Here is a 144,179-nt window from a genome sequence, read left to right on the forward strand (position 1 = left end):
ATGTCATCAGTGATGTCATCAGTGATGTCACTAACCATGTCATGAATGATGTAATATGTGACATCATCAGCAGTGGATTGCGGGTGCGCGATATATAGTTAGCGCTTATAACTATATATGGAATTTCAATGGTTTTATGCGAGTAAAATAAGGTTTTCTAAATGCAAATCCCTAACTATATATGGCCTAAAACCAATGGTTTTTTCATTGAATTTTCAAGGTTTTGTAAATGCAAATTCCTAACTATATATGGAGTATAACCTATGGATTTTTCTGTGAATTTCAATGGTTTTTTAATAGCAAACATCAAAAGCTGTCAAATGTCAAGTACGTGATAGGTAAAAACGTTTTCGTGTTTATGCACGCTGATGTGCTTTGAACGCTGCCCCCCCCCCACTCCCCTCTTTTCTTTTAGTAGTACTCTCTCTTTGCAGATAGTGAACGGTAGTTAACGCAGACCTTTACCCCTGTTGTAATCCGTCGTACCTGCTTGTCTCTCCATTTGATTGATTATTATCCAAGCATTTACTGTTTTACAATTGGTTCTCTTTGGATCATTCTCTATTTACAAACAAGCACAAAGTCGCAATACTCTGTTTAGTCTTTGCAAATAGTGAAAAATCGTGTAAAAAAATAAAAGTAATCGAGCAAAATCAGTAGACCACTAATTCGATCTCTTTTTAACCTCGGTAAAATACAAACATTAGGAATAACCCTTCATGAGAAATACGAAAATAGTGAAATGAATTGAGCTCCACACCATGAGGGCTGCAAAACAGCTCGACTCCGCCACCCACACCGCCCAAAATAACGGCAAACCCTATGGTTGGTGGAGACATTTTGACTATATTCTGCACCTGCATTGTCGCGTAATGCGTCATATGACGCGACGCGTTAGCGCACCCGGATGTGCTCCGGTGCGCAAGGCGCAGCTTCCCGGAAACGATCCAGAGCGCGCCGCGCAGCGCGTAACGTAAGCATAACAGGTCATGTGACTTGTTAATAAAACTTTTCATTGGTTCATTTTACTTTTCTTTTCCTAATTATGTAAGACTAGGTCATGTGACCTAAAATTAACACTTTTCATTGGATTAAAACATTTTTTTTCCCCAAACGATGAAAGCCCCACCTTGTTTCTGGATGTTTCAGACTGAAGCTGGCGTCACCATGAGAGCACCACCATCTCGTAGCTCCGTCGTGGCCATTCCGCAAGCAATCATGGCAGCCGCTCCCCACCGGAAGCCTGCGGGAGTCGAGGGCCCCCAAGACTTTTGTACAATCTTCAAGGCTGAGGGGACGCTTTCGAGAATGGAACCCAAGCCCTGGCAGACAAGCGTCCGAGTTCCAAGGTGTCCCAGGGCCATTTTACTGGACCAGGCCCAAATCCGAAGAGCCGGCCGCCATTTTAAGAGTCCTGTGGAAGCCGCCTACCGCTGCACCGCAAGAGTGGGAGCAACTCAACTACATGGTGAGCGAGACGCTGTAGCCGTAAGAGCGGGCGGTAAACAGCTGAATGGCGGATGAGGCACAGTGTAGCAAAAGCGGGCGGAATGGCGACTGAAACGATAAAGGGGCGCCCCACTACAGCAGACAAGCCTCCGCCATGTGCTTCAAAACTGCATATGTATCTCGTGATATCAAGGTTGGGCAACCAGTACAGAACAAGCAGTTACGAGTCCCATTTACACCGGCGCCATTTTGGGCGCGGCCGGGCAGGTCCAGGATCTACTGAAACATAAAAAATGAGGCTGACGTCTCTGAAGCAGTTCACGAACAGCAGGACATAGCAAATAAACATGAACTCTCTAAAGCTGTTAACTCACTGCAGAACAAAACAAGTGAACCTGAAACCTCTGGAATAATTGTCGCTCAAAAGAACAACACACAAAACTCTGTAGAGCCTGAAGAAAAAAAAACAGAAGGGCACTGTAGTTTCAGACACACTTAACACTAATGACGAAACAAAGATATCGTCTGTTTATAAAGCAGTTATCATCTTGACAGAATTGACAAAGAAGTGTACAGACACCAATGCATCAGAATTCTCGGAGATAACATCTTAAGGAACAAAGAAAGACCTGTTCACTCTTGACACCCCAGGTGCTGTGTATATTGCACTATACTGCTGCATCGACAAAACGGGCAACCCTATTGATGTGGATTTTTCATTATTGATTATTGTAAAGAAATGGCGACTCCCCCCTTTAGCAGATTAGCTAAATGTTTCCGTAATTTAGGCATAAAAGTTATATTATTGTTGTTGTTGTTGTTATCGTTATAGTTCTGGTTAATTTCAAAAAATGGTTAAATATATTTACAGTTTTTGTTGCGTTCGTTATATTTAAATATTAATAAAGTTTTAAAATGTAACTGTCTTGGAGTACTATATTTTTTTAAAAAATCGGGTGAATGGGGCCTTGAATCGGGTTATTGTCATGTGTGGGCTTTGCAAGTGTACTGCTACAAGATCGGACATTTCAAACTCAAATGCACGTTCTTTTTCTTACCTTTCCGAAGCATGGAGCGCAATAGCAGGCAGAGAAAGGGTGATGCACGAGTTGAACACTGCCTGGCCTGCAAATTGCTGCCAGTGCCCCCCCCGCCCCGAGTACTTCACAAATCTTTAAAAGACCATGCGCTTGTTCAATGGGAAGTGGATAACATGGCTAAGAGCATTTGCTGACTAATGCATGAATATCGCTGACTTTTCAGCGATATTCATGCATTGCGGCCATTTTTTATCGTATTTGCGATAAACCTTGCTAATAGCAAGGTTTATGTGCGATAAAATTCGCCGAAGTGCGGCGATAATTATTGTCTCTAAACAAGTTAGAGACAAAAATTACCGCTACTTGTTGGAAATATGCCCCCGGGTTTTTCCTTGCAGGAATCGGGAAACGAAAGACTAGCACTGAAATCAGTAGTCTCACACCTGAATCGGGAGGGTTGGCATGTCTGGATACTCTACAGCTGGAGCCATACACTACATCCGCAGGGCTAGGTGATAGCCTAGGTCCGGCCTGGACAATCGGACACAGAGGAAGAGGAGTGTCAGATGGTGCGGTAGTGAATAGGGTGAAAGGGAGGTGTCGGGCGGGCACAGGGTGTGATTCTCAGAGAAGAGCAGCGCAGATGGGGGAAGTATATGGCCCATGCATGAGAGAGAGAGCGGGGGTGACCATTGCGTGGGGGAGATGCGTGCGAGGGTGGGGAGCCATGCTGAGAATCGACGGCGTGCAGAGAGTGGCCCTGGTCAAGGCATCTAAAATGGCTGCCGTGCACGACAAAATTGTGGCATTGGACAAAAACGCAAGATGGCGCAGACAATGTTTATCAATAAGGATTCATTTATAACAAAATATTTACTCGCAGTGACAAAATGGTGTTCAACACTTCCTGATTTCCATCGAATCGAACGTTAACAAACGTCACGCAGCAAAAAAAAAAAAAAAAAAAAAAAAGCTCACGCACAGAGCGGTTTTTAGCCATGTTATCCAATGGAAGGTGGATAACATGGCTAAGAGCATTTGCTGGATAATGCATGAATATCGCTGACTTTTCAGCGATATTCATGCATTGTGGCCGATGTGCGACGATAATTTTTGTCTCTCAACAATTAAAACGAAGCACAAAATGGCAAATTCCCGTTTCGCTACCAGTTTGCGGCCCAGTTCGCGGCCCGTGAAGCGCTTCTACCGTGAAAAATAATTTTTTTTTTATTTTCCCCACGGGACCCTTTAATAACCCCAACAACATTCCTAGGGGGTCAAGAGGGGTATACCTTGCCCCCTTTCAATAAATTCCCCCTTCGTTTTTCACCTCTTCTTCTCTCTCGATCCTACCGAGAAACAAGATGGCGGCCGCTCCGGACTGTCACGCAGCAAAAAAAAAAAAAAAGCTCACGCACAGCCGCTGGAAGAGATGTATCAACATATATCAGCCTCCTCAGCCACCCTCAGGAAACATAGGGGATTAGGATACGTCTCCCGCACCCACTTATAACTTATAACTAGTAATTTAATTAACGAAGCACAAAATGGCGAATTCCCGTTTCGCTACCAGTTCGCGGCCGCGCTTCTACCGTGAAAAATCATTTTTTTTTAATTTTCCCCACGGGACCCTTTAATAACCCCAACAACATTCCTAGGGGGTCAAGAGGGGGATACCTTGCCCCCTTTCATTAAATTCCCCTTTCGTTTTCCACCTCTTCTTCTCTCTCGATCCTACCGAGAGACAAGATGGCGTCCGCTCCGGACTGTTTAGAATGTTGACAGACACCGGAGAGCCAATCAGCTTTCTGCGCGCAAAGTTCCGATAAGCGAAAAGTAAGCGGACCGGATCGCTGCCCAGAGCGCTGTTACAGATATATATCTTGGTTTGAACGTTAATTTCTCAAAAACTACTGGAGCACATATATCGAGACCTAGCAAAGGCACATCGGGCTAACAGTCCCTACAATTTTGCCAAGTTTCGTGCAAATCCATTCAGCCGTTCGAGCTAAAAGTGAGTCCAACCGCCCTATGGAAATTAACATGGGAAAACGCGTTTTGGGACCCCCCTTTTTTCTCAGCCCCCCCTTGACGAAACTCCACCACATTTTCAGGGGCTGCTCAGAATCAAAATGTGCCATTTTCCTGAAAATTTCAGCCGATTCCGTCCACAAACGCCAAAGTTATTAGACATAGAATTTTCAGAAGTCCCATAGAGAAAAAATCCTAACTATATATACCTACTGGCTATCGCCAGTAGGTAATATATATATATATATATACATATAAATATATATATTTATATTTATACATATGTGTGTGTATGTGTGTGTGTATATAATGTTATATATATATATATATATATAACTATATATATACATGCTAACAAACATATACAAATAAATAAATATGTACGTTCATGTTAGGTGACTAAAACAGCTAAAAAAGTAACGTATCTATTAAGAGACTAAAAACATATCTCTTCCTTTTTGAAAATGTATAAAGAAAAATGTAATGTAATGGTGTTTAACAGATTTTTCAGGAAAGCTTGCAACTTTAGATGAAATCTTAACAATACCTACCTAGAGTGTGTTTCGTCGTATAAATATCTTGACTATACCATGCCCTGAAATTTAAATACAACTGTCCAAATCAAATCTCTCTCTATAAAAGGCCTTCCTGCCTGGAAGAGTTTATTTTCTGAATTAAAAACTTAGGAGGAGACCAACTAGAGAATGCTCTCATGTTACATAAAGTGAAGATTTAGTCTATGATTCTTCAAGGTATAGACTGGTTCTCTATTCCAAATTTGGTTTTATGGAAAATTTGGGGTGTTGCACCTTAAGAACCTCACTCAGGGGCTGATTCACAGAACTAATCTGAGATACAATCCAAAACTTACTACTTTTGGTATTCACAGAAGGCATTTAGTAGTAGTAAAGGTTAGGACTCCTAACTTTACTACTACTAAACTGAGATAAAATCGTAAACTTGCTACTTTTGGTATTCACACAGGGCATTTAGTAGTAGTAGTTAAGTTAGGACTCCTAACTTTACTACTACTAAACAGAGATAAAATCCTAAATGTACACCTTTTGGTATTCACAGAAGGCATTTAGTAGTAGTAAAGTTATGAGTCCTAACTTTACTACTACTAAATGCCTTCTGTGAATACCAAAAGTAGTACGTTTAGGATTTTATCTCAGATTAGTTCTGTGAATCAGCCCCTCAGAGTTAACAGGAGCCTTTCGGTTCAAGAATAACGTTTGAAAATGTGTAAGCTGTTATACATCGTATGGTGCCATTATGGAATGAGCTAAAAAAATAATGAATCACTGACAAAATATCGACGTTGAAAATATCGACCCACAGGAATATCGATGCAGAAAACTCGAAGGCAAGAATATTGACATCCTATCTACAACATGGTAAGTACAAAAATATCGGAAAAAATATATAGATTTTAAAAATATCGATGTTAAAAATGATTTTTTTCTGTAAAAATATAAATGTAAAATGAAGTAAATAACACTTATAAATAAAATAAACATAGTTAAAAATATAATATAATGATAAATTAATTGAACATATACAGAAAATATATAATATATACGCACTTAACAATAAGTTGTAATTATTTTATTAATTTATAAATTAATAAAAAATATTATAAATTACCAATACATTTACAAACATAAAACATAAACATAAATAAAAAGTAAAGAACTATGTTTAATAAATTAAAAAAATATATATATGCCTTTAATATTTTTAAAATTAATTATATACTACATTATCTACATTGATACCAAAAAATTAAATAACCAAATAAATAAAAATACTATTCAAAATCCATTAGTAAAAAAATACATTAATAAAAATGTAGGATTGCATAGAACTTAAAATTACCATTCCCACTCCAGAGAGCACAATAGTAGAGAAACCGTTGTATAAGCGTAGAGGTAAAAATTACTATTCCAACTCCAGAGAGTGCAACAGTAGGGAAGACATTGGATAGCATAGGGGTAAAAATTACATTCCAACTCCAGAGAGTGCAACAGTAGGGAAAACATTGGTAGCTTAGGGGTAAAAATTACTATTCCAACTCCAAAGAGTGCAACAGTAGGGAAAGCGTTGGATAGCGTAGGGGTAAAAATTACTATTCCCACTCCAGAGAGTGCAACAGTAGGGAAAACGTTGGATAGCGTAGGGGTAAAAATTACTATTCCAACTCCAGAGAGTGCAACAGTAGGGTAAGCGTTGGATAGCGTAGGGGTAAACATTAGTATTCCAATTCCAGAGAGTGCAGCAGTAGAAAAAACGTTGGATAGCGTAGGACTAAAAATTACTATTCCAACTCCAAACAGTGCAACAGTAGGGAAAACATTGGATAGCGTAGGGGAAAAAAATTACTATTCCAACTTCAGATAGTACAACAGTAGGGAAAGTCTTGGATAGTGGGTGGGTAAAAATTACTATTCCCACTCCGGTGAGTGCAACAGTAGGGAAAACATGGTATAGTGTAGGGGTAAGAATTACTATTCCCACTCCAGAGAGTGCAACAGTAGAGAAAGCATTGGATAGCATAGGGGTAAAAATTACATTCCAACTCCAGAGAGTGCAACAGTAGGGAAAACATTGGTAGCGTAGGGGTAAAAGTTACTATTCCAACTCCAAAGAGTGCAACAGTAGGGAAAGCGTTGGATAGCATAGGGGTAAAAATTACTATTCCCACTCCAGAGAGTGCAATAGTAGGGAAAATGTTGGATAGCGTAGGGGTAAAAATTACTATTCCAACTCCAAACAGTGCAACAGTAGGGAAAACGTTGGATAGCGTAGAGGTAAAAATTACTATCCCAACTCCAGCGAGTGCAACAGTAGAGAAAACGTTGGATAGCGTAGGGGTAAAAATTACTATTCCAACTCCAAACAGTGCAACAGTAGGGAAAACATTGGATAGCGTAGGGGTAAAAATTACTATTCCAACTCCAGAGAGTACAACAGTAGGGAAAGTGTTGGATAGCGGGTGGGTAAAAATTACTATTCCCACTCCGGTGAGTGCAACAGTAGGGAAAACATGGTATTTCGTAGGGGTAAAAATTACTATTCCCACTCCAGAGAGTGCAACAGTAGAGAAAACGTTGGATAGCGTAGGGGTAAAAATTACTATTCCAACTCCAGATAGTGCAACAGTAGGGAAAGCATTGGATAGCGTAGGGGTAAAAATTACTATTCCCACTCCAGAGAGTGCAACAGTAGGGAAAACGTTGGATAGCGTAGAGGTAAAAATTACTATTCCAACTCCAGAGAGTGCAACAGTAGGGAAAGCGCTGGATAGCGTAGGGGTAAAAATTACTATTCCCACTCCAGAGAGTGCAACAGTAGGGAAAATGTTGGATAGCGTAGGGGTAAAAATTACTATTCCAACTCCAGAGAGTGCAACAGTAGGGAAAGTGTTGGATAGCGTAGGGGTAAAAATAACTATTCCAACTCCAGAGAGTGCAACAGTAGGAAAAGCATTGGATAGCGTAGAAGTTAAATATAACATACTTATAAATAATTGTTGTAAATAAAATAATTTAATTTTTAATTTTTAATTAACTTTACATCATTTGCAAATACCCATTAATAATTACTAAAAACATAATTACAATTGAATAAATAATTAACAATAAATTAACAATAAATACCAATAAATATTATTTAATAAATATAAATTACCAAATAATAAATATTGAACACTAAAATATTTTTCAAAACAAAAAACATATTAATAATAAAAAATTGATTAACCCCTTCGCAGCTGGGCAAATTCCCATGCTGTGCTGGGGGGCGGGGGGGGGGGGCGCACACAGCGCCCCTGTGCTCATGATGAGCCACGGTGGTCGTGTGCTCATGACAAGCTTAGCTCGTCATGACCACACCCGTTTCTTTAGAACGTTCGCAGAGCAGGGGAATTAGCCCAGCGTGTGAGCGTTCTAAAGGTCATGACGAGCTCAGCTCGTCATGAGCACACGAGCACCGTGGCTCGCTCGTCATGAGATTCAAAGGGGTTAACAATAAAAAAATGGTAAATAATTTTTTTTAATAAACAATATTTCTAATGAAAAATTATTTACCAATTAATAAAATGAATTTCCAATTAATAAAAAGTAATTAACAAATAAAAAGATCAATTACCAATTTAAAAAAATGAATTACCAATTAAAAAATGTAATTACCAATTACAAACCTTAATTACTAATTAAAAAAATTAATTGCCAATTAAAAAATGTAATTACCAAGAACAAACCTTAATTAACAATTAAAAAATTAATTAGAAATTAAAATAATTAATTACCAATTAATATTTAATTATAAATAAAATAAATATCAATATCAATTACAAATAAATAATTACTTAATTACAATTAAATTACTTCCCACCCAATTCCCCTATAAACCTACAACCTGCTACAGAACTTAAACGGAAAAATTAAAATTAATTTACAATTACTAAAAATTAATAATTATTTTACTATAATTAAATTCCTTCCCACCCTATTCCCCTATAAACCCACAACCTGCTCCAGTACTATAACATTAAATTAAATTAAATATAACATTTTTAATATATAAAAAATAGTACACATTTAATTTAAAACAAATAAAAACCGTAACAAAAAACATATAACACATACATATAAAATACATAATAAAATACATAATAACAAACAAATATCGATATTAGTAACATCGAAATTAGTAACATCGATATAATTGATATCGATATTACTAACTTCGATATTACTTACATCGATATAAAAAAATCGATTTACTTACCTTAGGGCCGATATTCTGTCCAACGAAATTCTTGACCTCGATATTCTTCACCTTCAATATTTTTAACTCAATATTAATGTTGGTCGATAATTTTGAATCGATATTTTGACTGTGCACCAAAAATAATAACATCAAAGCCAATCTGTCTATGACACATGTTTATAGTAGAGCTCTAGTTGGCAAAAGATATGTGCTAGACTTTCAAAGTTTTTTCTATTGTGTTTAATTGACTAGGATTGCAACCTGGTTCTTCTTTCTCATTATATTCTGTACATTTTACACTCTTAGTAAAACAAAAATGTTGGAAAGTATGCAATACGACAATGATTTACCCTACTGTACATTTGTGGTCTCTTTTGTTAAGTTCTGGTTACGTGCTGAATTTAAGAAAATGCAACCATATTTGTGTATACTTTCTCACCATGAACTATATAGATTTGTAATAAACCTCAGAACAGACGGCCTGCACTTGAATAATAATTTATTTAAGGGGTTTCCTAATAGTAGGTATGACAAGTGCTATCCACACTGTGATCTAGGTCAACAAGATCTTAAACATGTATTATTTGTTTTCCCCGGCCGTTTAGCTTTAAGACATCACTTATTACACAGAATGATCACTTTGAACACGATAAGTCATGTAAGACAAACAATGAATTTTGTACATAGTCCTGCAACTGTAACAGATGACTCGAGAAAGTATATGTTTTTAAGAGTTTTATATATTTATAATTTCTTTTTGATGTAACTTTTCATTTGTTGGTTTGTTTGAATTATATTTGTTTTATATTCAATCTGTATAAAAGAATGTGCTCGCTTTATTGCAAACTTTTATCAATTGTAACAAATTTGATATGATTTGCTTGCCTGCAAAGTAAAGTCTCACGAAGCATCTCCCCGATGTTAAGATTGTGAAGCAAAGGTCACATGCTACTAGTGGTATTATATGTATTTATACATAAAGCACTTTGAACAGAGACACCTTACATGTCATCAGTGAGGCACATTACATGATGACAGTTAAAATGGTTATATAGATAATTGCTAAATTGATGAAGAATGTGGCAGTACAATTATAGTGCATTACATGTAGTACCTGCAGTTTAAATATTAAAACGATTATCTACTGCATGCAGAAGTCTGATGCTAAGAACGGAGAGGAGTCAGGGTGTTCACATGGTCGGTTTGCCAGACATTTTTTGAAGATTTAAGACATGGTACTTGGACCAGGGAAACGAGAAGAGAACATTTGATATGAAGTTCCCTGCACTTGCTGTAATTGTGAATTCTTAAATGTTAAGTCACTTGTAACAACTGGTCAGTAATCTTTTATGTGATGTGTGGTCTAGTGCCTGAAACCAAGAAAGCCCCACATGGTTTAGGTGGCTAGTTGATTGGAATAAAATGGAGGTGTATATATGTTATAATCGATAACAAATGCCACAGTATTTTGATAAATAGAAAGGGCTATCTTCATTAGCTGTGCACATAGCTGATTGGGTTATTATCTGGAATCCACATTTTGGGGTCGATTCCGATTCGGGAAAAACCGCTCCGAATAGCGGTTTGGAGCTTTTTTCCCGTACGAATCGTACCCTGCAATGTCCCCTGTACGCACGACGAAGTACGATTAGTACCAGGAGCTGAACTCCGTACGAATCGTACAGAGACCGTACGAATCAAATCCCCGTACGCATCTCCCTCGGAACCCACCGTACGCAACATCTGTACGGTTTGCGGCTGGTTTTTCCGATCCAGCAAGTACGATTCGTGTCGGTTTTTTTCCAGGATCGGAATCAACCCCTTTGTGTTTAAGGTATAAGCCGCTTTTATGGCTCCCTAAACAGATGTGAAACTGAGAAAATGTCACATTAGACGTGTGAGCATTAGCCTGTGGAACTTGCAAAGGTTGGTGAAGTTACTCTTATTTACAACGCTTCCCTCAGTGTACAAGTATTCGTACCCTGAGAGAGAAAGAGATAGGAAATTTTCATGTTATGTTTAGTTTAAATTAAAGTTTTGTTTCTTGTTATCTTGGATAGGAGTAGGCAGATTATACTGTAATGTAACTGGGACCTTGTAGGTTATGATGAGGTTACTGGGGTGTGCCTTGTACGAAAGGCATAAATGTTCAGAGTATGGTGCCAGGAATACTAGGCAAAGAGAGTGAGATTTTGAGACTACCCTTTCCTGACTTCTGTGTTTAAGCTGTTTTGAATGATAAAAGTCATCTTCTCTACTACAATTGTGGAGTGTTCATGATCAATGGTCTATGAGTTATCTGGATATAAACTGGATTAGCATGAACAACTACTGAAAGACTTGAGTTTGCAACAGTGAATTGCTTTCCACTGTGATTACCGGAGACCCTCACTGTGGACCCCTAGCATGGTGTAGTTATGTTTGCAGCTGTGTTGGTTAGTTCTTAGATTAATCCAGTTTAGCCATTGTTCCTTCTTTGGGTTTATACCAGTAGATGCCTGTAACCATGGACTAACTTTGTCCATCTCTGTTTCTTTTTGTTGTTTTTTCAGTATAGCTGGACTACTTTAGTCCCAGCCCTTCACGACTTCATAGCCCCATGTTGATCCTTATCACACCACTGATTCTATGTCATTTACTAGGTTAGCTGGATTAATGGAAATTAAGGTATTGCAATTTGTTAATCAATGGAGTTCAGGGGTACCACACCCTGCCTGTAGAAAACAACATAAGCATATTTTCTTTAATATTTACGTTATAGTTAGTCAGCTACTACTGGTTTCAGGACCCAGTTTAAACCACATATCCAGGGTTAGTCATAGTGAATATTACTCCTGCTGTTCAGTTAACATTTCTGACTGTCAAAAATACAGAGGAATACAATTCAGCTTACATGAGAAATGAACAGGGAATACGAAGAAAACGTAACACGTTTTGAATACTTTCGTAAAACTATTAAATCAGAGATCAAAATGCAATAAGGCATGCAGTTTTTCTTTTCTTTGGGATACTTTATGAAAGCTATAATTAACTACAAAACATGCCAAATTTTCAGACACACTTCCACAGGGGACAAGCCATGCGCACGCTGTGTGGCATTAAATATTTTACGGCATAGCTCATCGTGACGTGCTCTTCTACCTATATTCCTAACATTTTGGTTTTAAGCGCAGTTGTGCATCTTATGTTGAAATCATGTGCTCGTATTATTTTTCATGGATTCTAAAAAGTCAAAATTTTGATGGAGGAACAATATTTGATCCAGGTGTTCCTGGGAGAGGACTGCTCGTCGGTGCTCAAGAGAACTTTCAGTAGGGGCAAATGCACGTACCGGCACCACTGCCGTGGCTGGGATGGCAAAGTACTGCCTAGCTAGCTTGGCAACCACAGGGAATCGGTGCTCATTGTTTCTCCACCAGTCAAGGGGGCTGGCCCTACGTTTGCAGAGTGGCTCCACAATGTAGTTCTCTAGCTGCTGGTGGATCTCGGGCATACTTTCTGTTGGATCTTTCCCAAGGAGAATGTCATAGATACTCTGTGACTGCCCGTTCGCACCCCCGTCCTTGTGATTGGATAACTGGTGGCCACCATCACTACATTCCAACTTGCATTCTGAAGGCCCCCACGACATAGGGGTGGATTGCTCCTGAGGGCTACAAATTTGTGATAACATCTCTTTCACTTTAGTGTGCAATTCGCTCCTTGTGTCAGGGTTTAGGAACCTTACCTCCTTGAAACGGGGATCCAAAAAAGCAGCTATCACAGCAGGGCTTTCAAGCAACTTCTGTTCATTCATCATGTCCCATTTTTGCTGGATCTCCGACCGTATGTTGTTCACAACTGTCTTGATCGCCTCAGTGGAATCGTCTGATTGTTGGCCAATAGCAGTCACAATGCCGTGCACACAGGGCATTAAGGAGGAAGTTGAGGTGTTTTGTTCCTCACGCAAAAAAGATGTTGCAATCTTAACCGTTCTCATTATGGGAATGAGATCTTGCAAGAGCTTCCACTGGTGGTCTGCTAAGTTTTGCACAGCTGAGGCATTTTTGGTCTGCTCTTCCAGAACAGACATGATGGCCCATTTCAGTTCCAGCAGGCTCTCACACATGTCAATGGTGGTCAGCCAGCGAGACGGTATGTCCATCACCGGCTTCTGTTTGATTTTATTCATGGCCTCCAGTTTGCTGTCCAGAGAGCAGGATGCCTTTGCGTCCTGTTGGAAGTAGGCAACAATATGCCTGGCTGCATCTAGAGCCTCCTGCACCTGCTGCACATGGAGTCCGGCTTGAATGCAGTAATGTAACAGATGGGCAGAACAGCACAAACTCTTCCACCCGTGAAGCTTTTGTAACTGTTCGGAATTAGCCTCCATGTCTTGCAAGCTGTCATGCAACACACAGAACACTGATTTAGCAGCCAAGCCAAACTCCACCAGGACAGAGTAAAGCTTCTCTGCCAGATTATCCTTTAACTCTGCCTCGTGTACCTGCTGAGTTTGGAGAATGCAACGGGCAAATCTCCAATCAGAGTCAATGAAGTTTGCTGTAATTGTTAAGTAGGATTGGTGGGGCAGAGACACCCAAAGGTCAACCGACAGGACAATCGATTCAGCTTTGCGCAGATAGTGTTCGAGGTGTTGTTTGACTACATTGTATTTGTGCCACAACATACTGGACAGTTGCACAGGGGATGGGAGGGTAAAACTGGGTTCCAGGTATCCTATGAGAAGGCCAAAGCCTTTGTCCTCCACTACGGACAGAGGATGAAGGTCGCGGAAGATCATTTCCAGCACCAAGTCAGTGATCATGTCAGTTCTTGGTTCGGGGCAAGACGCGGGGTGATACAGGTGAATTTCTGGTGTATCCTGTCGTGGCCTTTTGGCCATGATTTCCTCAGGCTCTGATGCCTGTTCCTCCTTCAGCTGAGAAAGAAGAGTGTCGCGGATGCTGTGCTTCCTCACCAGATGCTCCCGCATGGTGGTGGTGCTATTGTGAAAGGACAACTGCTTCTTGCACACATTACACTCCACATAGGCATCACCCAGCTTGGTGTAGTAGTTCCAAACCTTTGACTTGCGGCGATCCACAGCAAGGGTGGTGATGGTCCCATCCAAATTGATCCCTTTCTCTCTTTTTCTGCGAGAGGAAGCTCCAAAGTTGGATGTCATGTTGTAAGTGTTAAACACCATTGATATCTCCTCTGCGTGAAATGGAAACAAAAGGAAAGGTCAAACCAACGAACTAGGTGGACATTTTACAGCCAAGATTGCAATTACATTACTCGATGATTTTCAGTGTTGAGTGGCCTGCCTGGTGCTTTTTATTTCTGTTTTTGTAACATAATCTTAACTTTTTTGGCATTACTGTGCCTGCTCAATTTACCCACTTAAAAGTGTTCTTTCAAACCTTCTTGGATGGTGTTTTTTGTTTACATGCAGCCAAGAAAAAACATTACTTGTTGAAGTGATAATTTGCTATGTAGTGTGCAGTGTAATTTATTCATTTAAATAAACAAAGTATATAAACAGGACTGGACTCCTGGAATTATGCGGTAGTGCCAACTACATTACGCGACAAGAAATGCATAAAATGCTGTGTAATGAGTTACATTTTGTGACAGTATCAGTTAATTGTTTTGTCATTTTCACCCTTATTAACACTGTCTTAGCAAAAGTTTCACCTAGGTAGTGCCAGTCAACTTCTGGGAAGGGCCTTGCACTGATTGGCAACAAATCCCGGTGCAATTTTTGTAACTTTTAATCTATTTGAGCTAGAAGCAAAATATTTTTAGTTGACATTTGCAAATTCTGCAGCATGATGGATTGTGTGCCAAGTGCAGCAAATCCATAATTATGAGAAAAATTTGGCCAATCCATACTTATGTGAAACACGCTGCGTCTGCAGAATCGCATAATTCCAATGGCCCCTTATATGCTTTCAGGATAGTAAAGTGCTCAATTATGAGATATTTATTAGTAAACATAAACACCGAAATACCTCAGTCTATGTGGAATCGTGTTTATAATTGAACTAACACTGATATTATATGCCATGCGCTTGACTAGTAAACCAGTAAAGGAGAATACACCAATAATAATCTGTGCAGGTAGGTTGCGTCTGTGCAATAGGAGCATGTGCTACTCTTCACAAGTATGAGGTCCAGCCTGTTGTAGGTGCTCTGAGTTGGTGAAGGGATAGAGTAGATTTTGTCTATCAGATGTTCCAGTCTACATAAATCCTGAATGTCCATTCATACATAGGTTATTTCAGTATCCCTAGGCGAAGACCTGCCTATTTTGGCTGTCCAGTACGCAATTCATGTCTCCGGTTCACAGTATGATAGAATTTATGTATGGGCTCACTGCCCTCATTGCAATTCCAAAGAAGTGCATGCCATCTACATTTGGGGCATTCTTGTTAACTATGCATGTTTACCTACCATCATGGGCACCACGAAGCAGAACAATTTGACCTTCTGGGTCAGTCACCACCTCCTTTATCATAAACGGAACCCCAGTTATCACCCACATTGAAACCCCTCTAGTATAAGACGAGGAAGCTGGTATGTACATCTGCCCCCTCCATTTCTGATGCAGTCTAACTATGTTACCTTGAGTGCCATGTTTCTCCTGCAGGAACGCTAATACCATTTTAAATTAACAAATTGCATAATCCCCTTGCACTAAGAAGTAGTTATTAAAAGTGATAGTTTTTAAACATGAACCGTTTGTGAACTAAGCGGCAAGATGTCATGTACATGACCCAGATTATTATAGAGGAACATTACAGTATTATATCAAACACAAAAGGTTTTTTACAACTGGTGTTCTGAGCTCACATATTTGAAAGTACTTTATTAAGCGATAATAAAGAAAAAGGAGTTTTGCTGAAAAAAATATTTGCTTAAGATCACACAATTTAAGCCATAAGTTTTCTAGTTTCATTTTGTACACATCAGCCACTGAATGTGTATTTGTATTTTCATTCTCAAGTGAATGCTTTGTTTTTACCTCTTTATGCATTGTTCTGCAGTTTATATACAGCACACTTTTGATATGAGAACCAGTTACATTACATCAGGTCACCTTCATTTTTTAAAGGCATGGGGAGAGTAAGTTGAAAAACCAACAATAGGGTTACAGAACATTTTGCTCTTTTTACCTCGCCCCCACACTCACTGACTTGCCTCATGGCACTCAGGTTCCCAGCATACTTTTTGTGCAGTTCAAGTGCTAAAATCCTTGCAGTAACGGAAAACAACCAAGAGTATTATAGAAAGGGTGGCTTCCTCATTATCTACTCCAGCGAGGTAATGTTTTATTGCCAATAGGTTTACTCAAATAATAGCACAGCACGCTACAAGTGGATAGCAGTGCGCTGGTCTTAAGGACAATCTTTTAATACAAATACAGAGGCATACCCGGCTTCCTGACCCTCCCCACTCACGAGGACCGTGTTAAACAGTTATATTGTGGTATTGCTTAGAGAGACGTCTTTGGGCAGGCAGACAGCAAGAGGCTCTGCTGTCTTTACAGTAAGGCAGAGAATAAGCAGAGGCAACAGACAGCCTCTGTCTAAAACAACCCGGAACAAGACATTTTCTTTGAATTTTGCAGGGCCCAAACGTGAAATTGCGGGCATTGCGCACATCAGCTAATTCTGCAGTAAAATCACGATTCACTAAAAGCTGTGGGGTCTGATTAAAGGTAAAGGCCGCTATAAGGACATATAAGCTTGCACTTACATGCCCAAACCTTTGATATAATGCACCCTGCCTTCTGGGCTTTAAGAGGCCATCCTTAGGGGTGTCTGACATATAATAAAAGCAGTGCATTGACTTTGCCATGTATGGTGAGGGCAAAGTCGAATTGGAGCAGTTTACACTGTTCCTGTAGTCTACAATGGCAGGCTTGCTGTCAGTAGTTTACTTTGGTCACTCGGGGTGGCACATACAATACTGCAAGCATTTGGACCCCTTTAACACTAATGCCCTGGGTACAGTTGGAACCATATACTAGGGACTTGTGAGGAAGGTAAAGTCCATGTCAATTGGGGATGCCAAGTAACACACAACAGTTTTGGAGAGAGAGCACTGTCACTGGGACCTGGGCAGCAGGCTCCAGTGCACTTTCAGAGTCATAACCATCAGCAAAAGTGGGAGGGGTGACCATACAAAAAGGGCACTTTCCTATAGTTATTCTGTAGCACACAGCTAGGGCTCTTCTAAGGATCATGCCCACTTTTTAACTACTTTACATGCTTCTGTAAGTCAATATGCTATGGCTGGCAGCCACAGAGCCTGATCGGTCCAAAGCAGCTCCTCCTAGTGATGTGTTTTATCTAGGAACCCGATTCAATATTGTGACTTTATGCCCCTGTACGGCTATAATCAATAATATCCCTATAATGGCATAAGAATCAGATCCATATTTCAGTAAATCGCCCTTGCAGTCCAAGGCACGGCAAAAGCTACTTCCATCGATTCCTAGAGAACACACCGAGTTCTTTCGACATACCAAACCTCCAGCAACCTGGGAAATCCCCACTTGCTTTGTTTTGATTTGTAATAGAACTCCTGCGAGCACTGTAAGAACTGCCAGTTCTTAGTGACATCTTTATTGACGTCTTATGTCCAAACCTTACGTCAAACTCGGCACCTTTCAGGTATAAATATACCAACGTTGCCTTAAGCAAACACACGGTGGTGGTTTTGGAGCAGACCAGCTAATCTACTTTCCGAGAGCCCAGCAGACGCGAGAAGCCCACGGACGCTGCCCCTCCTCTTTGACGCGCTGAGAAAGACGCTGTCTTTTCTCCTGCCGAGAAAATCCAGCTCCGGCGTTTCCAGCCTACCCTTGTGGGTGACTGGGATATCGAGTCCTGAGAGAGAGATACCAGACCTCCTACATTCTATTCCCAAGGTACAGTGCTGACTAATCCATTAGAGAGAATTCTTAAACAGATCCTTGGCAACAAACCTACTTAACTTAAACTGCTACTTACTTACTCCTTCCCACGTATTAGGCTTAGGTCAGGTACACCGGAGTAGGCGTAATTTAGAAGCACCAGTTGAGGACATTAGCCTATGTATAAATGTATGTATATATTTTATACATTTTAAGTGTCCTATGGCTAAGAAACCATATCAATGCTTTTTACAGTATTATTTTATAATACTCCTTTTACTGTACGTACTTTAATTTATATTAAGTATTGCAATTGTGGCAATTCATTTCTCTTGCATGAAAAGGAAGACTGCTCAATACATAATACCTTTTATTGAAAACACCCGTCTCTCTCTTCTCTGCACTCTGGTGAAACTAAGAACGCACATCTGACTGAGTGAAATAGCTGTCTATTGTTTTCACGACTCTAGAGATTTACTCTTATTCTGAGGGAGCAAAGTTGTCATGTTTATGCGGTTGTCGGAAGCTGAATCCCTTCTTGTCTGAGCCAGGGAAGCTGATCCCTTCCTATTCAGTCAAGAAAGTTTCCAGTGACCTCTGAGCTAGCTGGCGCAAACCTAAATTAAGTCTAACATAGTCAGTAGAGACCTAGAAGACCTCAGTCCTACGTCTACACTGCTGTTTATGTTATTCCAATGCGCAGAGCCTATAGGGAAAATAGGAACTACACTACATGGCGCCCAACGTTTGGTAAGGCGATAAAACTAACGCAAGACGTTAGAGTAACTCAGTCGTGCTTTTTCACACAGACCCTTTTCCCGTAAATACTCCAATAGACGTCTGGAGTGGGTAAAAGGTTAAAATCCGCCGGAACTTAGTAGGAAGAGATTCCTATGTAGAGTTTTTGGTTTAGTCAACGTTGAAGGATACAGTGTTCCAAAATATTGTGCATCTAATCTTTTGTTTCCTTGAAACCTGATCTGCAACAAAAAACCTTTCTGACAGTAAAATGCCAGACAGTGATGACGATAGGGAGGCAGCTAGAATAGCAGCCCAACTAATGGATGATGACACGAGTCTCCTACAGAATAACCGGAATGCTATCCTCATTCTGGTCAACATAAGAAAAACTATAACTTTAAAACTTATAGAAAACGGACTGACATCACGAGGTGGTACAGTCATTTTCGTGATAGAGGCACACGAATATCGGCAGACAGAGGTATTCTATTCATGGATAAACTTTCCAGCGGCAAACGCTACAACACACAAATTCCACTATTACAAAATAGAGGAACCTCCGGAAGAATACACTCCTTTCGAGGATGTGGAAATCCCACTAAATTACCAAGAGCACCTGCTCTGGTTTAAAGGCGCCCTAAAACATAATGATCACATCACCAGGCTTGGTCCACTAGGTAGACCAGGAGCAACGTGGCCGGTTCTAGCCAGCTACACACCACATCCAGACATCGAAAAAATGTCAGACAAAGAACTTTTAGCACAGCTAAAATTACTAATTAAAATTCACAGACAGTTAGTCCAATATGTAATGCGGACTGCAACAGTCCAACCAGCTATTAACATTCCACAGCTGAACCCTCATCAGGGAAACACAAACAAAATTACACCACAGAACATACAATCATGTCTTGGTAAAACACCCGCAAAACGGGAACAAATTCCATTCTGGCTAGCACAAAAGATAGCTCAAATAGAGGCAGTATTCCTGAATACTACCCCTGGTGAGAAACACAGAATTCTGACTATCTGCCTTCCAATGGGGGTCGCACCACATGTGGAGGACTGTGACTCTTGGGGCACAGTCTTTGCTTCCATTTACACAAAAACACATGGGGGTCGATTCCAATTCGGGAAAAAAACCGTCTGTACGATTTGTATCTGGAGCCCTCTCCGTACGAATCGTACCCGTCCGTCCGAGTCGCGAAGTACAATCCGTATTCCGTGAATCCGTCCGAATCGTCGCGATCCGTACGTATTGCAAGGCTGAAACCGCGAACCGTACAACTCGTACACATACCGTACGACTCGTACACATGCCGTACGACCCGACGAGTATGATCCGGACCGGGGTATGAGGACGCAATTCGTACGGTCCACGTCAGGTAAGGGCGAGTCGTACGGAAAAGCACACAAACACATACATACCGTACGGTCGGTACACCCCATGATCGCCGGGGTACGCACTGTACCCCTGCGATCATAGGGTGTACGAGCCGTACCCCCATTGTACGATTGGTGTACGATCAGTGTACGAGCCGTACCCCCATTGTACAATCGGTGTACGAGCCGTACCCCATGTACGATCGGTGTACGAGCCGTACCCCATGTACGATCGGTGTACGAGCCGTACCCCCATCGTACATGGGGTACGGCTCGTACACCGATTGTAAATGGGGTACGGCTCGTACACCGATCGTACATGGGGTACGGCTCGTACACCGATCGTACAGGGGGTACGGCTCGCACACCAATCGTACATGGGGTATGGCTCGTACACCCCATGATCGCAGGGGTACGGTGCGTACCCCTGCGATCATGGGGGGTTCGCACAGTACCCGGGGGGCCGTTCCGTACCTGTTTCGCCACAAACTCTGCTTTTACGGCTGTTTTCAGCTCCCGTAGAAAAAGGGTCGTACGGTGCGTACCCGACACGTATCGGACTTGCTGGGTCGTAAAAACCTGCCGCAAACCGTACAGATGTCGCGTACAGCGGGTTCCGAGGGAGAATCGTACGGAGATTAGAGTCGTACGGTGTCTTGTACGACTCGTACGGAGTACGGCTCCTGGTACGAATCGTACTTCGTCGTACGTACGGGGGACGTTGCAGGGTACGATTCGTACGGGAAAAACACTCTGAGTGGCTATTCGGAGCGTTTTTTCCCGAATCGGAATCGACCCCATGGTGTTCCGTCTCTGGCGGTGATACCAGATGTACTAAGACAGATTCAAAATGAATACGGTCCAGAACCTGCTTTAACTCTTGGTATGAAATTACTGGAAGACTTCAAGCAGGTCTCGGCTATATTATTAGCCAACATAAAAGGAGAAGCAGCATCTGTGGCGATCCGCCAAAAATTGAAAGACATAGATATAACAGATCAACCAATTGAACTTGCCAGAATCATAGAAAAATCCTATGAAGAACTAGGTAGAGATAGTTTGGGTGGTAAACCGGTAAAACCCCAACTACTTGAAAATCCTGAAAAATTATTTATTAAAAATAATCTAAACACTCCAAAAAAGAGCTGGGATGGAAATAAACAATCCACTCCCAAAGAAAAAAGATTCCAGTCCAGAGGAAGGTCTCCTCGGCGGAGAGAAAGAACTCCGAACCAAGAACACCAGTCTCCCCAGAGGGAGCCCTCTGAGAAAAGATACAACCTTAGAAATAGGGATAATTTGAAAAAGCCTGATAGATATCAAGATATTGATACACGTCCCTCTCGATCTTTTCAGACTTCCTCGCAGAAATCGGAAAGAAGAGGACGGTCAGAACAAAGGGAAGAGCACGCCAAGTCCAAAGACAAGGAACCTGCTAAAAAACTATAATTTCCAAGAAAGAAGGTAGCCAGTATTAAAGTAATAAAACATGCCGAGAATACTGAGGACACAGCTGAAAAACGGAGAGTGGGCACAGACAATGCTAGACAGCGCAGCAGAAGTGAGCATAGCTCGCAAGATCCTGATGAATCATCTGGAGACAGTGGACACGAATGAATACATTCAAGTGGAAACTGCAGATACCAGAGTTAGCGAACCTCATAAAATATATGAAATAACATTCCGTATAGAGGGAGATAAGATTAGGAAAATAAGGGGTCTATTTTGGGATAACCTCTCAAAAGGCTATGACATCCTATTAGCTGAGAAAGACTGGCCACCAGAGTTTGTCAGGGAGTGCCCTCATGGCGAAGAAATGATTATGCCTGCCTTCTCAAATCATATTCCAATTCACAGAAAATATATATATGCAAGAAAATGGGCAGTAGCTCAAGCACCTGCATTATATAAGAATCATGTAGGATGGGATGAGGACTCTCCTCCTCACAAAATCCAGTTAAAATGTCAACCTACTGCACAAAGACAGTACCCAATTAAGCAAGAAGCTAAAAAACAGGTCAGGGAGATTTTAGATCAACTTGAATACCAAGGGGTGATTGAAACATGCACCTCTCAAATGAACAATCCCTTGTTTCCTGTCTCCAAACCAGACGATTCATATCGTCTAGTCTTGGACTACAGACACCTTAACTCATGTTGCAAAACATTTGCGGTACAAAAATCGCACAGTGTGGCACTAATGAATAACATAGTTCGCAAAAAATACAAAACAACATTAGACATTTCTAATGGATTCTTTTGCCAAAATATTGCACCGGAAAGCAGGTACTTGACCGCTTTCTCAATAATGGGGTCAAAGAAAAATTTCTGTAGACTCCCACAGGGATTCAAGAATAGCCCAGGATTATTCTCAGCCAGAGTAACAGAGTTACTACAAATGTATGATGATGAGGCATTATCTTAAGTCGATGACATCTATCTCACAGACGACGACTTGGATACTCACTTGAAAAGAGTGAACACCATAATACTTGGGTTCGCAGCAGAGGGTTACAAATTCAACTTTAAAAAGTCACGAATTGTCCATCGAACGGTCCTGTTTTTAGGATACGAATTATCAAGTGAAGGCAAAAGCCTAGCAGACAACTTCTTAGAGAAGTGCGCTGTACTCCAAGCACCAAAAACGCTGAAGAACTTACAATCGTTTCTAGGCTTCCTGAATTTCAGAAGAACTTACATTCTAAATTATGCAGAGAGGGTTAAACCTCTCTACGAATTAATAAAACCTGATTTTAAACCAATCAACTGGACTCAGAAACACACAGAAATTTTTAGATCATCACAAACAGACATGTTAGCTAAAACAAAATTAGAAACTCGTGATAATACACGCAACCTTGTAATCCGAGTGATCCCAGGAAGATGCGGATTCACGTACCTGACCTCTAATGAGGGAGAAACGGTACCCATAGCTTACAAATCACACTTGTACACAAAAGCTGAAATAAAATTCAGTTCAACGGAAAAAATTCTAACTGCGGTTCAGACTGCTGTAGCAAAAGAAAGCGCCCTAGCACAAGGTAAACGAATAATAATCGTTACACCGATACCAGCCCTAGAAGCGGTAACAAAAGCAAGCATTCCAAATGCTAAAGCTCTGCATCCGAGATGGATCCAATGGGTTAATTCTCTTGCTGCAACAGACGTGGTATATGAATTTGATCCTAATCTTAAAACACAAGAATTTCTACAATATGAATATGAATGTCTTCTGCCAACCGAAATCCTGCCTCTAGAACACTACGGATGTATAATATATACAGACGGATCAGCACAACCCGCAGTTGGGGGTAAACAAGCTTACAGTGCTGCATGCGCGATTGTTAAAGGTCGTTGGCACAAAGGTAAATTTAGACCACTGGTCACAAAAACGCAATCTCTCGGAGATTGTACAGCTCAGCGAGCTGAACAACTAGCATTTAAGATGGCGCTTGAAAATACCGATCGCGAATTCCCCACACTTATAGTGTGCGATTCATTTTAATGCGTTCAGTCTTATAATGAATATTTGCAAAATTGGGTTGAAAACGGGTTCAAGGATGCGAAAGGGGGCACAATCAAGCATAAAACGCTTTGGGAACAAGTAGTTCTTTTACAAAAAGAACTACAAAAGACTCACGTAATACACACATTGAGTCATCAACGTGATGGCGTTCACGTTGCGGGGAATTCATTGGCTGATGAAGCCACGAAGGCAGCTGTGCAAACGGCTTCCGTAGCTGCTATCACCAGGTCAAGAACAAAAATAGACAGCGACATACTACAAGCTGTCAGTGCGTCAGTAAAAGATGACAGAAAAACACTCCCTAGAGGCTTTCCAGTAAAGTACTCTTACATAACAAATGCAAATTATGTTCCATTTGCTCGAATCCCTGGAGTGGGGGATAGAGTAATTCCAAACATGGAACACAGGTTAAGACTAATTACAGCTGCACACAAAGGGCTTGCTTCTGCACATGCTGGTGTTTCCGCCACAACATCATTATTAAAACAGAGATATTGGTGGAGGATACAAACTAGGAAATACGTTCTGGAATGCGAAACACGCCAAAGAAGGAAAGTATCAACTGTGAAACGACCAGCGCAGACACCCCTTCTAATCTCAAATAAACCATTAGAATGTGTTTACCTAGATCACTGTGGTCCCTTACAAAGGGATGGTAACTATAAATATATCATGGTCGCAGTGGATTCCTGTACGGGATTCATTTGGATGTGGCCCCAGCGCTCGGCTGACGCCAGAACTGTTATAAAAGATTTGCGAGTCTTTATCGGCACATACGCAATTGCCATGCTTCATTCTGACCAGGGTCCTGCTTTTAGCTCTCGAGCTTATAAGGAGGCCATGACCAGCATGGGCATTGGGTTGTGGTACTCTTGTCCCTTCCATCCTGAGGGAAATGGGATAATGGAAAGAAAAAAACGAGACATAAAGCAATCTATAACGGCAAAGGGACTAGGTTCGGGTGATGGGTGGGTCCAGCATTTAACAAGTGTCCAACGTAGTCTTAATAATCTGCCAAGAAATTCTCTAAAAGGTTTCAGCCCGTACGAACTATTGTTCGGAACTAGAATGCTTATTCAGGATTTAGATAGTCTAATTTCGGTGGTAGAAGATAAGAAAAAATGCTTTGACATCAAAGATCATTTGGCTGTTTTACAGGACTTAAATGAAACAAGAAAAGCCCTGAGCAACATAAAGTTAAAACAACAGCCAACAACCACTGAAGACACACCACATGTCCCAGCAAGACCTGTCTGGATTCCAAAGATTGGGGGATCTGGTCAGAGAGAAAATAGCGGTGAAGACGGAATTTGGGCCTTCTTACAGAAAAGCAGTACCTGTCTTAGCAGTCAACGGAACAAGATTAGTTGTACTACCTCCCCTTGCTGGTAAAAAGGAGAACCGAGTTGTATCCATCGACCTGGTAAAACCACAATCATGTGGCCAATAATAAGTAGTAGGCCAAGTGGACTCCCAAGAAATAGCAGAATACCAAAATTTGCTACTATCCAAGAGGTTCAAACTGAGAGACTAATCACATTTGATAAACCTGCAGTGAATAAAAAAGGACTATGCAACAATGCCATGGAACTTGTGCCTCTTGAAACCCAAATTGAAACAGTTCGTCAAGAAACACCAATCTACAATGATGTAGCATCAGAATGTGCTGATAAAAGGCAAATTGAAAAAACAATCCCAACAATTGACAGAACTGCATCTGGCTACTTCATCAATTTCGATAACTTTTCTGAAGATCAAAGTGACCCTGAAGTAACGCCAGCTACAAAGACTTTTAAAGACAAAGCAACAGAACTCTTTCATCAACTCATAGAGACATATCTGAATGCACCGTTAATTGAATTTTGGATTGTATTAGGCGTACTCATACTCCTACTCTGCCTAATTTTAGTTCTAATTTTAGGAAAATTTATTACAGTACAATGGACACAGCAAGTCAGAACATCAACTTAGTTCTGAAGCCACACAAGTCATCTCACATCGAGAAAAGAGAACTATCATCAGTGAATGTCACAGCCATTCCAATACCCGGCGGGGTAGTTTGGGACAAAACAGATTACGAAATATATGGACCGGTCGAACTCTTGAAATATCCTCATCAGTTTAAGGTTTCATTAAGTGACTTTGTAAAACCAAGTACATTCTCTGATGATTGGGACTTTGAAAACATAAATAATATGATGTCAGATTTAGTATTGTCAGCAAAATTTACAGAACATGATTATTTACGAGGTTCATCGAATTATGAACAGATGTATTTCTATAACCACTATGCAGACCACTATTTGCACAAATCTGCTCAACCTAGAAATGTTTTTAAATATAATCAATGGGAGCATTGTGCAACTCCACCTAAAAGCAGTTCAAAAACATTCTATGAAAAGTTCTCATACTTCTCAGGGTTTAACACAAGTGATGCAGAAACATTTTATTACAAACTGTTAGATAAAACAGGGACAAAAAACATGCTGACAAATACTAAATTGATCTATTCGAAAACATTTTATGAAAAAATTATTACATTTGGTTTTGATTTTTGGAAAAACAACATTGAAACAAAAACCGTCTGGGGTACAAAAGAATGGCAGGTACAAGGCCTAGAAGCATTATTTCGAGCCTGCATGATCCCAGAACAAATAATGTTCTTGAATGACACCATTCAACAAACTACCTGTCTTGGCCTAGCCAAGATGAAAGACTTAAACAAACCGTCTATTCCAAAGCCAATACCTGATAATACAACCACAGATATTGAGATAGACGTATCCCAAATTTTACAACAAAATAGAACACATCCTGATTGGAAAAAGTGGTTAATCTGGCCAACAGACACAAATAAATGTCAAGATAGATTCCTGAACAAAATACAGGGGTTAAAAATTACCAGACCAGACCCTAGATACTCCCAGAGACAACATCCAGGGATAGTAACAACATACAGTGTAGGGAAACTATGCCTTGAATGGCTACAAACATCAACACTGGCAGAAATTAAGCAACACCTGACTTTACTTAAAGACGGTGCTGACTTGCGCGATTTCATAATGGGACCACGCAAACAGTGTCAAAAACGTTTCATAGCGGCCAGTATATACGCTGCTTACAACGAGGCTTGGAAAGTGACTCAAATTGAGACAGCAGAGAAAATACGAGAGATTGATCGTATCAATTTGGAAAAATCGCTTTCTGTTGTGGACAATGGGTTAATGACTCTGTTCTCCAGAATATATTCACTGGACAGTATTGTATCATCTGCTATAGATATAATAGATCAGGACTTACTAATGTTACAACATGGCCAGTCCCAATTACGTTCTATTGTACAGCTAGGCTGGACGTTGCAAAACCTGCGTTCAGGCTATGTGCCATGGCGTTTAATCAACACAACGTCATTATTTTCTATCTTTAACCTTACTGATAAACAAATCAGTTTGGCACAGAAAGGAGCAGACTATACAATCCTGAGCATTGAAAAACTTGAGAGATTACCATTGACAATGTCAGAAAGACCTGTCATTGAATGGATAATACACGGAATAATCACAATTCCAATAACAACTTTCCAATTTAAAAATTGCCAAGAGTATATACCAGCAGGCCAGTATGAAAGGTTGGGTAAAGGGTACATTAAGTCATCATGGAAATTACCTTATACACACACATGTTATAGTGACAAAAACAAGAGTGTATTTCTTAGTGGTAATAATTGTAGACGTTCACTAAGCGATATACTCCTGTGCCAAGGTATTAATTTGCATGGGGCCTGTGAGGGGACTTCAAATAACCTTTCATGCCACCAGCACGGCACACCTGCAACACAGATAGAGCCATTCTTTAGACAACTTTCTAACGGGAGTTACGTTCTAATAACGGACCACAGCTGTTGTGGCATGGTGCCAGGGAAAGCATATCTCGTAAGCGTTAGTTCCATGGTCACTTGCTGTAGACTCAGAGGCGACGATTTGGCCTCCGTTGAATACCTCTTCTATACGAATTGATACTTTAAGCTGAATGAAGTCTGTGTTTTTGCAGACAACAGTGCCCATCACGTCATCGAAAGAGACGTATGATCTCCAAGTTGCAAGGACAACAGCAGAGATACTTGCGCTTTTATCAACAAATTGCCACGTGCATTTTGTAGAAATACTAAGCCAAATCCTAAATATGTCAGATGCCAGTGGTATCGCACATGTATTTAAGACAATTTTTTCGGGACTGTTAACACCCTTCAAAGCAGTCCTGGGCATCTTTCCCAATTTTGTCCATTCGAGTCTTTGGCGGCCTACCACTACTTTTGGGACTCGTGGCAGGAATCTTATTTTTGACCCTTCTGCTCCGATATGGCAAGCCAAAACGCAGACATGACTCCATCAACAATGGAAAAAACGATCATAGCAATACGCTACCGGGACCGCATAACTGAAGTCCTTGGATTAGCCCGACTAAGAGATCTGAATATGACCTGGTTTCTTTCATTCAGACCTATATGGCAGAACTGCATCTTACCTGTGCTTCGATGTATGCTATGCGGAGAAGAATGCGTGTTAGACACCTGTCTTACACTACAATCAGCAGTACCAATGGATATCGATACTTTGCTAAGTCCTGTAACGGCTCATGCATCGTGTTGTCCCCAGCGGTTACCAATCCTGATGACGGCATTCGTTGAGACTTCTCCACTACGATTAGGTGGTGGCAGTGAAGCAAGAAATGAGAGCAACATCACCCAGGTACGACCTCCTGTGAGCATTGCTGATCCTGAAATCGATGATAGCAATCATTCTCACGACTGCCCAGTTACAGCATTATCATCCTTGGTCGAACTTTCACCTGAAGCTGTAGACTGTTTTTTTGCGCATCTATCTGAAGTAATGTTCTCCCCTGAACAGAAAGAATAACTTTAAATAATCCGGCACACAGAGTTCCCCTGAACTCTGAATTCGGCCTTCGGCTTTGATAAACAAAAGCTACTGAAATACTTTAGAACTATTTTTTTCCCCTGGAAACAAAATTTTTTTTTTTCAGAATTCCAAAATATTTACCTTTTTTGGCACTTGTACTCTGCTTGAAGTAAAATTATTCATAAAGAACAGAGCTTCTATTTTTAGTAGGTCTAGAGACAGAATATTACCTCGAACTCTAGCACAAGAGCAAGCAATTGCATTTATATGTGATGAAATAGTCTCGACCTTCTCTTCTGTATTAAGAGACATTTCATGTGTAATTTTCGCAAATCGTTCAGCTAAATATATATGCATTTCTTCTCTGAATGATTACACTGCTTAAAAAAACGTACAGTACCAATAATATTTCATGTATTTCGCGTACTCCATTTCTAATGCAAAAATGTATTTTGGGGTGGGATGGAATACACATGCACGTTAACATGTTTACTATTGCTTAGTTTTAAGTACATTATGGACATAAAATCGTGGAGTGGGTGATGTGTTTTATCTCGGAACCCGATTCAATATTGTGACTTTATGCCCCTGTATGGCTATAATCAATAATATCCCTATAATGGCATAAGAATCAGATCCATATTTCAGTAAATCGCCCTTGCAGTCCAAGGCACGGCAAAAGCTACTTCCTTGGATTCCTAGAGAGCACACCGAGTTCTTTCGACATACCAAACCTCCAGCAACCTGGGAAATTCCCACTTGCTTTGTTTTGATTTGTAATACAACTCCTGCGAGCACTGTAAGAACTGCCAGTTCTTAGGGACATCTTTATTGACGTCTTATGTCCAAACCTTACGTCAAACTCGGCACCTTTCAGGTATAAATATACCAACGTTGCCTTAAGCAAACACACGGTGGTGGTTTTGGAGCAGAGCAGCTAATCTACTTTCCGGGAGCCCAGCAGACGCGATAAGCCTACGGATGCTGCCCCTCCTCTTTGACGCGCTGAGAAACGCGCTTTGACACGCTGTCTTTTCTCCTGCCGAGAAAATCCAGCTCCAGCGTTTCCAGCCTACCCTTGCGGGTGACTGGGATATCGAGTCCTGAGAGAGAGATACCAGACCTCCTACATTCTATTCCCAAGGTACAGTGCTGACTAAACCCTTAGAGAGAATTCTTGAACAGATCCTTGGCAACAAACCTACTTAACTTAAACTGCTACTTACTTACTCCTTCCCACGTATTAGGCTTAGGTCAGGTACACCGGGGTAGGCGTAGTTTAGAAGCACCAGTTGAGGACGTTAGCCTATGTATATATGTATGTATATATTTTATACATTTTTAAGTTTCTTATGGCTAAGAAACCATATCAATGCTTTTACAGTATTATTTTATAATACTCCTTTTACTGTACGTACTTTACTTTATATTAAGTATTGCAATTGTGGCAATTCATTTCTCTTGCATGAAAAGGAATACTGCTCAATAAATAATACCTTTTATTGAAAACGCCCATCTCTCTCTTCTCTGCACTCTGGTGAAACTAAGAACGCACATCTGACTGAGTGAAATAGCTGTCTATTGTTTTCACGACTCTAGAGATTTACTCTTATTCTGAGGGAGCGAAGTTGTCAGGTTTATGCGGTTGTCGGAAGCTGAATCCCTTCTTGTCTGAGCAAGGGAAGCTGATCCCTTCCTATTCAGTCAAGAAAGTGTCCAGTGACCTCTGAGCTAGCTGGCGCAAACCTAAATTAAGTCTAACATAGTCAGTAGAGACCTAGAAGACCTCAGTCCTACGTCTACACTGCTGTTTATGTTATTCCAATGCGCAGAGCCTATAGGGAAAATAGGAACTACACTACACTAGATTCGAAGAAAGCTGGATCCTTCTTGGTGTTCCCTTGCATGTTTTGTCCCCTTGCCTCTGTATCTCATATTTAGCCTATAGGATATCATTGCAGTGGCAGCATTCATGGTCCAGTGCGACTCCAATAAGCCGAGAATACTGGGTGGGCAATTGGTGGCCACAGCTCACAAAGTGGCCATGCTGGTCCATGGCCATTTTTCAGATACCTGGATAGCTCCTGGTATGTCTTGGTGCTCCAATAGCATTTACACCCTGTTGCATTGTTTACAGGACCCTGTGCCACAAATGCCTCAGGCCTGCTTCTTCACTATCTCCCAGGCCAAGTGTGATTCATTCTTTTCCTCCTCAGGACCAGGGAAGATTGTCCCATTCAACGGTTTGGGGGCTCAGCACCCAGATCTCCAGACAGCATCAAAGGAAATGAGGAATGGGATAATGGAGCTAAATATGTCCCCTGTTCGGCCCGCCTTCTGACCTCCCGCCCACTGTGGCCCGTCCACCATCCTGCGCTTCTTCTAGCCTGAATATTTGAATATTCATCTGGGGGCCTGCCCCACCATCTCTGGCTTGTCAAGGTCTTAGTTTTTCCTTCGAGCAGCAGCCACAGCACTTTTCCCTATCTTCCAGGGGGCTCCTAATAACAGACCTGCAATGTGCAGGGACAACTTTCCTCCTTGACTATATCAATCCCAGAGACTCTGGGAGCCTTCTCAATCTTCACAGCCAGTCTCCAGGCAATGCTTCCTCATCACTATTATGGCAGGTTTCAACTGCGGCCAGTGCTAAATTTGTGAAATAATAAGTGTGAGGGCCCTGACCAGGAGGCCACTGCAGCTTGCTCCATCCATTGCCCCTATCATCAATGCCAAAACAACTACTAACCATCTCTCTCGCCTGCAAGTGCAACAGTTCAGATTATTCTAGGTCCCCAAAGCTAAAAGAATGGATGGGGAGGCAGGTATTGGTCATTTTTAATGTACATTGTATTCATAAACTAGAGATGTTGCTCTGCTCATCTCTTAATTAGATTAGCACCGCCGCCATGTGGCAGACTGTCGTAAGTACGGTGTGGGCAATTGAGTACCGGTGCCGAGCACTGGAAACCATGGCTCAAATTAAGCACTGACTGCAGCCAGGGTCAACATTCCTTCTACAGAAAACCCCAGCAACCGGGAGGTGAGAAAGGTTCTTCTGCACTCTGGTGCTACCTCTAGGCCAGGACTCTGGTGCCAAGAGACCCCCATCTCAATATCCATTACGTTCCTCGGATATGGGCATGGATTTATCTGCTTTTTTTTGTGATATCTCACTCCTGGTTTTTTAGGATAAATTGGCGGTTGCAAGAGCTCTGCTTCGGAGCAACCTGTTGACCCTTTGGCTGGCCAGGCCACCACCACTGGAGTGTGTTTTAGTATGGAATTAAGAAATATAAAAAAACTTGAGATTCACTAGTGCTTAGCATAAACTAAAAATAATAAAAAAATCACTCACACCAATATTTCACCATTGAAGAGCAAGCCTTGCCTGCCAAACCTAAACTGGTAATACTTACTATTTGTGGACTAAGTCTGACCCAGGCCAACGGTTTAGCTCTGGTCTGGCTCTGCGGACTAGTTGGATGAGCAATGAGACTTCCCCGTCTCCCTACCTCAAGCAGTTTTAGTAAAGGAGAAAAACAATCTACATCTGGCAAAACGTTACTGGATTAACACAAATAGAATCTGAAGTGTGCATTTTTATTATTCAGTGAAATTTCACGTTTTCAAAAATGACATTTAAAAAGATCTATGAATTGGGTCTCCTTGTCCTTTTACAACATGTGAAAAGGTCTAGCAAACTGCAGTCAGCTGGACTTCTCAATGCTGGTATACAGTCATAATATCGAATAAAAAATATTGATTGGCCAAAATATCGAGTTAAAAAGTATAGAATGGACACAATATCGAATGGACAGAGTATAGACTACAAAAATATTGAATAGAATAGCAAAATATCGAATAGAATAGCATTATTATCGAATCCAAAATATAGAATGGACAAAGTATCGAATGGACAGAATATAGACAACAAAAATATCGAATTTGAGGTAAGTTAATATGAATTTTTTAAAGTGTTTTTTATGTTACTTTATGTGTGAAAAGTGTATATTTATTTTATAATTCATTTTAATTTATTAATGTAATTGTATTTAATGTTTGGGTAATATAATTCTGTAGCGGGTTGTGGGTTTATAGGGGAATAGGGTTGGAAGTAATTTAAATATAATTAATTAAATATGTAAATTTATTTTTTGGTATTTATGTTGAACTAATTGGTAATTAATTATTAATTGGTAATTAATTAAAATATAATTGGTAATTAATTTTAAATAATTGATAATTATGTTAATTAAATTAATGTATTTTCTGCAGTTGGGTTGTGGGTATATAGGGGAATAGGGTGGGAAGTAATTTAAATATAATTAATTAAATATGTTAATTTATTTATTGGTATTTATTTTGAATTAATTGTTATTTAATTATTAATTGGTAATTAATTAAAATATAATTGGTCAATAGTTTTAATTAATTGATTAATCGATAATTGTTATTTTTGTTAATTTCTTTTCAGTAGTGGGTTGTGCGTTTATAGAGGAATAGTGTGGGAAGTAATTGAATTATAAATAATGACATTTTTAAATTTTTTATTGCTTATTTTTGATGTAATATTTAATTTTGTATTAATTGTTAATTAATTTAGTGTTAATTGGTAAATAATTTGTATTAGTAGGTATTTTTTTTTAAATAATTAAATTTCATTTTTATTTTTAATTGATTAATTAATATATTATATAAAATTATTAAATATTTTAAATTATTTGTAATTGGTATTAATATTTAATTTAATTTAATTCATATATGAAGTATTTACTTTCCCTACTGTTGCACTCTCTGCAGTGGGAATAGTAATTTTTACCCCTACGCTATCCAACGCTTTCCCTACTGTTGCACTCTCTGGAGTGGGAATAGTAATTTTTACTCTCCCGCTATCCAATGCTTTCCCTACTGTTGCACTCATTGTAGTGGGAATAGTAATGTTTACCCTCCCGCTATCCAACGCTTTCCCTACTGTTGCACTCACTGGAGTGGGAATAGTAATTTTAACCCCTACGCTATCCAATGCTTTCCCTACTGTTGCACTCTCTGGAGTGGGAATTGTAATTTTTACCCCTACGCAATCCAACGCTTTCCCTACTGTTGCACTCTCTGGAGTTGGAATAGTAATTTTGACCTCTACGCTATCCAATGCTTTCCCTACTGTTGCACTCTCTGGAGTTGGAATAATAATTTTTACCTCTACGCTATCCAATGCTTTCCCTACTGTTGCACTCTCTGGAGTTGGAATAGTAATTTTTACCCTCCCGCTATCCAATGCCTTCCCTACTGTTGCACTCACTGGAGTGGGAATAGTAAATTTTATGGCCTACGCTATCCAACGCTTTCCCTACTGCTGCACTCTCTGGAGTGGGAATAGAAATGTTTACCCCTACGCTATCCAATGCTTTCCCTACTGTTGCAATCACTGGAGAGGGAATAGTAAATTTTATGCCTACGCTATCCAACGCTTTCCCTACTGTTGCACTCTCTGGAGTGGGAATAGTCATTTTTACCCCTACGCTATCCAATGTTTTCTCTACTGTTGCACTCACTGGAGTGGTAATAGTAAATGTAACCCTCTCGCTATCCTACGTTGAAAATATCTTATATGTTTTGTTAATAATATGTATATATATTATTACCGGATCCCTGCCAGCGCCCCACCCCTTATGAAAAAGCTGCAGGTGCAGCGAAACGCGTCAGGGACTTGTAAATGGAAGGGCTGCTGTAGTGATTGTGCACATTAAAGAAATGTTTTCTCAACCTCGACCCCTCACAGTCCGGCTTCCGAGCCAATCACAGCACCGAGACCGCCCTCATCGCCGCCACCGATGACATCCGAGCCCTGATGGACAATGGAGAAACAGCGGCCCTCATCCTCCTAGACCTCTCCGCGGCATTCGACACGGTCTGCCACCGCACCCTAGTACGGCGCCTCAGCAACATCGGAATCCAGGACAAGGCGCTGAAATGGATCATCTCCTTCCTCGACGGAAGAACACAGAGAGTCCGCCTACCACCGTACAAGTCAGAGGCCCCCGAAGTCATCTGTGGCGTCCCTCAAGGATCATCTCTGAGCCCCACCCTCTTCAACGTCTACATGAGCCCCCTCGCGGCCATCGTACGCAAACACAACCTCAGCATAATCTCCTACGCCGACGACACCCAGCTGATCCTCTCCCTGACCAACGACCCCACCGCCGCCAGAGCCAACCTGCACGAAGGGATGAAAGAGGTAGCCGAGTGGATGATGACCAGCCGCCTGAAACTGAACTCGGACAAGACGGAGGTCCTCATCCTGGGCCCCTCACCCTCCGCCTGGGACGACTCCTGGTGGCCTCCCGCCCTGGGCACCGCACCCAAACCGACAGACCATGCACGCAACCTGGGCTTCATCCTGGACTCCTCCCTCTCCATGACCAGGCAAGTCAACAACGTCTCCTCGGCGTGCTTCAACATCCTACGCATGCTACGGAAGATCTTCTGGTGGATCCCCACCGAGACCAGGAAGATCGTCACCCAGGCCCTCGTCACCAGCCGACTGGACTACGGCAACGCCCTCTACGCCGGTACCACCGCCAAGCTCCAGAAGAGACTCCAGCGGATCCAGAACGCCTCAGCCAGACTCATCCTCGACATCCCACGAACCAGTCACATCTCCGGACATCTGAGAGACCTTCACTGGCTCCCCGTCAACAAAAGAATCACCTTCCGCCTCCTCACCCACGCACACAAAGCCCTACACGACCAAGGCCCGAGCTACCTCAACAGCCGAGTCAACTTCTACGCTCCCAAACGCCACCTCCGATCAGCCAACCACGCCCTCGCCGCCGTCCCCCGCATCCGAAGAGCGACTACAGGAGGAAGGTCCTTCTCCTACCTGGCTGCCAAGACCTGGAACTCCCTGCCGACCGACCTGCGCCTGACCCAAGACCACCTCTCCTTCAGGAAGAAGCTGAAGACCTGGCTGTTCGAGCAGTAGGCGGCACCCCCCCCCCCCCCCCCCAGCGCCTTGAGACCCTACGGGTATGTAGCGCGCTTTACAAGTGTCATTGATTGATTGATCCTCCTGGAGTCGCATTTCCCTTGCTCTGGGGCACTTGGAATCGATATATATATGAACATTAGCTTCACTTTTCAAGAAAGACTTAATCAAAATTACATGCATCAAACGGACTACCTATCCCAGAAAGCATGGAATGACGATGTACTGAACACACGCCTACCATGGGTGTGGTTAAAGCAATGCCCGGTAAATATGAATGCATGAACAAACATTTCTTGAAAGCAGCCCCTGATGACGGGAAAAGGCTCCCAGAAACGCGTCGGGCAAATGATATGTGATGTGAAACGGGGAAGTGCGCAGAGAGAGAAGCCCGCAGGGCGGAGGAATGTCGAGTGCCTCCCCAAAAGCTCAGGCACATTGGATAACAATATATATATATATATATATATATATATATATATATATATATATATATATATATGTATATATTTTTTTTTTCAGCACCAGTCCTTCACCGCCGTCGCGGAGTGGGAATAGTAATTTTTACCCCTACGCTATCCAATGCTTTCCCTACTGTTGCACTCACTGGAGTGGGAATAGTAATTTTTTATCTCCCGCTATCCAAAGCTTTCCCTACTGTTGCACTCACTGGAGTGGGAATAGTAATTTTTACCCCTACGCTATCCATTGCTTTCCCTACTGTTGCACTCTCTGGAGTGGGAATAGTAATTTTTACCCCTACGCTATCCAATGTTTTCTCTACAGTTGCACTCACTGGAGTGGTAATAGTAAATGTAACCCTCTCGCTATCCTACGTTGAAAATATTGTATATGTTTTGTTAATAATATGTATATATATATTAATTAAGAATGCTGCCTGCCACTACACGGCTCCCCCGTGACTCGGTATACAAGCCATCAAACCCCGCGCTGAAACTTACCTAGTTGTTGCATTCTGGGAACTGCAGTCTCGAAGTCTGCTGCAGCTGTTCCAAATCAGGCGGGGTCAGCTGATCTCCTACAACTAGGAGCACCGGAGTATCTTCATGGAGGGAAACGGCACCATTCTGTTGTGAGCAAGCGTCCGATGAAGGCAGAGAAGCCGAAATGCATTACGCTGAGCAACCTGTAAAGAATAAAGAATTCCCTTCTGTACCCCCACGGTGTCCTTGAAGTCTCTTCTACCCTTGGGCTTCCTCCAGGCATATTTTCCGCGTAAAGCCAGAAACGCGGCACAAGGACCCGCCCTGCAAAGAGCCCTGGGAGCTACTGGCATTCAGCTTTGCTGCTTCTCCTGTTCGAGGTATCGAATCACCCAGGGCCGCCACGGGAACAGGTCAGAGATGGGGCTGCTGCAAGGCTGCAGTCTGTGAACTACACAGAGGATAGGGTTAACCAAGCGCTCTCCACAGCTCTGCCTCTGTTCTCCCTGCAAGCGTGGTTGGGGCGTTGGGGACCCAAGGGACTTCTGACTTTTTAATTAAGAATGCTGCCTGCCACTACACGGCCCCCCCGTGACTCGGTATACAAGCCATCAAACCCCGCGCTGAAACTTACCTAGTTGTTGCATTCTGGGAACTGCAGTCTCGAAGTCTGCTGCAGCTGTTCCAAATCAGGCGGGGTCAGCTGATCTCCAACAACTAGGAGCACCGGAGTATCTTCATGGAGGGAAACAGCACCATTCTGTTGTGAGCAAGCGTCCGATGAAGGCAGAGAAGCCGAAATGCATTACGCTGAGCAACCTGTAAAGAATAAAGAATTCCCTTCTGTACCCCCACGGTGTCCTTGAAGTCTCTTCTACCCTTGGGCTTCCTCCAGGCATATTTTCCGCGTAAAGCCAGAAACGTGGCACAAGGACCTGCCCTGCAAAGAGCCCTGGGAGCTACTGGCATTCAGCTTTGCTGCTTCTCCTGTTCGAGGTATCGAATCACCCAGGGCCGCCACGGGAACAGGTCAGAGATGGGGCTGCTGCAAGGCTGCAGTCTGTGAACTACACAGAGGATAGGGTTAACCAAGCGCTCTCCACAGCTCTGCCTCTGTTCTCCCTGCAAGCGTGGTTGGGGCGTTGGGGACCCAAGGGACTTCTGACTTTTTAATTAAGAATGCTGCCTGCCACTACACGGCCCCCCCGTGACTCGGTATACAAGCCATCAAACCCCGCGCTGAAACTTACCTAGTTGTTGCATTCTGGGAACTGCAGTCTCGAAGTCTGCTGCAGCTGTTCCAAATCAGGCGGGGTCAGCTGATCTCCTACAACTAGGAGCACCGGAGTATCTTCATGGAGGGAAACGGCACCATTCTGTTGTGAGCAAGCGTCCGATGAAGGCAGAGAAGCCGAAATGCATTACGCTGAGCAACCTGTAAAGAATAAAGAATTCCCTTCTGTACCCCCACGGTGTCCTTGAAGTCTCTTCTACCCTTGGGCTTCCTCCAGGCATATATATATATATATATATATATATATATATATATATATATATATATATATATATATATATATATATATATATATATATATATATATATATATATATATATATATATATATATTACCTACTGGCGATAGCCAGTAGGTATATATAGTTAGGATTTTTTTCCTATGGGACTTTTGAAAATTCTATGTCTAATAACTTTGGCGTTTGTGGACGGAATCGGCTGAAATTTTCAGGAAAATGGCACATTTTGTTTCTGAGCAGCTCCTGAAAATTTGGGGGGGGTTCGTCAAGGGGGGGCCGAGAAAAAAGGGGGGTCCCAAAACGCGTTTTTCCCATGTTAATTTCCATAGGGCGGTTGGACTCACTTTTAGCCCGAACGGCTGAATGGATTTTCACGAAACTTGGCAAAATTGTAGGGACTGTTAGCCCGATGTGCCTTTGCTAGGTCTCAATATATGTGCTTCAGTGGATTTTGAGAAATTAACGTTTAAATCAAGATATATATCTGTAACAGCGCTCCGGGCAGCGATCCGGTTAGCGAACTTTTCGCGTATCGGAACTTTGCAAAGCGAAGCTGATTGGCTCTCCGGTGTCTGTCAACATTCTAAACAGTCCGGTGCGGCCGCCATCTTGTCTCTCGGTAGGATCGAGAGACAAGAGGAGGCCAAAACAAAGGGGGAAATGAAGGAAAGGGGGCAAGGTAGACCCCTCCTGACCCCCTGGGATTGATGAGGGGGATATTATAGAGCCACGCCGGGCCCAAAAAAAAAAAAAAAAAAATCCGATTTTTTCGCCGTAGAGACGCGTCTTGGTTCGCGAACCGGGCAGCTAACCGGGCAGCTAACCGGGAAGCTAACCGTCAGTGTAAATCAAAAAAAAAAAAAAAATCCGATTTTTTCGCCGTAGAGACGCGTCTTGGTTCGCGAACCGGGCAGCTAACCGGGCAGCTAACCGGGAAGCTAACCGGCAGTGTAACCCAAAAAAAAAAATCCGATTTTTTCGCCGTAGAGACGCGTCTTGGTACGCGAACCGGGCAGCTAACCGGGCAGCTAACCGGGAAGCTAACCGGCAGTGTAACGGGAGTCTGAGGAGTAGCTGATTGGCTGTCAATATTGTAAACAGTCCGGAGCGGCCGCCATCTTGTCTCTCGGTAGGATCGAGAGACAAGAGGAGGCCAAAACAAAGGGGGAAATGAAGGAAAGAGGGCAAGGTAGACCCCTCCTGACCCCCTAGGATTTATGAGGGGGATATTATAAAACCACGTGGGGCCAAAAAAAAACAAACAAAAAAATCCGATTTTTTCGCCGTAGAGACGCGTCTTGGTACGCGAACTGGGCAGCTAACCGGGCAGCTACCGGGAAGCTAATCGGCAGTGTAACGGGAGTCTGAGGAGAAGCTGATTGGCTGTTATCATTGTAAACAGTCTGGAGCGGCCGCCATCTTGTCTCTCTGTGGGATCGAGAGACAAGAGGTGGAAAAAAAAAAGGTGTAAATGAATGAAAGGGGTAAGGCAGACCCCTCCTGAACCCCTAGGATTGATGAGGGGGCTATTAAAGTTCCCTGGGGGGTGAAAAAAAAAAATTGCGATTTTCGCGGTAAAGGTGCTTCCTGGTACGTTAACCGGGCAGCTAACCGGCAGCGTAACGGGAGTCCGACATATTGTGTTTTTTGAACGTTTGTGATATGTGCACGTGTGGATTTTGTCTAATTAAGGTTAAAAAATATATATATATCTTTAAGCGTGTTCTGGCGCGCTTACGTTTTGGGTTTGGTTTGCGCTGCAGAGACGATACGTCACGGTTATGCGATGCATCATGAGGCGTCTCACGGGCTACGTGATACGTCACTTAATAAAGAATATATTTTACAGCTATAGATATTAGCTTTTAAAAAACCAATGAAATTCACAGAAAAAACCATAGGTTATAGACCATATATAGTTAGGAATTTGCATTTTCAAAACCTTGAAAATTCACTGAAAAAACCATAGGTTATAGACCATATATAGTTAGGGATTAGCATTTAAAAAACCTTATTTTATTTGCACAAAACCATTGAAATTCCATATATAGTTAGTTGCACTAACTATATATCGCGGACCCGCAATCCACTGCTAATGATGTCACATATTACATCATTCATGACATGGTCAGTGACATCACTGATGACATCACTGATGACATCTCAAATGACATCACTGATGACATCACTGATGACAACACCCAGTGACTGTATGTTTCTGTAAAGTTAAAATATGTCTTACATATTGAAGAATGAGTGGATGTATAAGTGTCTGGATTTAGTAGGTGCATGACTGTCTGTATGAGAGAATGATTAAATGTGTCTCACTGAGTGCATGGGTTAGTGATTAAAGTGTCTTAATTTGGCAATCAATATTTATGTTCTTCTGTAAACTGCTGCATGTTTAAATCAGTAGCTATATCAGTAACTATATGGGTTATTGAATGGTTGCCCAAGTATTTGTATGGGAGACTGAGTGTGTGTGTGGGTGGCTGGGAGGTGTATAACTCTGTGCATAGATGTGTGAGCGGTTGATTCCCTAGGTGTATGGGTTCAAAAGTGCATGTAGAAACAGCTGTATGGACAGTTGACTGTGTGCATGAGTATATTGGTGAGTGAATGGATATCTCAGTTCTACATGTCAAAGTAAGTACATATGTAAAGCACACTCCATGTGAGAGTTGACATATATAAATAACTGAACATAAGAGTCAGTGAATGTGAGAGTGGCTGTATGAATCATTGTGAACTTGTATCAAGGATTGTATAAGAGAGTAAATATGTGTTAGTATATGTTTGAATAAGTAAGGTGTGTATAACTGTATAGTTAAGGAAATGGAGATGTGATTGATTCTTTGCATGACTGAATAGGTGTGTGAGTAACTCCATGGATGTGTGACAGTCTGTGAGTGCCTGTTTACACTGAGTGTATCAAAGGTTATATTAGAGTCTGAAGATGTATTATCACATAAATGATATCATCAGTGATGTAATCAGTAATGTCAAATGAGATGTCAGTGATGTCATCAGTGATGTCATTTGAGATGTCATCAGTGATGTCATCAGTGATGTCATTTGAGATGTCATCAGTGATGTCATCAGTGATGTCACTGACCATGTCATGAATGATGTAATATGTGACATCATTAGCAGTGGATTGCGGGTCCGCGATATATAGTTAGTGCAACTAACTATATATGGAATTTCAATGGTTTTGTGCAAATAAAATAAGGTTTTTTAAATGCTAATCCCTAACTATATATGGTCTATAACCTATGGTTTTTTCAGTGAATATATATATATATATATATTACCTACTGGCGTTCGCCAGTAGGTATATATAGTTAGGATAAATTCCCTATGGGACTTTTGAAAATTCTATGTCTAATAACTTTGGCGTTTGTGGATGGAATCGGCTGAAATTTTCAGGAAAATGGCACATTTTGTTTCTGAGCAGCTCCTGAAAATTTGGTGGGGTTTCGTCAAGGGGGGGCTGAGAAAAAAGGGGGGTCCCAAAACGCGTTTTTTGCATTGAGTTTTCCATAGGGCGGTTGGACTCACTTTTAGCTCGAACGGCTGAATGGATTTGCACGAAACTTGGCAAAATTGTAGGGACTGTTAGCCCGATGTGCCTTTGCTAGGTCTCAATATATGTGCTCCAGTAGTTTTTGAGAAATTAACGTTTAAATCAAGATATATATCTGTAACAGCGCTCTGGGCAGCGATCCGGTCCGCTTACTTTTCGCTTATCGGAACTTTGCGCGCAGAAAGCTGATTGGCTCTCCGGTGTCTGTCAACATTCTAAACAGTCCGGAGCGGCCGCCATCTTGTCTCTCGGTAGGATCGAGAGAGAAGAAGAGGTGAAAAACGAAGGGTGAATTTAATGAAAGGGGGCAAGGTATCCCCCTTTTGACCCCCTAGGAATGCTGTTGGGGTTATTAAAGGGACCCGTGGGGAAAAGAAAAAAAAAATGATTTTTCACGGTAGAAGCGCTTCACGGGCCGCGAACTGGGCCGCAAACTGGTAGCGAAACGGGAATTCGCCATTTTGTGCTTCGTAAATTAAATTACTAGTTATAAGTGGGTACGGGAGACGTATCCTAATCCCCTATGTTTCCTGAGGGTGGGTGAGGAGGCTGATATATGTTGATACATCTCTTCCAGCGGCTGTGCGTGAGCTTTTTTTTTTTTTTTGCTGCGTGACAGTCCGGAGCGGCCGCCATCTTGTCTCTCGGTAGGATCGAGAGAGAAGAAAAGGTGAAAAACTAAGGGGGAATTTAATGAAAGGGGGCAAGGTATCCCTCTCTTGACCCCCTAGGAATGTTGTTGGGGTTATTAAAGGGTCCCGTGGGGAAAATAAAAAAAAAATGATTTTTCACGGTAGAAGCGCTTCACGGGCCGCGAACTGGGCCGCAAACTGGTAGCGAAACGGGAATTCGCCATTTTGTGCTTCGTTAATTAAAGTACTAGGTATAAGGGGGTGCGGGAGACATATCCTAATCCCCTATGTTTCCTGAGGGTGGCTGAGGAGGCTGATATATGTTGATATATCTCTTCCAGCGGCTGCTCCATCTTGCCTTTTTTCGAATGCCACAATTTTGTCGTGCACGGCAGCCATTTTAGATGCCAGGCTGGTCCCAGGCTATCACCTACCCCTGCGGATGTAGTTTATGGCCCCAGCTGTAGAGAATTCAGACATGGCAATCCTCCTGATTCAGGCGTGTGAGTACTGATTTCAGTGCTAGTCTCCCGCCTCCCGATTTCTGCAAGCAAAAACCCGGGGGCATATTACTAACAACTAGCGATAATTTTTGTCTATAACTTGTTTAGAGACAAAAATTATCGCCGCACATCGGCGATTTTTATCGCAGATAAACCTTGCTATTATCGCAGAAAAGTCAGCGATATTCATGTATTATCGACCTAATGCTCTTAGCCATGTTATCCACCTCCCATTGGATAACATGGCTAAGAACTGCTCAGGGCAGGTGTTAGATTTTGGAGATATTCGCGCTTAGCGCGAATATCTCCAAAAGTTGGTAATAGAAGGTAGCGATGTTAGGGACTGTTTCCAGTCGCTAACATCTTGGCACGCCACTTTGCATGTCATTAGTGATAAGTATTCACAAACATCTCCCCTTTCCCCCTGGCAGACCCATAGTGGCGGGAATAGATGGGCCTACTGAAAAGTTGTCTGAATACGTGGACTTATTTATAGGACCTATAGTCCGTACTATGGCTAGCTACATCCAAGACTCTAAACATATATTAAGTATACTAGAGGACTTACAATGGCAACCTAACCTTTTACTAGCGACGCTAGATGTGGTGTCCCTATACACCAGTATAGAGATAGACAAAGGGCTAACAGCAATTACTCGTCTGCTAAGCAACAGACCGGCTACACATTGGTTGCACAACGAAATGTTGATTGGAATGATGAATTTGATTCTAAATAACAACTTCTTTTTATTTGATAACAAATGGTATAAACAAAATAAGGGGGTGGCAATGGGATCTAAATTCTCACCTTCTTTTGCAAATTTATACATGGGCTGCCTTGAAACTGATTACATCTGGGGTAATGAAGGTTCTGATTGGATTGACCACATCGTCTACTGGGGGCGGTATATAGACGACTGTCTACTCATATGGTCGGGCTCGGCCATAGAATTGCACCAATTCAGGGAGTATTTAAATAGAAACAACTATGGCATGCAGTTCACCATGGAACAAAGTACAGAGAAAATCAATTTTTTGGACATTGAACTATACATTGAAAATAACACTCTTAACACCAGACTCTTCAGAAAAGATACATCATGCAATTCTATATTACATGCAGCTAGCAGTCACCCCCCACATCAAATCAGATCCATACCTTATGGAGAATACCTACGGGCCAGGCGTAATTGTAGCAAAGACCAAGATTTCAAAGCCTGTGTACATGACATGGAAAAGAGGTTCAAAAATCGAGGGTATGACAACACGACCCTATCAAAGGCGTCCACCAGAGTGAGTCAGATAACTAGAGCAGAAACACTGAAATGTACAGCAAGAGGCAAACCAGACTCAACATCAGTACGTTTGATCACTGAATACAATGGTTTGCAGCGGATATTAAGAAACACACTTAACAAACACTGGGCAATTCTTAGAAGAGACAACATCTTGGCACAAGAAATACCCACTCAGCCGTTGATTACATTTAGAAAAGGAAGGACTTTACGTAACAGGCTTAGCCCTTCCATGCCTAAAACATCCAAGATCAATACATGGATGACACCATACAACTTAGGTTTTTTCAAATACAAACCTCTACTCGTGTCAGTAATTCTTTGCGAAGACAGCCGCAATTGCGTGTGTAGATACATAAGGAAAATTTCTTCTCCAAATGTTGCTTTGTATTTGTTGAGTCACTCTGTTAAGTGACTTGAGTTACAAAAATGTATATATTTCTGTTTTATTTCCAGCCCTGAAGAGTCAGAGTAATCTTGACTCTGACGAAACACGTGTCGGCTGGCGAAAAGAAATTTTTTTTGGGCAATAAAACAACAGAATATTGCTCAAACAAAAGAAGCGGAAACATTTATTGTCTAGAATGAAATTTATTGATGTCTGTTTATAATACAATTTGTACCTTAATAGATTTGTGTGTGCATAGGAAATTGCGTTGTATGTAGTCCAGGTGTTGCAAGAACACCGTACTAAGGGTTCAGAGGGTTTCCCTTTTCCTGTGGCACCACTGCTTTACATTACCTTTAAACTTGACAAGTAGTCAGTAACCTAGTAGAGCGCAAGCAGTTCCTGTCGATACAAAACCTACTGCCGTTGAGACTATTAAATTAGAGACAGGTTGCAGCTACACTGACTAAACTGTATATATCACTAGAAGAGCGAGCTGTGAGAGTTTAGTAACAAACCATACCTTCAAAATGAATAGAGATAAAGAAGCAGATGAGTTATTTGGCAACATGACGACTGAGTCTGGTTCCAACCAAACCACAACAAGTGGCAATAGAAATAGAGTAGAAGGCTTGAGAGACAAATTCCTCAAATTAGAAAGATTAAAGAAAACAGAGAACGCGAGATGGTGGGATGCCACCACACTAAAACAATATTTGAGACTCAAGAGAGTTCCCAGAGGATTAAGAGCACAGATTCTACCTACATATGACGAACTAGACGATGACTTATTAACAAGATGGGAGGATTCACTAAATGTAAACTCGTTCACCTTGATGGACATTCTAATTGAATCCTCTGAACGTAAGGTCATTAAATTACAGTCGGAAATAGATATCGTTGAGTCAGAAATTAAAACTTTAAATCTGAAGGAAGCCACAGAGAAAAACTATGTCATTCTCCAGGACATACTTACCGCCCATCAAAAAGATATCAAAGATAGAAAACTCAGACAAATGAAGAGAGATGAGATAGACTATAAAATAGGTAGAGTGTACACATATGCTAGAAAATATGACGATGTACGAGCAGGCAACGCCAAAACCACCGAAACGGCAAGGAGTGAGTCTACATCTCTCTCTTCGAGTATTTCCTCTCTTAATGCAGTGAGCGTAAGCGGGAGTGAAAATGAAGGTGCATCTAGCAGCAATGTAGCGAGATCTAGTTTTTTTCAAGAGGTAAGAACAGCAAGAAGAGGCAACCGTCGGATAGGTACAACCCCTTTAGGAGGCACAAATCCAGGAGAGGCAACCGGGGCGGCAAACGACAACTACAGACAAAAATTGAGATCAGGCAAAGGAGTGACAAAGTAAATGAAAGAACAAATGAGGTACAAGTAGTGAATTTGTCTTCCAAGTCTTTGACCCAAGATATGGTCAGTCTTTTGAGTAGAGGTTTAAGTTTTAATCCTAGTGAAGATGGGGACTTATGTAGACTGAAAATTGACTTATATAAATTCATACGTACCTTAAAATTAAAGAAGCATTTCTTGTGCAATCCAATGACTAATAAAAAAGCATGTAACAAGACTCTGGGTGCTGCGTGTGATGTACCATCCATTCAAGATGTACAAGCCACAAAGTTACTTCTATCTATCACTGAAAGGGAAGAAACTCCCCACACTATGTCACAACTCTTGGGTGAATTGGAAATTGACACAGATTTAACACTATCTAGTGGTCTTAAGAACAAATCCAAATGGACACCCACATTACCCGGGGGAAATGCTATAGATGACTTTTATAAAAGAGTATTAGAAGATCTAGATGGTTTCACACAGAATAAATTCACCAAAAAGGGCTATATAAATCACAACCTGACGGCAGGAGAGAGAAGAGCCCTGACAGAACTTGCCAATGACCATTCCATTATCATCAGAGAGGCGGACAAAGGGGGGAATGTTGTAATAATGAATGTGGATGATTATAATACAGAGATTTTGTCCCAACTGGATGACACGTCATGTTATGAAAAGATTGGATACAATCCAATGGGACCCCTGTGTATTGAAATCAACAAGAATCTGTCCAAATGGCATGCGCAAGGGATTCTAGATGATGATGAACTTTCCTATTTAAAAACGACTAGACCTACATCTCCCATCCTCTACACACTCCCTAAAATTCACAAACATCTCCCCTTTCCCCCTGGCAGACCCATAGTGGCGGGAATAGATGGGCCTACTGAAAAGTTGTCTGAATACGTGGACTTATTTATAGGACCTATAGTCCGTACTATGGCTAGCTACATCCAAGACTCTAAACATATATTAAGTATACTAGAGGACTTACAATGGCAACCTAACCTTTTACTAGCGACGCTAGATGTGGTGTCCCTATACACCAGTATAGAGATAGACAAAGGGCTAACAGCAATTACTCGTCTGCTAAGCAACAGACCGGCTACACATTGGTTGCACAACGAAATGTTGATTGGAATGATGAATTTGATTCTAAATAACAACTTCTTTTTATTTGATAACAAATGGTATAAACAAAATAAGGGGGTGGCAATGGGATCTAAATTCTCACCTTCTTTTGCAAATTTATACATGGGCTGCCTTGAAACTGATTACATCTGGGGTAATGAAGGTTCTGATTGGATTGACCACATCGTCTACTGGGGGCGGTATATAGACGACTGTCTACTCATATGGTCGGGCTCGGCCATAGAATTGCACCAATTCAGGGAGTATTTAAATAGAAACAACTATGGCATGCAGTTCACCATGGAACAAAGTACAGAGAAAATCAATTTTTTGGACATTGAACTATACATTGAAAATAACACTCTTAACACCAGACTCTTCAGAAAAGATACATCATGCAATTCTATATTACATGCAGCTAGCAGTCACCCCCCACATCAAATCAGATCCATACCTTATGGAGAATACCTACGGGCCAGGCGTAATTGTAGCAAAGACCAAGATTTCAAAGCCTGTGTACATGACATGGAAAAGAGGTTCAAAAATCGAGGGTATGACAACACGACCCTATCAAAGGCGTCCACCAGAGTGAGTCAGATAACTAGAGCAGAAACACTGAAATGTACAGCAAGAGGCAAACCAGACTCAACATCAGTACGTTTGATCACTGAATACAATGGTTTGCAGCGGATATTAAGAAACACACTTAACAAACACTGGGCAATTCTTAGAAGAGACAACATCTTGGCACAAGAAATACCCACTCAGCCGTTGATTACATTTAGAAAAGGAAGGACTTTACGTAACAGGCTTAGCCCTTCCATGCCTAAAACATCCAAGATCAATACATGGATGACACCATACAACTTAGGTTTTTTCAAATACAAACCTCTACTCGTGTCAGTAATTCTTTGCGAAGACAGCCGCAATTGCGTGTGTAGATACATAAGGAAAATTTCTTCTCCAAATGTTGCTTTGTATTTGTTGAGTCACTCTGTTAAGTGACTTGAGTTACAAAAATGTATATATTTCTGTTTTATTTCCAGCCCTGAAGAGTCAGAGTAATCTTGACTCTGACGAAACACGTGTCGGCTGGCGAAAAGAAATTTTTTTTGGGCAATAAAACAACAGAATATTGCTCAAACAAAAGAAGCGGAAACATTTATTGTCTAGAATGAAATTTATTGATGTCTGTTTATAATACAATTTGTACCTTAATAGATTTGTGTGTGCATAGGAAATTGCGTTGTATGTAGTCCAGGTGTTGCAAGAACACCGTACTAAGGGTTCAGAGGGTTTCCCTTTTCCTGTGGCACCACTGCTTTACATTACCTTTAAACTTGACAAGTAGTCAGTAACCTAGTAGAGCGCAAGCAGTTCCTGTCGATACAAAACCTACTGCCGTTGAGACTATTAAATTAGAGACAGGTTGCAGCTACACTGACTAAACTGTATATATCACTAGAAGAGCGAGCTGTGAGAGTTTAGTAACAAACCATACCTTCAAAATGAATAGAGATAAAGAAGCAGATGAGTTATTTGGCAACATGACGACTGAGTCTGGTTCCAACCAAACCACAACAAGTGGCAATAGAAATAGAGTAGAAGGCTTGAGAGACAAATTCCTCAAATTAGAAAGATTAAAGAAAACAGAGAACGCGAGATGGTGGGATGCCACCACACTAAAACAATATTTGAGACTCAAGAGAGTTCCCAGAGGATTAAGAGCACAGATTCTACCTACATATGACGAACTAGACGATGACTTATTAACAAGATGGGAGGATTCACTAAATGTAAACTCGTTCACCTTGATGGACATTCTAATTGAATCCTCTGAACGTAAGGTCATTAAATTACAGTCGGAAATAGATATCGTTGAGTCAGAAATTAAAACTTTAAATCTGAAGGAAGCCACAGAGAAAAACTATGTCATTCTCCAGGACATACTTACCGCCCATCAAAAAGATATCAAAGATAGAAAACTCAGACAAATGAAGAGAGATGAGATAGACTATAAAATAGGTAGAGTGTACACATATGCTAGAAAATATGACGATGTACGAGCAGGCAACGCCAAAACCACCGAAACGGCAAGGAGTGAGTCTACATCTCTCTCTTCGAGTATTTCCTCTCTTAATGCAGTGAGCGTAAGCGGGAGTGAAAATGAAGGTGCATCTAGCAGCAATGTAGCGAGATCTAGTTTTTTTCAAGAGGTAAGAACAGCAAGAAGAGGCAACCGTCGGATAGGTACAACCCCTTTAGGAGGCACAAATCCAGGAGAGGCAACCGGGGCGGCAAACGACAACTACAGACAAAAATTGAGATCAGGCAAAGGAGTGACAAAGTAAATGAAAGAACAAATGAGGTACAAGTAGTGAATTTGTCTTCCAAGTCTTTGACCCAAGATATGGTCAGTCTTTTGAGTAGAGGTTTAAGTTTTAATCCTAGTGAAGATGGGGACTTATGTAGACTGAAAATTGACTTATATAAATTCATACGTACCTTAAAATTAAAGAAGCATTTCTTGTGCAATCCAATGACTAATAAAAAAGCATGTAACAAGACTCTGGGTGCTGCGTGTGATGTACCATCCATTCAAGATGTACAAGCCACAAAGTTACTTCTATCTATCACTGAAAGGGAAGAAACTCCCCACACTATGTCACAACTCTTGGGTGAATTGGAAATTGACACAGATTTAACACTATCTAGTGGTCTTAAGAACAAATCCAAATGGACACCCACATTACCCGGGGGAAATGCTATAGATGACTTTTATAAAAGAGTATTAGAAGATCTAGATGGTTTCACACAGAATAAATTCACCAAAAAGGGCTATATAAATCACAACCTGACGGCAGGAGAGAGAAGAGCCCTGACAGAACTTGCCAATGACCATTCCATTATCATCAGAGAGGCGGACAAAGGGGGGAATGTTGTAATAATGAATGTGGATGATTATAATACAGAGATTTTGTCCCAACTGGATGACACGTCATGTTATGAAAAGATTGGATACAATCCAATGGGACCCCTGTGTATTGAAATCAACAAGAATCTGTCCAAATGGCATGCGCAAGGGATTCTAGATGATGATGAACTTTCCTATTTAAAAACGACTAGACCTACATCTCCCATCCTCTACACACTCCCTAAAATTCACAAACATCTCCCCTTTCCCCCTGGCAGACCCATAGTGGCGGGAATAGATGGGCCTACTGAAAAGTTGTCTGAATACGTGGACTTATTTATAGGACCTATAGTCCGTACTATGGCTAGCTACATCCAAGACTCTAAACATATATTAAGTATACTAGAGGACTTACAATGGCAACCTAACCTTTTACTAGCGACGCTAGATGTGGTGTCCCTATACACCAGTATAGAGATAGACAAAGGGCTAACAGCAATTACTCGTCTGCTAAGCAACAGACCGGCTACACATTGGTTGCACAACGAAATGTTGATTGGAATGATGAATTTGATTCTAAATAACAACTTCTTTTTATTTGATAACAAATGGTATAAACAAAATAAGGGGGTGGCAATGGGATCTAAATTCTCACCTTCTTTTGCAAATTTATACATGGGCTGCCTTGAAACTGATTACATCTGGGGTAATGAAGGTTCTGATTGGATTGACCACATCGTCTACTGGGGGCGGTATATAGACGACTGTCTACTCATATGGTCGGGCTCGGCCATAGAATTGCACCAATTCAGGGAGTATTTAAATAGAAACAACTATGGCATGCAGTTCACCATGGAACAAAGTACAGAGAAAATCAATTTTTTGGACATTGAACTATACATTGAAAATAACACTCTTAACACCAGACTCTTCAGAAAAGATACATCATGCAATTCTATATTACATGCAGCTAGCAGTCACCCCCCACATCAAATCAGATCCATACCTTATGGAGAATACCTACGGGCCAGGCGTAATTGTAGCAAAGACCAAGATTTCAAAGCCTGTGTACATGACATGGAAAAGAGGTTCAAAAATCGAGGGTATGACAACACGACCCTATCAAAGGCGTCCACCAGAGTGAGTCAGATAACTAGAGCAGAAACACTGAAATGTACAGCAAGAGGCAAACCAGACTCAACATCAGTACGTTTGATCACTGAATACAATGGTTTGCAGCGGATATTAAGAAACACACTTAACAAACACTGGGCAATTCTTAGAAGAGACAACATCTTGGCACAAGAAATACCCACTCAGCCGTTGATTACATTTAGAAAAGGAAGGACTTTACGTAACAGGCTTAGCCCTTCCATGCCTAAAACATCCAAGATCAATACATGGATGACACCATACAACTTAGGTTTTTTCAAATACAAACCTCTACTCGTGTCAGTAATTCTTTGCGAAGACAGCCGCAATTGCGTGTGTAGATACATAAGGAAAATTTCTTCTCCAAATGTTGCTTTGTATTTGTTGAGTCACTCTGTTAAGTGACTTGAGGTACAAAAATGTATATATTTCTGTTTTATTTCCAGCCCTGAAGAGTCAGAGTAATCTTGACTCTGACGAAACACGTGTCGGCTGGCGAAAAGAAATTTTTTTTGGGCAATAAAACAACAGAATATTGCTCAAACAAAAGAAGCGGAAACATTTATTGTCTAGAATGAAATTTATTGATGTCTGTTTATAATACAATTTGTACCTTAATAGATTTGTGTGTGCATAGGAAATTGCGTTGTATGTAGTCCAGGTGTTGCAAGAACACCGTACTAAGGGTTCAGAGGGTTTCCCTTTTCCTGTGGCACCACTGCTTTACATTACCTTTAAACTTGACAAGTAGTCAGTAACCTAGTAGAGCGCAAGCAGTTCCTGTCGATACAAAACCTACTGCCGTTGAGACTATTAAATTAGAGACAGGTTGCAGCTACACTGACTAAACTGTATATATCACTAGAAGAGCGAGCTGTGAGAGTTTAGTAACAAACCATACCTTCAAAATGAATAGAGATAAAGAAGCAGATGAGTTATTTGGCAACATGACGACTGAGTCTGGTTCCAACCAAACCACAACAAGTGGCAATAGAAATAGAGTAGAAGGCTTGAGAGACAAATTCCTCAAATTAGAAAGATTAAAGAAAACAGAGAACGCGAGATGGTGGGATGCCACCACACTAAAACAATATTTGAGACTCAAGAGAGTTCCCAGAGGATTAAGAGCACAGATTCTACCTACATATGACGAACTAGACGATGACTTATTAACAAGATGGGAGGATTCACTAAATGTAAACTCGTTCACCTTGATGGACATTCTAATTGAATCCTCTGAACGTAAGGTCATTAAATTACAGTCGGAAATAGATATCGTTGAGTCAGAAATTAAAACTTTAAATCTGAAGGAAGCCACAGAGAAAAACTATGTCATTCTCCAGGACATACTTACCGCCCATCAAAAAGATATCAAAGATAGAAAACTCAGACAAATGAAGAGAGATGAGATAGACTATAAAATAGGTAGAGTGTACACATATGCTAGAAAATATGACGATGTACGAGCAGGCAACGCCAAAACCACCGAAACGGCAAGGAGTGAGTCTACATCTCTCTCTTCGAGTATTTCCTCTCTTAATGCAGTGAGCGTAAGCGGGAGTGAAAATGAAGGTGCATCTAGCAGCAATGTAGCGAGATCTAGTTTTTTTCAAGAGGTAAGAACAGCAAGAAGAGGCAACCGTCGGATAGGTACAACCCCTTTAGGAGGCACAAATCCAGGAGAGGCAACCGGGGCGGCAAACGACAACTACAGACAAAAATTGAGATCAGGCAAAGGAGTGACAAAGTAAATGAAAGAACAAATGAGGTACAAGTAGTGAATTTGTCTTCCAAGTCTTTGACCCAAGATATGGTCAGTCTTTTGAGTAGAGGTTTAAGTTTTAATCCTAGTGAAGATGGGGACTTATGTAGACTGAAAATTGACTTATATAAATTCATACGTACCTTAAAATTAAAGAAGCATTTCTTGTGCAATCCAATGACTAATAAAAAAGCATGTAACAAGACTCTGGGTGCTGCGTGTGATGTACCATCCATTCAAGATGTACAAGCCACAAAGTTACTTCTATCTATCACTGAAAGGGAAGAAACTCCCCACACTATGTCACAACTCTTGGGTGAATTGGAAATTGACACAGATTTAACACTATCTAGTGGTCTTAAGAACAAATCCAAATGGACACCCACATTACCCGGGGGAAATGCTATAGATGACTTTTATAAAAGAGTATTAGAAGATCTAGATGGTTTCACACAGAATAAATTCACCAAAAAGGGCTATATAAATCACAACCTGACGGCAGGAGAGAGAAGAGCCCTGACAGAACTTGCCAATGACCATTCCATTATCATCAGAGAGGCGGACAAAGGGGGGAATGTTGTAATAATGAATGTGGATGATTATAATACAGAGATTTTGTCCCAACTGGATGACACGTCATGTTATGAAAAGATTGGATACAATCCAATGGGACCCCTGTGTATTGAAATCAACAAGAATCTGTCCAAATGGCATGCGCAAGGGATTCTAGATGATGATGAACTTTCCTATTTAAAAACGACTAGACCTACATCTCCCATCCTCTACACACTCCCTAAAATTCACAAACATCTCCCCTTTCCCCCTGGCAGACCCATAGTGGCGGGAATAGATGGGCCTACTGAAAAGTTGTCTGAATACGTGGACTTATTTATAGGACCTATAGTCCGTACTATGGCTAGCTACATCCAAGACTCTAAACATATATTAAGTATACTAGAGGACTTACAATGGCAACCTAACCTTTTACTAGCGACGCTAGATGTGGTGTCCCTATACACCAGTATAGAGATAGACAAAGGGCTAACAGCAATTACTCGTCTGCTAAGCAACAGACCGGCTACACATTGGTTGCACAACGAAATGTTGATTGGAATGATGAATTTGATTCTAAATAACAACTTCTTTTTATTTGATAACAAATGGTATAAACAAAATAAGGGGGTGGCAATGGGATCTAAATTCTCACCTTCTTTTGCAAATTTATACATGGGCTGCCTTGAAACTGATTACATCTGGGGTAATGAAGGTTCTGATTGGATTGACCACATCGTCTACTGGGGGCGGTATATAGACGACTGTCTACTCATATGGTCGGGCTCGGCCATAGAATTGCACCAATTCAGGGAGTATTTAAATAGAAACAACTATGGCATGCAGTTCACCATGGAACAAAGTACAGAGAAAATCAATTTTTTGGACATTGAACTATACATTGAAAATAACACTCTTAACACCAGACTCTTCAGAAAAGATACATCATGCAATTCTATATTACATGCAGCTAGCAGTCACCCCCCACATCAAATCAGATCCATACCTTATGGAGAATACCTACGGGCCAGGCGTAATTGTAGCAAAGACCAAGATTTCAAAGCCTGTGTACATGACATGGAAAAGAGGTTCAAAAATCGAGGGTATGACAACACGACCCTATCAAAGGCGTCCACCAGAGTGAGTCAGATAACTAGAGCAGAAACACTGAAATGTACAGCAAGAGGCAAACCAGACTCAACATCAGTACGTTTGATCACTGAATACAATGGTTTGCAGCGGATATTAAGAAACACACTTAACAAACACTGGGCAATTCTTAGAAGAGACAACATCTTGGCACAAGAAATACCCACTCAGCCGTTGATTACATTTAGAAAAGGAAGGACTTTACGTAACAGGCTTAGCCCTTCCATGCCTAAAACATCCAAGATCAATACATGGATGACACCATACAACTTAGGTTTTTTCAAATACAAACCTCTACTCGTGTCAGTAATTCTTTGCGAAGACAGCCGCAATTGCGTGTGTAGATACATAAGGAAAATTTCTTCTCCAAATGTTGCTTTGTATTTGTTGAGTCACTCTGTTAAGTGACTTGAGTTACAAAAATGTATATATTTCTGTTTTATTTCCAGCCCTGAAGAGTCAGAGTAATCTTGACTCTGACGAAACACGTGTCGGCTGGCGAAAAGAAATTTTTTTTGGGCAATAAAACAACAGAATATTGCTCAAACAAAAGAAGCGGAAACATTTATTGTCTAGAATGAAATTTATTGATGTCTGTTTATAATACAATTTGTACCTTAATAGATTTGTGTGTGCATAGGAAATTGCGTTGTATGTAGTCCAGGTGTTGCAAGAACACCGTACTAAGGGTTCAGAGGGTTTCCCTTTTCCTGTGGCACCACTGCTTTACATTACCTTTAAACTTGACAAGTAGTCAGTAACCTAGTAGAGCGCAAGCAGTTCCTGTCGATACAAAACCTACTGCCGTTGAGACTATTAGTGATAAGTATCACTGACATGCAAAGCCGGGCCCAAGATGGTCGCTATCTCCTTTTAGGTGTCACTAACTGGTGTTAGCGACAGCTTGATAATAGGGAAATAATTTTATCTCCGCTTTCATGGTTTTTAAAGCCAAAAAAGCGGAGATAAACCCCCTTGATAATATGCCCCACGATTCCTTGGGGGTTTCAGCTGACAGGGCTTGGTATTGTGTTACATGGTAATTTTTCCATGAAACGTCAGAGGGTCGATGTAGGGGTTCTAGAAGAGGTGATAAACCATTTAAGCCTCATGAACAAGCGCATGGTCTTTTAAAGATTTGTGAAGTACTCGGGGCGGCGGTGTGTGTGTGCCCTCTTTCAGGAGCGGGCGGGGGGGCACTGCCAGCAACTTGCCAGGTCAGGTAGTGTTCAACACGTGCATCACTCTTTCTCTGCTTGCTATTGCGCTCCATGCTTCGGAAAGGTAAGAAAAAGAACGTGCATTTGAGTTTGAAATGTCCGATCCTGCAGCAGCACACTTCCAAAGCCCACACATGACAATAACCCGATTCAAGGCCCCATTCACCCGTTTTTCAAAAAATAGATAACACTCCAACAAATTAAGGTTATAAAACTTTATTAACTTTTAACGATAATGAACAGAACAAAAACTAAAAACATTTAAACATTTATTAACACAAAAAGCAACAATGGTTAGAAGCTGTCTTTTGTGCGAATAGTCCCAAGGCAGCACAACGTGCAGAGTTCTGGACGGCACCCAGGTGATGTCGCCTGGGTGCCGCACTGGTTTAGGGATCCTACAATGCTGCTCCGAAAATTGGCGTGGGGCGTCCCGGGTGGGGCGGGGGGAGGCCTCGTCAGTAGCGGTCTGTTGTGCGAATAGTCCCAAGGCAGCACAACGTGCAGAGTTCTGGACGGCACCCAGGTGATGTCGCCTGGGTGCCGCACTGGTTTAGGGATCCTACAATGCAGCACAGAAAAACAGCGTGGGGCGTCCCGGGTGGTGCGGGGGGAGGCCTCGTCAGTAGCGGTCTGTGTCCAGTGTCACATGGCTGACACAACATGTACGACAGGCACCCAGGTGATGTCCAGTAAACTGCCGCACTGGTTTTGGTATCCTACAATGCTGCTCCGAAAATTGGCGTGCGGCGGCCCGGGGGGGGGGGGGGGGGAGGCGGCGTGAACGGGTCTCCCCAGGTGGCGGCCATCTAGCTGAGTTGCGCTCGCTCTTGCGGCCACAGCGTCTCGCTCACCATGTTGTGGAGTTGCTCCCACTCTTGCAGTGCAGCGATAGGCGGCTGCCACATGGCTGTCAAAATGGCGGACGGCTCTTCGGTTTTGGGCCTGGTCCACTGAAATGGCCCTGGGACACCTTGGAAGTCGGACGCTTGCCTGCTAGGGCTTGGGCTCCATTCTCGAAAAGCGTCCCCTCAGCCGTGAAGATTGTATAAAAGTCTTGGGGGCCCCCGACTCCCGCAGGCTTCCGGTGGGGAGCGGCTGCCATGATTGCTCGCGGAATGACCACGACGGAGCCACGAGATGGTGGTGCTCTCATGCTGACGCCAGCTTCAGTCTGAATGATCCAGAAACAAGGTGGGGCTTTCATCGTTTGGGAAAAAAAAATGTTCTAAACCAATGAAAGTGTTATTTTTAGGTCATATGACCAAGCCTTCCATCTTTAGGAAACCAAAAGTAAAATGAACCAATGAAAAGTTTTATAAACAAGTCACATGACCTGTTATGCGACATAGGGCTACAAAAAGCGTAGAAAATCCGTTGGCACGTGAGGCGGCGTCAGTAGCGGACCGATGTGCGAATAGGCCGAAGGCAGCACAACGCGCCGAGATCCGGATGGCACCGAGGTGGTGTCCAGCAAATTGCCGCACTGGTGTGGCCATCCTACAATGCTGCGCCGAAAGACGGCGTGTCCAGCTGAATTGCGGTCACTGTTGCGGTACAGTGACTCGAACGCGCCGAGATCCGGATGGCGCCGAGGTGGTGTCCAGCAAATTGCCGTACTGGTGTGGCCATCCTACAATGCTGCGCCGAAAGACGGCGTGTTCAGCTGAGTTCCGGTTACTCTTCCGGCACAGTGACTCGAACGCGCTGAGATCCGGATGGCACCGAGGTGGTGTCCAGCAAGTGGCTGCACTGGTGTGGCCATCCTACAATGCTGCGCCGGAAGTCGGCGTGGGGTGCCCCGTTGGCTTATGAGGTGATGTCAGTAGTGGACTGATGTGTCAATAGGTCGGAACCAGCACAAGGCGCCAAGATCCGAATGGCAAGTCCTGGATGTTGAGTGCCTCAGTTGAGATTTCTGAGAAGTGCTTGTAGAACTGTCTGAAGCTTATTTGCACCTGCTGCAGCTTCACTAGGTCCGGCGGAACTTGTTGCCTTTTCCTTTGTGCTTCTTTTCCTACAATGCGTTTCTTCTGAAGACACGACCAGGTCCCTGAATGTGTGCAGGGGGACGCTATTGAATGAATGAACGCGCCGAGATCTGGATGGCACCGAGGTGGTGTCCAGCAAATTGCCGCACTGGTGTGGCCATCCTACAATGCTGCGCCGAAAGTCGGCGTGGGGTGCCCCGTTGGTTTATGAGGTGATGTCAGTAGCGGACCGATGTGTGAATAGGTCGGAACCAGCACAAGGCGCCCTGCACTGTTGAGCCTTTTTCAATGTCTGTTTTTTGTTCTTTCCCCTCCATCAAAAACAAAACAAAAATACAAGGCGCCAAGATCCGAATGGCAAGTCCTGGATGTTGAGTGCCTCAGTTGAGAGTTCTGAGCAGTGCTTGTAAGACTGTCTGAAGCTTATTTGCACCTGCTGCAGCTTCACTAGGTCCGGCGGAACATTTTTCCTTTTCCTTTCTGCTTCTTTTCCTACAATGCGTTTCATCTGAAGACACGACCAGGTCCCTGAATGTGTGCAGGGGGACGCTATTGATTGAATGAAAATGGCGGCTTGACACAAAGCTGACTCAAGCGTTACTGTTGGTGCTATACAGACAAAAATTGGTTTTCAGTTTGTACATTCTTCAGGTTTTTTTTTCCATCCAAGTCTGATTGAGAGTTTGTAGAAAAATGGCTTCAGATTTTCCACATACTACTCTTCAACATTCTTCCTAAATGTAACAATGTGAAACTCACTAGGAGAACGGCTGTTTCTGTTTCCTTTCAAAATGCTGCCACCAATATTTTCTGAATAGAAGACACCATCTTGTAACATAAAGGGCCGAAAGGGGTTCTGGTCTGGCCGATGGTTGGTGGAGACATTTTGACTATATCTTGGACCTGCCCGGCCTCGCCCAAAATGGCGCCGGTATAAATGGGACTCGTAACTCTTTGCCCGCAAATGTATATCTAGAAAATGTTATTGTAAGTGGCCCTGTCGTATTTTAATTACAAAATGTACGTCCACCGATTCCGCAACTGTTAGACACCTTTGTTCTTGTCACCTAATGGCCCGCTCGTTACGTTCTTCTACAGTGTAAATGTCTCCTCATCATATACGATTTGAGTTTGCTCCGTGGCCGGCCCACGTGGTTATAGGCCCGTATTTGTATACTGACATTTTCACAATAAAGGTTTTTAAAACAAAACACGGTAGTAGTATTTTCATTTGTAAAGTTTTTACTTTTAGTGACTGTTTTCGAATCAGTAAAAGGCAAGTGAAATAAAGCAGTCCAATTACATGACGGATAAAAGGTATAATATGTAGGAACGCAGTAAAGATAAATGGTCAAGGGCAGTTGTGTTTTTCATGTCTGCAACATAAAGTGATCGATAAGAATCTGATAATCAGGCGTATCGGCGACTAAGACAGCAGGCCGAATCTCTTTTACTCAACGGCTCCGTCATGGAAGGAAGAAACGCCCTTTTTCTCGAAAAAGGAATATATTTTACTTGCAAGACAGTTGTAAATTTTCCGGGAAAGTACATTAGCCTGGAATATTATAACATATGTTTGAAAAAAAAATATTGTTCGAAAATAATAAAAAGCGTAATTTTTAGGTCATAAGACCAAGCTTTTCATCATTAAATTAACAAAAGTAAAATGAACCAATGAAAAGTTTTATTAACAAGTCACATGACCTGTTATGCTTACGTTACGCGCTGCGCGCCGCGCCTCGGATCACTTCCGGGTGCGCTAACGCGGCGTGTCATAAAACGCATTACGCGACAACGTAGGTCAAGAATATAGTCTAAATGTCTCCACCAACCAGCGTTCAGAACACAACCCCTTTCAGCAGTCCAAAAAGTTCTGTTAAATGACAACAGAGGGGACAGGCAACAAGAACCATCAGTCAAAGAGGGGAGGGCAAGTTCTTCTCTTCCGGGTCATGTTGGGGCGCTACCGGAACTGATCGAATTGGTAGTCTACAGTGTTTCTGGATGTTTCAGACTAAAGCTGGCGTCAGCATGAGACCACTACCATCTCGTAGCTCCGTCGTGGCCATTCCACGAGCAATCATGGCAGCCGCTCCCCACCAGAAGCCTGCGGGAGTCGGAGGCCCCCAAGACTTTTGTAGAATCTTCACGGCTGAGGGGACGCTTTTCGAGAATGGGACCCAAGCCCTAGCAGACAAGCGTCCGAGTTCCAAGGTGTCCCAGGGCCATTTTAGTGGACCAGGCCCAAAACCGAAGAGCCGGCCGCCATTTTGAGAGTCCTGTGGCAGCCGCCTATCGCTGCACCGCAAGAGCGGGCGCATCTCAACTACATGGTGAGCGAGACGCTGTAGTCGCAAGAGCGGGCGGAAAACAGCTGAATGGCGGAAGAGGCACAGTGTAGCAAAAGCGGGCGGAATGGCAACTAAAACGATAAAGGGGCGCCCCACTACAGCTTGTCTTCAGGTCAAACGGATTGTGGGACAAGGTCCAGAATTGAAGAGTCATCAAAAGGCAAAAAGTACCGCCGGACCCCGGGAGCCGGCCGCCTATGTCGGGGGCGATCTCAGGCTACACCAGTGCTATAAGACTTGGGGAGGGTGTCGGAGCCAAGCGTCTTCTCCGAGTCCATGGCCATCACAGCGTCCCTCAGGGGCCTCCGTCAAGCTGTTTAGGAAGGTAACATATTACATTGTTTTCTAATGCAGTCAGGTCCACAAACGACACTCACTTACTTTGAGAATAGTGAAGCTGCAGTAGGTGGAAATAAGCTTCAGACAGTGTTACAAGCGCTGCTCAGAACTCTTAACTATGGCACCCAACATCTAGAACTTATGCTATTTGAGAATGGTAGTGACATCGAAGCATCTCAGGGACCAAAACCATTAACGTACTTTCACGTATGAAAATCTTACTTGGGGAGGGGGCAGGAGCGAAGCGCCCCCTCCCAGTCAGCGCCACCACACCGTATGTTGAAAATCTGAAGCCATCGTTCTACAAAGTCAACCAAACTTGGATTGAAAAATCTAGAAAAATGTACAAACTGAAAACCAGTTTTGGTCTGCATAGCATCAGTAGCAACGCTTGAGTCAGCTTTGTGTCAAGCCGCCATTTTGATTCAACAAAGCACAGGCATTGAAAAAGGCTGAAATTCAGAACTCTAAACTATGGCACCCAACATCCAGGAGCTTGGTATCCGGATCTTGGAGCCTTGTGCTGTTTTCGATCTATTCACACATCGGTCCACTACTGACATCATCTTATAAACCAACGTTATGTAAATAGTTTTTTAATAAAATGTTTTACCCGGTTTCTTTGCTGGTGTGTTGTCTATATTTTTAATATTTGCATAGGGTTTGTCATTATTTTGTGCGGGATGGGTGATGGAGCCGAGCTGTCTTGCAGCCCTCATGGTGTGGAGCTCAGTTCATCTCACTATTTTCGTATTTCTCAAGAAGGGTTGTTCCTAATATTTCTATTTTAGCGAGGTCAAAAAGAGATCCAATTAGTGGCCTACTGATTTTGCTCGATTACTTTTATTTTTTTTACACGATTTTTCACTATCTGCAAAGACTAAACAGAGTATTGCGACTTTGTGCTTGTTTGTAAATAGAGAATGATCCAAAGAGAACCAATTCTAAAACAGTAAATGCTTGGACAACAATCAATCAAATGGAGAGACAAGGAGGTACGACGGATTACAACGGAGGGGAGGGGGGGGGCAGCGTTCAAAGCACATCAGCGTGCATAAATACGAAAATGTTTTTATCTATCACGTACTTGACATTTTAAAGCTTTTCATATTTGCTATTAAAAAACCAATGAAATTCACAGAAAAAACCATAGGTTATAGTGGATATATAGTTAGGAATTTGCATTTACAAAACCTTGAAAATTCAATGAAAAAACCATAGGTTATAGGCCATATATAGTTAGGAATTAGCATTTACAAAACCTTATTTTACTCGCATAAAACCATTGAAATTCCATATATAGTTAGCTAACTATAAGCGCTAACTATATATCGCGCACCCGCAATCCACTGCTGATGATGTCACATATTACATCATTCATGACATGGTCAGTGACATCACTGATGACATCACTGATGACATCTCAAATGACATCACTGATGACAACTCAAATGATATCAATGATGACATCTCAAATGACATCACTGATGACAACTCAAATGACATCACTGATGACATCTCATTTGTCATCACTGATCACATCACTCATGTGATAATACAATGAACCTCTTCAGGCTCTAATATAACCTTACATACACTCAGTATAAACAGACACTCACAGACTGTCACTCATCCATGGAGTTACTCACACACCTAGTCAGTCATGCAAAGAATCAATCACACCTCCATTTCCTCAACTATACAGTTATACACATCTTACTTATTCAAACATATAATAACACATATTTACTCTCTTATATAATCCCTGATACAAGCTCACAGTGATCGATACAGCCACTCACACATTCACTGGCTCTTATGTTCAGTTATTTATATATCTCAACTCTCACATGTATTGTGTTTTACATACGTACTTACTTGCACATGTAGCAATGAGAAATCCATTCACTCACCAACACACCCATGCACAGTCAACCGCCCATATAGCTGTTTCCACATGCACTCTTGAACTCATACTCCTAGTGAATCAACTGCTTACACATCTATGCACAGAGTCACGCACCTCCCAGCCACCCACACACACACTCAGCCTCCCATTCAAATATTTGGGCAACCAATCAATAATCCATATGGCCACTCTTATAGCTACTGATCAACACATGCAGCAGCTTACACAACATCAAACATACTGATGCACGAATTAAGACAGTTTAGTCACTAACCCATGTACTCAGTGAGACACATTTAATCACTCACTCATACAGTCAGTCATGCACCTACTAAATTCTTCATCCAGACACTTATACATCCACTCATTCTTCAATATGTGAAACATATTTAAACTTTACAGACACATACAATCACTGGATGTTGTGATCAGTGATGTCATCAGTGATGTCACTGACCATGTCATGAATGATGTAATATGTGACATCATCAGCAGTGGATTGCGGGTGCGCGATATATAGTTAGCGCTTATAGTTAGCTAACTATATATGGAATTTCAATGGTTTTATGCGAGTAAAATAAGGTTTTGTAAATGCTAATTCCTAACTATATATGGCCTATAACCTATGGTTTTTTCATTGAATTTTCAAGGTTTTGTAAATGCAAATTCCTAACTATATATCCACTATAACCTATGGTTTTTTCTGTGAATATATATATATATATATATATATACATATATATATATATATGTATTAAACTTATTTTTAAAAAATGAAAGTTACAATTATTATTTATTAATTTTAAGTTTATTTAAGTATTTTAAGTATGTTTAAATTAATTATATTTATTAATATATTAATTTTAAATTACTTTTAAGACATTTAAACGATATTTTGACTGTCTATATTTTTTACAACGATATTTTGGAGCCAATATTTTTGTACTTACCCGTTTGAAGATAGGAATTGGATATTCTGGCATTCTATATTTTCTCCACGATATTTTGGCAGGTCGATATTTTGCTCCTCGATATTCTGTCAGTGATCCCTCAATGCCAGCCTGTATCCTCAGATCAAACCAACTTGTATCTCATGTGACTTTAGAATGTCTTGTTCAGCTAGTTTTCCACTTCCGAGATTTAGCACTTTTCTGAAATGGTTGTGTGCTAAGTCAGAGAAGGCCAGTAATATAGGCATGCAATGCAGTGCTTCTGTTTCCAAACATTATCGATTCTGATTCAGGAAAAACCGCTCCGAATAGCCGTTCGGAGCGTTTTTCCCATACGAATCGTACCCTGCAACGTCCCCCGTATGTATGACGAAGTACGATTCGTACTAGGAGTCGTACTCCGTACGAGTCGTACAAGACACGGTACGACTCTAATCTCCGTATGATTCTCCCTTGGAACCCGCTGTACGCGACATCTGTACGGTTCGCGGCTGGTTTTTACGACCCAGCAAGTACGATACGTGTCGGGTACGCACCGTACAACCCTTTTTCTACGGGAGCTGAAAACAGCCGTAAAAGCAGAGTTCATGCCGAAACAGGTACGGAACGGCCCCCCCGGGTACGGTGCGTACCCCTCATGATCGATGAGGCTCGTACACCGATCGTACAATGGGGGTACGGCTCGTACACCTATCGTACCATGGGGGTACGGCTCGTACACCAATCGTACAATGGGGGTACGGCTCGTACACCGATCGTACAATGGGGGTACGGCTCGTACACCCCATGATCGCAGGGGTACTGTGCGTACCCCTGCGATCATGGGGTGTACGGACCGTACGGTGTGTATATGTGTGTGTGCTTTTCCGTACGACTTGCCCTTACCTGACGTGGACCGTACGAATCGCGTCCTCATATCCCCGGTCCGGATCATACTCATCGGGTCGTACAGCATGTGTACGAGTCGTACGGTATGTGTACGAGTCGTACGGTTCACGGTTTCAGCCTTGCAATACGTACGGATCGCGTCGATTCGTACGGATTCACGGAATACGGATCGTACTTCGCGACTCGGACGCACGGGTACGATTCGTACGGAGAGGGCTCCGAATACAAATTGTACGGACGTTTTTTTCCCCAAGTCGGAATCGACCCCTAAGTATGTGCCATGGTGAACTACAGATGCATTTTTAAGCCAGGTGTACTTTACACTCATTTTGAATATAAAGTAATCGAATCATACTCGTTTTACCCAACTATTTTCTTGAAAGATGTATTATTTAGAACCTGGTAGGGCTATTATGTGATTGGTGCACATAAGGCATATTTCTTGAATATCTTCAACATGGTTACTGATCGAAGACTCAAAAGACAGCTGTAGACAAAGCCACTTAAGAATTTGCTGAACTCGGTGGAAAAGGTATAGAGGGGACATTTGCATATCTCCCACGCAGTGGCGTTTTCTGGTAAAGGGCGTCGGGGCTCCACCTCCTTTATTTTTATCCCCCCAGCGTCGGCATTGCTATAGTTTTTTTTTAACTCATTAAAGGAAGTCTATTATAAAAAAAATGTACACACGTTTATTGGGGCAGGGCAGTTGATGTACTGACACACTGCCAGCCATTCCGATTCATTCCTAAACTTTCTTCCTCTGGGCGAGCCCTGGCACCTGAGTCTAATGTATTTGACGGGTGGATAAGCTCACATCCCTGAGGCCTGTGAGGTCATTAGCTCAGCAAAGACATAGACTCGAGCTCCAGTCTCCACCCCCTGATGACGTGTGGGTAAAGTTTGGCCCAGGCGCTTCAGGTTGAAGCCCTGAAGCACTGGGGATCCATGTCAGTCAGGGAGAGGCGATGATGGTCACCCCCACTCTTTCCCGATTCATCACAGCGGGTGGTACCTGCCCTATGACGAGTTTTGAAGGGGTGGGGTAGAGGCTGCAGGCAGGCGGGAAGCGCAAAATTCGATTTTGCGCAGTTTGATATAATAACTTCTGAAAAGACACTTTGCAGCCTCGAGGAGGTGTTGGTTTCCTGTGCTGCTAACTGCAGGACTTTGTTGAGGCCGCCATTTGATCTCCAGCGCTTCAACTTCGGACTCGGAGACAGGTCTGAATGGATTATTTCGGGCATGTAGTCAGAGAGGAGACAGAAGTCCTGCTGACTGGACAACAACCCTCGAACCTGGCAGGCGTCACTCGCACTGGCATTCTAGAACAAGCCCTCAGGAAGGTAAGCTCCATGGGAAAGTTTGGCAGTGCATACATTTGATTTAATTTGAAATAGAAGTCTTTTTCTGTTTTAGTGCACATCGTGATTGTATTTCAGAACATTTTTGTTGAAATGTTTTTATGGGAATGGCATGCTACTGGGACACAACATCCTAATTTAGTATTGCAGGATTTGTTAAAGAGGTCAACTGTAAAGTTTAAAAAGGAAGATGTGCTTTTTACAACAGAGGGAATGAAAGACTGCTTAAATGGTCTCTATTTATTTTTTTAAACTGCATGCTTCATTGCCAAATTTAATGGTATTCGTTTACCCTCATCGGGACGATGTAAATTGAAGTACTTCTTGCTGGTAATCGTGCCATGCATTGAATGCTGTTGGTAAAACCTGAAACTCTCGCATCAATCTTGTTTTTTGTTTTTGCTAATAAATATTTCCTCTATTCTGAACAGCTATTTTCAATTTATCATATAATTATATTTTGTTTACACAGTAATTTGTGACCGCTGGACGGACCAGTCGCACCTGTGAGCACTTTGTCCTTAATTGGCATAACTATGTGTCGGTGACTGGTTAATACTAGGGTATTTGTGCTGGCGAAAGGCCTGTGCTCTGCAGCTTCCCTCACAGTCCAGCTGCTTCTCGATCCTGATGTTTGATAGACAAAGATGAATACGAGGACAGGTCACAAACCTTATGTCTTCTTGCATTTTTCTGTAATGATGACAGTACACTTTTTGGTGGTTGATTAATCAGTTTTACGGTACTTTCCATTTTTCACTGTCCTGTTTTGAGTCTGATACCTATTTAATAATTTTGTTTTTCAATCAGTATCTTTTCAAGTAGAGACAATTTGTCTGAACAGTTTCCTGGTTGATGTAAACTGTAAAGTGGCACCAGGTACTAAAGTCACATGCAAAGATTGTTTTATGTTTAATATGTTTCATTTATTACATGCAAATATCAGGGAAATACGATTTGAATAGTATCAATACTTCTTACTGGTTGGACTATGACCTTTATGACCTAGGAGCAGCATGTTTTAATTTCCCATAGTCCAGAATGAGTGTTGGCAGGAAAAACAGGAAATACAATTGCACAATTATGTTGCTTGTCTAACACAGATTGGAGCAAACACATTTTGACTTGAATATCACAGAATGTTTTTTGCACCAGAGTAAAACTGAGAAAATAGGCTGTCTACTTGGGACTAGGGATATAAACCACGAATTCTGCTTAAAAATCATTTAATAAATGCACTATAAATTTTAGTAAATAAGTCTTACTCTGCGTATCATGTTAAGGATTCGAGGGGACCCGGGAAAGACATATTTGGGTGCCCCTGCCTAGAACTAATTCTAATTTTATCACCCATTTCCTGATGATTCAAGTCAACATATTTTCAGACAGAACTGAATTATATTTTAGACTTAAACAGTGTCACACAAACATAATTCCAATGTCTTGCACAAGACCCCAAACAATCCTTAAGATGACATAGGGTAGAAAGACATAGCTAGTGGTAGTTGGAGAGGGAGAGAGCTAAAGATTGAGTAAAAGGGTCAAATAGAGAAATCCCTTTCCCAGGGAGGGCCTAGGGAAAATTAAAATGTCTCTCAAATGGACTTGCGTATTGTAAAGCCCCGCCGGTCACTCAATGACGCGTGAGCTGGGGTGTTGCCACGTGCCAGGATTGATGCTAACGCAGCCGGTTATGGTTGTTGCTAGCAGTGACCATACATTCCAATGCAGACACCTAGACAGTGAGTGGCATCACACATATATTATATGCATCAACCCTTCCTTGTACTAGTATCTACAGGAAATGAGGTAACATGAGGGAACGTTATGGAATTAAGATTACCTTTACGTAATTGTGAATTTCTAATAGATGGTTACAACATTAAGCGACAGATGGGTTAATTTGCTTGTCTGCACCTTTCGTATTGAACCATGTGGTCTGTTGTAGTTCGCAGAACAGACCGATTTATCAAATTGCACGTAGCAGACAAGGTACATGCACAGCTTTTCAATAAGAAAGGCTGGTGTGTTTTACAACACGTTTGTTACAATAGAAGAGAATCACAGACTCAGCCAATTTTGGTTACATTTTCTGTAGCATAGCAAAGGTGGGCCATTGAGTGAAACTCGCATGGGTATAATCTAATGGGCATGCTTGTCTCTGCTGACTGTAAGCAGCACCCACCACCTTCATATAACTCAAACACACCTGAGAGATAAGCACAATAACAACTCTCCGCTACAGAGAAATGCAAGAAAACAGGTCTGGTTACTAAACAAATAATCAGCATAACATTTCTTTAAGTGACACCACCATTCGTGTATTTAACTGTTTTGTATTGCACTGGCTTGTAACATGGAGCAAGTTTGATGTTCTTGCTTGTGTCCTTGGTTTAATTGTGTAAGCTCCTCCAAGTGCGTTAGTGGGTGCAGCGAGACACAAAATGAGAGAAGAAAATCAGTGGTGTAGCAAGGGTGTCTGGGGAGTCAGTGCAAGTAGTGAAAATGAATACGCTTTCTCAAGTAAAGTCACTGAAACAAACAGCATGACAGGCTTTGCTCTAGACATTATTTTTTATTAATCTAAAATCATTTGAGACACGGTCCATACTAATGAATTACGCATATTTCACTGGCTGAGATGGCGCACATATCCCTGGTTTAAAGGTGCAATGCTGTTCGTCTGCATGTACATTTAAGCACCATTTTTTTTCTGGGCACAATTTGTTTTATTTTTGAGTAGTTAACATTCCACCCTGAAAGTATGGTAAACGGACGAAATGGTCCTAGAATTGCTTTATTAACCTTCCTGCTTTCTCAAATTTGCTTGAAAATACACCATTTGCCTACTCTTTTTTCAAAATTTTCATGGGGGGAAAACCCCCCCAAACCCCCCGTAGGTGTTTCAGGCTCGATCACGACGCATCGCAGTAAGGCAATTGTTTTACACCTCACCACTTTCAAATGTCACCAGCCGCCACTGCTCCGACAGAGAACTACGGCACGAAAGACAAGCACTGTTGGCCCAGTTATCATCTGAGTTCGTCTCCTCTCCCCTTCATACTTAGAGTACATAGCTTATAGACTTACTTTAGTAATGGTGCTAGCTAAAATGTTTATGCTCATTACTATATCCCGGAGATTAAGGCTCGCTGATCAGAAATGTGAACATTTTCAATTTAATGCACAAATGTGTGTGGATGCACAATTCCGGCTACACTGGGGGGGGGGGGGGGGGGGAGGAATGTAATCAGGGTAAAAATGCTTGATGTTTACCGATACTATGTTGTTGTAAAAATAAAAATTGTTTAAAAAAGAATTCGCTGAACCTGTTATAAAATAGGTAATAATACAACATATATTTAATCAACGGGAGAGTTAGGGTCACAAAGTCACTCTCGGAATGCCCCTGGTTTTTAGCCTCCAAAGTTGAGTGGGGGAAACTCTGTTGAGCCAATGTCTGTTGGATGAGTATGGAATAAGATGTGAGGCTGCATATACATTACTGGTAGGCAATGGCTGATGTGGTCATAAACATGACTGTGTGGTAACAAACCACAATTAACCATTGGTGTCCTGTGGCACACTCAGAATTGACCCCCGAGGTCACTGGACTCTGGACCATAGAAGTGGATAGGTTAGGTTAGGGGTGGGCAGTACTGCTGTGAACTAGGACAAGCGCAACCAACAAGAGGGTAAGCGTGAAATGTATCATTTAATAGCCTTGGCCTTCCACAGAAAAGGCAGATGTTTGTGTTTGGAACCTACAAGCAAATTGTGTTTGTATTTGTTGGTCAGCTTGTGACAGGCAGGCAGAGTGGATTGGTGGAACCTAAATTAAACCACCCCCATTCTGTGGGGCACACTTGAGTAGCTTACCCTCCACAGTCTGTGGATATGGATGCCTAATGATGTTCAGCGCATTTCCTTCTGCCATATCCTCCACCGTCACCTGGTCAGTTGCATCCCGCGCACTCTTGGAAGGCTTTTGCAAGAACATGGATACCCGCTTAGAGTCGGCCATTTAGTTGCTTCTGTGGAAAAAAATGGATGGAACAACAAAATAAAAACAGTTGAAAGTTAGCAGGGGCGTAAAGAAGATTCCAAACAAGATGAATGAATGCGTGCATGACGAAATGAAGGGGCTGTTCAGCGAATACAAAATGGTCACCCAGGTCACTGAGAAAGAGTCAAATAAATTACACTTTCAGCAGAAAAAACTGCTTTAAACGGAACATCAAGGATATTTGTATGGGGTACTTCAGCTTTGGTTTGTTCGCACATTTGCAAAGGTTATGGAAGGATAGTGCTGAGTAGATGGAGAAAAGCTTTACTGGATTCCTGTTTGCCTGAGCACCGGGAGGGCCTCACCTCAGGCACCTTACATGCTCACACCACCCAACATTCTGAGTGACCTGCCTTGAAATGGGTAGAGTCAGCCTACCAACAATTTCCATGCTCCCTCAATGACTTATGACCTTGCAAAGGAACTCCCCCTATAGTAAGTTAGCATTTTTAATCAGCAGTTCCATGCTGCAGATTAACCATCGACAAAAAGCAGCCAGCAATTAGTAAATTAGATCGGGAGTTGCCCAACTCTACTGACCATAGCAAAGCGAATAGCAATATAAAAAAGAACCTCTGACTTTTAACAATAATTATCTCTGATCTGCTCTACCAAAAATTCCAAAAGGGCTGACATAAAGCACCAAAGTACCTACTACAGTGTAAAATGGTAAATAGGCCAAACAGGCCATAGCAACACAATAAAACAAAGCCCAAGAAAGAGGCAGTAAAAGCAGAAGCAAAAAGATTTTAACATTTCATGGCTACCTTGAAAGCACAGATTGGCGTCCAGTCAACGCAAGTCCAACAACACCCCAGGAGCACAAGCATTTTAATTGGATTAGCAGTGGTGAGCAATAGGATTCTGTTCTGCCAACAACATTTCAATCAATAGTTCTCATCTTCGCTGTGTCAGTCACATTCGATGAGTACACCAGTGTGGCCATTAGAAGCAAACCGATCCCTGCTCTGGGCAGCCCAATACAAGTACTGCTCTTTATTCCACGGACAGTCCTGTATTAAGTTTTGCTTACTTTTTATCTTTGCTGATCCTAAAAGGAAAAGGATCTCTCAGTCGCTTGCCATCAATAGAATTTCTATTTGTTTGCATCTGACACAAATGAGAAAATTAGCCAGATTGTTAAAATTAAAACCATTTCAGCTCTGCACTACATATTAAAAGTAGGGGTAATTTCTGCTTAGATGTGTCTGTTACAATAAAAAGGGAATCTCTGCGCTGGGGGCACAACTTAAAAAGCAGCGCTTTCACAGATCTCCAACAATAATCCACCTATAAAGAGCTTTGCTATTCAGGTGGCTCCCAAAGGCAAAAAATGTATTACCTTGAAGCAAATGTTCGATATAACCATCTAAACTGCTACGTCGAAATGCATTAGTCATGTACAAGAGGGATTTCCTTCACAAGTCTGGTCTGAGCACCATATTTAGAGAGACAATTATGACTTTAGGTTCTTTATTAAAGTTAAAAGCAACCATCTTTGGGCAAGCTGCTCATTGTGAAGGGAGAGGTGACCTCTTTGTCAGGGGTGCAGCGAGAAGCTCCATATATCAATTACTGGAGATCTTACACTGAGTGACTTCAGGGAACAATTCCCCAGAGCATACTTTCAATCAATTGGGCACTTGGATAAGTTATCTGAAATAATTACCCCAGAATACAGATGCAGCAAAAATGTGTAGGATTGTTCCTGTGTCTGCAGGGCAGTCACAAGGGTGCAAGTGGGGGTGCATTGTGCCCCAGGTGCCGCACTTTAAAAAAAAAATTGTTTTAAAGAATTTTATTTTGAGCAAACTAGACCCAAGACATCGGGTATCAGAGCGCTTTACATGGGCACCAGTTTCATACATGAGGACACATTCATTTTTTTAGGCACAGGGAGATTAACTGATTTGCTCAGAATCACAGGATGTTGAACGTCGTTTCCGAGACACGAACCTGGTTCCCCAGCTTCGAGGTCGACCACTCTAGCAGTAAGACTACATCCTCTCCCCAAGAGAATGGGGCTTTTAAGGGCTCCATTCTCATTTTGCAACATTATTTATACATTTTTTAAGTGCAAGCAAGCTTGCTATCTTTATTATTAGAATACTGGCATGTTGGGAGCGCTTTTGAACACTATGAAGTGTCTCAGAGCTTATAATGGCTGGTGTAAGCATTATAGGCCTTTAGTGCCAACATTCCAATGTTTGTCTTTCTGTTTCTCCCTTTTTAACTTAGAGGATTCTAGCCTCAGTGGGTGGAATGTTCTAATAGCCTTCAAGCCCTTCTGTGTCAGTCTATATTGGTTGTTAAAGGCCCTTTCCCTTGTTATAGTCCCTTACTGCTAGGGTCCAGGGCCGGCAATAACTGGCATAGTCCTCAGTAGCGGGTTATGAGACTAGAATAATGAGACAGCTTAATAGTATGTGTTAACCAACTGTCAATTGTATTTTGGTTCATGTACTTTGATCTATGTTCTCCACCAGTGACTTACTGTAAGTGGTTTATTTGAGACATGGTACTACAACTTTAATTAAAAATACATTTAAAATGTAAAATAAAAAATAATGAGACAGCTTGAGTGGCCAGATTACTAGAGGGCAGCAGATGCCATGTTTTCTCTCTCCCTAAAGTACATTTTTGTAATACTTAAAAACAAATGCAGCTCATCGCATCCTGCCAAAACTGAAGAAATATCCAGAGGGCCCTGTATTTAGTTTTGGTCCCAGGACTGGCTGTACCTTCTAATATCCTTGACTCACTATTTGTTAAAGTTCTGGATGGTTAAAGTTAATCTCTTCGAAAGAAAAATAATAAATCATGAAGAGTATGTATCTGCAAAGGCACCCAAATTTGACTGCTGCAGATAGTATCATTCAGTGTCTGGTGCATGGAGATGCAAATCCTCAGCCAGCCTGATAAATGCTCAGCAAGAAATTCTAAATATGGAAAATGGATCACTTCTTGAATCATAAGGTTCAATCGTTAAAGCATTTGTCCAATCCTTCTCGTTTTCCTACACACTTACATGTCATGCATCCTTATTAATCCCTGCCCGTCAGACAGCAGAGACTGCTGCCAAAAAAGGAAGACTTGAAAACCATAGGAAGATTTTGACAAATGAAACAAACCTCCATTTGCAATTTTCACATAGCCTAGGGATAATTATTAAACAAGAACAGAAACTACATATGGAAGCTGAGGGGTAAGAATTGAAAAGAAAAGATAGGGTTCTACTGTGTAACCAAATATGTAGCTCAACCAAGGCAGACCAACGAGTGACTAGTGCAAAAGTGTGACAGAACGCACTAAATTCCTTGAGTAGGAAAAAAGTACCCATCAGTTCCCATTCGGTACCGCCTGTGAGAAGTTGGCCTGATATATGATGCTCACTAGTTCTAGTGATCACCTTGTATCATGCCAAGCAACCCTTATGATGATCGGTTGTAAGTCAACCTTATAGACCAGTTATCCTAGTGGTAACGTGGACAAAGCCGTCTTAGGCTAAACTCTGAAAGGCATGCGAAGCCAGCTGTATTACCATACACAACCCCCTTGAATAACAGATGAAAGGACACCACACAGATATATATTGAAAATATATATATATTTATTAACTACAAATATCCCCTGAACTCTTTATGAGCACAGAAGCACAAGCGTTAAACAAAACACAGTTTAAAATACACAAACGTTGCACAATATGGATGAGCCCTAGGGGCCACCTAAACCATATACTAAGAAAGTGGTATAAGAGATACCAATCGAAAAGGAAACAGACCTAGGGCCTTGGGAATTGCTGGAGCTGATCGAGACTAGCAGTGACTAAGTCGGGAAAGGCCCGCGGGACTCGGGTGCAGTGTTTAAAGTGCACGCACTCACCAATGCAATGTCTATGGTGCGTAAAAGTTATAGAGTTAGTTAGTTAGGAACCTTCCGAGTGACCTAGAAAGCTGAAACTTGGACACAGGCCCTAGAGGTGAGTACCAGTGTGGGAACACTGGCGTTGCTGAGTTACCTCACCCACAGGAAGCGGGTGCATAGGGTCGAAGTAGTGTCGGGTTTCGTCACGCTGGTCGATGGTGCTTGGAGCGGAAGATGCTGCAGGCGGCTCGATGTGAAGAGTTCTGGTGGATCCAAGGGTGGATCTGAAGTTGTGAATACCTGAAAGCAGAGGGGACAATGTTCAAAGTCACTAGCCAGTGACTACCGTGGAACCAGATTGGAACCAGGCGATGTCGGGTGCAAACAGGCGTTGAGGTGTAGCTTCTCTCTGCAGCCACGTGGACACCAGGGGTCGAGGACGTCCAGGAGTCGATCACGAGCTGTCCCACGCAGGCTTCTCGCTGTTGGCGGTGTCAGCAACTTGATTGATGCAAACAGGCCTTGGCTAATGCAAGCCACGCAGGAATCGAAAAAGGCTTATCACTCGGACCAGCAAGGTCAGAGCGAGTGCTCCTTTTTACAGGAGCGAGGGCAAGCCTGGAGCAACCAGACCCGCAGTGTAGTTTGTCGGTTTCGTCGCCAAGATGGCCGCTGACCACGTGGCTAGTGGCCGGGATGGCGCGTCGAGTGGCATAATGTAAAAGGGCCCCACGCAGATCGTGGAGATGCTGGGGGCTGATCTTCGGTGCAAGGGCTGCTCGGTGGTGGGGGTTTTCAGTCCCCAAAGCACAACGTCGAGGGTGCCTCTGATGCTGCGCAGTCAGCTTTTCGAGTGTCTTCCAAGAGGTCCGGTCCCAAGTCTCTCGGTGCCTCCACGGGTCCCTTCTTTGCAGGGACTGTGGATCGGGCTGTGAGAAGTCTGGGATTTTGGGTCTTGTCAGGCTTTGGGCTCGGGCTCCGGTGGGAGGCGGCGTCAAAGCAGACGTCGAGTCGCTGGTTGGTACCTGTGTTCACAGGGTGGCCACTCCTAGGCCACAAGGGAGATACTCTTCAGTCTTCTGTGCAGCAGAATGTCGAAGTCCAGTCGGCTTCTTAGTTTCAAGTTGATTCAGGATGATCTGAGGTGCTCTGGCACTGCTCCCACTCTTATTCCCAATCTGAGGGGTGGATCACCTGCTGGGTCCCTCCTCTGGGTGGGACCAGGAAGGAGGGCGGTTACACCCCCTTTCCTTTGTCCAGCTCCTCGCCAGGCCTGGGTCTGGAAAGTCCCAGGACCGGTTTGGACTGGCTTATGCACGGGGACACCTTGTGGGCCCCGGGCATGTCTGATTCTATTCAGCCCTGTCCTACCCAATACACAAAATCCTGTCTGGGGTGGTGCTCGCACCTCCCAAGGCAGGAAACCCTTTGTCCAAGCCTTCCTCGCTGGAAGGACTCCCAGAAGCAGGAGGTCAGACTTGTGTCTGTGGTGGCAGCGTCCATTTTGTGACGCTGAGGCTCTGGTTAACTTTAACCGGGGTTAAGGCTACACACATGTCGTGTCCCTCTAGAAGGGTGGAATGCTATCCCCGTCAACAGAACTGTCGAGGGGATAGTATTCCAAATCGTATGACACCTTACTCGACATGTTTTGATAAAGCCAAACCAAAGTTAGCATATAACCGCGAGGATTATAATGCACTTAAGAGTATATGGTATGGCAATATCCCGGAACAGCTAAGGGAGTGGTTCCTGACAGCTGCAGACAGGCTCAGCTCATGCTAGAGCACCATCTCACATATTTCCAAGCACTCTGCCTCCAGGATTGATGAGGCCTTCCAAAGGAGTGGCTGATAGGAACATGTGTCCAGTGAAGGTTAGATATAGGGATACTATATCTAAGTAAGAGGTGATTACACCAACTTACCCCAGCTGAGTGATCAGCCAGTTGTGTCAAATATGGAGGCCAGGTCAGGGGTGGCACAATACATGCTGCAGTCCCTGGTAGGCCTTGGAAACACCTATGCCCTGGGTACCTAGGGTACAAAGTTACAGGGGCCAATAAGGTGAACCAGTTCCAATTGTGTATGCACCTAAGGTACATGGAGTCCATTTTAAGGAGAGAGCAATCAGCCTGGGGCCCTTAATAGCAGGATCCCAGGCCAACTATGTCAAAAACCAGCTAAACACCAGGCAAACAGTTTGGGGGTAACCATAGTCAGATGTCCACCTTCCTACATAACCAAAAAAACGAAAGGAGATAAGGCTATCCTTGACCAGGTAAGCCTATATTGCCTAAGTGGCCTTATAAGGAAGTACCAGCTCTGGCTTGGTAACCCCCTGCCTCATGGTCCACTAAGCAATCCCTCACCCTAAGGGTATCTGAGGGTCTCCACCATAGGGAATCTCTACCTGTGGTGTGTCTTTGCAAAGTCAAAGGCTGGTGTTGAGATGGAGTACTGAAGTGAGTTTCCTCTGTAGGGCTCAGCTTCCTCCAATCACTCTCCACCATGTGTGCCTTTCTTTCTTTGACTGAGTTGCACTGTGCTCTCAGGGTCAACCTCTGGCTACCTAAAGCTGGAGGCTGGGTCCCTCTTGTTGGCTTACTGGAGGGATAGTTCAGGTTTGGGCCCTTGGGGTCCCAGGTTTGGCTGTGCCCAACAGAATCCATCTGTGGGAGGTCCCTAACTACTTTTAAGGGGGCTCCCTCAGGAGTCTTTAAAGTTTTCACCTCACTAGGGCTACTAGTTTCGGTGCCCCTAATCTGTTGATGGGGGTGCTTTTTTTGACAGGGGGCCCTTTGGGGCTCACTGTCCTTCTTGTCCTCTGCAGCCTGGGCTGAGTAAGGCAAGGTAGAGAGGGGCAGGTTACCTGCTCCAGACTGGGTCCCACCTGAGAAGGGTCCACTGCCATCAGAGGCTCTGCCAGGCCAGGCCTAACGACCTCTCGGGTAGCTCCTTCATCAGGGGTAAGATCAGTTCCCTGAGGAGGCTGATCCTTTCCTAATGTCTGGTGAGGGGGAGATTTATCTTCCTCCTCCATGCTCTCAGTTTGGGTGGAGTGATCCATCATTTCAGGCTTTACTACCGATATATCAGTTTGAGTTTGGGCTGTGGCCATCACAGCCCCACCAACCTTTTCAGGAGGAGACTCAGTTTGGGTATGGGCTGTTATCATAACAGCTCTGCTAATCTTTTCAGGAGAGAAGTTAGCTAAAGACGGGGCTGAGATTTGCTCAGCCCTCCCAACCTTTTCAGGAAAGACATCTTGGATTGGGGCTGTGGCCATCACAGCCCCACTAACCTTTCCATGGAGATTTACCATTCTAGAATGGGTTTGCTGTTCAACCTCAGCCCAGGCTGAGATTTCCAAATCATTACCAAGTAGGCAATCTACAGACACGTTTGCTGACACTGCCACTCTCTTTGGGCCAGTGACACCTCCCCAGCTAAGATTGACTACTGCCATGGGATGTTTGGTTTCTATGCCATCAATGTTTGTCACCTGATATTTGGCATCAGGTAAAAGTTGCCTTGAGGGGACTAGACATTCAGCCACCATGGTGATGCTAGCCCCTGTATCTCTGAAGGCCTCACCTTTCAAGCCAATGATGAGGGGCTCCTGTCTATACTTGCTCAAAGTGTTTGGGCAAGCAGTGAAATTGACAAACCCCATGCCAGTCTCATAGACACGAGTATCTGAGGTAGGGGACCTGGTTAGGCCAGAATCCGCCTGAGCTCCAAAAGTAAACCCACCCAGATTCCTGGGTGTACTCCCACTTCCTGGGGGATTACTGCTGGCAGTAACAGGAGGTGTTGGAGCTGGCTTTGGAGGTATATTCTCTTTATTGCCATTCTTGGGACAACAGCTGTCTGTTTTGTAATGCCCAACCTGTTTACAGGTATGACAATAAGGCTTTTTCTGGGTTGAAGAAGTGTCTTGGGACCCACCCCCATTCTTGGAGTTTTGGGGCCCTGGGGAAGTCTTTTCCTTACTTTTATCCCCACCCTTCTCTTAAGGCTTGGTAGTCTCTTTCTTTTGGTCACCACCCTGGTTCTTAGGCCTGATCCTGGTTCTGACCCATTTGTCTGCCCTCCTACCCAATTCTTGTGGGGAGGTCAGATCAGAGTCAACCAGGTGCTGATGTAGAAGCTGATTTTGACAATTACTTAAGATTTGCTCTCTCATAATTAAATTATACAATCCTGTATAGTCAGTAACGTTACTTCCCAGCAACCAGCCCTCCAGAGCCTTAGTGGCACATTCAACAAATTCAGACCAGTCCTGAGTCTGTGTCTTCTGGGTGTCTCTGAACATTAACCTGTACTGTTCAGTGGTTAAGCCTAACCCATCAATCAGAGCTCTCTTCAGGACCATGTAGTTTCTAGAATCCCCATCACTAACTGTGAGGAGTCTGTCTCGGCCTCTACCTTCAAAGGAGAGCCACAAGATTGCTGCCCACTGCTCCTGAAGGATCTGCTGTACTCTGCAGGCTCTCTCAAGTGCAGTCATCCATTTGTGGATATCATCCCCATCGTTGTATGGGGGGCACAATCTTACTCAGGTTTCTGGTATCAAAAGACCTGTCTTTATCCTTAGGGATAGTGCTGCCACCAGTGGATCCTAATTCACTCTCTCTAGGCTGTCTTGCTCTAGCAAGTTTCTCTTGGGCCAGGGAAACCTCTAATTCTTGTCTCTGGATCCTAAGTTCAGCCTCTCTCATTTTGGCCTCATGTTCCCTTCTCTGAGGACTAGTCATCTCCCTTCTGGAGTGACCATGAGAACCTCTAGAAGCCTGGGTGGTATTGGAGTCACCTGAGTGATTCCTCCTCCTCCTACGCTCCTGGTTAAGTCCACTTGGGTGTCTGGGCAAGGTCATCCTTGCTTCAGTGCCAAATACACTTAAGTTAGTCTGGTTAAGCCTGCTGACTAGCACCTGACTATTTCTGCCATCATCATAATCACTGCACCCCCCCCCTCTGTCTCCTCTTCTTCTTCCTCCTCCACATCTACCTGAGGAGCTCCAGTGACTTGGTCATCCTCATCTACCTGGACTATAGGGACAGGGGCATCAGTATTGTCATCTTCAGAAGGAGAGCCTCCTTCAGCATTCCCTGTGGGGTCTGCTTTAGAGGTCTTTAGAGTCTCAGACTGGTCAAAGCTCTCTCTAAGGTGGTCTGTAGTAGGGGATGGCCCTGTCTTCAGACCCCTTAAGGAACAAAGCTGCCTTAGTTCCTTAAAGGAAAAGGTAGCAAATTTGGATGGTGCCCCTGGAGGGTCACTCTCAACAGGAGTAAGTCCACTGGACCCCTCTGCTCCAGACATTGCTCTAGTGTGGGTGGATATGTTGCAATCTACCTACACTGGTGTTTACCTACTAAACCTATCTAGTAGTTGTAGTCAGGGTGTGCTACTCCCTATCCTCTACAACAACTAAGTTCAGTAGAACTTAAGTATACTAGTCTTGTTTTATATGTACCTAACAGGTACCTGTATGATCTTTCAAATGATACTCTCAAAGATTGTAATGTTAAAACAACAGCAAGCTCAGATCCCAATCCGCTGCTCACCAATGTGAGAAGTTGGCCTGATATATGATGCTCACTAGTTCTAGTGATCACCTTGTATCATGCCAAGCAACCCTTATGATGATCGGTTGTAAGTCAACCTTATAGACCAGTTATCCTAGTGTTAACGTGGACAAAGCAGTCTTAGGCTAAACTCTGAAAGGCATGTGAAGCCAGCTGTATTACCATACACAACCCCCTTGAATAACAGATGAAAGGACACCACACAGATATATATTGAATATATATATATATTTACTAACTACAAATATCCCCTGAACTCTTTATGAGCACAGAAGCACAAGCGTTAAACAAAACACAGTTTAAAATACACAAAAGTTGCACAATATGGATGAGCCCTAGGGGCCACCTAAACCATATACTAAGAAAGTGGTATAAGAGATACCAATCGAAAAGGAAACAGGCCTAGGGCCTTGGGAATCGCTGGAGCTGATCGGGACTAGCAGTGACTAAGTCGGGAAAGGCCCGCGGGACTCGGGTGCAGTGTTTAAAGTGCACGCACTCACCAATGCAATGTCTATGGTGCGTAAAAGTTATAGAGTTAGTTAGTTAGGAACCTTCTGAGTGACCTAGAAAGCTGAAACTTGAGACACGGGCCCTAGAGGTGTGTACCAGTGTGGGAACACTGGCATTGCTGAGTTACCTCACCCACAGGAAGCGGATGCATAGGGTCGAAGTAGTGTCGGGTTTCGTCACGCTGGTCGATGGTGCTTGGAGCTGAAGATGCTGCAGGCGGCTCGATGTGAAGAGTTCTGGTGGATCCAAGGGTGGATCTGAAGTTGTGAAGACCTGAAAGCAGAGGGGACAATGTTCAAAGTCACTAGCCAGTGACTACCGTGGAACCAGATTGGAACCAGGCAATGTCGGGTGCAAACAGGCGTTGAGGTGTAGCTTCTCTCTGCAGCCACGTAAACACCAGGGGTCGAGGACATCTAGGAGTCGATCACGAGCTGTCCCACGCATGCTTCTCGCTGTTGGCGGTGTCGGCAACTTGATTGAAGCAAACAGGCCTTGGCTAATGCAAGCCACGCAGGAATCAAAAAAGGCTTATCACTCGGACCAGCAAGGTCAGAGAGAGTGCTCCTTTTTACAGGAGCGAGGGCGAGTCTGGAGCAACCAGACCCGCAGTGTAGTTTGTCGGTTTCATCGCCAAGATGGCCGCTGCCCGCGTGGCTAGTGGCCGGGATGGCGCGTCGAGTGGCACAATGCAAAAGGGCCCCATGCAGATCGTGGAGATGCTGGGGGGCTGATCTTCAGTGCAAGGGCTGCTCGGTGGTGGGGGTTCTCAGTCCCCAAAGCACAACGTCGAGGGTGCCTCTGATGCTGCGCAGTCAGCTTTTCGAGTGTCTTCCAAGAGGTCCGGTCCCACGTCTCTCGGTGCCTCCACGGGTCCCTTCTTTGCAGGGACTGTGGATCGGGCTGTGAGAAGTCTGGGAGTCTGGGTCTTGTCAGACTCTGGGCTCGGGCTCCAGCAAAGCAGACGTCGAGTCGCTGGTTGGTACCTGTGTTCACAGGGTGGCCACTCCTAGGCCACAAGGGAGATACTCTTCAGTCTTCTGTGCAACAGAATGTCGAAGTCCAGTCGGCTTCTTAGTTTCAAGTTGATTCAGGATGATCTGAGGTGCTCTGGCACTGCTCCCACTCTTATTCCCAATCTGAGGGGTGGATCACCTGCTAGGCCCCTCCTCTGGGTGGGACCAGGAAAGGGGGCAGTTACACCCCCTTTCCTTTGTCCAGCTCCTCGCCAGGCCTGGGTCTGGATAGTCCCAGAACCGGTTTGGACTGGCTTATGCACGGGGACACCTTGTGTGCCCCGGGCATGTCTGATGCTATTCAGCCCTGTCCTACCCAATACACAAAATCCTGTCTGGGGTGGTGCTTGCACCTCCCAAGGCAGGAAACCCTTTGTCCAAGCCTTCCTCGCTGGAAGGACTCCAGACTTGTGTCTGTGGTGGCAGCATCCATTTTGTGACGCTGAGGCTCTGGTTAACTTTAACCGGGGTTAAGGCTACACACATGTCGTGTCCCTCTAGAAGGGTGGAATGCTATCCCCGTTGACAGAACTGTCGAGGGGATAGTATTCCAAATCGTATGACACCTTACTCGACATGTTTTGATAAAGCCAAACCAAAGTTAGCATATAACCGCGAGGATTATAATGCACTTAAGAGTATATGGTATGGCAATATCCTGGAATAGCTAAGGGAGTGGTTCCCGACAGCTGCAGACAGGCTCAGCTCATGCTAGAGCACCATCTCACATATTTCCAAGCACTCTGCCTCCAGGATTGATGAGGCCTTCCATAGGAGTGGCTGATAGGAACATATGTGTCCAGTGAAGGTTAGATATAGGGATACTATATCTAAGTAAGAGGTGATTACACCAACTTACCCCAGCTGAGTGATCAGCCAGTTGTGTCAAATATGGAGGCCAGGTCAGGGGTGGCACAATACATGCTGCAGCCCCAGGTAGGCCTTGGAAACACCTATGCCCTGGGTACCTAGGGTACACTGTTACAGGGGCCAATCAGGTGAACCAGTTTGATTGTGTATGCACCTAAGGTACATGGAGTCCATTTTAAGGAGAGAGCAATCAGCCTGGGGCCCTGAATAGCAGGTTCCCAGGCAAACTATGTAAAAAAACAGCTAAACACCAGGCAAAAAGTTTGGGGGTAACCATAGTCAGATGTCCACCTTCCTACACCGCTCTATTCATCATCTGGGCTCTCCTAACCCAGGAGAAAATGTGGTCTGCCACTAGATGTTTTATGTGACAGACAATCAAAGCAAGATGGAATTTATTGAAAAAGGGTGGAACTGGAAAAATTAGTACACCAGGGTAACTGAATTGTAGTTCATGGGTGTGAAGTAGAAAAAGGAGTGAAGTGATATAAAATTGGGTAGAATAGAGTAGAAATAAGCAATTTTAATTGTGTCTCTCAATTCTCCCAATATTAAAAATATAGGAAACTGACAGATTTAACAATATATCTGCCTGCAAGGAGGGTCGACATGTTTCGGCAAATGTGGCAGGAGTTACGCCACTGCCTTCTTCAGGACCAAAGTATTAACAGCTACTGCAATAATAATAAAAGTTGTCACCTGTATAGTTTTCAGGTCTTGCTCAATCTCCTCCAAAAAGCTATTGGTAGGAGGAAATTACCTCACCCCACCTGGCGCAGCTCAGGTGTGTGGAGCACCGCTCTGACCGTCTGTACACCCGGCGTCCCTCTGGGGTTAAGAGAGCCCAGATGGTGAATAGGGCGGTACCGAACGGGAACTGATGGGTACTTTTTTCCTACTCAAGGAATTTAGTGCGTTCTGTCACACTTTTGCACTAGTTACTCGTTGGTCTGCCTTGGTTGTGCTACATATTTGGTTACACAGTAGAACCCTATCTTTTATTTTCTGACCCACAGACATATTTTGTTATGTATATGCAGTATTAGGGCACGTGTCTGTTAGGGGTCGTTAATCTGGCCCTTGGACCCTCACCAAGTTATTTTTTCGTAAGAATTGAAAGCCATCTTTGGGAGGACTGCAAATCTAGGCACGGTGAGTAGTACGAAGGTATTGCTGACGGATGTATTGGATGCCTAGCATGTAGAATGAGGCTTTTAAAAACATGCTTGAATGGTTGTACAAGAGAAGGGACTCGCTGTCACTCCAGGATTGTGAAAATGAAAGAGAATTGTAGAACACAATTCAGTTTTAATTTGAACATGGTCACAAGGGCAGACCTAATCCTCCATTTTTAATGATTCTATTCCACAAATTTACAAAACAGCTATTAACTAATAGATGTCTATCTGCCTTGGCCACAGAAGCTATTGGAAGAGTGGTAAGATTCCAGGATTAAAACTGAAGATGGACTTATAAACAAAACCAGATTACAAACCTACAAACATAGAAGGGGAGACATGAAGAATTTGTCAAAATCTGGGATCAGTATCTGAAACCAAATAAGTGAAGTCCTGATTTGGTTTTGCACTACATTGTATATTGGATTTCTGATTTCGAGATCAGGGTGAGGGAAGGAAAAGTGATGAATAGTAAACATGAATATTCTTGTAACATTTTGAATTAGCTATTGCATTGTATCTGATTTACACTCTACAAACAAATGCACAAAAAAGCGCTTTAATGAATTATAGATTGCAAAAATGAAAGACACAATGAGACTGTGGCAGGGTTGTTTAGTTTGAGTAATTAATCGTATTTATAGATACTAAGAGTGCCATGTATACATAAGCTGACAGTACAGGTCACATTTACCTGCACCATAGTAGACATTTGTTTGACTATATGGAGGTGCAACCTAGATTTTACTTAAGTTGCTTTTGCCTTGCTACTCTCTGCCATGTTCACCACCATGTTTATAGCAGCAGGGCCTCCTAAGCTGATGTTACAGTAAAGGGACAAACTAAAAACGCTGCCCTGTCCCTCCCAGGTCACGCTGTTGCTGATGTATGTACTATATACTACACCTGAAGGAATCTTGTACTGTGTATGTGGTTGTGGTTTGCACAGTTGCTGCTCCAAAGACCAAGTGTGCACTCTAAGCGAGACCACATCATTCTATTCCCATAAAAAATGAGACCGTATGACACCTATCTGCAGATGGGGGCATAGGGCACCTAACATAGCGTTTACAGCGGACAGGACCATTCATTAGCGATTGTGCACCATGGGCAGAACCATAAAGTCCTGGACATGGCAAAGAGAACAACACAAAAACAAGCCCACACTTTAGATAGGATCAATAGTGCATGAAATCCCATGACAAGGAATGTACGCGTCGATCTGCATGGTTGGCCTGACCCTATCATAGTTAGCAAACATGGGGTCCAATGTTTGGAACCCTGTGACATCACGGATGCACTGTGGATTGCAGTTAGTCTGCACGGTAGAAGCACTTTAGCACGTCAGCCTTGCAAGAGCCCGTCTCTGAACCCTATTTTTTGTTTTATATAGCGCGTCTTGACCCAAATCGGGTATCAGAGCGCTAGAGGTGGGCACCTCAACAAGCAAAATAGCTTGTTCCCTTAGTGGTTTTCCATCACACTGGGTAAATTACTGTCACTAGCTTACGTCAACTTTAAACATGGTCTCATATCTAGAGGTTGCCTTAGCGCAAGGTGGCACTGCAAGGCTGCAGCCCAGTGCCAACAACTGATAACTTCTCTGGGGTATGAGAAGATGAAGGTTGGAGATCTACCTAGGAAGGGATGCAATGGAGGGAGTGCACGTGACCGGTCCTTGTTAGGCAGGGTCTTGTACACAAACAGGGGTCTGAAAGGCCTCCCAGGCGAAGGCTGCATTGATTGTACCGACAGTCTGTTCTGCTAGGAGCAGAGCATCTGGGTCCTGGAGATTCTCAGCGGTAATTTTGGCTTGGACTAGAAATTTCCTATGTGGTGGCAACTTACACCAGCCCCCTCTGGAGGTTAGAGAGGTCTCAAATGTAGCGCATGCCACTTGTTAGTGCTCACTTACAGGCTTGAAAGTTGCACCATTGGGAAAGCGAGACTTTGTAGCCCATGGCTCGCCAAAGCCCAGAATGCCCAGATGGCTCAAGTAAAGTGACCACCAACCGGACTTCTGGGAGGTGTCCATGCTTGCCTTGGTAGAGGTTTTAACCTCTGCTCCGATTAGCTTGGAGAAGATGTTTCTTGTCTCCAAATAGGAGAGGCTTAGAAATAGCCGAACGAGGGGTACTCTAGTTGCTCTTGGATTTTATTGCCTCCTTAACACAACCATTGGTGCAGGAAAAAACTAAAAGCTTGTATGGACCACATTCTCTCTGCTCCCCACTATCGTCAATGTAATATGAGGCGCCAAACAGGCTTAAATGCAATTCACTTGCATATTACACATGTTGGTTGATATTAATCACAGTGGCTTGTATAGCAATTATTACTGATTTAAATATGAAACATATTGGTTGTGTGTTTGTCTGTACTGTACTGGTTCACACAAGTGTAAAGATGAGAAAAATAGTGTTAATTAGCTGTTGTCATTAGCATGAAAGAGAGAGTTTCCATTTGAACTTCAGGAAATTCTGCAGAACGAAACGGAAGCCTGAAGAGGACAGTTGTCAGTTACTTGAATGTAACTTCTGGTGTAAGCTTTACTCAAGCAGTCTGGAAAGATGGCCACAAAATGCTATTTCTGTATCAACTTACTTGAACTTAATACAGCCATTTACTTGTTTCTCTTGTCATGCCGTAAACGAATTGCATTTCACGGCTATGAAAAGCTGATAGAGCAGTAGAAGAAGAGACGTGTCAAGATCACCTCTGAAAGGTGAAACGGAATGGCTGAGAGTCAGGTCAGGTGTCAGGACTCTCTCTGACTCTCCGCCCTGTCCAACTTTTAGAAGCGATTCTGACACTTGAGGGAGTAAACCCAGCTCTACCACCGTTGGATCACTGGCCGAGCTGTCCGTACGTTCAGCCAGTCATTTAGAGGTAGACCTGGCTGAGTCTTTTGCCACCTCTAAAAGAGCTAAATCAACTGTAGTTTATCTAGCGCCTGGATACCTTGTTCAGTCCGCTGTTTGCACTATAACAAGTCACGTGTCATTCATTCATTCATACACCAGCAGAGCTTAGGAATCATCATTCGCACTCCAGCATCCTTTATGAAAGGCCGGTAGGGTAGGAGCAAAGTCAGTCATTTGTCAGGGCACCTAACCAGTGATTCACTCAGGCCCACACCACTGTATTGTATACTGTACATTATATTTGCACTAATTTTGAGAAAGGGAAATGCTAAAGGGAATTTCAGGCCTACTTAGAAAAACCAGATCGAGTGGGAGACCTCTTATATGATATAACTAATAACTTCACTAAGTCACTTGATGAGTGATTTTGTCTGCATCAATTTTTCATGCCCTAGGTGGGGCTAGTACCGGCCTCCCCAAGGTGCCAAGATTCACGTCAGGAATTGTTATTATTTCCGAGGCCCGACTCCTTGCAAGGAAGACCTGGGACAGACGGTGTATCATGCCGACAGGATCTGTTGTGCCCCTCCGGCCTTTGGAACCCCCCTTCTTCTTCAGTGTCGAGCGCTTGGAGATCTTCCCGATGCACTTCCATACCAGAGATCCTAAGAAATGGACTGCAGAAGAAAAGACCAGCTGAAGTGTCCATCTGGTCCTCAGGGACATATTGTCCCAAACAAAATCAACTCTCTTAGCGACAGTACTGTGCAGCGGCCATTTGTTATGTGGTAAAATTCCATTGAGGAAAAACTTTGTTAGTGTTTGAGCTTCATCCAGTGGCCATGGGGAGACAATAATCTTGATCTGGGAAAGGCAGAACATCCCCAGCCTCCTCACCATTGCAGCCCCACTCAGATATTTTGCTGTCCCACAGAACTCCTTCACCGTGTACTGCTACTAAAGCAATGTGGACTTGTGTTGTCCTGCTGCTGGATCTGGGGTATCAGAAAGATGAGCCTGTGGAAGCCACAGCAAATACCTGATGGGCAGCCTTCCACCATAGATCGGCTGCAATAGTGACTAGCCAACAGCTTTTAGAGTTCATCAAGCAATGGTGAAGGCACTGATTAAAAAACCGCACTTGGATCCTTTAGAACTGGGCAACTACAGACCGATCTCCCTGCTTCCAGGCATTAGTAAAATAGCGGAGAAATACGTCAACCACAGCCTCTCTTCCCACCTTGAAACTAAAGGTCTGCTTGAACCCTCCCAAACAGGATTTAGACCAGGCCAGAGTACTGAAACTGCAATTTTGGCGGTAGTCGAGGAAGCAAGGAAAATCATGGACACAGGAGGATCAGTGGCAGTGATCCTCCTGGACCTAAGCGCTGCCTTCGACACCGTCAACCACTCTACTCTGGTCCACAGGCTCGAGGACCTTGGAATTGCAGGAACGGTCCTGACCAGGCTCAAATCCTTCCTAGAGAACGGGTCTTTCCGGGTGGCAGACGGAAAATTCACGTCCAAGCCTACGGCCGTCGGATGTGGGGTCCCTCAGGGCTCCTCCCTGAGCCCGACCCTTTTTAATGTTTACATGTCCCCCCTTGAGAAAGTCGTCTCCCCTTATGGGATCAAACTCCTAACCTACGCCGACGACACTCAAATCGTGGTATCCCTCAGCCAGCAAGATCACTCTCTTCCCAACCTTCAAACCTGCCTCACCGAAATAACTAAATGGATGAACCTTTCCCACCTCAAACTGAACAACGACAAAACGGAAATAATGATCCTAGGAAACAAATCTCTCTACAACCCCTCTTCCCTATGGCCACCCATCAAGGGACCTCCCCCCGCCCCGAAACATGAAATTAAAAGCCTGGGCATATGGCTACATGAAGGCCTCAACTTCTCTGCTCAAGCAAGGAAAACAGCGGGAACTTGCCATGGCCTCTTAAGATCAGCTAGAAAGGTCCTACCTCTTCTCCCTGCACACTCCCGCAAACTCCTAGTCCATGGCCTGGTGCTGTCCCGCCTGGACTACGGTAATGCATTGTACCTGGGGGCCCCCAAAAAAGTACTGTCTAAACTTCAGACAGTACAAAACGCGGCAGCGCGCATTCTCACAGGAACCAACCGCCGCTGCTCAGCCAAACCAGCTCTTGCTGCTCTACATTGGCTCCCCGTACACGAACGAATAAAGTTCAAGGCTCTCTGTACCACCTACAAAATTCTCCACGGCAAGGCCCCACCAATATTACAAAACTTGATTACACCCCATACTACCACAAGAACTCTCCGCTCCTCTAACTGTAACCTTGCCTCCATACCCAGAATCAAAAAAGCACGTTCAGGTGGGCGACTGTTCTCATACAACTCATCCAAACTCTGGAACACTCTCCCCCCTAACATCAGAGCCCAACCCAACCTGCTCTCATTCCGTAGAGCGCTCAAAACATGGCTATTCCCGTAAGACCCCTCTGCAGTAGGTTTCTTGTCACTTAGCGCTGGGACGCTCACGGGCAGCCATGCGCTCTAGAAATCTGTTAAATAAATTAAATAAAATAAATCAAGTCTGTTTCAGCAGGAGTTGCTACAAATGATGGCTCGTGCATGGGACTCCACAACACCAGCACATGGAGCGTGCATACTTGGCCACAGTTTTCTCATGAAAAATAACAAAGACTGAAGCCAGCTTTTCCTTAATGCATGGTTAGATCAACTAAAAACCACCTAGAATTTTGTTGTGTTAGTCAACAGCATCTCCACCTGCGTACTCCAGTGGTCTCCCATAGGCATGGATCTCTTTTTATGGGCTTTTGTTGACTTTATGGGAAACTGATGAGAACTATATATTACTTTTTACTTAGCTTCTCAGGTTTTTTCTACATCTTTCTGAATTACCTTTTCATAAGTTACCATGTTATGGTCCTTATTCATTTCGGCAAACTCTTTTGTGCCCCCTCCACCCGCGCTTGATCTCTTGTCCCACCCCTGGCCCTTCACCAGCCACTTAACTGCTGCTAGTGTGCTGAGGGTACTGGAAAGCTAAGGAGTGAATACTTCAGAAAAGTCCAGGGCTCTTCCCTTCCAGTATTGCCATCTTGCCCTAAGAATAATGGTAGGAAGGTTAGCCCTGGGGTATTATAGGGAAAACCAGGAATCGCAGATGCTACCACTACCATTACAACTCCTAGTTGGCACCTTCTGCCCTGTGCAGTATCTCTGGCATTGTTAAGTCTCTGAAAGCGGCACTACAATTGGCCAGTGAAAGGGCATTTCAAGTAGGCCTTCAATCAATCAATCAGTGACACTTATATAGCGCGCTACATACCCGTAGGGTCTCAAGGCGCTGGGGGGGGGGGGGCGCTACTGCTCGAACAGCCAGGTCTTCAGCTTCTTCCTGAAGGAGAGGTGGTCTTGGGTCAGGCGCAGGTCGGGAGGGAGGGAGTTCCAGGTCTTGGCGGCCAGGTAGGAGAAGGACCTTCCTCCTGTGGTCGCTCTTCGGATGCGGGGGACGGCGGCGAGGGCGTGGTTGGCTGATCGGAGGTGGCGTTTGGGAGCGTAGAAGTTGATCCGGCTGTTGAGGTAGCTCGGGCCTTGGTCGTGTAGGGCTTTGTGTGCGTGGGTGAGGAGGCGGAAGGTGATTCTTTTGTTGACGGGGAGCCAGTGAAGGTCTCTCAGATGTCCGGTGATGTGGCTGGTTCGTGGGATGTCGAGGATGAGTCTGGCTGAGGCGTTCTGGATCCGCTGGAGTCTCTTCTGGAGCTTGGCGGTGGTACCGGCGTAGAGGGCGTTGCCGTAGTCCAGTCGGCTGGTGACGAGGGCCTGGGTGACGGTCTTCCTGGTCTCGGTGGGGATCCACCAGAAGATCTTCCGTAGCCTTCTTCCCTGTTGCTCCCTTTGAAGCTGTATAGGTGAAAAGTGGCAGAGCTCGGCTAAAGCTTATAAAACCCATCTGCAAGTTTCCCCATCTGCCAGTTACAGGGCCCAAGGATACTTATTTGAAACGTTTTATATAGCGCTAGCTAGACCTGGAGGTATCAGAGGGATTTACATGAGGACAAGCATTGTTTCAGAGCATAGTTACAAGTTACATAGTTACACAGTTTCAGAGCATAGTTACAAGTTGCTGGAGCCTAGTTACATGCGCTAAAAACATATATGCAAGGGAAAAAGCAGGTAAGGGGAGAGATTCAGGGGAGAGGGGATAGGAGCTGGGGAGGTTGACAAAGAATGAAAGAAGTGGGGGAGGGTAAAAGAAACTAGCACAACTGGGAGAGGAGGAAAAACAGTGTCCAACGTCAGGTATGCTGTGATCCCAGTGGAAATTGTGTAATTCCCTTACCTCCTCTATGTGTGGCTCCCTTTCGGCTGTGGACTCTCTCAGAGGGGACTCTGAGACTCCAGGGCATACATACTGGATCGCCCCCCAACAAGGGGCGAGGGAGTGCTTTGGCAAGGGTTGCCATTCCCACACCTCCGCTGTTTGCCGCTCCCTTTATGCTGTGGGCTCTCTCAGAGGGGTCTTTGAGACTCCAGGGAATAAATGCTGGATCCCTCCCCAATAGGGGGAGGAGGAGTGCTTTGGTAAAGGGCACATGGTTACAGTAGTTATAGTTTCAAAAGTCCAATACAGAAGAAACAAGTCCCCAGGAGAGGAAAGTGGAATGGGGCAGGGGGCTGGGCAGAATACTTAGTAGGCACGGCCTCAGATAACTTTTAGGTCTAGGCTCCAAGATTCTGACTGACCATAGGCAGAACCCAGGATACTGAGAAGTCCTTTCGATTTGTGCAGAGCCAGTTTCTGCACACAATATTGTCTCTGTGGTAGATATAATATTTCTGCTGTTAAACAACTTATATTACACACTTTTCAGGCATCAGTAATATGGTTACAGCATCACCTGAGAAAAAAAAGTGCCAATACCACCAGCAAAAGCAAAATGGCTGTATTTCTACCTGCGCATCAGGCAGGTTTTTATCCCAGTTTTCAGGATTCACCGTTGAAATTAATGCCTTGCCCCCAAGAACAGCCTCTCCTCACTAAGAGAGAGTTAGGGCCAGGAGTACTCACTCGTCACTGAGGGGGCACACTGCCACTGTGACCGGGATCCCATCAGGTACAGCTGGCTTGAAGGAACTGGAGAACCCCACAGCTCTCAGTGTGTGTTTTCGAAGGACCACATGAACAGTGAGTGTGCACAAAACCCCAATGTTTCACTGTGCACAAGACGCAGTGGCGCTGAGCATGCATTCCAGACAGGGCATTGCTGCATAAGGAGACCCGCCATATTATGTGTGCACGAAGAAAGGTCTCCACGACATTGGGTGTGCACAAGATCCCAAATGATTCAATCTAGCACAAAGGAACCAGGACACAGAGTGGTCACCATGGATGGGACCCCACAGCGCTACTGTGCACCAAATCTCAAAATACTGAGCGTGCAATGAATGCCCCAGGCAGTAAGCTTGCACTTGTTGCAGCGTAGGCGCTGGAAGAAGGGGTGCTGGATTGCTGTGGGGGCTACACTTGCTGAAGTTCAGAAGATGGTTGAGCAACTAACATTTCAGTAAATGTTGTTAGACTATGACTTATCTCAAATTGCTATTTATACTTTTAACATGTAGATTACTGTTTACTTTCCTTTCTCTGACTGCAAAGTTAGGGAATTTTGTAAATGAACTATCTGATAGTCTTGCTCGTGTAGAAGGAAAAACTGTAGGATATCATTTTTTTCGTAACACACATTTAAATACCTATAAATAAACGTAAAAAATATATCAGCTAGGAAAGCACAAATGAAGCTCATATTTTGTCATTCTGAAGTGTGATGGAAAATATCTTAATAGGATGGATAAAAAAAAAATAATGAAACTTTACTTGGTGAAGTACAAATGATAGATATTTGCTGAACCTAATTTCCATTTATTGTCGTTAGTGGTTAACCATTTCTATAAACGACAGTGTGCTACCACTCCATGCTTTAGTGCTATATTTGCAATAGTGAGGTGCAAAATACACCACTGGCTACATACCACACATTTACCACTCTCCTGCTGACTACACTTGTTCTTTGTGTGACCCTTGGATTTTTAGCAATCTCCGTGAAGTCAGGGATGTAACATTAATGGCAGCAGACACTAGTCCCACTCTGAAAATTGTGCCAGCACCACTGTGTAGCTAGCTCGCGGGCCCGCCACACAGAACACGAAGGACGGACTGGATTGTGACAATGAGCGTTGACTGAAGGGAGGAACTCGGACTTGCAACGAGCGAACATGGTGGAAAAGGCTGGAAGCCTCGGAGCGTCCACTGTGCACGAGCCCTGACTCCGTCGCCCAGCCTGCACTGCGGACCGACTCTTAAATGACAACAGTTCTCAATAATATGCGCGCGCCGCGGGTAAAATCCCATCACCTCGCGGACAGAACCCCTCACAGAAGCCCTCGTTCGAGGGGGGGGGGGGGGGGGGGGGGGATAAATACGGGGTTAACGCCCTTGGGGGTAGGAGAGGTCGCCCAGGAGGTACGGAAATTCAGCGTTCTCTGAATTAGGGGTTATAATAATCACTCGGGGTGGTGTGGACCGCGCGGCACCTAAGTGCACACGCCCGACAGAGTGGTACACTCCACGGACCCCCGTCCAGTTAGTGTTCCCTGGGGGCAGCGCTCCGGGTCGCGGTCGTCTCAGTGGGAAGTTGTTCCACGCCACGCGTGCCACTGCAGTGAGTGACCCCTAAAGCACTGTGAGACTTGCGGGCCCTTACTAAGTTCTACCTGTAAAAATCAAACCTCCCTGTACCATCAGCATGGCGACAGTCCGACGAATTCTGACCGGCAGCTCTGACGCGACTCCAGCCCACTTGACAAGAGTGTCAGTCAGGAGGGGAAAGCCTAGACCAGTCAAAGAGCTCAAACCCTAAGCTTTTGGGATTCATTCTGCAAGAAAAAAAAGCTTAAATGAAATCAAGCAAGCATGAATTATGAGGCAACATTTCATCCGTCGTGCACGAGCCAGCCAGTGCCCTCCCCATCACTTATCGACCTGACCATGAATACACCACTGACGTCTTCGTGTCAAGCGTCTGCATCTTAGTGACATGCGTTAGGCACTGCGCCCCTAGCGGGAGGGGGTGGAAGCGACCGGTATCTCTGCGCGCGGTGTTATTCAGAGCGCCTGTCTCCCGACCACTATGCCCGGACATTTCTAGAAGTGCCAAGTGTATTTATTCCAAAGCCAAAAAATAATGAACCTATTGTAAATGAACGGGGATGGCCTGTCAAAATAAGCATTACGACTTTTAAAGCAAACCGGGGCGCAAAGCACTGTTGTTATTGGGGTTAAGGGAAATGAAACATGGGGTTGTTCTGCTGTCACTAGGGGCTCCAAATAATAACATATGTGGTGCTCTAGATATAACTCGAGACTACAACAACCATAGTGCACTACGCTGCTAATTGATTGCACAGGGAACTAAGCATGTTGGCGCAGGTGATGCACAGATAACAACAACACACAGACAATGTCAAGTAGGTTTTCGGTGGAAAATTTGCCAAAGGGGCACTGTCGACCAATCAGAAGCCCTCGGTCGATCCGGAATAGCATGCAACCCCTCATGCAGAACATAAGGCGCGGAGAAAGGGGCCCCATGCCATGCCAGCCTCGAGTACTCACGGCTCCTTTGTTGGCATGGCAGGTCCCCGCCTGGCCGCAGCTGCTGCACCGTGCAGCAGAATGTACCAGCTAACCTTTCCTCTGGAAGTCATCCGGCAAGGGTTCCTCTCAAAAGTCCGCACTGCCGCGGGAAGCGGGAGGGGAGACATAGCCCGGGATGCCTGGGCAGTAGGAGTGATGTCAGCGGCAGCGCTCCTCCCTGCGTCCAGCAGCAGCAGCAGCAGGGAGACCTGCCGTGACCTGGCACACAGCGCGGCACTCCTGGGAGCCCCGTGCCTCTGCGCAATGCAGAGGGGGTGTCCTGCGCAGAATCACGCACAACTCGGGGCATTTCTCCATCGCTCTCAGACATATTCAGAAGCGGACAGTTTATGCACCAAAATACGTAAATACGCTGCACTTCCGCTTCTGATCATTATCATTAACTCATCTCAGGGTTAATAGCAAACTTGAGTCACAAATGTCTGACAGAATTCTTTTGTTCTGTATGCAACATTTTTCATTAAAAGGAGCTTCAACCAACTTAATATCACCGAAGCAAACGGGTTTGTCATGTAGTTTGGGTTACTAATGGTATTGTAAGGGCAGATCAGAGGTTATCTGGAGTCACAACCCTACAATACTACTAATTACGACCAAACAAACAACAACCCCAAAGAAAAAACAGTGCATTAACGTCACCAGACGCACTAGGTTGCATTAGAGGCATTTATGTAGTACACAGGGATCTGGTATAATTTGCGCTGGAAGGCATAACAACGTTTTTTTAATCAAACTGAACATACTTATTGAACAAGTATAATTGGTAGAATATAGAAAATTTACAGCTATTTTACGACAAGGTTTATAGGTTAAGTGTGTTTTACTGTTAGTAAGGATGTTTTCGTTTTAGACCTGGTGTTAGCCAAGACCATTTGATTTCACTAAAATCATATGTATACTATAATTACTTTATAGGGGCTTACAGCCAGCCCTCTTCATCAATTGGTCTGTTATTGTGTCATTCACATTTTTCTTTCTCACACTATAGCCGGCATTGTGGGACAGTGGGTCAGCCTACTTCAGCCATTGGTTAATGACTCCTAGTGACATCATTCTGCCCTTTCACAAGGAGCACATCACACACAAAGTAGGTCCCTTGAGTGCTAGAGCCTCCTACGTGACTATATGCTTTTTGAGACAAAAAAAACAATGTTTGCATTTAGCGACTGTTGTTCTTTTTGGATCAACTAGAACCAGAGAACTTCCACAACGATATATATTTTGCAAACAAATGTCAAAATAAAACAAGCTTTGTCAAAGACAAAGGACTAATAGCCAACTCCAGAGATATTGGCTTTGATTATACTTAATTATGTTGCTGTTTTGAAATGTTGGCTTCCTGTGACTGTCAAAAGATATGGCAACTGTTGTTTACAGTTCAGGATTAATGGGATGCTCTGATTAATTACTGATATCCCTAATTTGCGACAACTTAGTTAAGGTTACTACTGTAGGTACAAGTGAAAAGTGCTTTTTTCGGATGACCACTAACTTTAGCACGTCTAACTAATTAATCAATCATTATTGGGTTTTCTCTCAACAAATGTGATCTTCTCTCATTTTTGGCAGTCTTGTGAAGATTGGAATAGTGGGTGCAAAGTTATGGGGTAGAGTCTTAAAGGTCAATTTTTATCTCAAGAACTGTTGTAGGTTGTCACAAACATTGCATTTATAAACATCATCTTATAGTTTTGGTGTTTGATTTGAAATGCTCTAATTTGAGTTAAACTATCAATGTGATACATGCATATGAATGCAACTACAAAAATATTTTCATTACCATCAATATGTGGGTTTTGAAATGAGTGTGCACCCTCTTTGTTCTTCTTTCCTTGTGCCGCACACTTAGGCAGTGGCAGCTGGCATGTCCCGAGGTTGGTAGGGCGGGTGGGACATAAGATTTTTTAAATTAAAGGCATATTCCTGCGAGCGCGACGTCCTCCTCAATGGTCTTCTCTCCTCAAGGCAGGCAGTCTGGCTCCAAACTACCTTCGCCAATCCTAGCGCTGCTTTCACCAGCACGAGAGCAGTGCTAGGAATGGTGGGAGCGGGCTCACTGAGCGTGCCACAGTGCCCTGGAGGCTTTGACTTTCTCTAACCTAGCTGTTTTAGGACAGCTGGCTTAGAGAGGGTTAAAGTACCCATGTGTGGCTGGCCGTCACAAGATGGCCAGCCCAAAAGACATGTGCACTGTAACTTGAAAGTGCACTGCTCACTCTGTTGCTGCCAGTCAGTAACAGCCCCGCCCCTGTCCTGACTCTCCGTTCAGGACGGGGTGAAGAAAAATAAAATGGTAATGAATTAACTTCATTACCATTTTAGTTTTCTCTCTAGGGGCATTTCATTGGTGAAAACATACCTTTATATCAGATGCCTTTACAACGCATTCGTTACCAAGACTGCGTTGTTACAACGCAAACTATTACATTGCAAGTCGTTTCAATGTCTTGTTGTATGGGGCGCACTAGACTTAGGAATCGTATAATTTACTATTCGTACTCCAGTTTGTTCAACAGCAGGGAAGGTGTTGGATTGTAAATCCAACACCAGTGCGCCCCCTACAGCAAGTCTTTGAAACGACTTGCGATGTAATGGTTCGCGTTGTAACAACGCAGTGGTTGTACTTAGGACAGCTTTGTGCGCTCCCTCTTTTTGTATTCGTCGTTTCAATAAGGCAATCCACCACTAATTATTAACTGCACAAGTTGCCCTTGTTCACATTATTCACTCACCCACTCATATACTCACACAAAATAACTCAATATTGATTGAGGTAGGCATGTGACCTGAGTGAGTGAGGAGAGTAATGTCAATGGTACAAACACAGTATTCAAACATTTATATACACTTATGGTACCCTGACATGTGAATTCAAGGTGAGCGACTCAGGGTTTCAGTGAGGCAAGTGCTTGTGTGAGGAAATGTGTCAGTGTGTGCATATGTCAGTGTATGTAGGCAGATAAGCATATCATGCTACATGTTGGCATGTCAAGGACTGCACAACAAGTAGGCCTGTTGAGTGCCCTTTGAAATTGCCTGTGGAAAGTGGAACTCCACCCAGTAGCATTGGATCCATTCTGCACAGAATATTATCCGTGAAAGAAGGCAGGTGTCTCCTTTAGAGAAAATTTACAATAGGGAGCACTACCAAAATAATTACTGGGGTGTTATATTAATATCCATATTAAGAAAAATAAGACAGTTCAATCATAACAAAGTCCATCCAGATGGGTTGGATGTTTCTAATTTGTGAAGAATAAACCATTTTTTAAAGACTCACCTCTACGTCTTCTAGTGCATTTACGGATAAATGGAAGAAAAACTTGACCCATCTAGATGGACTTTGTTATGTGTTTTGATTGAACTGACTTTGTCTCATTGATGATTTTGGTAGCGCTTCCAGTAGTAATGCTACTAAATGGGGGTGGGGGGGCAGGGGGTGCGGGTACGGGGGTGAAGGAATTAAAAAAAAATAACCACTAACCTGGGTACGGCTGGCCGCTGCCTCTCCTCCGTCCTCCTCTCTTCTCCCGGGCAGTAGGAACCTGTAATGCAGCCTGGGTGGAAAACAAGCAACGTGCGCCGGCCGGCCAAAATGTCATGTGCACTTAGGAAGTGCCTACCACTCCTCCCCCAGCCCAGCCCCGTCCCGCTACCCAACCAACTGAGCCAGTACGGTTAAATAAAATCATAATAACGTTACGTTATTACCATTTTATTTTTCCGTTTTTAATTGCTCAGTGGGGTGACGCTCCTCCGCCTTAGAGGAAATCCGCAACTGAGCGCTCCCTATTGCAATTTGTCTGCTCCCTATTGCAATTTTTCTTTTACAGTACAAGGCTTGTGAGCAGTTGATCCTTTTTAGGTCTCGGCAGCGAGACCTATTGTCGCCGAGTTCGCTCTCAGCGGAGACCGAGCGGTGCACGAGCCGACCAGGGTCTGTGGACGCGCTTAAGCAGGCCGGCCGAAGGCAACACACATACAGAGACAGACGCGCAAACACGCAAGCAAACACACAGGCACACACACATCCCCTCCCTCTCTCCCCCCCAACACTCACACACCCCCACCACCCACACTCACCCCCCCCCCACCACCCACACTCACCGCCCCCCCAAACTCACCGGGCTCTTCAGGTCAGTCTCGGCAGCAGGCAGACTCGGAGCTCTGCGTGTCTTCGTTGGCGATCCTCAGCCTCCGTGCACGCTCACGGCGACTGCGTCTCGTGCTGCGTCACCGCACTGTTTCGCGCCCGGCGATCCTCAGCTTGTTGATGCTCAGGTGTTGGGTGTATCAGGTACAGGCAGTCATTTTTCAAAGACAGTTAAGTTTGTGTCTTCACTTGTTTTTTGGTGTTATGACATAGGTTTTCATTGGGATTTTAGAAATGTTATCACTTTATGGATGTATCTGTACAGCGCCGTTTGTGTGGCCCCTCCCTTTGGTGATTGTTTTGAGGAGCGGCAGGGGAGGCGTGCATCTCTAAAGGCAGACACATGCTGGCTCTAGGTCTGCGATGTTTACTGAATCCATTTCGGCTCTTGAAGGTCACAGATCGGATGTCACGGCCAGCTTGGGAGGCAGCTTGTTAGCACTGCCTTCTGCAGGCCTATCAGCGCTCCTCTGGGAGCGAGCCTATCTCATCCCTGGCCCTCTGTGATCAGAGCAGGGCTGGCATGCATCGCACGGAGACCCGGCCGTCCGCCCGCATTGGGTCCCAACCCGCGCCCCTAGCCTAGGGCCGGCGCCAGGGCAGGTGGACCGCTCAAGCTCCCGGGTATCATCTGTTCACAAGGTAAAGGACGTTCCTGGGGCTCTGAGCTGCATCCTAGCCGGGCGGGGCGCAGAGCAGCCAAGAGACGAGCTCAGGAAGATGGAGGTTATCAGAGAGGACGCATCCCGATGAAGGATTAAGGCGAGGAGGACAAGTATTTAGGGCTAGAGAGGGGTTGGGGTAGATGCTTCTCTTCTGTTTACTACTACGGGGGACCAGCCCTGGGCTGTGCCAGGGCGTCCACTCCCGCGGCTGATGGGCGTCGAGAGATGCTGCTGTGCACTGCGGGTGCCCATTGATATCTTTATTGCGGTGGCAGATGCTTCCTGGGCTGGGCGCGCACAGGAGAGCAGCATGCACGTGCAGTGCAGTGGCCCCGGTGCCACCCTGCTGGACGGGCGGCCTTCCCTCTGCATGGAGGGGCCCTGCTGCATAGGCTGGGCATGGGGTGTGCTGGAGAGTGTGACAGGCGTGCACTCCCGCTCCTCTGTAAAGAACATCAACACGAGCTGAGTGAGCACGTGATTGAGTACCGAGTCCCCATACGTTACACTTTAATATGTCCAGTATGTTTAAAAGTGCGTGCCCACAGACATTTTGGTCATTGGTAAGTTTATCTGTACATGGCTAGTTATTCATGAACGTAAGAAGAGTGATTTTACCCATCAGACGCAGTACGCTTTTTTTAATCAACCTCTGAAGGCTGGAAAGCCGAGGCCACCGATCAGAATTCGAATTCTGCTCTTTGATTTCCTCATTTCGTGTATTAACCCACAGAGCTGTTTTACCAGCGTTTATTGACCTGTGTGTATGTAGCTTAGGTGTTTTTTTTTTCATTGTGGAAAGAAGTCTTGGGCACAAAGAAAAAGTAGTAAGCTGTCTCTGTGCCCATGCTGTCTGGGAGCAGCTCGGGGCTCAAGGGCTCTGCTGAGGGGCTTCCTCGTTCGGACTGCAGACCAACTTTGATGTTTTTGAGGGGCAGCGGTGGGATGAAACAACGAAACCATTATTTTGCGCAAAGAACCTGGCCTCTATGCCCCTGTTTGTGCTGCGCTTTCTCCAAGTGCCGGCCGAACATGTGGCAGATTCCTGGCTTTGCTGTTGAACATGAATCGTTTATATGTATTATTAGCTCTGGCCTTTCTTGTTTTTTCTTTCGGCGATGTTCTTGATCTGATAAGGGATATAGTGACACATATCTCATTTGCATGCAGTAGCCAGTTGAGCACGCTGTATGAAAACTAACACATGCTGCTTTTGTACATTTAATATAGTATGTGTTCAGATTGCGTGAACTACTTGTCCTCTCCGGGCCACTGCAGGCTGCGCCGCGCCAAGCACTTTTTTTTTGTTTAAGCTCTCCATTTGTTTGTTTTATTTCTTTCTGCAGTCTGGCTCTCTTATATTCTAGAAGGTCAGTAACTTCACCGTAGGGTAACGTAGAATTCACTTAAAACGTAACCCAAACACGTTCACAAATTTCTTCACTGTAAATGCATTTTCCAAGGAGCATGTTACGGTTTTTAAAGTTCTGCCAATACTTTCTTCCTCTTCGTGCAGCTGGTCAGTCTCAAGCACCTCAGTTGTTCCCTCACCCGCCGACCAACCATTGTTCCCCCCACCGTCTCCTTTGTTGCTCTCCAACACCTAGTGGCAATGCTTTTCCCCTTTCCTCCATGTGCTACTGCTCCCCTTCCTCCTCGCACTGCTGCTAGCCCTACTCCACGATCTGCCCCCACTTCTCTTCTCCCTCGTCAACACACTACTGACCCTCCCTTGTTTATTCACATTTCATTTCTTTTCAAACACTTCTTCTACCTCTCAGGAATCTGTTGGTTTCGTGGATGTTGTTAATCTCCTGAGTTTTAATTTTGACATTTTGCTACGATGAGGTGCTCCAATTCACGATTTCTTTTCATGAATTCATTCTGTACCACAAGAGACAAAAATGTAAGCAAAGCACTATGTAATGTGAAGAAGGGGACAACTTAATCACAAATGTCACTCTGGAAGCTTTGCTTCGCAAGTGCCCTATTACCACCTCTGGGGACACTGCTTTACACATACCAGCTTTCCCACCTCAGGAAACAATCGCAGCGCAGCGCACATTCAACTCATAAAGCACTGTCTGACACGTACCCCTACCAACACCTCTGACTCTACCACTCTACCGCCCTCACTCTACCACTCTACTGCCCTCACTCTACCACTCTACTGTCCTCACTCTACCACTCTACTGCCCTCACTCTACCGCCCTCACTCTACCACTCTACCGCCCTCACTCAACCGCCCTCACTCTACCGCCCTCACTCAACCGCCCTCACTCAACCGCCCTCACTCTACCACTCTACCGCCCTCACTCTGCCACTCTACTGCCCTCACTCTACTGCCTTCACTCTTCTGCCCTCACTCTACCACTCTACTGCCCTCACACTACCGCCCTCACTCTACCACTCTACCGCCCTCACTCTACCGCCCTCACTCTACTGCCCTCACTCTACCACTCTACTGACCTCACTCTACCACCCTCACTCTACCGCCCTCACTCTACCCCTCTACCGCCCTCACTCTACCACTCTACCGCCCTCACTCTACTGCCCTCCCTCTACCACTCTACTGACCTTACTCTACCACCCTCACTCTACCGCCCTCACTCTACCACTCTACCACCCTCACTACCACTCTACCGTCCTCACTCAACCGCCCTCACTCTACCACTCTACCGCCCTCACTCTGCCACTCTACTTCCCTCACTCTACTGCCTTCACTCTACCGCCCTCACTCTACCACTCTACCGCCCTCACACTACCGCCCTCACTCTATCACTCTACCGCCCTCACTCTACTGCCCTCACTCTACCACTCTACTGACCTCACTCTACCACCCTCACTCTACCGCCCTCACTTTACCCCTCTACCGCCCTCACTCTACCGGCCTCACTCTACTGCCTTCCCTCTACCACTCTACTGACTGTACTCTACCACCCTCACTCTACCACTCTACCGCCCTCACTACCACTCTACTGCCCTCATTCTGCCCTCACTATACCGCCCTCACTCTACCACTCTACTGCCTTCACGCCCTCACTCGACTGCCCTCGCTGTACCACTCTACCGCCCTCACTCTACCGCCCTCACGCCCTCTCTACTACTCTACCGGCCTCACTTTACCACTCTACTGCCCTCACTGTACCACTCTACCACCCTCACGCCCTCTCTACCACTCTACCGCCCTCACTTTACCACTCTACCGCCCTCACTGTACCACTCTACCGCCCTCACTCTACCGCCCTCATGCTCTCTCTACCACTCTACCGCCCACACTCTACCGCCCTAACTCTACCACTCTACTGCCCTCACTCTACCGCCCTCACTCTACCACTCTACCGCCCTCACTAAACCGCCCTCGCTCTACACTCTACCGCCCTCACTCTACCACTCTACTGCCTTCACTCTACCACTCTACTGCCCTCACTCTACTGCCTTCACTCTACCGCCCTCACTCTACCACTCTACCGCCCTCACACTACCGCCCTTACTCTACCACTCTACCGCCCTCACTCTACTGTCCTCACTCTACTGACCTCAGTCTACCACCCTCACTCTACTGCCCTCACTCTACCCCTCTACCGCCCTCACTCTACCACTCTACCGCCCTCACTCTACTGCCCTCCCTCTACCACTCTACTGACCTTACTCTACCGCCCTCATTCTGCCCTCACTATACCGCCCTCACTCTACCACTCTACCGCCCTCACTCAACCGCCCTCGCTCTACCACTCTAACGCCCTCACTCTACCACTCTACTGCCCTCACTCTACCACTCTACTGCCCTCACTCTACTGCCTTCACTCTACCGCCCTCACTCTACCACTCTACCGCCCTCACACTACCGCCCTTACTCTACCACTCTACCGCCCTCACTCTACTGTCCTCACTCTACTGACCTCAGTCTACCACCCTCACTCTACTGCCCTCACTCTACCCCTCTACCGCCCTCACTCTACCACTCTACCGCCCTCACTCTACTGCTCTCCCTCTACCACTCTACTGACCTTACTCTACCACCCTCACTCTACCGCCCTCATTCTGCCCTCACTATACCGCCCTCACTCTACCACTCTACCGCCCTCACTCGACTGCCCTCACTGTACCACTCTACCGCCCTCACTCTACAGCCCTCACGCCCTCTCTACCACTCTACCGCCCTCACTTTACCACTCTACCGCCCTCACTGTACCACTCTACCGCCCTCACTCTACCGCCCTCATGCCCTCTCTACCACTCTACCGCCCACACTCTACTGCCCTCACTCTACCGCCCTCACTCTGCCACCCTCACTATACCACACTCACTCTACCACTCTACCGCCCTCATGCCCTCTGCCGCTCTCTTCCACCCTGCCTCTTTCTCTAACTCCCTGTTCTCTTCTCCTGTGCTGATCTGCTGCTCTCTTCCACCCGCCTCCTTCTTTAACTCCATGTTCTCTTCTGCTGTGCTGTTATGCTGCTCTCTTCCACCCACCTCCTTCTCAAACTCCCTGTTCACTTCTCTTCTCCAGAGCTGATCTGCTGCTCTCTTCAGCCCGCCTCCTTCTCTGCCTCCCTGTTCTCTTCCCCCGTGCTGTTCTACTGCTCTCTTCCACCCCACCTCCTTCTTTAACACCCTGTTCTCTTCTGCTGTGCTGATCTGCTGCTCTCTTCTACCCAACTCCTTCTCTAACTCCCTGTTCTCTTCTCCTGTGCTGATCTGCTGCTCTCATCCACCCCACCTCCTTCTTTAACTCCCTGTTTCCTTCTGTTCTCCTGTGATGATCTGCTCTTCTCTTTCACCCGCCTCCTTCTCTAACTCCATGCTCTCTTCACCTGTGCTAATCTGCTGCTCTCTTCCACGCCTCCTTTTTAGGTCGAGGTAATATCGGTCTGCCGAAGGCAGAACCGGAAGTCCGAGATTTATGGTTGTTTAGTGTGGCAGCTTAAGCCCGCCTCTGTCCTCGTCTCTCCTCCATTGGCTGGCTTCCTAAACGGAGGCCAGCCATTGGAGGAGAGAGCCATCCCTCCAAAGAAGCCCCGTCTTTTTCGGATTTGGGGGCGTAAGTTTTGCTGTTCTTTGGACAGTGACGTCATGCGTCACTCAAAACAGCAAAACCACGCCCCCGAATCCGAAAATGGCCTTGTGTTTAATATATATGTGTATATTATGTTGTATACGATATTTAAACACCTATATGTAGTAACGTATATATATTACTTATAAACCTGTGAAGTAAAGGCACTACTGATGTAAAAACATGCGCTCATTTGAATGCCCCAGTCAGGATAGTTGAGCCGGTGCTCGCTGATGCCTTCAGCCTGTAAACACGAGATGGGCATGAGGCAAGCAGTGCACACAGTAATCAGGCTGTGGGGAGGGAGGGCACGCAATACACGGTTGGTTCTCGGTTGTTGTACAACATCCACACGCACACGACCTATACAGAAATTCCCCCCTGACGAGAAAGCAACCCTGGTGGGTGCTGGGGGTTGTGTTCCCGAGGTGGACAGTAATGCCCAGACTGCCACGTGTGGTCAAGAGGGGAGAAACCAAGATGTGAACCCAGTGACCCTGCCTCCGCGTGGGATGTTGAGACGCAGCGCGCACCGTCCACCTGCGCCCCTTGGGACGGTGATGCGCAGCATTGAAGCGGACGGTGCCATCCCGTGATACCGAGCTCGGAGGCTTCTCAGCAGTGTTTGGGTGGGCCCAGCGGACACCTAATCTGGGCCCTTGGCTGTGCGCCCAGGGCCCCGGCCCCCTGTGTCAGTCACAGAGAGGGCAGACGGGGTCTCGCAGGTATGTTTGCAATCTGGCGGCTGGGTTGGTGCGCTGGCACACACACCGTCTGCCGTGCCACCGTCCTGCACTTTGCCCCGTTCTTATCTGACAACACAACTAAGCCTGGCGCTGGAGGGGGACGGCTCGTGCCTCACTCTGGGCCAGCCCCGGCGGACTTTGGAAGAATCTTTGCCCCGGCTCAGGTGGAAGAAAACAACAAACCACAGCAGGCCTCGCCGGAGCAAGCTGCAATAGGCCTCACCGGAGCGACAGGCCCGTTACCGAGCAGGTGGGTGCCTGGAGGTACCCCAGTTTGCCATCTTTCCCTTCAGGAGGCATTGGCTTCTCTCTCTCTCCGTGTTAGCCCCTCCCCGTGCCCCAATCCCCCAACCTCACTCGTATTCAGTCACTTGTAGTTCCTTTCCTCCATTCTCTTTCTTGGAACTCTGTGATGTCTGCCCCCCCCCCCCCCCCCCCCCCCCTATTGGATAGGTCCACTTGAGACATGGCTAGCACTATGTGTGCAGAATTGTTCTCCTACAGTTCTTGTACATCGGGTATTTCATGGTTGCTTTCGCGAAGCACGGCCTGGACTAGACCTCACATAATACAATCTCAAATTAAACAGTCACTGATTATGAGTGTCGAGTCATTTGAGATGCTCCGGTAAAACGGGTTTTGGTTACAGGCCAAGTCAAATGTAGGGTGGCCCGGCTCGGTGTGTGCCACTGTACTGGTGTAGAAGGGCGTGCCAACGTTGAGTATTGAGGTATTGAGGTGCATTGATAGAATGTTGAGGGCAGAGTGTTGAGGGCAGAGTGTTGAGGGCAGAGGGCAGAGTGTTGAGGGCAGAGTGTTGAGGGCAGAGGGCAGAGTGTTGAGGGCAGAGGGCAGAGTGTTGAGGGCAGAGTGTTGAGGGCAGAGTGTTGAGGGCAGAGTGTTGAGGGCAGAGGGCAGAGTGTTGAGGGCAGAGGGCAGAGGGTTGAGGGCAGAGGGTTGAGGGCAGAGGGTTGAGGGTTGAGGGCAGAGGGCAGAGGGTTGAGGGCAGAGGGCAGAGGGCTGAGGGCAGAGTGTTGAAGGCAGAGGGCAGAGTGTTGAGGGCAGAGTGTTGAGGGCAGAGGGCAGAGGGTCGAGGGCAGAGGGTTGAGGGCAGAGGGCAGAGTGTTGAGGGCAGAGTGTTGAGGGCAGAGGGCAGAGTCTTGAGGGCAGAGGGCAGAGTCTTGAGGGCAGAGTGTTGAGGGCAGAATGTTGAGGGCAGAGTGTTGAGGGCAGAGTGTTGAGGGCAGAGGGCAGAGTGTTGAGGGCAGAGTGTTGAGGGCAGAGGGCAGAGTGTTGAGGGCATAGTGTTGAGGGCAGAGTGTTGAGGGCAGAGGGTAGAGTGTTGAGGGCAGAGTGTTGAGGGCAGAGAGCAGAGTGTTGAGGGCAGAGTGTTGAGGGCAGAGGGCAGAGTGTTGAGGGCAGAGTGTTGAGGGCAGAGGGCAGATTGTTGAGGGCAGAGTGTTGAGGGCAGAGGGCAGAGTGTTGAGGGCAGAGTGTTGAGGGCAGAGGGCAGAGTGTTGAGGGCAGAGTGTTGAGGGCAGAGGGCAGAGTGTTGAGGGCAGAGGGCAGAGTGTTGAGGGCAGAGTGTTGAGGGCAGAGTGTTGAGGGCAGAGGGCAGAGTGTTGAGGGCAGAGGGCAGAGGGTTGAGGGCAGAGGGTTGAGGGTTGAGGGCAGAGGGTTGAGGGCAGAGGGCAGAGGGCAGAGGGTTGAGGGCAGAGTGTTGAAGGCAGAGGGCAGAGTGTTGAGGGCAGAGTGTTGAGGGCAGAGGGCAGAGGGTCGAGGGCAGAGGGTTGAGGGCAGAGGGCAGAGTGTTGAGGGCAGAGTGTTGAGGGCAGAGGGCAGAGTCTTGAGGGCAGAGGGCAGAGTCTTGAGGGCAGAGTGTTGAGGGCAGAATGTTGAGGGCAGAGTGTTGAGGGCAGAGTGTTGAGGGCAGAGGGCAGAGTGTTGAGGGCAGAGTGTTGAGGGCAGAGGGCAGAGTGTTGAGGGCAGAGTGTTGAGGGCAGAGTGTTGAGGGCAGAGGGTAGAGTGTTGAGGGCAGAGTGTTGAGGGCAGAGAGCAGAGTGTTGAGGGCAGAGTGTTGAGGGCAGAGGGCAGAGTGTTGAGGGCAGAGTGTTGAGGGCAGAGGGCAGAGTGTTGAGGGCAGAGTGTTGAGGGCAGAGGGCAGAGTGTTGAGGGCAGAGTGTTGAGGGCAGAGTGTTGAGGGCAGAGGGCAGAGGGTTGAGGGCAGAGGGTTGAGGGCAGAGTGTTGAGGGCAGAGTGTTGAGGGCAGAGGGTTGAGGGCAGAGTGCTGAGGGCAGAGGGCAGAGTGTTGAGGGCAGAGGGTTGAGGGCAGAGGGCAGAGTGTTGAGGGCCGAGGGCAGAGTGTTGAGGGCAGAGGGCTGAGGGCAGAGGGCAGAGTGTTGAGGGCAGAGGGCAGAGTGTTGAGGGCAGAGGGCAGAGTGTTGAGGGCAGAGGGCAAAGTGTTGAGGGCAGAGTGTTGAGGGCAGAGGGCAGAGTGTTGAGGGCAGAGTGTTGAGGGCAGAGGGCAGAGTGTTGAGGGCAGAGTGTTGAGGGCAGAGGGCAGCGTGTTGAGGGCAGAGTGTTGAGGGCAGAGGGCAGAGTGTTGAGGGCAGTAAGTGCGTTGGTGTGTGAACATATATATTTAGAATATTTTACAGTATCCGGTTTCCACCAAATTTGTCAGGGCCAAAGTGCAGGATTAAACAAATCTGTACATTTCCATTCAGGTGATCGTTTGCTAATGCCTGGGACTCATTTTAGGTTTCACCTGTACAGCACTTGCACTGTGCTTGAGAAAACGATTGTGTTTAATATAAACCTACAAGGGACTTCTATCCTGCCTCACTCTCTCACTATATAATACTCACTCTTTCACTTTTTACTACTCGCTCTCTAATGCTCTCTTTACTAATAACTCTCTCCTACTCACTATCAACTACTCACTCTACTACTTACTCTGTGTGTGGGTGCTAATGCAATAGGTCTCGCATATGCAAACGATTAAGCTATTGGCAATGTAAATGACAATGCCATTTATTTATGAATAAAAAAAAAAAAGTCAGAAGCAATGCCAATAGCTCTACCTTTAATAATGCCGAGACCATTGCATTGTAAATGCTTGTTTAACTCCATGTCCTCTTCTCCCATGCTGATCTGCTGTTCTCTTTCACCCCGCATCCTTCTCTAACTCCCTTTTCTCTTCTCCTGTGCTAATCTGCTGTTCTCTTCTACCCGCCTCTTTCTCTAACTCCCTGTTCTCTTCTCCTGTGCCAATCTGCTGTTCTTTTCCACCCGCCTCCTTCTTTAACTCCCTGTTCTCGTCTCCTGTGCTGATCTGCCGCTCTCTTCCACCCCGCCTCCTTCTTTACCTCCCTGTTCTTTTCTCCCATGCTGATCTGCTGCTCTCTTCCACCCGCCTCCTTCTTTAACTCCCTGTTCTTTTCTCCCGTACTGATCTGCTGTTCTCTTCCACCCGCTTCCTTCTTTAACTCCCTGTTCTTTTCTCCCGTGCTGATCTGTTGCTCTCTTCCACCGCCCCTTCTCCAACTCCCTGTTCTCTTCTCCCGTGCTGATCTGCTGCTCTCTTCCACATACATCCTTCTCTAGCTGCACACACACATACATACAACCACGCACACATACAACCACACACAACCACACACACACCACACATACAATCTCACACACAACCACACACACACAATCACATCCAAACACCACACACCCAACCACACACATCACCACACCCAACCACACACCCAACCACACACACAACCACACACACAACCACACACACAACCACCACACACAACCACCACACACACAACCACACACACAACCACACACACACAACCACACACACAACCACACACACACAACCACACATACAACCACACATACAACCACACACACAACCACACACACAACCACACATACAACCACACATACAACCACACATACAACCACACACACAACTACACACAGAACAACCACACACGCAGCCACACACACACAACCACACCCAACCACACACACAACCACACCCAACCACACACACAACCGCACCCAAACACACATACAACCACACACCCAACCACACACACACACACAACCACACACACAACCACACACATCTATCTATCACCCTCTATCCATCTTTCGCCCTCACTCTATCCATCTTTCGCCCTCTCTCTAGCTATCTATCGCCCTCACTCTATCTACCTATCGCACCACCACAGCATCACTCGTCGCCACCACAACATCACTCAGCGCCACCACAGTATCTATCTGTGCAACCATTCAACAACAACTGGTTCAAATATGTTCTCTCAATGTTTCAAGATTCATTACAAATGTCACAAAAAGATGTTAATATTTCACTTCTGTTCTTGGATTTTCGTCACAATAAAATACACTGAACATAATCTTCACAAAAGTTATTTACAAAAGTTTAAGCTATTGCCATTATAAATTACAATAACTTTTATTTAAAAATTATTTATTAAAAGAAATTAAAATCCATAGTTATTCGTAATATCAATACATCTAAGTCACGTAAATACAAAACACGTTGCATTACAAATGGTATAGGTGTCACATTTGCAAAAGTTAAAAGTTTTGGCATTGTAAATGACAAAGCTATTAATTTCGCTATTTTCAAAACCAACACATAAATAAAACATTTGTCATTTACAAGACCAATAGCTCAAACTTTCCTAATGCGAGACCTATTGCATTGCAAATGCTTGTGTATGTATACATTTTAATCAGACACCAGTCTTTTCTTGCCTTCTGCCCCCTGATTGTGATGCTTTTCTTGCTTTCTGCCCCCTGATTGTGCCGTTTTTCTTGCCTCTGTTCCCCTGGGTGTGCCGTTTTTCTTGCCTCTGTTCCCCTGATTGTGCCGCTTTTCTTGCCTTCTGGCCCTGGTTGTGCCGCTTTTCTTGCCTTGTGTGTGTGGCTCTGTGTGTGGCTCTGTGTGTGACTGTGTGTGGGGCTCTGTGTGTGTGTGTGTGGGGCTCAGTCTGTGTGTGTGTGGGGCTCTGTCTGTGTGTGTGGGGTGGCTAGCTTTTTTTGTAGGTGGCTCTATGTGTGGGTGGCTCTGTGTGTGTGTGTGTAGGTGGCTCTGTGTGTGTGTGTGTAGGTGGCTCTGTGTGTGTGTGTGTGTGTGTGTGTGTGTGTGTGTGTAGGTGGCTCTGTGTGTGTGTGTAGGTGGCTCTGTGTGTGTGGGTGGCTGTGTGTGTATGACTCTGTGTGGGTGGCTCTGTATGTGTGTGTGGGTGGCTCTGTGTGGGTGCAAAAGCAATAGGTCTCGCATTTGCAAGCGATTAAGCTATTGGCACTGTAAATTACAATGCCATTTATTTATGTTTTAAGAACAAAAACATAAATAAAAATAATGTCATGAGCAATGCCAATAGCTCTAACTTTAACAATGCCGAGACCATTGCATTGTAAATGCTTGTTTTAGGTGCAGCGCTGAATAGGAAAATCTGAGTATTAACAGTTTTGCGGTCATAGATGGCCTATAACTGCTCTGTTTGGTTTGTGTGTCTCCTTTGAAGAGTCACAGTTAGGAGGAAAAACATACAGGGGAGAAAAGCTTAATTAGAACATTCAATCCATTAGTTTTATTCTACTCAGTGAGTAATCCAAAGATGGACAGATATGGCCTGACGTAGTTCCTGTAGCTAATTGTGCTCTCAAACTCAGAGTGCATCTCACGTATGAGGCCCTGCCAGAGCAAAGCATAATGGGAGATGCTTGTGTTCCTGAAAAGGGGAAATGGCAAACCAGTTCTAGCTGGGAAATAGCACTGGGCACAAGGCCAAGACAGGTCTGTATATTGTTAGTCCTTGTCTGCAGTCACTGGCACAAGAGCAAAACAAGGACTTTGTATAGAGTTATTACCAGTGTCTGAGATTATTTCAAGTGCTCGATCCATCACTTTTTGTTCTTCTCAGTGTGTAACACTGTGTTGTACTGCTATGCTCAGATGTTGATCCAGTAGCTCGCTTTGCCTTTAGACTCAAGCTGCACTTCACTTATGAGGCTCAAATGAAACGTCAAATTGCTTGTGCTTCAGCAGAGTGGGACGATGGCTTAGCAGTTCTAGCTGGGCCATTCATTTGGTACAGGGCTACATCTAATTTGCATATGATTATTTGCTATCTGTAGTAGGAAAGCAAGCAAAAACTATAAACTAGAATAAAGCATATAGTAATTGCCATTAGCATACATCAATTCAAGCATGCCATCTATTACTTTTTAGGTCTGAACCTACCTATTGTTGGCTTACCAAGAGCTTACCTGAGCTTATAGCCTGCCTATTTCTTACTATTGGCTGGCTTTATTGTCACTCTCATTTGCTTGTTTCTTATTTGATGGCGTTCCATGTTGCTGCTTGTCAGTCTTCTGTTGGTCCTTCCCCTGGAGCGTAGCCTCCATACCATCTCTCTCGTTGGCTGGTTTTTAGACCTTCCATTGCTGACTCTTGGGAAACTACTTTTTTCTTTTACCTAAAACACCCCATTTGAATGCATGTGTTTTCCAGCTGTTTTCTCTTGAGGGCTTTTCTCTCCTACCCTGAACACTCTATTGCTTTCTCTCTCTGTCGCCCATGTTCTTCGGTCCCCCGCACGCTTTCATGCTGCTCTCTCTCACCTGTGTTTCTCTACCTCCGACCCCCGGCTCTCTGTGCTGCTCTTTCTCGCCGTCGTGCTTCTCACACCCCACCTGCGCTCATTTTGCTCTGTCTTACCCATGTGCTTTACTGCCTTCCACTCTTTTTTGCCTGTGTGTTTCTCCCTTTGCCCCCTGTGGTGGTTCTCAGTCACTTGATTAATCCAATGGGGTTGTTTGCCAGCCCACCCTCCGTCGGATTTGCTTGTGAGTGTAACCTCTTTTGGAGTTGTATGCCCCCCCCCCCCTGAGCATTACATGCCTTCCAGCCTGCTTCCTTGACCCCTTCCTACGTTCAAAGATTTGTTTTTTTAAAAGCTTCCACACCACTTTCTTTTGAATTATGTAGGCAAGTGCATGACTCGTGTCATTTTCTTTTTTCTGTTTTTTTCTTCAGCCATGCCATGCTTGCACAGCATTGCCAACAACCACTGGCAAAGCGTTTAAGTCCCAATGGTGAGACCTACTGGCTTTCCCAATGCTTGCTGTTCATATGAAGATGGTGTTGGCTACTAACCTACACCATCTAAGATATTTGCTGGGCTTCAAACAGCTGGGGATGACTGCTGCATATCTTAAACCTAAGCCTATCAAGTCATTCTTATCAGTGGCTTCATGCGCTATCTTCTGATTGAAGACTGGCTAAACAACATAGATCTAAAAGATTCTCTGTAAACCTTTGTATCACATCCATGTCCTGCTGCTTCTTCGCCAACCTGCCCCTCTTTCTTAAAGAACACTGCCAGAAAAACCCCAACAGATTTCAGCTGAGTCTTCTTCAACAGGTCAGGCTGTTCTTCCTATAATTATACCGCAAGACGACATTGGACTTTGATCTACACAACCTAAGACACTGCCTAAACTTTGACCAATGATGGATGTCTTCGGTAAATCTGAAGTTTAATCATCCTAAAACAGAGATCATTCTACTCGGTGATAGCATTCTCTTCTCCTAGATCAAAGACTGAGAGAACCCTATGAAACTTCAGGATTCATCACAATCCTCTTCATCAAAGTCAAGTCCTGGGGAATTTACTTTAATTCCTTTGATTCCTACCTCTAATTCAAAGAGTGTTTCAAGAAGAAACCCCAAACAAATTGCAATAAGCCAGGCCTTCTATAGCACACCAAGCCCTTTCTCACTATCCCAACATTTAGGGCCATAGTATATTTGCTCATCTTTTTGAAGATCAATGGGGGAAATGCCCTGTTCACTTGCATCCTACAACCTACAAGGAACCTACTTAAGGACACATAGCTAAACACTGATCACTGCAAATACAACCACTTCAACTCTCTGTTGGACCTGGCCCTTTCTGCAGGGTCACCCTGTAAGAAAGAGCCCCTTTTTGCATGGTTACACCCCATTTTTTGTCTGCTGTCTGATACATTATGACTAAGTGTGCACTGGGTCCCTGTCAATCAGGTTCCCAGTGCCTGCGTTCTTTCCCAAAACTGTACCTTTGTTCTCACAATTGGCACAACTCTGGCTCCCATGTAAGTCCCTTGTAAAAGGTACCAGTATTACCAATGGTTTTGTGACCAGAGAGGGCCTCTAAGGGCTGCAGCAGGTACTGTGCTACCCTCTGAGCCCCCTCACCTAACACAAACACACACCCATTGCAGACTGATTGTTTTGGTGAAGACTAAAGAGTCTACATGGCGCACATCCATGTGTGCCATGCTCACCAACCTCTGCGGTTAGCATAGGTAAGTCACTCCTCTAGCAGGCCTCACAGCCCTAAGGCAGGGTGCACTATACCACATACTGCTATGGTTTCTATTCAGATGAGGATTCTATAGTTAGAAGTATCCATCAGCAGGACAAGTCCCTTACGTTTGGTAATGATCTTTCTGGTGGATACTCTATCTAACCGCAGATTCCTCACCGACCCTCCCATCTCCCTTATCTGTGAACTGAACACTTTTTACATCTCAAAATGCCCCAAATCTGGAGATCAGCACATTGGTAGTGCCAATAGACTTTGCGTCTGAGAGTACTGACAGCCTAGAAAGCATCTGACATCAAAGTGCATGGAGGGTGCTCACTTGTGGCTTGGCTTGTCTCTTCCGAAGTGAAACAAGGATGGCACAGATCTGCACAATGCCATCTAGTGATGTTCAGGAGAACTGCTCTGAACTTTCCACATCCAGTCTGGCGGCTGGGGATCATTCCACCGTGCGGAATCTGCAGGTAGATACAGGGCCAGATTGATCAAGGTTTTGCATCACCCTTGCACCACACAAGGGGGTGCAAGGGTGACGTACCTTGGATGTCTGTGCATGACATGATAAATCTAGAGTAACGCAAACAAGTGTAAATTGCTGCCTTGCATTACTCAGGGAATCATTTCTTAGGTGGAGCGTTGGTGTTCCCACACAACCACCCATGTATTGTGGTGCATACCCAGAATGTCTATTAGCGGTAGACCTGGGAATGCATCAAAATGCTATGCCTCCCCATCTGAGGTGTGACAAGGAAAAATATCTTTATCTCTACTTGTTTTTCCCTCTTTCTATGTGTGCTGCAGTTGGCAGCACACAAAGAAAGATGAAAATGCCTCAGAGGATTGTTTTGTGCAGGAAGGTGTCTTTTCCTGCACACAAACAAACATGCCTGCAACGCAGGCACCCTTGACCCATGAAGCATGGGTGCATGCATTGGCACTAGGCAGCCAAAAGTGCACCAGCGCTAGAAAAGTATAGTAATGCATCATATAATAGTAAATAAGGCACATACCTGCCCTTTCACAAAGCACAACAGAAGAATACAAGATCAGATGCTTCAGATGAAGCAGGTGGATGTTGGCATAGTAACAGTCAAGGGCGGGGTACCTTGAAATGGGAAGGCCTAATAGTGGGGTGTGATCAACGAGCTGAGGGGATTTTGGGAAGAATGAGAGGGAGTGATGGTGTTGCAATGGGATGAGACAACTGGTTGGGGTGTCATGAATGAATATTTTTTTTGGGGGCGTGGCTTGGGCGCCGATGGCGATGGTCGCCTGAGAGCTCGGCTCCGGGACTGAGCCCGTGATTATCCTGTAAATCCGAGGCTGCGGGGCACCCCAGACCCCGCATTCTGCTGAACGGACCGACGGAGACCTGCCAGGGCCCTCGGCGCGGCCTGAACGAGTGCTGATCCGGCGTAAAACCGAAGTTTGCGGAGTTGCGGAGTGCGACCCAACATGGCGCCCGGACTTCATTGTCCCCCTGGCCGGATCCATTGAACTGGAGGAGCGTCACCGGCGGCGGCTCGCCCCCGGCTTTGCCATCCCCCAGTGATCTGTGTTCTGGATATCGGTCAGATCGGACTTTTTACAACGAGAATGCACTTGGTTGGGTGACTGGGCGGATGCCCACGCTATAGTGGATCCCGCACGCGGATGTCTGGAGTTCCCGGCGGTGGCCCCACTCACGACACGGCACCTCGCTAAATTTTCCTGGCCAATACACTTCCATGGGAGGCGCGACCCTCTGGCGCCACAAATCGTCCGGTGGAGTTGGTGACCCTCACCCCGGAACTTTAGCGGCTGTGCGGGACTGCCCAACCTGGCGGCGGTTGTCTCCGCCTCCTCATCGGTGCCCTCGGACGACGTGGTGGTGGCGCGAGCCGAGGCGAAGAAGGTCCAACAGGCCCTGGAGAAGGAGATCTCCGGTACTTGATTTGAGGTCCAGTAACCGGGAGAGTCGTAGCCAGAGCCTACACTCGGAGACGCCTGCTCTTGGACCAGCACGGAGTGCCCCCAGCGACATGGGGAAACCTAGAGGAGCCAAGGGGACTACCCCAGCCGCCTCAGACTCGGAGACCCAGGACAAAGAGGAACGTGGGGACCCAGAGAGTTCTGGTGGTGCATCGATGCAACAGAAATTTGACCGCGTCTTAGAGGCGATAGCGACCACGCGATCGGCCCTCCAGCAGGACATTGCCCAGGTAGCGACGAGCCTAGGTCTCCTTAGAGCGGACCACAGCAAACTTTCGGACCGGGTCAAGGAAGTGGAGAGCTCGGTGAAAACCTTGGAGCCGGCGCAGCGAACCTTGGCTGCGACTATGAAGGATGCCTTATCCCGGATTGCGACCCTGGAGCAGAGAGCGGAGGATGCGGAAGGCCGCAACAGGAGGAACAGCATCCGTGTGGTGGGCCTTCCGGAAAAGATCGAGGATGGCGACATGGTGGCATACTTGGAGGCCTGGCTCCGTGACACGGTGGCCCCGGAGGGGCTATCCTCCTTCTACACCTTGGAGCGGGCCCATAGAGTCCCGGCGAGGCCACCGCAGCAGGGACGTGCCCCGAGACCAGTGGTGGCGCGGTTATTGCACTTTCGGGACAGAGACTTAATCCTCAATGCCGCCAGACATAATGGTCCATTCAAAGTGGCGAACAGTCTGGTGAACATCTTCCCGGATTACACCTACGAAACTCAACGCAGGCGGTTCTCCTTCCTGGCGGTCAAGCGCGAGCTCAGGAGCGAGGGCATCCAGTACTCGCTCCTCTATCCTGCAAGGCTCCGCATCATTGTCGATGACAAAACTCAATTCTTTGACACCCCGGAAGATGTCTGTGCCTGGCTCGAGCTTTATAGAGCGGGGAAGGATGGCTTCGGCTCCTCATCCCAGCAGGCGGAGGAGCCGGAACAGAGACGGCGAACCAGGAGGATTCGGAGTCGCCGTGGCCGCTCGGGGGGGCCCTCAACTGCAGAGACGTCGACGGAGCGGAGGGGAGTGCTGGAGGTGTTATCTGCGTTATCTGGCTCACGGGACGATGCCATTGAGGAGGAAGCAGACCCGGGTGACGAGGGGGCACCAACGGACTCCGAGGACTCGGTGACTGATAGCGCCCATACACCGGTGATCACACCGAAATCGGTGGAAGACCTTCTGGATGGACAGGGGTAACGGGGTGAGCTACCTCAATTTGGGAGGGGGCCCGGCAGGGGGGTGGCGGATGCCGTCAATTGATGCTGACAACTGGGGCAGGGAGGGTGGGGTGCCCTGTTTTTGCCCCGAGGGTTTTCAGCACTGTTTTGGGCTTGCTATAGTCCTGGTAGCCTGAGCGTCGAGGGCCCACTGCCTCCGCCCGGCCCGCACCTGGCCCTTAAGGCCTTCCTACGGTGGCGACCGCAGGATTAGTAGGGATTATTGGGTTGTTGGAGGGTATGGTTTGGATGGGATCTAGATGGTGCTCTTTGGGTCCTGTTCTGGGGAGGGTGGATGGGGGTCTAGTTCGTTCTTGGGTAGTTCGGTTTTGGTTGGGGAAAATGGCCGCCATCAGTGCTGGGGTGATTGATGTCCTTTCTTTGTTGGGACCCAGATGGGGAGACTTTGCGAGAACGATATGGGACAATGGCTGATGTTGCTAACTTGAAATGTGTTACTTGGAACGTGCGGGGGCTTCATACTATGTCCAGGCGCCACAAAGTCCACGCTTATTTAGTGCGTAGGGGAGTGCAAATGGCGCTGCTGCAGGAAACTCATCTGAACAAGGCGGAAGGGGCGGCGCTACAGCGTAGATGGAGGGGGCAGGTCTTTTGCACATCGTACTCCGCGTATGCCAGAGGGGCGCTGATATGGGTTAGAGCTGGGGTCCCCTTCCAGGTCACGAAAACAGTGATAGATCCAGAGGGGCGGTACGTGGCTATCTCGGGCACTTTGGGAGGGAGGGACTTGAACGTTTGCTGTGTGTACGCTCCTAATATAGACCAGACTGCCTTCCTTTCCAGGTTATCGGGCTTGTTGGCCCACTTCTTCTCCGGGCCCCTTCTGCTCGGGGGAGATTTCAACTCAGTAGTAGACGTAGACACTGACCGCTCGCATCCACCCCTTCCCGATTCTCCGGTTCGTCGCATGGCTAAGGGTCGTAAGGACTGGCAGACCCACTGGGGTCTAACGGATATCTGGAGGGCGCACCACCCCACATCTAGGGACTATTCCTACTTCTCGAGCCTCCATGAGTTGCATGTTAGACTGGACGGATTTCTTGGATCGCCCGAACTGGTTTCGTCAGCGGTCCGGTCTGAATATTTGTCCAGAACCATTTCAGACCATAACCCCCTCCTGCTGGACCTTCGCTGGTTCCCCGGGGCGCCGGCGGTGCCCACCTGGAAATTACGTCCCGAGATTCTTGAGGACAGTGTTTTCAGGGCGGACCTGGGTGATAAGGTCTCAGAGTACTTTGCGTCCAACGGCGGCACCGCGAGTACGAGAGCGTTAGAGTGGGACGCTTTTAAGGTAGTGGTGAGGGGTTACTGTATTTCTAAAAAGGTAGGCATGAGGCGAGTTATCCTCGCCGACCTAGATGCAGCGGACCGGAAACTCTGCGAGCTGGAAATTCGCCGCCCCGGGCGCCCTGAATTACAGGTACGCACGGCGGAGGCGAGGGAGACGGTGGCGGCGGAGGTCGAACGGCTTCGCTGTTTTGACTACAAGGCCTATACGGTCCGGTCCATCGCGGAGGGGGATAGATCGAGCGCTTTGTTGGCATGGTTGGCCAACCCTACGCGTCAGTCCTCATTGACGACATGTATGCGTAAGGCAGACGGAACCGAGGTGTACACTCAGCCGGAGATTCTCAGCTGCTACCGGCATTATTACGAACGTTTGTACCGCAGTCGCTCAGCCCGAGACCCTGACCTGCTCGATAATTATTTACGGCCACTGGAACTCCGGACAGTAGAGCAAGAAGTGGCGAAAGCCCTGGGGTCCGACATAGAATTGGGAGAGATCCGCAGTGCCATTAAACGGATGGCGAGGAATAAGACCCCGGGCCTGGACGGCCTGCCTGTGGAGTTTTATGCAGCTTATGCTGACCTCCTAGCCCCTAGGTTATTGGTAGTCTACAGAGAGGCGAAGAGGCTCGGGCGGCGCCCGAGCTCGATGTGTGAGGCGTTGGTGGTTCCTCTCCTCAAGCCGGGAAGGGACTCGTCCGACCCGGGGTCTTACCGTCCCTTATCGATGCTGACGGTGGACTATAAAATACTGAGCAGTATCTTGGCCTCGAGGCTGCTGGGGCACATGAGCTCCCTGGTGCATGAGGACCAAGCTGGTTTTATCCCTAGGCGTAACACGACTATGAACATTCGCAGGTTGTTCCGCTTGCTAGGGGAACCGTTTGTGGATGCCCCGTCCCCGGTTGTCTTATCGGTGGACCTAGAGAAGGCTTTTGATAGCCTGGAATGGGATTACCTTTGCACTGTGCTACGGAGATTCGGCCTCGGTGAGGGCTTCATCAGATGGACCACGGTTCTCTATGCTTCTGCATCGGCCAGGGTTCGGGCGGGACCACTGATTTCCTCACAATATCCGGTGGAACGGGGCACGAGGCAGGGATGTTCGTTGTCCCCACTTCTCTTTGCGCTGGCGGTGGAGCCACTCGCGCTGCATCTTCGATCGGGAGCCCATTATACGGGACTGTGGACTCCTTCGGGCCCGCACTACGTTTCGCTGTATGCGGACGACCTGTTGCTCTTCCTAGAGGACCCGCTCGCCGCCCTACATGGAGCGGCGACGGCGCTCACGGAGTTTGGGGAGGTCTCGGGCCTCCGGGTGAATTGGTCTAAGACCTGTCTTTTCCCGGTGCGCAAGGGCGCCCCCGCCCCTACTCTAAGTAGGGAGATCAGATGGGAATCCGACTGCTTTAAGTACCTGGGGGTATACGTCTATCACGACCCATCCGACCTCCTGGATGGGAACATTGCCCGCAGCACTCGAGCACTTCGAGGCTGTATGGACTTCTGGGCCACGCTGCCGCTCTCGGTGGCAGGGCGGATCGCTTTGCTTAAAATGGTGGCGCTTCCCCGGCTGTTATATTACTTCCGGACACTGCCGATCTGGGTCCCTCCGGCCACGTTTCGACTACTAAGATCTATGATAGTCGGATTCCTCTGGGGCTCGGGCCGCCGACGGGTGGCCCTCAGGACCCTGATGAGGCCGAAAGATGAGGGTGGGCTTGCGGTGCCGGACTTTGAAAAGTATTATTTGGCGGCGCAGCTCCAGACCTTCACCCAGGAGATCGCCCGGGAATTCCGGGGCCCGGAGGACAGGAGGGGGACGGGTATGGCCAGGCATGTTCTCTCCTTCATAGCGCTGCGACAACGTTTGGCCCTACGGGACTTGTCGCTGGAGGAGCGGACCGTTCGCCTGTGTTGGAACCGGGCTCACGCCCGAGGCCATCTGAGAACACCGTATGCGCCCGAAATACCTTTGGGGATGCTGACGGCCCTTCCCCATGGCGGCGATTGGTCACGATTGGCGGCCTGGGAGGACGCCGGCTTACAGCTAGTTGGGGATCTGTATGAGGACGGTGCGCTCTTGCCCTTTCAGGAGCTTATTGATCGCTTCGAGATCCCCCGTGGCGACTTTCTGCTGCACTCGGCCATTGTCCGAGCGATCCAGGCGCACTGGAAAAGCGGGCAGGAGGAACCCACTTTATCTCCGGTGTGCCAATACGTGATGATGTCTGCGGGCACGGTGAAGGCGGTCACTTGCCTTTACGGCAGACTGATCAACGAGGGATTGGCTCCTCTCAATACTTTGAAAAACCGCTGGGAGGAGGACATTGGCAGGGAGATCCCGGAGACGACCTGGTCCCAGTTGATGCGGCGAGCCTGGAAGGGCACGCGCCACGCCCGCTTTCAGCTGGTCCACTATTACGTGCTCCATAGAGCATATCTGACCCCGGTGAAAATTAGGCGATATTTTGCCACGAATTCGGCGGATTGCCCTAGGTGCCCAGCCCAGGAGGCGGACCTCCTCCACATGCTATGGGCTTGCCCGGGATTGTCATCCTACTGGGTAGAAGTGGGGAAGACCCTGGAGGAGGTGACGGGGAGGTCCTTATCATTTGACGCGGCGGTGGGACTCCTACACTGGTTCCCTCATACCCCCAAGAATAAAATGTCCAGCAAATTTATCGACCTAGGGCTCCTCCTTGCTAAACGAGAGGTGACCAGGAACTGGAAGGCACGAGTTGGTCCGACAGGAGGCCGATGGCACAGTGCGCTCTTGAAGTGGGCGGCGGGGGAGAGCACGCTGAGATACCAGCTAGCTTGGAGGCAGCGTAATGAGAAGGCGCAGGAGGCAGCGTTGGAGTGGGAAACGTTAGTGCAGGCCCTTAGGGATTATTGCGCCCCCAGCGACTCTGAAGGTGAAGAAGCGGCTCGCCCCATATCCCGTTAAACGATTGCACTATTAGTCCTGTTGCTTTCCCCGTGGGTCCCATGTCAGATCCTGTTGCGGTTGTTACCAGGCGCTGATGGCGGGGGTTGGGTGGGGTTTTCTTTGGTTAGTAGTGTCTTGTGGGTGGGGTTTTCCTTTTGGGTTTCTAGGCTTGTTTGGAAAAGCAGATGACGGACAGTGGATCATCCGGACCAGCTCCGACGTCCTTCTGAGCCCCCATCGACTTTCGCCGCCCGACCCCAGGGTTGTGGGCCGGATGGCTGTGTAAGAAACTTACAGCGCGGGGACGGAGGGTTGTATCTCGCTGATATTGCTTGTGATATAATGCTGGTCGATTATGTAACGATTTACTGATTCCTGCAATAAAAATATATTAAAAAAAAAAAAAATGAATGAATATTTTTTTAATTCATCTTTTGTAAACTCATCAGCTACCCAAAAATCCTTCTAAGTAGAGTAAAAGTTGGGTGCTAGTTGGAGAAAAGTGAGGTTTTGAGTTTCTTATGGGAAATACTGACAGAAGAAGCATGACAAGCTTCATCATTTTATAGTGTGACTAAGACATAAAGATGAGCTTCATGGGAATGACTTTTAATAAATATAGGGCCCTATGTCTTAGGGGATTGCGCTACTTTTGTACCACACAACATGGTGCATGCACGACACAACCCCAAAATTGATTTATCAAGTTACACATGGCCACTTTGCATGGCCCTGAGTGGCCTGATAAATCAGGAGTAATACAACGCAGCGCAAATCGCTGCGTTGCATTACTCTGCCGATGGGAGGCATTCCATGGGTGTTGTGAGGGTGTTCCCATGAAACTCCCATGGATTTTGACTCATTCCCAGATTTACCATTACTGGTAGACCTGTGAATGCACCAAAATGCTACACCTTCCCAGTGTGCAGCACACATAGACAGAGGGAAATGCCTCAGTGGATTGTTTTTGTTTAGGAAGGTGCCCATTCCTGCACTAAAACAATCCTGCATGCAACGGAGGCGCCCTTGCACCGTGGTGCAAGGCTGTCTGCATTGGCGCTAGGCATCCCATTGTGCGCCAGCGCTGGGAACAGGACAGAAATGCAGGGTATTCTGATAAAAACATCACATTCCTGCCCTTTCCCTGTAACGCAGCGTAGCAAGGTGACTTTTGGTGCTGCATTACTTTTTCATAAATATGCACCATATTCCATACTTCAGTGATCTCCAATTTCTCTCCAATTTTTGAAGCTGGAGTGAGATCAAAAAATCTCTCTGACAGGGTTTTGGTATACACTGTGGCCCATATTTATGGGCAAGTCAGGTAGTGCAGCACAGCAAGTCGCCTTGCTGCACTGCCCTGCATGGCAAGAAAAGGGCAGGAATGTGCTGAATTAAAATAAATCCAGCACATTCCTGCCTTTACCCCTACGCTTTCACCTAGTTCCAATGCAGGTCTCCTTGCACCATGGTGCAAGGGTGCCTGTGTTGTAAAGAGGATTGTTTTTGTGCAAGAAAAGACACCTTCCTGCACAACATGAGTTGTGGGTGTGTATTCCCAGGTATACCACTTCTCGTAAATCTGGGAATGCGTCAACATCCATGGATCCACACAATGCCCATGGAAACGCCTCCCTGATGCTGAGTAATGGAACACAGGGATTTAAAGCCCCTCAGGGCCAAGCAAGGTGGTCATGTATGGCTTCATAAATCTCATTATCTGAAAGAGGCAATTAGTTATAGATTCCTTACCTGTAGAATTACCCCCAGGCGTCAGACTGGATCCGGAGAACTTTTTCATCAGCAGTACCCCTACGTGTCGAAAGGTGGCGTTGGTCGACTACGCAATCGTCGTTGGCGTCATGGTCTCCGAAATGATGTTGCGGTATCTACTTAGACGCCGCCCCGCTCGCTGACGTAAGTTCTTTCATTTCCGCACCAACCAGCGAAGATCCGGAGAGAGCAGTACCTCCCGTCACTTTTTGACTGACTTTTTAGCAAATTTTGTTGACACCGTTTTTGAGTATATCAACCTCAGCCCGGCTTCAAGGCTTGCGACACATGTCACAAGCTGATGTTGGTTACTGACCCACACCGCGTGTGCCTGTGGTACCTGTAGCACGACCATGATCCCTAGTCATGCTCCGACTGCCGGACCATGAATCCGAAGTCTTTGCGGGAGCGGTCCCAAAAGCTTCTCAAGGCGTTGCACTCCACGCCGTTTGAGGTCCTGGTCGCATGGGAGGTCGAGGGACCGTTCACGGAGTCACCACCACTCGTCATCGATGTCTTCGCACTCCTCAGGTAAATTGAAGCATAAGAAGTCGAAGAAGCATTGTCGCGCTTTGACTTCTCCCCATCCGTCGGCCGACGCGACGAGGGATGCGGACGGTGCCCGTCCCGTGGCTCCGCATGCAGAGCCTGAAGGGTCAACTCTGAGTTTCCTTCCCTTTCTGGGAACTGGAGCGACCCCTGCTCAGCTTCGGAGTTTCTACGAAGCGATGCATGTCATCTTTGGGCAGCCCGATTCCACCGGCGCATCTTCGAGCCCCGCAGACTCGGCTTGGGCCCGTGGGTCTTCGATGCCGGCGGCTCCGGCACCGCAGGGTCCTCTTGGATCCAGACCTGGATCTGGATCGCGCCGGTCGACCTTATAACAGCTCCCCTGGTGCCGATACCACCGGCACCATGTCCGCACCCGACGCCGGTTGTGTCTCCAGCCGGCGACAACTCCAGCCTCCACTCTGACTTGGACACGGAGCTGGACTCACGTCAACCGACGCCGGATCCGGCACCGAGTGGTACTTTTGTACCTTTGTTCTACCCTGGTGTTTCCTATAGGCCAGACTGCCAACCAGAGGAGGGTGAGGAGGACGGGGAGGGGTCTGTAGACACTTTAGCTCACCAGTTGGATGAACCGGACTGGAGAGAGGAGATGGGGAACACCAGTGTTCTGGATACCTCCCCAGACCTTGGCATGCTGTCTCCTCCTACTGTGGATATGGAGGAGAGTGCGTCATACGCAGTGGTTTTGCGTAGGACGGCCGAGGCCCTCAACTTTGAGCTACCTCCTTTGGCGGTCAGGACGAATCTCCTGACGGAGGTGCTTCAACCTGCAATGGCCTCTTCGGAGCCCCTGCTGTTTTTTAATGAAGCCCTTACTGACATCCTTTTGGGCACCTGGTCCAAGCCCAATCCAGGGGCTCCTGTGGATAGGATGATTGCCCAACGCCACCGCCTGGCTCCGGGGGACCCCTTTTTCCTCTCCCTACACACCACCCCTGAGAGCTTGGTGGTCCAAGCCTCTACATCCAAAGGCGCATTCCCTAATGCACACCTGATAGGGAATCCAAAAAGCTGGACCATCTTGGGTAGTAGATGTTTTCTTTTTCCAGCTTGGGACTGCGGTCAGTAAACACTGCATGTCTGTTGGATCGTTACACCCACTCTGTGTGGGATACTGTAGCGCAGGTGCTGCCACAGTGACTCGAGGAGGCCCGGGCCGTGCTCTCCCGTGCAGTTGCCAAGGGGAGAGACGCAGCCAAGTTCACCATCAGATGTGGACTGGACACCGCCGACTCACTAGGCAGGACGATTTCAACGTTGGTAGCACTTCAACACTACACCTGGCTGAGGTCGACTGGTTTTTCTGGGGATGTCCAGGCTACCTTGCTAGACATGCCTTTTGATGACTGTTGCCTGTTCGGCGACTAAGCGGACAACACGCTGGAGCAGTTCAAGGACCCCCGGGCTACGGCCAAGTCCTTGGGCTTCTCTACCACATGCCCTGCAAAGGTCTGCTTTTCACCCATTTCGTGGGTACAGAAGAGTTGCCCCGCCACGTTCCACCCAGAGCCACAGGCTGGCGCAAGCTGTCCAGCCCCTGCACGGCCGTGGATGTGGGACCCACCATCGTGGGTCTGTGGTCTGGCAAGCGGGCAGTCCACCAGCGCCCCCTTCTGCAGCAGCCTCCAAACCCTCCCAGTCCGACCTTTCAGGGCAACCAATCGCCAGTGGGAGGCAGTTTTCGCATCACCTCCCCCACTGGCACACTATCACATCGGACAGGTGGGTTTTGTAGATAGTCCGAAGGTGCTACTCCCTCCCCTTCTAGACTGCCCCTCCATTCATGCCACCTCAGCACCATTGCATGTTGGAGGATCATCGGGCCTGTTTACTTCACAAGTCCTCAGGATCGGTTGTTGCCTACGGGGGTCCACCTCTTGATCTAACCAAGCCTGATTGCCATAATGGCACAGGTCGATGGATCAAGCGAGGGAAGGAAAGGGACTTGAACGGCGAGGAGGGAGATCTGAAACGGCAAGGCACAGTAATCACTCCACCTGATCCAACACTTATGTTCTAACACTATGCCAATGCTATACCTTCTCTTAATACCTGAAAATAAGAAATACACATGCCTTGTATAGCACAAACAGTCTGGATTGTTGAGCTCCCTGGATTTTGGTTATAAAGGAATGGCGTAACTGTAGAGGATATACAAGACCAACAGTTGGACCATTAAGATAAGGCAGTGGACAAACATATGGATATAAGCTTATTCATTTGAGTTGTACCACATACCTCGCAGCAGGAAGAGTAACGTCCAGAAATAGATGTCAAAGCTAGAATCACCCAACAGGAGTTGTTCAAAATCAAAACACTGTTTGACAAATTATCCATTATTAAAATTAAAGGTAAAGGTATAAAGAAATGTACCAATAAAGTAATATACCTGATTATGTTATTCTGCACCCAATCGGAAAATATTGTACCTGTAAACCAGTGATCTGTAGAGTGTATCTCCTGTAGCAAATAAGAGATAGTGTGAATACAAGCCTGTATTCTCAATCCCAACTTGACTAGACCGTCCTCTGCATGAACTCATCCTATGAGTTCGCCAACAGAGGACATGTTGCTAAGTGGCGGTCGACAATGCCGTCCGGATTCAAACCTGTCCTCCGCACAAGCACTCAGTCTGGGGCTCACCAACGGAGGACAAAAAACATACCAAGAGTAGCAGAGAATAATAATAACCGTCCTCCGCACGAGCACCCTGCCAGGGGCTCACCAACGGAGGACTGTGCAGGAAGAATGACGTGGATAATACAATTACCGTCCTCTGCACGGGCACCTGCCTGGGCTCACCAACGGAGGACTGTGCAGCAAGAATGTCGTGAGATACAACGATTACCGTTCTCTGCACGAGCACCAGCCTGGGCTCACCAACGGAGGACTGAGGACATACGGCCGAAAATGCTGAAAGTGCGCAGCCGCGCAACTCAGCTTCACAAAGAGAACCGCTTATCCGTGGACAAACAAAGGGAACTGAGATAGGGCTTACCTCTGGAGTACCCCTCTATAAAAGTCTACGATAGCACTTCAGGAAACAACGGTCCGGCAGGAAGAATTTCCGACACTCTTCCTGTGAGCGCACGTGACTATATGGGCGTCCCGCCGCGTCATGCAAGGCCTCCTGGGAATTGTAGTTCCTGAATGATACTGGGGTCATTTTGATGTTACTCGGCCCTCTCATTGTTGTGTAGTTGCGCACAGATGACGATTGTGGCAGGGCCCTTCTCCAACCGTACGTTACGGCCCTCTTGGCCAAGGGAGCCATCAAGCGAGTTCCTGCCCCAGAAGTAGGTCGTGGTTGCTATTCCCACTACTTTCTGGTGCCCAAGAAGGATGAAGGCCTGCTTCCTATCTTGGATCTCAGGAACGTCAACTGCTTCCTCCGGAAGGAGAAGATAAAAATATTGACACTAGCTCAGGACCTGTCTGCCCTCAACCCTGGAGACTGGATGGTAGCGTTGGACTTGCAGGACGCTTACTTTCAGATCCCCATCCTGCTGGCCCATCAGCATTACCTGCGGTTCACGGTAGGCCACAAGCACTTTCTGTTTACCGTGCTCCCCTTTGGCCTTACCAGTGCCCCTTGTGTGTTCACTAGAGTGATGGCGATGGTCGCAGCTCATCTGCGCAGATCAGGGGTTTCAGTCTTCCCCTATCTCGACGACTGGCTGTTGAAGGCGGGCTTGTCTCAGGCAGTCGTCTCCCACCTTCAGACTATGGGGGACCTCCTGCACTCGCTGGAGTTCACTATAAACGAACCGAAGTCACACCTGATTCCCTCTCAGAGAATGCTTTTCATCAGAGTGGTTCTGGAGACAATGCAGTTTCGGGCTTATCCTCCCGAGCAGTGAGTCTGGGATATTCAGGCTATGATTCTGATCTTTCAGCCTCTATCCCGGGTTCAGTCAGAATGACCCTGAGGCTGCTGGGCCTCATTGCCTCCTGCATCCTGCTAGTAGATCATGCCAGGTGGCATAGGCGGGCTCTGCAGTGGGTCCTGAAGTTCCAGTGGGCACAGCATCAGGGGAATCTGTCTGATTGCGTTCAGATCCGGGAGGGCACTGCACAACAATTGCAGTGGTGGCTAACGAACCAGGATTGGGTCAACGGGAGATCCCTCTCCCTTCCCCAACCAGAGTTCACAGTGGTGACGGACGCATCACTTCTGGGGTGGGGCGGCCACATGGGAGAGCCGGAGATCAGAGGACTCTGGTCTGCGTGGAGTACGGGCTCCACACCAACCTTCTGGAACTTCGGGCAATCTGTCTTGCACTAAAAGCATTAATTCTCTCTGTCTGGGGAAGAGTAGTGCATGTGTTCACGGAAAACACCACCACCATGTGGTACTGCAGCAAACAGGGCGGGTGGGGTTGTTGTTTTTATGACTCTGGGCACTTTACCACTGCTGTTCAGTGCTAAAGTGCATATGCTCTCCCTATTGTAAATCAATGTATGGATTAGTGACTCCAAGATTGGCTTGTTTGGTTTATGTGTCAGACCCTAGTACAGTGCACTGAGTGTGCCCAGGGCTTGTAACCAAATGTCAAGAAGCTCTTTTTCTCTGGACATGGCTGGAACATCAGGGCATATCCCTGGGGGTTCAACAACTGGCAGGTTCTTTGAACGCTAGGGCGGACAAACTCAGCCGCAGGTGCATGATGGATCACGAATGGTGTCTTCACTCGGAGGTGGAGCAAGGTCTCTTTCAGCAGCGGGGAGAACCATGGTTAGATCTATTCGCCACAGAAGAGAATGCGGAATGTCATCAATTCTGTGCATTGTAATTTCCACGGTGGCACTCGCTCTGCGACGCTTTTCATTGTGAGTGGAGTTGCGGTCTTCTATTCGCCTTTCCGCATATACTACTTCTGCCCAGAGTGCTGAAGAAGATCAAGCGCGATCAGGCCCAAGTCATTCTTGTGGCTCCGGATTGGGCTCGGAGAGTCTGTTACGCATGGCTATCGATCCTCCGATCAGACTGCCTCTTCGGGAGGATCTTCTGTCGCAGCAGCAGGGGACGGTTCACCCGAACCTGTCCAGCCTCCACCTCCTTGGGTGGAGATTGAGGGGCAAAAGTTGACAGCTTTCAACCTTCCTCCTGAAGTCTGTGATGACATCTTGGCAGCCAGGTGTCCCTCCACTAAGACGGTATACGCCTGCAGATGGAACAAATTTGTGGCAAGGTGCACAACAAAGGCTGTGGATACCCTTTCCGGCCCTCTTTCTGAGGTTTTCTTGTTCCTCCTTTCTTTGTCCCAGCAGGGCTCTGCTCTGGCCACTCTAAAGGGCTACCTCTCAGCCATTTCAGCCTTTCTTAGGCTTCCTGATCAGCCTTCTCTTTTCAAGTCCCCTGTTGAAAATCGCTTCCTTAAAGGCATTACTCATCTTTTTCCTCCTGTTCCCTTCATAATGCCCCAGTGGGACTTGAACTTAGTTCTAACTTATCTTATGTGCGCTTCCTTTGAGCCGCTACATAACTGTGCTCTCAGACTTTTAACTTTAAAGACTGCCTTTTTGGTTGCCATCACCTCTACTCGCATGGTGAGTGAGCTCCAAGCTCGTTCTTGAAAACCTCCTTTTCTGGCTGTTCATCCGGACAAGGTTGTCCTTAGAACTCAACCTTCTTTTCTTCCCAAAATGGTTACTTATTTCCACATTGGTCAAACCATCACTTTGTCCACCTTCTTTCTGCCTCTGCATCCTTCTAAGGAGGAAGAGAGGCTCCGCCGTCTGGATCCAAAACATGCGCTTTCCTTTTATTTGGATTACACAAAGCAATTTCGGGTGGATGACCAGCTCCTTGTTGGCTACTGTTGGACTTGGCCCTTTTTGCAGGGTCATCCCTGAACTTTTTGCCTTCCCCCTGTATTTTGTCTGACCTGTTTTTGTTGGTTTTATGATTCTGGGCACTTTACCACTGCTGTTCAGTGCTAAAGTGCATATGCTCTCCCTATTGTAAATCAATGTATGGATTAGTGTCTCCAAGATTGGCTTGTTTGGTTTATGTGTCAGACCCTAGTACAGTGCACTGAGTGTGCCCAGGGCTTGTAACCAAATACTGCTGGTGGGCTTGAGCGGTACAAAAGGGGGTGGTGATGTACGGAGCATCCGAATCAATCAAACACTCACACCCAGTCAAAAGATCTGGGTTTAATCCATCACCGTTCTTTAGCCCTCTCTGCCACCAAAGTTCAGACATGGCTATATGCAAATCAGTCTGACCCTGTGCCTCATGGGAACAGTCCAGCCCGAACTGCCAAGCCATGTCTTCCCTGGACCGTAAACAAGCTTCCGAGGACCGGTTTCTGGCATTCCAGCCGTCTTCAGCCCGGCTTGCTTGAATCCAGTGGCAAAGTGAGCAAGGGACTCACGTCTGAGCATACCCTGCCACACTTATGGCGGCCAAAAGCGGTACAAAAAGGGGTGGTGATGGACGGAGCATCCGAATCAATCAAATACTCACACCCAGTCAAAAGATCTGGGTTTAATCCAGCACTGGTTGTCCCACCAACAGAAGCAGCCTGTAAAAATGTGTCTCAGGTCTGCCATTCCACTCTGGTCCTGCCATGTTGACTGGGTAAGTGCACCCACTTACCAGTCTGTAAACCTCCCCTTTTCTTCATATCAGACACCCCTAAGGTAGGCCCAGGGTGCATTGTAAGTATACGGTAGGACAAGCCCTAATGTGTGTGGCATGTCCTAATAGTGAATTACAGCCATTTTCGTTTTTCACTATTGAAAGGCTACCTATTCCCCATAGGCCAGAATGGGCAGTTTGATTATTATATCATATAATCCTAACTGACTCAGGGAACATGGTAGAAAGCTCCTTGCATCGCCGGAGTAGAGGATCGACGTCACAGCAGATGGCGCTGCATCACCGGGAAGCGTGTTGCAGGGTCTGTCGCGGCTCGCATTGTTGTCAAAGTACCGTGCATCGGCGGAGAAGAGGATCAATGTCGCAGCAGACGCCGTTGCATCACCGAGAAGCGCGTCGCAGGGCCTGTCGCAGCCCGCAATATTGTCGAAACACCATGCATCGCCGGAGAAGAGGATCGACATCGTAGCAGACGCCGCCGCATCACCGGGAAGCATGTCGCAGGGCCTGTCGCGGTCCGCATCAAGAAGAAGCCGATATCTTTATTTCTTTGCACCAAAACTTCATCGCATCACGGCGTTGCTCGCCGCATCTCCACGGAAGCGCAGTAAGAAACCGACGCATCACCGTCCCCTACGCAGCAGTAGGGAACCGACGTATCACCTTCCCTGCAACACTTTCGTGGTATTGCGTTACGCATTTTAAGGTACATTGACTCAAAGTGTCGCATTTGAAGATCTAAAGACAACTTGTGTGATGTCTATTTGTAGTGTTGTCACTGGGTTACTGTATGTGTTCACAAATGCTTTACACACTGCCTCTGAGATAAGCCTGTCTGCTTGTGCCAAGCTACCAAGGGGGTGAGCAGGGGTTATTTTAGGAGTGTACCCCCTTACCCTGACTAGACACAAGGGTCCCTATTTGACACAGGTACCTACCTATGTCAATTAGAGACCCCCAAATCTAACAGCTACATAGTTCCCAAAAAGGGTCGGGCTGTGCACAAACAATCTCTAGGTGGGTCGTTTTGTGCATAAAAGCTTGCTATTCTTTGCAAAGAAGGGGCCTCCAGTGGGTCTTTGCACCCGCTCCACCAGGGCGACTGCAGCTACCACTGCTTTGGGACGTGGAGTCCCCCTCAATGACATCTGTCTGGCAGCTACGCGGGCATCTCTGCACATGTTCACAAAACATTACTGCCTAGAGAGCCAAGTCCAGAGAGACAGCTTCTTTGGCTGTTCTGTTCTCCAGGACTTTCTGGTGTGAACTTAGTTCGCAGACCCACCTCCGGGGTTGGTATTGCTGGGGTATCTATTCTACAGGTAAGGAATCTATAACTAATTGTCTCTTTCAGATGAACAAGTTACTTACCTTCGGTAATGATATATCTGTAAGAGACATAGATTAGTTATAGCTTCCCTACCGCCCCACCCATCCTCCCCGTTCTGCAAACTGACTTCTAGGGTTAAGGACTTCCTTTCAGGGCCCTTGTTGTGCGCCCCAGTAGTCAGAGTTTTGCATGGCTCTGCACTTCTGGAGTGGAATGTCATGTAAAAGAACTGACGTCAGCACGTGAGGGCGCGTCTAAGTAGATACCGCAACGTCATTCCTGCGACCAGGACGCCAACGACGAAAGCGGAGTCGACCAATACCACCTTTCGACGCGCTGGGGTACTGCTGATGAAAAAATTCTCTGGATCCAGTCTGACGCCTGGGGATAATTCTACAGGCAAGGAATTTATAACTAATCTATGTCTTTTACAGATATATCATTAGCGAAGGTAAGTAACTTGTTCTTTAATTTGCGCTGCTCTTGCACCATGTTGCATGGTGCCGGAGCAATGCAAAGGGGCTCGTAAATTTGCCCCTGTATGTTCTTATTGGCAGTATTTTAATTAGATGAATATAAAATTCACTAATGGCTAAAGATGGGACCTAGTGCAAAGACCCAGATGGTTACAAGCAGGGACCTCGTGTAGGAGGCTGGCTTAGTATATGGTGCACACTTATTTAACTGAGCACCTTGCACTAATCCAGCCAACCTTTATGTTGATTTTAGTGGTCTTTTATACACTTTGAAAGCTCTCAGAATGGTAGCTGTGGAGAGCGGCATTCAGGTTTATCTTGAAGGAGTGTTAAGCAGCTTGTTTTACCAGTTCTAATCATGTAGTGTAGGCTAAACGAAAAAGAACCACACAGTGTATATATAAAAATAGGTCTATTTATTACACAACACTCACTAACACATTGGTATATCTCATACCTGGAGATATAAACACAAATACAAAATAATGCTTCAATTGCAATAGGTAGGTAAACACAAAATACAGTGGTCTCCAGGGGAAGACTAAACAATATACTAGGAAAGTGGAATGCGAACTGCGACTGAAGTCGGCACTTGGACCAGGAAACTCAGAGGAGCTGGGGACACAAAGAACCAACAAAGGTAAGTACCCAGGAACCCCTGGAGGCTGTGTGCAGAGTGGAAACACAGCTGCGTGTCCAATAGAGCAGGTGCTGCTCCTCCACTAGGGCGGAGGAGCGTCACCCCACTGCTTTCTCGCAGTGCGAGAAGCAGAAAAATAAAATGGTAAAACTACCATTTTATGTTTTTGCTTCTCACACTGCGAGAAAGCAGAAGTGTTTGGTTGTGGGCGGGTGGGTGGGGCTACTCCACGAGCAGTGCTGGGCAGGGGAAGAGTGGTGTGCCCCCCCCTGAGTGAGCATGACTGGTTTGATCGGCCCTCTGGGGCCGGCCAAACCAGTCATGCGCACTCTGCCCTTTCTCAATGCAGGCTGCAATGCTGCCTACATGGACAAAATAGCCTCCCCGTGGCGCACAGCAGGGCGCTGTCCTGACCAATCACAAAACTGCAATTGCCGTTTCTGAGTCACACATATAACATACCGCAAACTTACGGTATGCCTTTCAGCCTTCTGTGAAAGGTGCAGTACACAATAGACTAATCAGTCTGGGCCCATGGAAACCGTGGGGGAGGCGTTGGTTATTGTTAATCCATCATTAAACCAAACTGCCAGCCGTCGTACCTAGGAGCCATCCGCACGGAATCCCGGTGACTGATTTTAGTCTGTTATATACTGCACCTTTCACAGAAGGCTGAAAGGCATACCGCAAGTATGCAGTAAGTTATTTGTATGACTCAGAGACGGGTGCACCTTACCACGTTCATACCCCTCGTGTCACTGATGTGGTCTTGAAGAAAGCCTAGCATTGTCATAAGAAGTCTGAAACACGTAGACCGTGTCTTGTCTCACTAATTTCACTGTCCAGATGCCCTAGGTCAATTTAACCTACTCAGGCGTCTCATCCTGTTTTTAACCTTGTCTTATTGCTCCAATTTATAAAATTTAGGGAACAATAAAGAACGTTTTATTCACTTTCTCCATTCACGCACCTGCACTTTTGTCACCAAAAAACCTGCTCTTCTGTAATCAGGCGTTGAAGCACACCCGAGTGGCATTCGGCTGCTCAGGTGGGAACCCGATGATGAAGCATGTCACCAACTAGGTTGGTGAATGAGGGTCCTTCTAAAAAAGGAATAACTCTTTCCTTTTTTTGATTATTTCCTTCTATTTTTTTCATATCTCTTTGATCCCTTGTTCTGGGTAACTCCCTCATGTGATTATTGCCATTTTAAGAGGTGCCATGAGTCTCACACTTGGCACATGTTCACTTATGAAAATATTGTGCACCTTTGCCAGGCTCCCTGCATCTTCAGGGTGCTCCTGTCAGATCTTGCTGAGGTCTGTTTCGAGAAGAGCGCCTATGGGCGCCCTGGATACCTGCAGATTTACACCTCCGCAGCCCTTACTAAAGAACCATAAACTAACAGGGCCCAGCTGAGGGTTGTACAAGGCAACTCCCAGAATGCACCAGAGGGAATATTGGTGAATGTGAGCATATGCAAATCACAAACCTGGTTGTGTAAACAAGTAAACACTAGTGTTACCTCAGTGTTAAACATCTTGTGGTGCTATCCTAATTACTGGTTTAATTAGCAGTTGCTTCCCTTTGTATTAAGTGACCAGACATACAATCACGCTTTCTTGTAAGTACTGCTACAGTCCACTGTGGAAACCTAACAAACATTACAGCTGTACATCATGCATATATTTAAATGTTTAAGAAAATTGTATATTGTGTTACAAATTACCTGCTTGTAGAAAAGGCTAGAGACCATTATTTCTAATTTTTCTGTTCTTTAAAATGTAAAGACTTGACTGTGAACTTTGGTCCGAACATGTCGACTTCAATTGAAAACCTAGAGGTTTATGCGAATATTAAGTATTTCACAGACTGGTAATGTATTAATTTCACCATACTAAGAGCAAATATGTGAATTAAGTTAAACTAAGAAGTCAGTCAAGTTCAAGTTCAAGTTCAAGGATTTGTATAGCGCACTACCCACCCAGAGGGTCTCAAGGCGCTTGAGGGGATGATTGGTGCATTACTTATCGAAAAGCCAGGTTTTTAGCTGTTTTCTGAAAGAGAGGTGGTTCTGTGTAGTACGGAGGTGAGTGGGGAGAGAATTCCAAGTCTTGGCCGCTGAGTAGGAGAAGGATCTTCCTCCCATGGTGGATCTATGGATGCGCGGAATTGCGGCGAGGGCTTGATTGGATGATCGTAGTTGGCGGGTGGGTGTGTAGAAGGATAGTCGTTTGTTGAGGCATTCTGGTCCTAGGTCGTAGAGGGCTTTGTGTGCGTGGGTGAGGAGACGGAATGTGATTCTCTTGTTTACGGGAAGCCAGTGGAGGTCTTTCAGGTGACCGGAAATGTGGGTATGACGGGGGATGTCCAGTATGAGTCTGGCTGAGGCGTTTTGGATGTGTTGGAGTTTTTTCTGTAGTTTGGCTGTGGTTCTGGCGTAAAGGGTATTTCCATAATCCAGTCGGCTAGTGACCAGAGCGTGGGTGAGTGTCTTTCTTGTTTTGGTGGGGATCCAACGGAATATTTTTTTGAGCATGCGTAGGATGTTGAAGCATGAGGATGAGACGGCGTTGACTTGTCTGGTCATCGAGAGGGAGGAGTCTAGGATGAAGCCCAGGTTACGTGCGTGATCTGTAGGTATGGGTGCTGTACCCAGGGCCGGTGGCCACCATGAGTCGTTCCAGGCAGAGGGGGATGATCCTAAGATGAGGACTTCCGTTTTGTCCGATTTTAGTTTTAAGCGGCTGTTCTTCATCCAATCGGCTACTTCTTTCATTCCTTCGTGTAGATTGGTTTTGGCGGTGTTAGGGTCTTTGGTGAGGGAGAGGATCAGCTGGGTGTCGTCTGCGTAGGAGATGATGTTGAGGTTGTGTTGTCACGCGATGGATGCGAGGGGACTCATGTAAACGTTGAATAGAGTGGGACTGAGCGATGATCCTTGTGGTACGCCGCAGATGACTTCGGTGGCCTCTGATTTGAATGGGGGGAGGTGAACTCTCTGGGTTCTTCCTGCGAGGAATGAGATGATCCAGTCCAGAGCTTTTCCTTGTATTCGGACGTTGCTGAGGCGTTGTATGAGGGTACTATGACAGACTGTGTCGAAGGCTGAGGAGAGGTCAAGTAAGATGAGGGCAACTGTTTCTCCGTTGTCCAGTAGTGTTCGGATGTCATCTGTAGCTGCGATTAGGGCGGTTTCGGTGCTGTGTTTGGCTCGGAAGCCGGATTGTGATGGGTCGAGCGATTTGTTGGATTCGAGGAAGGCGGCGAGCTGACTATTGACGGCTTTCTCAATGACTTTGGCCGGGAAAGGGAGGAGTGAGATGGGGCGGTAGTTCTTAAGTTCCGAGGGGTCTGCTGTGGGTTTCTTCAGGAGGGCGCTGAGTTCGGCATGTTTCCAGCTTTCCAGGAAGGTTGCGGAGTTGAGGGAGAAGTTGATGACATCGCGGAGATGGGGTGCGATGATGGAGTCTGCTTTGTTGAAAATGTGGTGGGGACATGGGTCGGTTGGTGAGCCTGAGTGGATGGAGTTCATCAGGCGGATGGTGTCTTCTCTAGTGATTGGGTTCCAGGCGTAAAGGTTGTGAGAGTGCTGATTTGGTTCGGAGGTGGGTGGAGTGGTCTGTTGATCGGTCTGGTTTTCAAAGCTGTTATGTATGTCGGCGATTTTGTTGTGGAAGAAAGAGGATAAAGAGTCGCAGAGGTCTTGGGAGGGAGTGATGTCGTTGGTGCCGGTGATGGGGTTGGTAAATTCTTTGACAATGTTGAATAGTTCCTTGCTGTTGTGGGCGTTGTTGTCGAGTCGATCCTTGAATGCGGATTTCTTGGAGGATCGGATCAATTGGTGGTGTTTGCGGGTGGCGTCCTTGAAGGTGGTCAGGTTGTCAGTGGTTGGGGTTTTTCTCCAGGTTTTCTAGAGGGTACGACATAACTTTTTGGATTTCTTAAGGTCATCGTTGAACCAGGGGGCATTTTTGCTACCATGTTTGATCTGGTGGTTTTTCAAGGGTGCTAATTCGTCAGCGCTGTGGGTGATCCATTGTGTGAGTTTGGTGGCAGCTTAGTTTGGATCCGATGATATGGCAGGAGGGTTTTGGTTAAGCGATGTGAAGAGTTGGTCGGTGGTGATTTTGTTCCAGTTTCTTCGAGGAATAGGTTGTGGGGGGTTGTGGGTCGAGGCCTTTTTGTAGCTGAAGTGGACGCAGCTGTGGTCCGTCCAGTGTAGAGCTGTGGTGTGATCGAAGGAGATGTGTTTGCTGGAGGTGAAGATAGGGTCGAGCGTGTGTCTGGCTAGGTGAGTGGGGGTGTTAACAAGTTGTTTGAGTCCGAGATTGGCCAGGTTGTCCAGAAGGGTGGTTGTGTTGCTGTCGTTTTTCTTTTCCAGGTGGAGGTTGAGGTCTCCCAGTAGGATGTAGTTCTCGGATGTGAGGGCATGTGGGCTGATGAAGTCAGTGATGTCTTCGTTGAATTTTGTGCGGGTTCCTGGTGGTCTGTAGATGAGGGTGCCTCTAAGTGTGGTCCTGGGGTTGGTGTGGATCTGGAAGTGAAGGTGTTCGGCGGCCGCAAGGTTGACGTCGGAGCTGGTCGTGATTCGGATGGTGTCCTTATGGACGATGGCGATACCTCCTCCTGTTTGGATGGGGCGGTCTTTTCGTATGATCTTGTAATTGTCCAGGAGGGCTATGGCGATGTCGGGTGCTGATGAGGCGTTCATCCATGTTTCAGTAAGAAAGGCGACGTCCGATGATGTAGTGTCGAGTAGATCCCAGAGTTTGGTGGCGTGTCTGTGGACCGAGCGGGTGTTCAGCAGGATGCACTTCAGGTGGTTAGAGTCGGAGGTATGTTTGGAGGAAGTGGATTTGGTGTGTGTCCTGATGCAGGTAAACTTGCAGGAGTGGCAGGCGAATGGTCCATGGGTGTGTCCTGGGGTAGCTTCACAGCATTGTGGTGTGCGTCCGGGGTTGAGGGCAAGTAGGGTATCGGCGTCGTACGTTATGCGGGTGGAGAGGGTTTTGCAGGGACCAGGGGGTCTGGCGCTGGGAGCGGTCCAGGCGCGGATGGGCGTAGACGGGCTTACCTTTGGCGCACCTTCGGCACGCATGGGGCGCGACCGCTGCGCGTGAACGCTGCGCGCAAATGCATCTGTCATAAATGGATAGTGGTAGGGGAGGGGCGAGGGAGGGTCAGCTGGGAGGCGGGAGCGGGGTGGAGCTACGGGCTAAGAAGCACAACAACAACAAAATGGCTGCAACAGTTAGAAAGCTAAACTGGGCGAGACTGGGGCACAATCAGAGGCACAATCGAGCAAAAAGTACTTTATAATAAAACAATGCGAACAGAACAATGCGCAGATTGAAATAAGCAGCACACTACATATGCCAATTACACAATGCAGGCAGCGTCAGCAATGCGGGGATAAAATAGCGCTAATTAGAGGCAGCGGAGCGCAGACGCAGTGGTTAGAGTCAGCTGGAAGGCGCTACGATACCGCAAATCTGCTTCGAAGCGCTCTGGTATCACAAATCACCAAGCCTTGGGAGCGTGGGGAAGCGAACTCTTCTGAGCGAGTCAGGAGAGTCACAGCGCGGGGATGGAGGTGCTGGTGTACAACTATCTGTGGGAGGGAGGGTCAGCTGGGAGGCGGGAGCGGGGTGGAGCTACGGGCTAAGAAGCACAACAACAACAAAATGGCTGCAACAGTTAGAAAGCGAAACTGGGCAAGACTGGGGCACAATCAGAGGCACAATCGAGCAAAAAGTACTTTATGATCAAAGAATGCGAACAGAACAATGCGCAGATTGAAATAAGCAGCACTACATATGCCAATTACACAATGCAGGCAGCGTCAGCAATGCGGGGGTAAAATAGCGCTAATGAGAGGCAGCAGAGCGAGCGGAGCGCAGACGCGGTGGTTAGAGTCAGCTGGAAGGCGCTACGATACCGCAAATCTGCTTCAAAGCGCTCTGGTATCACAAATCACCAAGCCTTGGGAGCGTGGGGAAGCGACCTCTTCTGAGCGAGTCAGGAGAGTCTATCACTCTTCACCTTAATCACCAAGCCATGCTCTGGCTGGTATGATAGCTCAGTGGGCTCCTCAGCAGCCCTAAAATCGCTACACTGGCTACCCATTCATAAAAGAGTGCTATTTAAGATCTTGCTAATGGCCTTTTAGAGCGTATAGACTAGAGTATCAGAACCTAAATACCTAATGGCTAGGTTTATGCTCCTCCTCATATCCTCATCAGCGAACCGTTTTAAGCCCCCACCTTTCAGATGTAAATCAAAGGGGGGGGGGGGGCAAATCAGTAGCTGTTCCCGGGCCAAAGCCTGGGATCTTCTTCCCGGCCATCTTCTTTTCTTTCACTCAGAACTAAGCTTCTGGAAATCCTTGAAAACTTAGGATTTTTGAAGCCCCAGACTCCCTGTGTCTCTCACGTATCTGACCGCTGCAGTCCCATTCCGAACCTTATGTACGGTCCAACATAGCGCCATGATGCTCCCATGGAGTGATAATTGTGCTTTATAAATTTTACATACATACATACATACATACATCTGCTGTTGGGCTCATTCAGCCTTGGGTTACTCGTGAGGTCGATAAAGCTGGGCACCAAGGCCACTTACATGGTTAATAGTCAAACCTGTTATTACTGAGCTCAGATTGGGGACCAAGAGACCCCGCCTTACTTATTATTATAAAAAATTTACTCTGTGCTAATCACAGTTCGATTACTGTTTTATTTCCCTTCAACCTCTAGCGGACATGCTATTCATCCAACCACCTACGACACACTACATAATCTGTACAGGTTTAGCTGGAGGTTCCAAATAGCAGAAAAAGCCTTCGCACCAACCCTATTCCCACCCTCCTTTGGTGCTAGGATTTTCCATTCGCTGCTGCACTCACCCACCTGGACATCCTCAACCGGACAGACGCTGTGGAACTTGGGGCGCTCCACGCTGCCGCCCTCCATGAAGTGGATGAGTTTAGTTCACTGGCCATGGTCGACGGTGAGCGACTAACCTGGGCTGGAGCCTCAGGGGCAGGCATAAGCCCGCGTGATGAGCAAAAAAACAATGGATTAAACCCAGATCTGTGACTGGGGGTGAAATTTTGACAATGTTCAACATTCCGTTCATCATCTTTTCGTGTTGGAAAGAAGCCTGCCTACCCCAGCGCTAATGGGAGAGTGCTGCCACTTTCTCCACATCGCTCCACTCTCTTCATTTCGCTCCGCTGTATGTTTGCACAGATAACTTTGAAAAGGCCACTGAAATTTAAAAACAAGTTTATATATCTTTGGTTTGGGTGGTAGAACTGGCACACATACCAGTTATTAAACAGAATGGCAAGCAGCAAAAAGATTAGTGTGTGAATACACCTATTAACTGTAACACAATATCACGGGGCGTGGCCAGTCGCCTAAGATGGTGGACACGACCTGGTGTGGCTCCGGACCCTGGGGCGAATTATCCTGCGGAATCACCGTGCTGCGGGGCGTCCTCGCTGCCTGAAGGGTCCCGATTGCTGCTAATCACGGCCCGGGAGGGAGGCTGTGGTTCGGATCCGGTGGAGCGGAGGTGGAGTGACGGCTAATGGTGCTTAACTAAGAGCGCTGAGTGTACAGCCTACCTGCGGAGCTCCGCCGGGGCTGGCGTGCTGCGGCCCTTGCATATCCCAGATGATCGGTGATCCTGAAGACCCCTGCTATGGCTGGTGGCTGTCCCTGATCGGCCGGCGGGCCGAGCCGGCAACGGGCAACTGCTGGGTCAGAGCCCAGATATCACCGGTGGGACTGTTTGGCCCACAGCGCAACACGGCACTGAAAGACGGGAGAGTGGGCGCCTTGTGGTGGGGATAGGGCAGAGTGCGGGCCTTCTCTCCCCACATTCCTTCCCGGCGCTCCGATGCCTGTTGCATGAGATGAGTGATCCGGTCTGACTGGGCACAAGAAAGATTTGGAGCATGTTAGCAGTGAATGGATGACAATATCTGGCTGGGCAGGCTGGCCCTTTCCTGAGAGACACGCAGTGGCTTACCCACTTACTCCTGAGCCATGGAGACGCAGGGGCGGCATTGTTGGGGGCCATGGTGTGTGAGATCAACAGCTGGTGCAAAAAACCCCACACACAACAGCGGGAGCAGCGGTCTCCCTGGGACTGGCCCATCCTGGAGGTGGTGGAGTTTGGAGCGTAGCAAGAGTGGGGCGAGATAGTGGCAGTGGACAACAGCGAGAAACAGCTGCTGACAAACCCTGCAGACCTGGAACCTATCTAATCTCTGGGGACGGGGGCGGACTGAGGAGGCCCAGGAAAGATTAGTGTGGCATGACTGGGCCCGGCCAGGAAAGTCTCAGAACAGAGGTGAAATACCCCTCCCCCAGTCTCATTTCTTATTAACTGTCTGGTGCTGTGTAGGGGGCTGTGATTTAGCAAGCGACACCTTGGCTGTGTGTCAGAACCGCTCGAGATTATCGGGCAGACCCAATTCTTCTTGGATTGCGGAGTGGAGCTCCCAGACCTGCAACGTGTTGGGTGGTGGCATAGTCCACCTGTCGTCACTTTGAACACCTTACCTGCACTCCCGGGTTACTGATATCCAGGATGGGCAGACTCAAAGGCAAGATGTTAGACACCGGCCTGAATGTGGGTGGCCCCCTGAGTCCAGCATTAGGAATCCATCGCCGGGTACCTCCACCACTGGGCCAGCTGACACCCATTCTGATAAGCTGGACCTGATACTAAAGGAAGTCAGGGACTCTAGGAAAATAATAGAACAGCAAATCGGAGCCCTTACGACCGGACTTACCCTCCTGAGAGCAGACCATGGGAAACTCATAGACACAGTACGGGAGCTTGAGAAGGCTTTGGCTAGAATGGTCCCCCAACTCTCAGAGCATTCTACGCACATAAAACAGCTGCAGCACCAAGTCAGTAGTACTGGATCGAGGACTTGGAGGGCTGCAATCACTGGAACAACATCCGAGTCATTGGGCTTCCAGAGCACAGCGAGGGCACTAAACCTGCGGACTTCATAGAAGCTTGGTTCCTAGAGCATGTAGCCCCTGACGGCTTGTCCCCATATTTCTGTGTGGAGAGGGTACACCGAATTCCAAATGGGGCGCCTGATTGTAAAAATCTTAAATTATAGAGACCGAGACATGATCTTACAAAAAGCAAGACAAAAAACGCAAATACAATTAAAAAACCAGCAGATCTCGCTATACCCGGACTACACTATAATGGTCCAGCGTCAGCTGACCTCCTTCCAAGCAGTAAAGAAAATGTTACAGGCAGCTCAGCTTAAATACTCCCTTTTGTTCCCGGACAGACTTAAAGTTATACACGACAGGAAGACCTATTTCTTCGAAAGCCCCAATGATGTGGAAGAATGACTGGAGGTGATGGACCTGGAATAGAGTCAAGATAAGTTGTCGGGCTCGGTGAAACATAGCCCCGTAAAGACACAACAACAACAAACCAGTGGTTACGGTCGAGGCCCGAAGAACCCTGCAAGAATTGATCCAACTCCAGCTCAAAATATGGCAGACAGAGCGGAGGCGCTAGCTGCAGCTGGATCATTTCGCGAGGACAACACTAAGAACACGACGGACTCTAGAGGACAGCACCATTCAATCCGACGCAGACCACAGCATTACTCTTTTTCCCTCAGTGATGCCCCAGACCGGGGATGGCTTACTAGATAATTGAATTGCAAGGGACTTACCCTCTACACAGCATGACTTCACCGGCTGGGACGATTGAGCCACACGAACCATATAACAAACCAATCAGTATCCTTTTTTCTGAGATGGCTCACTCATGCTCATAAAGTGTATACAATTCCTACAGTGTGAACCGAAATGTTATGCTTTTCTTCTAGCTATATCTATATAAGCAGTCACAGCACGTAAGACCTGATAAAGACCTTTAGGTAGTGTCAGATGCCTGCATTACCTTAGTGTCGGGACCCTACACTAATGCATAAGGTGCTTCTCTCCATAACCGATTCAAAAAGGGGGTGGTGATGAACAGAGTGCCTGAATTAAGCAGACCACTCTTACCCAGTCAAGAGATCAGGGCTTGATCCATCACCGTTATTTAGCTCACTGCATCACCCCAGTTCAGAACCTGGCTATATGCAAATTAGTCTGACCCAGTGCCTCATGCGAACAGGGCAGACCAAACTACCAAGCCAATTCTTCACCGGAAAGGAGACAAGCTTCCGGGGACCGGTTTCTGGCATTTCAGCCGCCGTCGGCCCGGCTTGCTTAAATCCTGGTGGTGCAGTGAGCAAGGGACTCATGTCTGAGTATACCCTGCCACACTTATGGTGGCCAAAAACGATTCAAAAAGGGGGTGGTGATGAACAGAGTGTCTGAATTAAGCAGACCACTCTTACCCAGTCAAGAGATCAGGGCTTGATCCATCACCGTTATTTAGCTCACTGCATCACCCCAGTTCAGAACCTGTCTATATGCAAATTAGTCTGACCCAGTGCCTCATGGGAACAGGGCAGACCAAACTACCAAGCCAATTCTTCACCGGAAAGGAGACAAGCTTCCGGGGACCGGTTTCTGGCATTTCAGCCGTCGTCGGCCCGGCTTGCTTGAATCCTGGTGGTGCAGTGAGCAAGGGACTCATGTCTGAGTATACCCTGCCACACTCATGGTGGCCAAAAACGATTCAAAAAGGAGGTGGTAATGAACAGAGTGTCTGAATTAAGCAGACCACTCTTACCCAGTCAAGAGATCAGGGCTTGATCCATCACCGTTATTTAGCTCACTGCATCACCCCAGTTCAGAACCTGGCTATATGCAAATTAGTCTGACCCAATGCCTCATGGGAACAGGGCAGACCAAACTACCAAGCCAATTCTTCACCGAAAAGGAGACAAGCTTCCGGGGACCGGTTTCTGGCATTTCAGCCGTCGTCGGCCCGGCTTGCTTGAATCCTGGTGGTGCAGTGAGCAAGGGACTCATGTCTGAGTATACCCTGCCACACTTATGGTGGCCAAAAACGATTCAAAAAGGGGGTGGTGATGAACAGAGTGTCTGAATTAAGCAGACCACTCTTACCCAGTCAAGAGATCAGGGCTTGATCCATCACCGTTATTTAGCTCACTGCATCACCCCAGTTCAAAACCTAGCTATATGCAAATTAGTCTGACCCAGTGCCTCATGGGAACAGGGCAGACCAAACTACCAAGCCAATTCTTCACCGGAAAGGAGACAAGCTTCCGGGGACCGGTTTCTGGCATTTCAGCCGTCGTCGGCCCAGCTTGCTTGAATCCTGGTGGTGCAGTAAGCAAGGGACTCATGTCTGAGTATACCCTGCCACACTTATGGTGGCCAAAAACGATTCAAAAGGGGGTGGTGATGAACAGAGTGTCTGAATTAAGCAGACCACTCTTACCCAGTCAAGAGATCAGGGCTTGATCCATCACCGTTATTTAGCTCACTGCATCACCCCAGTTCAGAACCTGGCTATATGCAAATTAGTCTGACCCAGTGCCTCATGGGAACAGGGCAGACCAAACTACCAAGCCAATTCTTCACCGGAAAGGAGACAAGCTTCCGGGGACCGGTTTCTGGCATTTCAGCCGTCGTCGGCCCGGCTTGCTTGAATCCTGGTGGTGCAGTGAGCAAGGGACTCATGTCTGAGTATACCCTGCCACACTTATGGCGGCCAAAAACGATTCAAAAAGGGGCTGGTGATGAACAGAGTGTCTGAATTAAGCAGACCACTCTTACCCAGTCAAGAGATCAGGGCTTGATCCATCACCGTTATTTAGCTCACTGCATCACCCCAGTTCAGAACCTGGCTATAGGCAAATTAGTCTGACCCAGTGCCTCATGGGAACAGGGCAGACCAAACTACCAAGCCAATTCTTCACCGGAAAGGAGACAAGCTTTCGGGGACCGGTTTCTGGCATTTCAGCCGTCGTCGGCCCGGCTTGCTTGAATCCTGGTGGTGCAGTGAGCAAGGGACTCATGTCTGAGTATACCCTGCCACACTTATGGTGGCCAAAAACGATTCAAAAAGGGGGTGGTGATGAACAGAGTGTCTGAATTAAGCAGACCACTCTTACCCAGTCAAGAGATCAGGGCTTGATCCATCACCGTTATTTAGCTCACTGCATCACCCCAGTTCAGAACCTGGCTATATGCAAATTAGTCTGACCCAGTGCCTCATGCGAACAGGGCAGACCAAACTACCAAGCCAATTCTTCACCGGAAAGGAGACAAGCTTCCGGGGACCGGTTTCTGGCATTTCAGCCGTCGTCGGCCCGGCTTGCTTAAATCCTGGTGGTGCAGTGAGCAAGGGACTCATGTCTGAGTATACCCTGCCACACTTATGGTGGCCAAAACGATTCAAAAAGGGGGTGGTGATGAACAGAGTGTCTGAATTAAGCAGACCACTCTTACCCAGTCAAGAGATCAGGGCTTGATCCATCACCGTTATTTAGCTCACTGCATCACCCCAGTTCAGAACCTGGCTATAGGCAAATTAGTCTGACCCAGTGCCTCATGGGAACAGGGCAGACCAAACTACCAAGCCAATTCTTCACCGGAAAGGAGACAAGCTTTCGGGGACCGGTTTCTGGCATTTCAGCCGTCGTCGGCCCGGCTTGCTTGAATCCTGGTGGTGCAGTGAGCAAGGGACTCATGTCTGAGTATACCCTGCCACACTTATGGTGGCCAAAAACGATTCAAAAAGGGGGTGGTGATGAACAGAGTGTCTGAATTAAGCAGACCACTCTTACCCAGTCAAGAGATCAGGGCTTGATCCATCACCGTTATTTAGCTCACTGCATCACCCCAGTTCAGAACCTGGCTATATGCAAATTAGTCTGACCCAGTGCCTCATGCGAACAGGGCAGACCAAACTACCAAGCCAATTCTTCACCGGAAAGGAGACAAGCTTCCGGGGACCGGTTTCTGGCATTTCAGCCGTCGTCGGCCCGGCTTGCTT

The 144,179-nt window shown here is 46.0% G+C and overlaps 1 protein-coding gene across 1 annotated transcript; it reads right to left on the reverse strand.

The window, feature by feature from the left end:
- Positions 1–9,585: 9,585 nt before the first annotated feature.
- Positions 9,586–93,409, reverse strand: LOC147692475 (E3 SUMO-protein ligase ZBED1-like). Its single transcript, XM_086938683.1, has 3 exons — positions 93,303–93,409; positions 69,545–69,699; positions 9,586–14,492 (listed from the first exon to the last, which is right to left on the reverse strand). Exons 2-3 carry the CDS (start codon positions 69,687–69,689, stop codon positions 12,487–12,489), a joined length of 2,151 nt encoding a protein of 716 aa, XP_086794809.1. The 5' UTR covers positions 69,690–69,699; positions 93,303–93,409; the 3' UTR covers positions 9,586–12,486.
- Positions 93,410–144,179: the final 50,770 nt, after the last annotated feature.

The sequence above is a fragment of the Lissotriton vulgaris genome, chromosome 9 (assembly GCF_964263255.1).
Source record: "Lissotriton vulgaris chromosome 9, aLisVul1.2, whole genome shotgun sequence".
In the NCBI taxonomy this organism is placed as follows: domain Eukaryota; kingdom Metazoa; phylum Chordata; class Amphibia; order Caudata; family Salamandridae; genus Lissotriton; species Lissotriton vulgaris.

What these genes read in the sequence shown, in the direction of transcription:
- LOC147692475 (XM_086938683.1), bottom strand. Translation starts at nt 69,689, where the DNA reads ATGGCCGACTCTAAGCGGGTATCCATGTTCTTGCAAAAGCCTTCCAAG. An exon ending in ATATCCACAGACTGTGGAGG is followed by an intron (nt 14,493 to 69,544) that starts GTAAGCTACTCA and finishes CATTTCACGCAG; the next exon opens with AGGAGATATCAATGGTGTTT.